This window comes from Micromys minutus, assembly GCF_963924665.1.
Source record: "Micromys minutus genome assembly, chromosome: 19".
NCBI classification, from domain to species: domain Eukaryota; kingdom Metazoa; phylum Chordata; class Mammalia; order Rodentia; family Muridae; genus Micromys; species Micromys minutus.
The window spans coordinates 40985471-41112358 of record NC_137954.1 but is presented as its reverse complement, the minus strand read 5'-3'; the positions used below and the strand labels follow the sequence as shown (position 1 = coordinate 41112358).

The 126888-nt window shown below is 50.3% G+C and overlaps 3 protein-coding genes across 3 annotated transcripts; 1 reads left to right on the top strand and 2 right to left on the bottom strand.

The window, feature by feature from the left end:
• The first annotated feature begins 7735 nt into the window (after positions 1 to 7735).
• On the top strand, positions 7736 to 87458 carry KIF1A (kinesin family member 1A). Its single transcript, XM_080933478.1, has 49 exons — positions 7736 to 7834; positions 26344 to 26508; positions 30045 to 30121; positions 30782 to 30961; positions 31567 to 31632; positions 32312 to 32490; positions 33606 to 33717; positions 34786 to 34863; positions 35578 to 35643; positions 36333 to 36350; positions 38898 to 38973; positions 40381 to 40459; positions 41336 to 41478; positions 43178 to 43311; positions 44497 to 44576; positions 44880 to 44955; positions 46606 to 46685; positions 47069 to 47175; positions 48209 to 48292; positions 50869 to 51049; positions 51120 to 51192; positions 51372 to 51465; positions 52194 to 52342; positions 52678 to 52856; positions 54496 to 54633; positions 55319 to 55579; positions 59938 to 60056; positions 62853 to 62938; positions 63766 to 63904; positions 64006 to 64174; positions 64338 to 64428; positions 64809 to 64927; positions 65781 to 65836; positions 66546 to 66654; positions 67114 to 67180; positions 67278 to 67362; positions 69424 to 69529; positions 71738 to 71764; positions 79622 to 79736; positions 80613 to 80746; positions 81731 to 81792; positions 82165 to 82310; positions 82685 to 82885; positions 83388 to 83465; positions 83860 to 83984; positions 84610 to 84762; positions 85176 to 85368; positions 85653 to 85771; positions 86221 to 87458. The coding sequence occupies exons 2-49, from the start codon at positions 26403 to 26405 to the stop codon at positions 86261 to 86263; spliced, it is 5358 nt and encodes a 1785-aa protein (XP_080789604.1). The 5' UTR covers positions 7736 to 7834; positions 26344 to 26402; the 3' UTR covers positions 86264 to 87458.
• Positions 87459 to 92398: 4940 nt separating this feature from the next.
• On the bottom strand, positions 92399 to 97651 carry LOC308433149 (aquaporin-12; the record flags this gene model as incomplete). The annotated part of the gene is made up of 3 exons (XM_080933070.1): positions 92399 to 92547; positions 95603 to 95719; positions 97045 to 97651. 3 exons carry the CDS (start codon positions 97649 to 97651, stop codon positions 92399 to 92401), a joined length of 873 nt encoding a protein of 290 aa, XP_080789196.1.
• Positions 97652 to 114343: 16692 nt separating this feature from the next.
• GPR35 (G protein-coupled receptor 35) lies at positions 114344 to 115264 on the bottom strand (the record flags this gene model as incomplete). Its single annotated transcript, XM_080933407.1, has 1 exon — positions 114344 to 115264. The coding sequence occupies one exon, from the start codon at positions 115262 to 115264 to the stop codon at positions 114344 to 114346; it is 921 nt and encodes a 306-aa protein (XP_080789533.1).
• Between the last annotated feature and the right edge of the window lie 11624 nt (positions 115265 to 126888).

Genomic DNA, 126888 nt, shown 5'->3' with positions numbered 1-126888 from the left:
CAACTTCGAATATTTTTTCAGTGTCTTTCAGGGACCTTTCTTAAGCCTGTCCCTTCTCCGCAGGGTGTAAGACGGCCTCCTGATGCTCCGCGGGTCTTCCCGCAAGGCTGTCCTGGATGAGATGATTATTTTGCTGACTTCCGGTTTCCTGCCACCAAATCCCTGTGAACGCTTCCACTCATCCTCCAAATCTTCGCAATAGCTGTCTGGATGCCTCAGCTCTCTTCCCCTGAGCTCAGCTTGAGCAGATCCTCTATAAATGACTTTCCTCTTGGTGGGCAGCCTCTGAAAGTTTGGTTGTCCCCTTTGTCTGAGAATTTGAGTTCTTCTGATGTGTTGACTTGTTTTTCTATGACTTTTTCTGTGATTGAACCTTTAAATTTTTTTTTGAGATCATAACATAATTATGTTATTTCTCCTTCCCTTTATTCCCTTCAAAACCTCCCATACACCCCATTTTGCTCTTTCAAGTGTATGGCCTCTTAGTTCATTAACTGTTTTACACACACACACACACACACACACACACACACACACACCTAAATGCATAAATACAACCTGTTCAGTTTGTATGTTCCAAGTATTTATGTTTACAGATGTGACCATTTGGTATGGATAAGCAGTTGCTGTATTCTTTCCTAGGGAAGATCATTATTATTGCCCCATTGGTGGCAGTGTTTGCTTGCCTGCAGTCATTCTTTATGTAGGGTAATGGCTCTTGGCAGAGACCATGCAGCCACTTTACAAAAGGGAAAAGAAGTATAATCACTAACTACATTCTATTTTTTAAAAGATTTACTCTTATGTATATGAGTACACTGTCACTGTCTTTAAACATACCAGAAGAGGGCATTGGATCCCTTTACAAATAAATGGCTGTGAGCCACCACGTGTTTGCTGGGAATTGAACTCAGGACCTCTGGAAGAGCAGCTAGTGTGTTTAACCATTGAGCCATCTCTCCACCCCACTAACTACATTCTAAATATTTGTCCTTACACCTAGCTGTCATAAAGGAAGCTTCTCTTTACAGCTGATGGAGACCATTAAAAAAAACCACAACCAATTAAAATACACAGCTTCGGAGCCCAGGCCCAGTGGATACATCTACAACTTCTGCACCCATGGCTCAGGGATTGTCTGAGCTGATGTGGCCAGCTAGGTCTTAGTTGGGGTTTGGCTGCAATGAAACACCTTGACCAATATGCAAGCTGAGGAGGAAAGGGTTTAACTCGGCTTACACTTCTGCATTGCTGTTCATCATCAAAGGAAACCAGGACAGGAACTCACATATCTGAATCCTGGAGGCAAGAGCTGACACAGAGGCCATAAAGGAGTGCTTCTTATTGGCTTGCTCCTCATGGCTTGCTCGGCCCGTTTTCTTATAGAACTCAGGACTACCAGCCCCAGTATGGCATCGTCCACAACAGGCTGGGCCCTTCCTCATTGATCACTAATTGAGAAAATGTCTTACAACTAGATCTCATGGAGGCATTTCCTCAACTGAGGCTCCTTCCTCTCTGATGACTCTAGCTTGTGTCAAGTTGATACACAAAACCAGCCAGGATAGTGCTCTCCTTCATATTCTTTGTCCCTCTAGAAGCATTGTGTTCAGCTGAGTAGGATGGCATTCCCTGTCAGAGGCCAGCTTTGCTTTAGATCAAAACATATTCTAAGCTGTGATCTCCCCTTAAAATTCCCAATAACTTTAGAAAGAATGAAAGCGTAACTTTGGCTTCCTGTTTGCCAGCCAGGGAAGACATTTGAACAAGTGGTTCCTTCGTGACAGGAATCTGTAGCCAGGACTCAGTGGAAGAAGAAACTAGAAGCAGACAAAAAGCAAGGCAGGTTACAAATCTTGAGGCACACCCCAGTAGCCCACTTTCTTCAGCTAGGCTTCTCTTTCCAAATGGTCCACAACCTCACAAACCAGTACCGCCCATCTGGAACAAAATTTCAAACATAAAACCTGCAGAGATAGTTCATGCTCAATGATACCAAGTAAGAATCTCACCCATGGAAGGCTCTGGTCTTCTGACCTAACTTCCTCCTAAGATACCACTTCTTAATACTATCTCACTGAGGGTTGTCTGTCTGGATGCTGTAACAGAACACCTGAAGCAGGTAGAAGCTGGAGCGCAACAGTCAGTCCATCCTCTTCCTTCGGTAGGTGTGATCTGATATGAACTCACTTCTAGCCTTGCTACCCTCAAGAATTACTGAATAGGGTTGAAAGTTTCCACTTCTGTCCATGGTTTAAGGTTTATATCACAAACCTGAAACTGCCCCAGAGCACACCAAATTTTGCTCATTGGATCAAAACATACTCCATGTTCTCAAAGGTCTGAGAGGAGAAGTCCAGCCTGGAAACCAAAAGATGGTACTGTACTCAATAAATTCCAAGAATTGTAGAAACTTGGGGGGCAGAGATGGATATTAATATTTATCTAAGACACGTTTTCTTCTTTTTTTCTAGTTGTACAGGTTGATGGTTAAGTTGAAGTAGGAGTGTACAACCTTGTGGTCAGGGGAGCTATTTTAGTGCGTCACTGTTCTAAGTCTTGTTTATATAGATTTTGCTGTGTGCCCAGCCCCAGCATTAACTGGTGCTAATTCTTTCTGCTTCATACAATGCTGCCTGAGGGGGGTTTTATTCTTCCACTAGCAGAGGAGGCCTAGAACCTGCAGAGGTCACACAATTGATGGAGGGATTGGTTGACATCTGCTCTAGTTGACCCAAGGCTGAAATTGTCCAGTGAGACCCTACAGAGCATCTCTTTCCTCTGTAGTAGAAGAGAAAGCCATCTTTACCCCAAAGGGCTATCTGTCTGTCTGTCTGTCTATCATCTATTTTTGTACTAAGGACCAAAGTCAAGTTCTTATACAAGATAAACAAACATTTGACTACTAAGGTATGGCCCATAGTCTTGGTTCCTTCCAGCCAAAGAATTTAACCACAATGTAGTACTGGGTTCTTCCCAGTCATGGTGTGATTGCTATGTCATTATTACTAGAAAACATGTTGGGATTCACTAAGGCCTCCCCACCAGGCATTATTCTGACTTCAAAGGCTGCTTTCATGGGCATCTTCCTTTCATAGCTGTAGATCACATTAGTCAACAACAGGAGATTCTAGACTATTTTTATGTTTGAAAGAATGTGAAATTCTCCTGGCCAGCTCTGTGGGGGTGTTGCTCCTCCATGACGCTCATCTGGGTTCCAGTTGATTTATTCACAAAACCATTCAGTGCACACATATTCCAAGTTATTTGTGTAGTGTTTCTCTAACTCTAAATCTATTATTTTCTCTTTTGTTCTAATTTTATGTTTCTATGGTCTTTCATATTTTCTTTGAGTACATCAGACCACAGTATATATCTTCCCTGTCTTCTCCTCTGTAGAGTGTATATGTGCATATATGGTAAAGTCTCACTCTATAGGCCAAATTGGCCTAAAAATATTGCAAGTCTCCTGCCTCACGAGGCTTCAGAATATTTTCCAGTTAGGGTTCATGTTAGAATACTTTACATTTCATAAATAATGTAGATATAAAAGAAGTTTCAAGAAGTAGGGTGCTAGGTAAGGCAGTACATACCAGACCAGAGGCTTGGATCATTCTCAGCTATGTAGCAGAGGCTAGACCAGCCAGGGCTGAGACCTAGTCTCAAAAAAACATGGAGAACAAGACATTAAAAGAAAGGGTCATGTATTTTAGAATGTCTGTACCCTGGTTTAAAACAAGGATATCCAGGGAATGAAAGTATTTATGACATAACTGTAAATCTAGACCAGACTCCACAGTGACTGGGATAGGAATGAAAGGACCAAGGTGATGCCCAGAAGGTGAACATGAGGAATATGTATCTCCTTTGGTGTGTGAGTCCTGTGCTTTGCACAGTGAGTGCCCTGCACAAGGGAAGGACTGACTCCAGGTGGCATCGTGGGTAGAAGGCATAGGCCTTTAGAAGGCAGAGCCTAGTGGGAAGCCCTTAAGGCATCAGTGATAAAGACTTTGCTCCAACACACTCTGCAATGATCTGCAGCCCTCACCAGAGGGCCAAGGCTCAGGAGTAACCCCTCTGCAGTTGTGTCAGAAACCTCCAGAGTCACCTGCTATGCAGTTAAGAACACTTGTTGCTTTTGCAGAGGACCTGAAGCTAGTTCCCAATATCCACATTGGCTGACTCGCAGCAGCCTGTCACTCCAGCTCTAGGGGATCTGATGCCCTCCTCTGCCCTCCTAAGTCACCTTCACAAAGTGAACACATACACTGAAACATACGTATGATTAAAAAATTAAATTGGTATACAGGATAAATAAAAATAAGTATTATGTTCAAAGCAGTAGCCATAAGAGTAAAAGTAAGCATGAAGTCAGCAGGAAAAAAAACTCAGTATACTCAGTGAGAAATGAGAACACTGTCGAATTAATGAACATTTTCTATATGATGATATAGCTGTTTATTATAAGTGGATTAAGTTAGATTTAAAAGTAGAAGCAACGTAGACTTAAAAATTTCAAAAACTGACTGGGCTGCGGTGGCATCCGGCTTTATTCCCAACACTCAAAAGGCAGAGGTAGGTGGATCTCTGTGAGTTCAAGGCCAGCCTGGTATACAGAGTGAATTTCAGGACAGTAAAGGCTTCACAGAGAAACCCTGTTTTGAAAACCAAGAGACTCTGTTTTGAAAAACCAATGAATAAACAAGCAAACAAACAAAGAAAGAAAGAATCAAATACAGGGCTGGAGAGATAGCTCGGAGGTTAAGAATGCTGACTGTTCTTCCAGAGGTCCTGAGTTCAATTCCCAGCAACCACATGGTGGCTCACAACCATCTGTAATGGAATCTGATGCCCTCTTCTGGTGTCTGAAGATACAGTGTACTAATAAGCATAAATAAATAATTCTTTTAAAAACAAATAAAATAACAGTAAAATAGTTCAAATTCCAAGAAAGGGTTAACTAAAACAAACAAACAAACAACCCCCAGAAAATCTAACATGAAAAGCTAACAGGGACAGGAGAAGGAGCTCAGCTGTTGAGGGCACTGGCTGTGGTACAGGGGACCAGGCTTCAGTTCCCAGCACCCATGTGGAGGCGTACCGTTCTCTGTAACTCCAGTTCCAGGGGTCCAATGCCCCCTTCTTGTTTCTTCAGGCTCCTGCATGCATATATGGTATGCATACATACATTACTTCTGGCCAGGACCTTGACGGAACATACTTTGTTGTCTTGCTGTAATAAAGGTTAATTGGAAAGTGGTAACAAAAGATTACATACAAACAAACACAACTGGAAAGTAAACTTATTAGAGACCCACTAGGGACACACAGAAACATTTAGATCATAATGATAATGGAAACAAAGGAGCAAATTTGTTAGACATGTTTAAGGTAGGAGACTTGTAGAAGGGGTCCTACTTTAAATAGATGCTGTATCTACTTTAGATAGATCCTGAAAGTTTAGAATACCAAAAGGCTTTGCAAATGCTACAAACAGAATCAAAGATGCAGGAAATAGCAGGTGGCAACAGAAATAAGTAAAATAAAGGGAAACCAAGACGATTCACAAAACTAATGTTGGACTTTTGGCAGTATTTAAAAAGTATACTGAAGAGAAGAAATGGGAACTGGGCAGATGGCTCAGCAGGTGTTTGCTTCAAAGACATGAATCTGGATTTCAGGTTCCCTCCTCCCCTGACCTTGATCTGTATAAATGCTGGGTAGATGTGGTGGCTTGTTTGTAATCCCAGTCCTTTGGGGGAGGGGGGTGAGTATCTCTGGAAAGAACGGAAGAAATAGATTTGCCAAGTCAGCAAGCTCTGGGTGGGCAACTGAGGAAGATACTCAATGTCAACAACATCTGGCTGTTACATGCATGTGCACACACATGTGGTCTCACTCATGAATGCATCTTGCACACTCTATACCGTGGAAGGAATACGTACAACATAGAATTAAAAAGAAAAAATGTACAGACACAATAGGTGTAAGAACAGTGTGGTGGTCAGTCTCCACAGGCATCCTGGCTGGAGTTAAAACCACCAGGACTTTGTCTATGAGGTGTTTCCAGAAAAACACATTCTAAATGTGGGCAGCTCTATATCATGGGCTGTGGTCCTGAATAAAAAAGGAAGTGAACTGGGGTCAGCAATTCATCACTCTCTGCTTCCCTACTGTGGACCCCATGTAACTGGCTGCCTCAGGCTCCAGCTAATTCGTTCTCCCAGGGACATGCCTTCCCTCTGCGATGAGCTGTGCACTACAATAAACCCTTTCTCTCTGTTAGACGCTTTTGTCACAGCCAGAAACAAAGTAGTGACCACACCTCCATATACTAGCAATTCAAATATTCAAACGGGATGAATGCCTAGAAAAGGCGTTGGGATTAAAAAGCCTAGAGAAAATGGAGTCATAAACACCATGGCTTTCTGTTCCTGCCATCCTTGAAGTCATCCTTATTCGGGTGATACTGGGGAAGAGAAAGGGTGAAGCTTCCCCTTACCCCGGCTTTGGAGGGGTGGGATGGGAAAGGGGGTTAGTCTTAGACAGGGGATGGGGAATCTGTTTACAGGGCTCTTGTAGCACAGTTGCGAACTAAGGTTGCGCACTGCCTCCCTCAGGCCACTGTGGATTAAGTGGACAACCATTTAAAGTGCCCAGCAATGCCAGGGGCAGAGGATGCTGCTGGCAGGGGCTTTTTGTTTTTTTTCTTCTTTTTTGAAGAGGAAGCTTGAAACCGTAGTTTTATGATAACATGACGTCGACAGTCCCACAACCGCAGTGCGGGGAGTCCTGGTCGGTGAGCTGACCATAGGCTTTATCCGAGTTACTCAACCCTGGGCTGTGGTCCGCCCTGTAGTTCACCGAGCTCGGAGCCAACCCTTACTGAAAAAAGGAAAACCTGAGGAGACTTGGTGAAGACTGGACTTTGCCTTTGAAGATGCAGGGAAGCGTGTGGGTTGAGGTCCAAGGAATTTAGGCTGGAGTGACAGTGTGTGATGATGGCCTATGACCCATGGTACAGGGAGGGGGACAAGGAGGACATCTCCACCTGACAAAAGAACGTGTGAGGGAAAGAGGTGCAGGTCAGCCCGCCGGCTGTGGCGTCATCCTGTCACAAGTCTCCGCAATGCTCTGACTTTCCTGTGATGATCTGGCCCTAAAGCCAGAAGAGAATTTTAAGACCCACCTGTTACCACTTGGAGTCCAGAACCCTAACCTGCCCCTAAATCCCTCTTCAGTAAAAGATGCGCCTCAACCCCACCCCAGCTTTCTGGGCTTTTTCTTTTTTTTCTTTTTTCTTTTTTCTTTTTGTCCCCCTACGATACGCCTGTGTTGATGTCTCTCGTCCCTGCAGATGGATGTTTTACAGTTTTTATGATGTCAATTGAAAGCAGTCAGCACGAGGAAGGGTTCGGGGTCTGCAGGCAGATTCAGCTGGGCGCCACCGGGTCCCTCTCCTTTGGGAATGAAAGGCACTGCAGAGCGAGGGGGTGCTGTACCCGATTACGGGCGTCCGTCTCCCACCTCTCACTGGTGATGTCACAGCCCAGCCCCAGCCCCCTCCCGCTCCAACCTCGTCTCTTCTGCGGCCGCTATGCCCGTCCCTCTCCCAGTGCGACAAACCAGCTGGCGGCTGAGGCTCGGACGCAGCGCGCAGCCAACCAGAGCATCGGGAGGGGTTTGGGGCGGGCCGGGCCGGGGGCGCGGAGCTCGTCACGCGGTGCCACCGTCACAGCACCAAGAGCAGCCAGCAAGAAGCATCAGTTTCAGGCTCGGGGACCCTCTCCGGCACCAGTGCCCATGCACGGCCATCACCAGTGACGCCTGAGAGGTAAGGCTACTGCCCACTCGGCCTGTCACCATCCGTGCTCACCATCCCGCACCTGTCCCTGGCATCCGGCACCCGCACCAAATGTGCATCGGGTGGGAGATTTCAGGCCAGCGCTAAATGTCCTTGTCGCAGCCCGAAACGCGGGCTTGGAGCTGCGGCTTCCCTTCCCCCGACCTTCCTCCGCCTCTTAGAAGAACAAAGGAGCGAATTCAGGGGTGTCAGTGCTCCTTGCGAAGCTTTTTAGGGGTCCCAGAAAAGACTCCTTTGCTGAGGCGCGACCCTTGGCCCATGTGGGTGGAGGTTTCCAGCTAGAGGAGAACAAGCAGATCCTGGCACAGCCTCCTTTTCTCCCTATCCCTCCACTGCAGAGGAGCTACCCAGAGGGATGCGACGGAGCCGCGGGGGAGGCGAGGGGAGGCAGAGAAGGCGAATAGGGACCAGGACGAGGCTGAGGGGTGTCAGGACGGGGCGCGGCAGGTGATTCAGGCCATAAAGGAGAGTGCGCGGGGCAGCCGCTCTGGTCCCCGGTGGGGGAGGGCAGATGCTGGAGCCGACAGCAAAACAGGCAGGCAGGGCGGGGGATGCGGCGCCACGGCCAGGCCACCGGCTTAATGCGCACTTGGTGACTGCCCATCACTCTCAATGCTCCCGACGCTCCTCCCTCCCGAGACCCCATTTCCCTTCCAGATAGACACAGTGCGGGAGGAACCACCCGCAGACACGCCTGGCGGCTACAAAGCCAGGGAGGGCTCCAGTAACAGGTGTGGTCAAGGCTGGAGGGAGGGGGCTGAGGGACGCGTCGTCTGGGCTGACAGAAGTCTCCGGGCGTCAGGCCTCCGTTTACTCTAAGAACATTGCCTGTGAAGACCCTCGCATTCCCTCATTAAGCCACTCCTCTCCCCAACTGCCTCCCTGGGGAAGGCCACCGCCCTCTGCTCCCGAAGGGGCAGGGACCACATTAGAGCTAAGGGAGAGGGTGGGTCTGAGGTTCAGTGAGGTGCAGGCTGCTGGGGGCCGCAGGAACGGGAGGGGGAGGGGACAGAGGGATTGCCAAGTCATGGGGCCTGCTGGGCGCCGGCGCGACGTCGCCCGGGCGCGGACCCGATGCGCGCCCACGTCCCCAGGAATGGGGATTTTTGCCCCCAGAGACCAGAGGGCCCGTTCCCCCAGTGGCTGGCCTTCCTAAGAAGGGACCGCATTGCTGGGATTAAAGGCCTGCTAGGGCAAGCGGATTGGATCAAGCGGCTGCTGGTGGAGGAGGTGCGGAGAGTCGCTGATGCGCGCAGGGCTAGTGCTAGTCCAATCCTGGGGACCCGCAGACTCAGCGCAAGCTCCCGCGGAAGACGCGGTCACTCCGAGCTGGCCTAAGGAGGCTGCCAGGGCAAGGTGCCCAGCGCCTCTGTCTAAGGAAGCAGCGCCGGCTGCAGGGAAGCTGTGGGGTTCGGGGGGCTGGGGCCGCACCTGCGGCGGCCATTTTGCAGGTGTGGCTGGTCACCTGCCCTAGTCAGGGTGTAGGGAAGGGGTGGACAGGGCAGGAGTGAAGCTGGCAGCGGGTGAGACGGGCTTCAGGGTCCAAGGCGGGCCTCAGATCTCTCGCTGTCTTCGGGAGGTTCCTTGCTTTTGGTGGGTGGGGTCACTATTCTTAGTCAGAGGGAGGCAGGAATCTCTGGGTCCTCTGGGTGTAAAACCTGGGGAGAGAGCCCTGTTCCCAAGGCTGTCTTCTAGAGGCTTCCTCTTGTAGTGAGGATGAATCTGAAGGACAGATTGTCCTTCTTGCAGGGTTTGTGGGCCACTGGTCAGAGAGGCTGCCTTCAGAGGTCCCAGGGTGAAAGTGAGCTCAAGCAATATGCCTGCTCGGTCCATCTCCACCCTCCCCGGTCCCCACACGGTCTCCACACCGCTCTGGCTGGATGCCTCTGTTCTAAAGCCCTACTCAGAGGGAGCTTGGAGCCTGCAGACTGCACCAGCCTCAGACAGGTGGAGACCTGTGCTCTGCACAAAGCCAGAGGGTGATGTGTTGGATTCAGTCCGAGGCCAGTAAGGGGAGGGTAGGGAAGTGGTCTCAGGATCCAGCCTGTTCTGTCTCTTCTGTGTGCTCTGCAACTGTAGCTGGGCAGTCCTCCTGTGGGCTTTTGTGCAGGGTTTGGGGGGAGGGGCAGCAGATGAGGCTGACAAGCCCTAGGAAAAAGCCCAGGAGGACAGGGAGGGTTCGAGGGGGATCATCCAACACAAAACTGCCTTTGGGCAGAGTCCAGCTCACTAAGAACCGGGAGTGGCTCAGTGATCACCTGTGGACCGTGATGGGCCTAGGCCACTGAGCTGGCAGATGAATATGTGATCTGCATCGTATAGAGGCCTATATGTTCCCTAGAGCACGTGCAAAGCCAGGGAGGCAAGGACAGAGCCTTCCATTGCCCGCACTGGATAGTACAGAGACTCCCCTGCCGCAGCTGCTGGAACCGGTCTGCCCGCTGCTTCACTCCTGAGCCCAAACCAGCACCATGGGCCCACACTTGGTCTCACTGACTACTACTCTCCCTGGTTCATGGTGACTCAGGGAAGGGCTGGCTAAGTCAGGCTTGTAGGTGAGGGTTCTGTAGGGATGGAGGACCAAGGTCATCAGCAAAGGCCGTCCGGATTCCTTTGCCTCCTGACTCCTCTCATTGCTTACCCCCAGTCCCATCAGCTGGTACTCAGTTCCCGAGTTACCTTCAGAAAAGCCTTTACAGCCTGCATTTAATCTTATCCCAGGAGTAGAGTGGACAGACCAAGGCATTCATGTGGTCTGAAGGTCCCCCATATGCTGTCTCCTGCTCAGATTTCAGGACTCACATCCACCTACCCAGATATCCTTAGTCCTACCCAATGGCAGGGGCCTGCAGCCATTGATGACAGTCCTGGGTTCTAGAAACAGGTGGGCAGTCAGTACCAGTGACATTAAGTAGATGAGCATCCCCCTGCTCAGGCTGCCAATGTCCTTAGAAGCTGCTTCTCACTGAGCTCATCTAAGGTCTCAACATCCTGATTTGAGATGATGATAAGTCATAAGGGTGGCTGGCAGGCAGAATCAGGAGTTCTGGTGCCCACCGGCCGTAGGTCAGCTCAAAGGGAGGGGGGCGCAGGAGCAGTCAGGGTCATTGAGACTCCAAGGGCTTTATCTTCTCCACATTAACCTTGCAGAGCTGGCCACACACACCAGATACAAACACACCATAGCACGTTCACATGTGTACACATCTGCACATGTCATACTTATACACACAAACACACGTGTACACACACATACATTCAGCATCCCTGGGTTGCTGGGCTCTTTATTTTTGTTTTTGTTTTTTCTTTCTGAATCTTTTCTGAATGTTCTCTTCTCCCAGCCTTAGATCTCCCTGAAAGGTGTCTTGGGTGCTGCCTCCTTCAGAAAGCTTGATGTAAGTCACCAGCATGGAGGATGCAGACACCCCTTTACTTCCCCCCACTCCTCCCCACTCCTCCCCCTTGTAGGCTTGAGGCTGGGAAGAAAGCAGGGGAAACATATATAATACAAGTTATACAAATTGAACTATGCCACTGTGTGCATTCTTAGATGCCAGTGAGGAAGCATGCCCATTACTCAGATGCAGACACTGAGGCTCTGGAGAAGTCATGCTTGACATTTCCAGATTCCAACCCGTTGCTGCTCTTTTAGTGCCTTCTGTCCACTTTCTACCCCTCTCATCTGTCCTCCCTTATTCTCTCACATCCCTACTCCCTCCTTTCAGGGGGGCGGACAACATACTGTCACCTCCTACCATCCAGAAAGACTTAGTGAGAACCATCTTTGATATCAGCTCAGGGTTAGCAGCTGGCTACACTGTCATCTGGAGTAGTTTTGGGACTGTGAATTTTTGAGGCTGGCTTGGTTGGACTTCCCTTTGGATGGAGCTATAGAGGTCACAACATCCCCTGACTATTCCTATGGTCCCTTCCCCTTGAGGGGATGGAGATGCCCAGAAATGACCTAGAGGGGTGTCAGTTCTTCCTACATCCACTCACCTTCAAGCGAGCCTCAATTTCAGATCCTACCTGCCACCAGTTCAAAGTAAGACACTAAGACAGGGCCAGTGGGCATCCACTTGCAGGCTGCTGCCCTGGGGAGGGGAAACTCAGCAGCTTTGGCTCTCACTTTCTGCTCAGTCTAGGGCCCCTGGCTGCAGGGCCCCAGCACGGGGCAGGGCCATGGAGGAACACAGAGGAACACTTGTCGGCAGTCTTGTTTGCCTATGATCGCCTCTGTACTTTGGCAGGACATTTTTTAAAAGATGTATTTATTTTTTTAATTTAATTTTATGTGTACATGCGTTTTACCTGAATGTATGTCTGTGCATGTTTGGTACCTTAGAAGGCCAGAAGTCAGTGTCCCTGACACGGGTGCTAGGAGGTGAACCCAGTCCTTTGGAAGACTAGCCAGTACTCGTAACCACTGAGCCATCTCTCCAGCCCCTGGCAGGACTTTCTTGGTCAGGGGTTTCTTTTTTCTAGACCCCAGATATCCTTTTCTTTAACTGAATGGGTTTCTTTTGTCTCCTTGGCTCCACAGCTCTGTTGAGACCCCTCTCTCCTGACACCCCAGGCCTGGGAGCCACCACCCTGTCTGGCTGATCACTGTTAGCTTACGGTGCAACCTTCTGTCAGTTGGTCCCTGCCTCTAGTCAGTTGGAGCCTCTGCTTCTAGCCCCCCTTAGCCGTCTGTTCATGGTTTTCTATCTTGCTTTGCTGGGGCATATCCTCGTGAGACTGATTGTCGATGACGCATGAAACCATGAGTGTGAGGGGCTCTGCTCCGTCTCACCCTGGCCGTGAGTCATTTCCTCAGAACTCTGGAGGATATGGTTTCATGGGCCTGGGCATCCAGGTGCTTATGAGAGTCTTCATCTGTGACTTTCCTCCCTGGAATCTTCATTTTTCCACGGAGTTCTTCCCATGCACTTGGATAGGTCTTAGTGGGGTTGTGTTCAACGATGCTTCTGGGCCATGTCAATGGAAGATCAGTAATCCTCAGAAGAAAACCTCTTCCTAACAGGTTTTCAGTCTTCCCACCTTATATCTTCTTTCTTCCTTAGATCCCTGTGTTCCTGCCTCCCCACCCTCTCCACATCTGTCTTCTTGTCTCTTCTGCTTCACGTGTAACTTCTAGACGTCGCTTTCCAGTTTTGGGATTGAAATTCCGAGTCACCTTTTCTACGTTCTGCCTCTAACACATTGCCTTCCTTATCTCTAACTTCGTCCTCCATCTCTGAGAGTCCTGCTCCCATGGCTGAAGATGGCTCTTTCTAAAGTGCTTGAGTATGTAAACTGAGGTTTCGTTGGCTGTTTAGTGTGTCTGTGGCTTCTCTTTCCTATGGGGACCATTTTCTGCTGTTTTGCTCAAGGTCTGTACTTTGTACACTTGATTCTGGGGTCCTCCTTGGTACACACACCTCTTGGGAGGCCTAGTGACCGAAGAGTGCTTGTGATTCACTGGTTTCCTCTGAGTGGGAGCAGGGAGACTCTGCAGCCTCAGGCCCAGGTGATGGGGTGGCTGCTGTCAACTGACCTACCCAGCTTCAGAGTTTTGGTTCCACCCTCTGCCCTGAAGGCCGTGTGTACTCTTTAATACTTGTGGAAGAAAAGCACCTGCAGATGGTCCCAGTAGCACCATCTTTTCTGAGGGGGCAGTGGGATAGAGGTTCAGGTTGAGCTACATGCCTCTCACCTGCCTTCCTCTGGATTCTTTGGGTGCTGTGAACCCTGGAAGAGTACCACGTGAGCACCAACCCCATCCCCAGCCTCTGCTTCATTGTAGCACTTCAGGGCCTCTTTATTATTGTTGCTCTTTATTATTGTTGCGCGGATGACTGTGCTTTCTCCCATTTTATGAAGTCTCAGTGTGACTGGCTGAGGACTCCCTCCTCACTCTTTGGGGGTGTGTGTGGAGCCTGGCCTGTCTTTGGCTCTGTGCATCCATTGAGATAAGAATAAAACCCACTGCAGATTTTTCCCCCTCTCATATTCTTTGAAATGATTCAGTGTTCAGGAAGAGGAACCTGTTGGTGTTGTGTTCTTCAGTGTCTTTGGCATGTGTGTGTACACATGCACGTGTGCTCATATCAGACCACTGACTTATCTTAACTGTAGGTAGGCCCCTGGGTAAAGACTGCTAGGTTGCTAGGGAGACCCTCTCGTATTCTCTGCAGTCTCATCTTTCCCTGGTGGCCAAGAGCACCTGCTCCTCATGCTCACCCGACTTGTCTGCCTTCTGCATGTGACTTGATTCGATCTCTGTAGCTATCTTGCAATACCTGAGGCCATAGAACTACTAAAACATAGGGGCTCATTCGGCCCAGTCAATGACCATAGTGCCTGCCTTCCCTCAGCTACGGGGAAGGACTTACACTGCATCTAACAGCTAAAATCATCCCACTCAAGACAGAATAAGTGTGCCAGAGAGCTTGATTTCATGTTAAAGTCATTGCTGTGATGAGCCATTAATCCATGAATCAATCCACGAATGATCCATTTCCTCATCCTAGAGTTGCGTTAACACACGACCCTGGGGATTAGGTTTGAGCGGTGGCTGCGATCTCAGCCATTGCATCATGGTTGTCTCCTGCCCGCTGTCCACAGGGATTTGACATTTCCTTGCTCTCCCTGTACACAGCACTGTCCCATGTTAATACAGAAGCCTGAAGTACACAGATGCACTGGTCCATGCCACTCTCCATCAGTAATGTCTCTGATGCCCTAATGTGGGCTATGTTCCCTGGCTCAGAAGCCCCCAAGGCAGCTCAGCTTCCCTTTGACTCTGCCATTCCCACGATTCACATTAGCCTTTCCCACCACTGTACACGTTGCCTCTGAGAGATCTCACTCTTTCCCCACCCTCCGGCGTGTACTGTGATGATGTTACCCTAGCTACTCTTTAAAACAATTAAATATATAGTTACTATTTCATGTATATTTATACATGTGTGTACATGCACACATGTGTGCAGGTGTTTGTGCCCATGTTTGACACACAGAGGTATGCAGAGGCCAAGGGAAGGTGTGGGCGTCCTGCTCTATCTTATTCTTTTGAGTTAAGAGTCTCTTACTGACTCTAGCTCACCATTTTTTTTCAGAGAGACTAGTGTGGGTGGGATTTTATTCCTCCTTGCTCACCCTGTCTATCTATCTATCTATCTATCTATCTATCTATCTATCTATCTATCTATCATCTCTGTCTACTATTTACTACCTTTTTATCATCCATCTATTCATCCATCATCTATCATTCATCCATCTGTTTATCTATTTATCTATCATCCATCCATAATCTATCTATCTATCCACCTATCTATCTAATCTATCATTTATCTATTATCTATCATCTATCTATTGATTTCTCTGTCCATCCATCCATCCATCCATCCATCCATCCATCCATCCATCCATCCAACCATCCAATTGAGATCACAAGTAGCTCAGAATAATCCTGAACTTGCTTTGAGCGGAAGATGACTTTTTAAACTCCTCATTGTTTTGTCTTCCTTTCAAATGCTGGAGTTACAGGAGTCTGTTCACCACAGTCAGCTTCCCACAGAGTCCCAGTACTGCATTGTACCTCCTGATTTGCATGGGACACATTCCAAGACTCAATGTTTGAAACCACATAGGCTATGACCCCATCGAGACCTGTTTTTCTTATGCATGTACATCTGATAAAGTTTAGTTTGTGGAATGAACACAGTGAAGGTTAGTATTAGTTCACAATCAAGGGAAGCTATTATAATAATAAACCTTAACAAATTTAAAACATGGAGAGTGCTTAGTTTTTGCAAATTTCTATTTAATATTCTTTGGTCATGGTTGATCCCAGGTAACTGAATCCAAATGTGTTAGCTGCTCTTACAACAAACACCCAAGAGAACTGACTCACAGAGGGAAAAGGTTTAGAAAGGGTCAGTATTAAGGTCCCAGATTGCTTGGCTGCATTGCTTTGGGCCTGTGTGGAGACATTTTGGCAGGAGTTCACTATGAGTGAGGCTATTTTTTACCTCATGTTTAGGAGAGGAGAAGAGAGGGGCTAGAGCCCTATTCCCACCAAGTACTCCCTCAGTGACTGGAAGACCACCCACCTCCTAGAGGTCAGGTCACCTCCAGCAATGTTAGCTGGAGTCACATGATCCAGATGCAAACTGTAGCCCCAGGACAATGAATCGATGGTCTGTTCCCCTTCAGACTTGTTACTGCCGTCCCTGTATCTTACTCTCCCACACACAGTTTTAGAAGCAAGTTGCCAAGTTTAAGAAAAGAGATTAAGGGATCATTTGAAAATTTGCTGAAGCTCTAGATTAATTTGCATACAAATCAACATTCTTTAGATTTTTGTTTTTCACAAAAGGTCATATCTCAAGATGGGGAGGTGTCTCGGCTGGTGCCAGGCAAACAGGACTTGAATTCAATCCCCAGTACCAATGCTTGTGATCTAAGTGCTGGAGAGAGGGGCAGGAAGGCTGTGGGGGCATGCAAGCCAGCCAGTGTGCACCTGCAGGCCACCCACCCACACACACACATACACACACACACATACACACACACGAATGTGCATGCACACGCATGTGCACAAAATCAGAAAGGAAAAGGTCATAGTTCTTCATTTAGATCTTCTGTCATGTTTTTAGCAAAGATTTACATTTTTCTGCATGAAAATTTCATGGGATCTTCAGTGATGACTGTTAGGTACTTTGTGGTTTAAAATGGTATTGTAAAATGTTTCTAATTCTCTGGCCAGGTGTATATCTACATGTAGATTTCCAGCAGTCCTGATGAAGCTTTGCAGTTACTCATGATTTGTGGGAAATCTTGGCGTCTATGCAAATGAGCAAATAGACTGAGTGGTGACTCTGTGTGTTCTCCCCCTCCCTCCCTCCCTCCCTTCCTTCCCTCCCCCTCCCTCCTTCCCCCTCCCTCCCTACTCTTCCTCCCCTACCCCTGCTTTGTTTATTGTTTTTTCCTGTCTTACAGTGTGGCTGGAACCTCTGTAACAGTTAAGCAAAAATAGGGTCACTATCAGGTGTAATGCTTGAGTGGGTTTCAGTGGACGGCTTCTGGGATTTACAAATTAATTTTCTTCAGGTATTGCTGAGAGTTATCATACATGGTGTAGAAGACTACTGCCTCGTTTATTTTTTAATATCTGTCAACGGTGTCATATTTTTTGTGTGGAGGAATCACAGCGAAAGATGCCATAGTCAAGATTTATCCCAATATTTCAGGAGTTCCAGGTTTTCTTGGGAATTAACGTTTTAAAATTGGGTTTGTTTACTTGTCCGTTGTGTGTGTTTGTGCACTTGAGAGCTGTTGCCATGTCTATGGAATCCAGAAGGCAACTTTTGTTAGTTGGTTCTCTCCTTCCACCATGTGAGCGCCTTTATTGAACTCAGACGGCTTAGTGGCAAGTGCCTCAACCCACTGAGCTATCTTGCCATTCCAGTGCTAATTCACTGAGACTGAATCTATGTTCGTCAGTGAAATTGACCTATAAAATCTATTTTTCTGACTTTCTTTGCTTAATTTGTCACCAAAATTGTGTTATTTTCAGTGAATAAATTGGAAATGTATACTTTCTCTCTACATCCCTCTTTCTTGCAAAGTCTATGTAACATTTGAATTATTGTCGCTAAAGAGATGGCTCAGTGGTTAAGAGCATTGGCTTCTCTTCCAGAGGTCTTGAGTTCAATTCCCAGGAACCACATGGTGGCTCACAACCATCTGTGATGGGATCTGATGCCCTCTTCTGGCCTTCAGGTGTACACACAGATAGAGCACTTGTTTACATAAAATAAATAAATAAATATTTTTTGGGGGGGATGAATTATTACTTTTAAAATGTATGGTATAACACACAAAGTTTTACTATTTTTTAGAAAAGATATATTTATTATTATATAATTATAATATTTATATAATAATTATTATTTATATTGATTTAGTTCTTTCCTTGAGGTTGAGTTTAGCTCTGTTGCCCAGATTGGTATCAATTTCCTAGGCTCAGTCGATCTTCCTGCCCTCCTCTCTTCATTGCTGGAAATGCTGACACACACAGACCATGGTGCTGGGCTTGTGGGTAAATTTTTAAATAATTGATTCAATTTTATCTAATAACATAGAAAAAAATGCGTTGTGCTGACTGGCTTTTCCCTGGTTACAGCTTTTCCTGCTTCTTGGCACATCTAATATTTATTGGCTCTAGGTGTGGGTTTTTTTTTTCCTACTGTGGTTCTGAGTTAGATGTTTTCCCTTTAGAGCACATTGGATGTTACGCTAGCAGGCTGCAACTCTCTAGAGGGATCACTTAGTCCATCAAAGCCCATTAAACTTTTCTAGAGTAGATATCTAGGGTAGACTTCCTGCAGGAAAAAGTAGAGTCACCCAAAGAACACAGAATTCTTTGGTGTCTCCAAGGATACCTGGGATGGAGAGGTCTCTGTATCTTCGCTGACTGCATCACAAATATCTCCTTACTTGATTCAAGCTTTGGGGTTTGTTTAGCCTTCAACTGCTCTGTCCTTTTGTCTCCGGGTCACATGGCCACGGATTGTCACTGCAAGGTTCAGGGGCACCATGGCAAATATAAAGCTGTGAGCTGTCTCTTCCTTTTCAGAACTATTTAACTTCCTCACCCACCCAAACTCTGTGAGCTAAGTCTGGTCCCTGTGACTCCATCCTGGTTGGAAGTGGAAGCCCCCATTAGGGTTGCTAATAGTGTTTTTGTTATTGTTTACTAAAAATTTCTGTAGCTTCATCATGACTTCTTTGGTGGATACATTATTTAAAAGTTTATTTTTTAAATTTCCAAATACGTGGCTTAGGGATTTTGTTCTTGTTGTTTAGTTTGTTTTCAAGGGAAGGGATCCATTTGATACCATCTAAGTTATTGGATGATACTTTGTGTCCTGCTAAGTTTTAAATTTCAAAAAGTTCACATTTTTTTCTATTTTTTTCAATCACCGCTTTCCTCAGTAAACATTACCGCAACTGTTTCTGGGCATTTAAAAATCTAGGGTCATTCAGGGTGTCATCCCTGCCTGCTTCTACTGCCTTCCCCTCTCCCTTGACTCTAGTAAAATTAATTGCTTGACAATCTATGATTATGAACTTACACATGTCTGGCCATCTGTGCTGGGGAGATGGGAGAAGGGAAACAAGGCTGATGGTATTTGCAGGAAGACCTGTGACTATTCAGATTTGATGCTGAAATCAACTCGGGTGCCATGGATCTCAATTTGAATCTGCAACTCCTGGAGGACCAGCCATAGCCTCAGACTTCTAGACACTCTTGCTCTGCCATTCTTCGTGTCCTTGTGTCTCAGTGTCATTGAAACAATCCCCTGTGTGTGTCCCTTTAATAGTGCACCAATCTCTCCAGCCTTGCGGTTCCTGAGGGTGGAGCTTTGAAGGCTCGGCTGTCCTGTGGCAGTGCTTACAATCATGAGTGCTCCCCATTCTCTGGTGCTTGGCCCCAAGGGCACTTGCCTGACTGCTAACGTGGCACCCTTATTTCAGTGCTGTTTATGAACTTGCCATTCAGTTTTGTTTCCTGAACAGTTTTCTCACTTGTTTCTGATGTGTTATTTGTTCTGGATTTCCAGGTGCTCCATAATGTGGGCCAGAGATGGCTGTCACCTCTACTGTTCTCTCTACTGATAAATGTCCATTTCAGTGAGAAAACTTACTCTTGTCTACACACACACATACACACACGTACACACACACATTTGACAACTAAAAATGAATCTTTTGTTCTTGTGTACTTGGAGAATGTGGCTCATGCTCCAAACCTCCTACATCAGCTTCTTAAGTGTTGGGATTGCAGATGTGTGTGTGTGTGTGTGTGTGTGTGTGTGTGTGATGACACCCAGTTTGATTTTTTTTAAGGCAGGGTTTCTGTGTAGCCCTGGCTATCCTAGAGTTCATTATGTAGACCAGGCTGACCTTGAATTTATAGAGACCCACCTACCTTTGCCTCCCCAGGCTAACAATAATTCTTTTTAAGTATAACATGCACACAGAAGAGTCACACAATGCATCAAATTAATTTAGAAAGGTCACCACTTTTTACTTCCTATCTCAATTATTTCACTTGTGTAGGATTTTTTGATGCCATCTTTCTTTTAGCAAAATAATGGGTTACCCCGCCAGTTTCCACTGGTTTACGCACCATGTGAAGAGACAGTTAAAAGCATTTGCCCTCTGTGTTTTGTTTATCTCAGTATCTTGGTTTTAGCCTTCACTCATTCATGCTCTCTTTCCTGAAATGCCTTTGGAAGAGAGTGAACTAGACCTAAATATGAGAGCTGGGCTTTTCTGTGAGGATGACGGACAGGAGAGAACACAGAGATACAGAGCAACCAAATCAGTGCACATCAAAAGGGATAACGCCATCATCAAGAAAAATAAATCCTTAAAAAAAAGAAAGAAATGATCCTTGATGAACATAGAAGTCAAATCTTCAACAAAATACCCAGGAAGCCAAACCATGGTAGAAACCTTCCCCAGTATTACACTGCAAGGTGATGAAGACGTAGAGACTGCTTGGTGGTTGAGAGTTCCCCTTGCTCAGGCAAAGGTTTAGTTCCCAGCACCACACTATGGTTCACAACCATTCATAACTTCGATTTTTCTTCCAAGCACTGGGAAGGTAATATACCACAGCCAAATGACATTCTTTGCAGAGATGCTAATATAGCTTAATATCTGTCACCAAAGCCACTCACCATTAACAAAATGAAGGACAAAATGTTGTCTCAATAGATAAAACATGGCAGGTAATAACATTCATCATTCTTTATGAGCAAAGCACAGCAAACAAGTCAGATACATAATGAACAGTAAGTGATAAGGACCTTTCATAATAAGTTTGCAACTAACATTACATCCAATGGGGAAAAGCTGAGCACTTCATCTAAACCCTGAACAAAGCAAAGGTGTCACGTTTTTAAAGATTTTTAAAAATTATTTATTTTAGGTGTTTGAATGTTTTGCCTGCTTTATGCACGCATGCATGGGTGCTCACAGAGGTCAGAAAAGGGCACGGGATTCCCTGGAATTGGAGTTATGAATGGCTGTGAACCATTGTGTGGTGCTATGGACTGAACTCTCAATCACCGAGCAGTCTCTACATCTTTATCATTTTACAATGTAATGCTGGGAAAAATTTGATCATGAAAATTACAAAACACTGGTGAAAGACACTGAAGAGGATATAATATCACCACATCCATATCTACATACCCCAATACACACACACACACACACACACACACACACACATACAGACACATACACACATAGAAATACAGACACACACAGACACATACACAGACACCTCCCAGGACACATCTTATATATTTTTATTGGAACAACTATTTCTACTAAACTGTCCATATCTTCTGAAAAAATGTAGACCCACTGTAATCCCCATCTAAATGCCAACGATAACTGGAGTGGCAGCACACCAGTGGTCCTAGCATTTGGGAGGTGGAGGCAAAAGGGTTGGGATACTGTTCAAGGTCATCTTCAGCCACTTAGCAGGTTCAGGGCCAGCAAGGGTTACAAAAGACCCTGCCACAAAAACAAACAAAACAAACACACCAACCATATTCTTCAAAGAAAAAAAATAGTACTATTTACATGGAACCAAAATAAACCCTAAATATCCAAGGCTAAACTCTAAATATCTTGAGCAAGAAGAACAAAGCAGAAGGGATATAATACTTTACTTCAAACAGTACTTCATATCTGTTGTAATCCAAACTGCATGACAGCAGCGTAGACACAGACGCATAGGACAATGGAACAGGATGTAGAGCTAGACCTGAATCCTGTATCTGCAGCCAACTGCTTTGGACACAGGTATAAGGGACAACCACACCCTGGGCTGAGCAAGGGGGTGCACTTCTTTAATCCCAGAACTCGGGAGACAGAGACAAGAGGCTCTCTGTGAGTTTGAAGCTAGCCTTGTCTACATAGTGAGTTCAAGGACTGCCAAGGCTATCTAGCAGGACCCTATCTCAAAATAAACAAAAACAAACAAACCCAAACTAAACCAACAAACAAAACAAATACCCAATTAATCAATTAATCAAACAATTAACCAACCAACCAACCAACCAACCAACCAGCCAGCCAGCCAGCCAGCCAACCAAAGGAACAAACAAACAAAAATAAATGAATGTACCCACAGGGAAAAGGACAGTCTTTCACAAATGTGGGTGCTTAGACAATTAGCTGCCCATGTGCAGAAGAATGACGCTATCCCTGTCTCTCCCTCAGTACAAACAGCTCCAAACTGGTGAAGGACTTATACATAGATATGGCATGTGATTATAGTAATGACACAGGAGGAGTGCTCCTGGACATTATAGTAAGCATGGAGCTTTTAGAAAAACCTCCCAAACTATAGGAAGCCAAGGCAAGGATAGGCAAATGGGAGTCATTTGGCTGCTATATACCAGGAGCAACCAGGAACCACAACCCGGCAGAGCAGGTAGCAGCGAGTGTCTCTGTTGGTGGCAGCTTCCAAGGCTCATGGCTGTGCTAAGCATTGCTTTTCTGTTGCCTCTGGACTGCTTTGAAAGAATGGCTACTCATTTCCTGCAGTTCTGGAGGCTGGAAGGCCTTGCTGAGGTGTGCTCAATGTCTGACACAGACCTCTTCTCTGTCACCATCTTGCTATGTCTTCACATGGGGTTGGAAGCTGGGTTCTCTCTCTGGCCTCCTTTGTAAGAGAGCCAGGCTACCATGGAAGCCTCACTCTCTTGACTCAACTACTTTCTGGATGTTCCAACACTTTGGAGTTTAGTACAAGAATCTGAGAGGAACATTCAGACTAAGCCGCCCACCCCACCTTACCTCTGATCTTTTAGATTTTGGATTTCCACTACACACTTTCCACTGACTTCCATATTGCTGCTTGTCCTGTTCATTTTTCGGTTCTGTCTAGTGTCTTCACCTCTTCGTTTCATTCACTGCATTTTTAAAAATCTAGTTTGAGAATTTCCTTGTGACTCTTTATAGCTTTCAGACTGGGACTGGAGACATTGATCTGAAGTTAGAGCAGTCATTGGTCTGGCAATGGAACCAGGTTTCGTTCACAGCACCCACATGACCATCTAAGTCCAGGTTGAGGGGGTCTGATACCCTCTTCTGACCTCATGGGCACCAGGCAAAGCACTCATGCACATAGATAGTTTTTTGAACTTCAAACGAAAGACTAATCTTCTAGAAATTCTTCCTATGGCATCCTGTCTCCTTTACTGTGTGTTTTAAACATGCTGGTCACGATTATCCTAAAGTCTATAATGATAATTTCCAGGTCTGTATAGTGGTCGACTGTACAGCACTTTCCCCTTTAGAAATTTTGGTTTTCCTCTTCATGTCCACTATGTCCTGAAACTTTTTGCTTGAGTGACATCCCTTCAGCCACAAGCCTTGTAACTTTTGATGTAAGGGCTCACATTGCTGATGGAGAAACCATCCACACCCTGACATTGCTGTGTCCCACTGCAGATGGTACATCCCTGGGCCTCCAAGACTGGCCTCCATGGCCCCTGTAGTCTGTAGCACTTGCCTAACACTGTGGGAGTCCTTGACTTTCCGATGCTCTTGGGTTGAGCTCTTAAATTCTCTGCCTTGGGTTCAGAACTTGCCACACTTTCTGGGCAGAGCTACCTGTGTGTCCACCTTGACATTCCATGTCCTCTGGGATCTGGGCTTCCTGTTTGTTTCTCAACCACAGCACTGCTGGTTTCTCTGTCACTCAGCAACAGTCCTCTGCCTGGAAAGACTCCAGTCTTTCAGCCTCTCACCCCTGTGTCCAGAATGCAAATGGGCTGGGAGCCAGCATTGTTCAGTGTTTCTGTCCCTGAGGCCAGCCGCTGTAGCCCCTGCCCTAAAGTCTTGGCCTGTTCCTCACACTGCTTCAGTAACTTGATGCAGATCTGAACATCTTATCTGTACCAGATGCCCACTTGCCTGGGACAGGAATGCCCGTTTCCTGAAGCAGAATTCTTGTGCGAGTGGAACAGTCTTGTGTGTTTGTGCTTCCAAATCACTGTGGTTAAATGTGCCATGGCCGATGGTCCGTACTAACCTTCATTTATTTTTCATGGTATGTGTGCAACAAGTGCTTTGCTGGCATGTATGTCTGTGTACCACATGTGTGCAGTGTCCATGAAGGCCAATAAAGGCTCTGATCTTGTTAAACATGACTATTTCCAGGGAGGGAGGGAGGGAGGGAGGGAGGGAGACAGACAGATAGACAGACAGACTACAGACCTGCTCTTTCTCTAAAGACAACCATCCCCCCAATTTGGGTGTCAGCTTTGATTGTCAAGTTGGCACAGCCTAGACCAGTGACTCTCAACCTTGATGCTGCAGCAACCCTTTAATATAGTCTCTCATATTGTGGTAACCCCCAAACATAAGATTATTTTTGTTGCTACTTCATAATGTTAATTTTGCTACTGTTAATGAATTGTAATGCAAATATCTGTGTATTTTATTGGCCTTAAGTGACCCCTGTGGAAAGGTCATTAGACCCCCAATGGGATCATGACCCACAGACTGAAAACCACTGGCCTAGAGTCATCTGAGAGGAAAACCAGGACTGGAAAATTGCCTATATCCCCCCAATGCCACAGTTTGCCTGTGAGCATGTCTGTGGGGAACTGTCTTTATTATTATTTGACAAAGGAGGAACCAGCCCACTATAAGCGGCACCACCCCTAGGCAGGTAGTTATAGACTTTATAAGAAAGCTAGCTGGGTATGAACCTGCAAGTGAGCCAACAAACAGCATTCTTCCAGTTTCTGCTTCAGGTTTCTGCCCTGACTTCCCTCAATAATGAAAGTATCAGGCAATAAATCTTTTCCTCTCTAATGCTGCTTCTGGTCTGTCTTATCACGGCTACAGAAATAAAACTAGAGCAGACGCCCTGGCCAGCCTTTAAGTGAGCACAGTGTATGTGATGGCTGGGGGTGGGACGTGGCCCAGTCTTTGTCCTCGTTTTCCCAAAAATCTTACCTTGCCAGATTTGGCCGAAAATCCTGTTGGAATATCTGGGTCACAGGAATTGAGCATCTGTGCAACTAAATTTGAGGAGATTGAAAGGCTGATCACGTCATCCGTTCTCATAAACATTTCCTTCCTCTCTAATCATTTCCTATTTCTGGGCCTGAGGTTGTTCGATCACAGGATGCCACCTTGAAGGGCACACGTGCGGCCTAGGACTGATGTCCTAGGGGCTTCACGGGCTTTCCTGTGTCCACTTTCCTCCCTAGCTAAGATGTCAACACAGGGAAACATGGTGCACGCCCTTCTTGGGTGCCCGTGTGTAGACTTGGAGAAGGTCTCCAAGAGTGGCTGACACTGTGCGGGGCTGAGGGGCCGGCCTGAAGGAGAGAGCTGAAGTCCGGCTCCCATCAATTTTCAGATGTGTGGATTTGTCAGTGGAAGGAAGCAGGAAGATCTGCCTTTGAAGGAACTGCTTACCTAGGGTCTATCAAGCCTCAGCTCCAGCTTATGTCATTGGCTTCAACCCTACCCTTTCTACATTGAGCTCACCCCCAGCCCAGGATGAATCATGTAGCCATAGAAAGATATGACCAGGTCCAGACTGAGACCTGTCCATTTTTAACTCTTGTTCGAGGAACACCGCAGGTGCAAGGATCCCCATTTTCTTTCTTCTTTTTAATTCAGCTTAAAATTTTCCGTACAATTTGGGTCCTATTCTTACTCCTTCTCCAGCTCCTCCCAGCTCTCTCCCTAGCTATATCCACCCAACTTCATACTTTTTCTCTTAAAAACAAACAAACACAGGGTGGGGGGATTCCCAGGAGACCCCACCCACTCAGGGGAGAAAGGGAGGGAGAAGCAGAAAGCGGGAAAGATTGTGTGGAGGGGTGAATGGGAAGGGGGCAGTGAGAGAAATGTAGAGTGAATAATTAAAAAGATAAAATTAAATTAAAACAAACAAACAAACAAGAAACACAGGTAAACAAAAACAAAAAACCAGTAACAGTCTATTTTGTGTTGGCCAACCATTGCTGAGCGTGCAGTATAGCTGAGCATGCAGCCTGCCCTGGGTTGTGGTTGATATACCCAGGGCTACGCATGCTCAAAATCTGCGCAAGTTTAGCCAAGGCAAGATCCCAGCACTGAGAATGGGAAGTGGGCACAGAGTCCCATTCATAACCAAGAAGCCATTTTCACATCACAGCTGCTGGGAGAGGGTCACCTTGTTCTGGTGTTGATGGGCCCCTGATACTCTGCTTAGCTTTGTGCTGTTAAAATTAGTGCCTTTCTCACCCGTAGCTACCTTTTCCCAGTTCTGTGTCCTTTCACCACATGGTCACTGGGGGAGGTTGTAGGGAGAGGAGAGGGGTACAGCCAGCACCCCTGTACAGCCTCTCTGAATACTGTTCCTAATTTGTGTTTCCCTTTCCCTGCCACAGGTGACTCTGCCCTCTCTGGGGCAACTACAGCTGCTGAATTACCAACCAACTCCACAGAAATGGCCGGGGCCTCTGTGAAGGTGGCGGTGCGTGTCCGCCCCTTCAACTCCCGGGAAATGAGCCGTGACTCCAAGTGCATCATTCAGATGTCTGGAAGCACCACTAGTAAGTATTGGCCGTAAGGGCTACACCATCAACTGCTGGTCACACGGGACCATGGGACCATGCCTACTAGCTAGACCCAAGAGCCAACCTAGCCTAGGTCTGAGAGTCATGGTGTGTGGGGGTCCCAGGGCTCACCATACACGAGCACAGATGAAGGACCATGGAAACAGAAATTTGCTCTCAGGTTCTGGAAGCCAGACATTCAAAATCAAGGCATGGGCAGGGTGCTTCCCCTTCCCCCACCCCCCATTCAGGGAGCATGCTTTTTGCCTCTCCAAGTGTCTGGAGGTTGTTGCCTGGCTGGGCACACTGTTCTCACTTCTGCCCACATTGTCACGAGTGGCCTCCCCGCTCTCTGTGTCCCTGAGTTCTGGTTGTTAGAGATGGAGTCTCGAACTATATCTTAAACTGGATTAATATTCACACCATAGCCCAGGCTGTCCTTGAGATACCATCTCAATTTTCCAGGTTGGCCTGAGACTCAGGTATGTGCTCCCATACCTGGATGCATGTCTGTGTCCTCGGATTGCCTCTTTACACGGATTTAAGGCATAATTTAGTTCAGTAGTATGCCTCCATTTTAATCACAGCTTTTACCATCTTGGTTTTAAGCCTGCAGTCACAGCTACTCAGGAGGTAAGGTGAGGGTACCACCTGAGACTAGCTCAAGTCCAGTTTGGGTACCATAGTGAGGGCCTGTCAAAGAAAAAAAGATGCAGTTTCCAGATAAGACCACACCTTGAGGTTTTAGGAATATGAATTGGGGGTGGGTGGAAGCCAACACTTTTTAACTTTGAGTATGGTTATAGCTTTAGGGTTCCAGCACCCCACTTTGTTCTTTGCTATGTTTCTCATTTGGTCATGTTAGACTCTGACAAATGGGAGGTGTGGTCTAATCTTGGGAAGTATGAAGCAGTAAACCAGAGGACAGTCCTTGCCTAAGGTCAGGGACATAGACCTGCCCCCAAAGGTCTCATAAGCAGTAGAGTTTGATTTGAGGGTGGGACAGTCTCTGGAGCGCTTGTCTGCTTATTATTATTATGGGGAAGATTACTTAATGAGATGTGATTGACAGGCAAAGAGGTGAGCAGATCACAGTGGGAGACTCCCTGGATTTTCCAGATCTGACAACCACACCCAGACTGACTGAGAACAGTGCTCAGCAGGGCCATCTGCTGCAGCAGTTCCTCCATCCCTCCACTAGGGGCACTGTTAACCTTGCTTCTGACTCCCTAGGTTGGCCGCACTCACTTAGGTCCTCTGCAAATGCCCGGTGTTAGAATGGACTTTGCTGGTGACAACCTACCTTAAAAAGCACACGTTTTAGGTTAAGAGCTGGCCATCATCTCTGTTCAGGGGTGTCTGGGCTTGGTGGTCGTGTGAGCCTGGGTCTCATGTGGGTTCTGTCCACTGTCTTCCACAGCTTCTGCTGGTACAAATTGTACCCAATGGCTGGCACCAACAGCTACGTGGTCCCTTCTCAGGGTGTCAGATTACAGGACTCCCACGGTGTTTAGAACCTGTGCAAACACCTGCTCCATCACTTTCTAGCTCGAGCTGAGGGTCTCGGGTGTGTCCGTGTCTGCTTCCTTGGGTGGCCACTGGGCCTCTTGGGGGAGGAGGGGGACCCTGGGATCACTATGAGTGCCCCAGGCACCTTTAGTTATTCCGTAATTGTCGTCTGGGTAAATAATGCTCTTTGTCTGAACATTCCAGAGCTAGTGGTCACACTATCAATGCATCTGTTTGTCTGTCACTGACACAGCCAGCCAGGGCCAGTCAGTGGAGTTTGTGGGCTTTATGCTTTCTTACCTGCACTATGCAATGGCACAGGCTATTGGACTTTGCTCTCCTTAAGTCATACTTTATTCTCAGAGGGCACAGAAACGGTGTGGACTCTTGGTCAGCCATGTCCTAATGCAGGGATAGAGGGCAGGCTAATGATGGGTTCCTAGGCCTCTTTAAAGGACCTTCTCAGGATGTGCACTGAATTGAATTCCAGGAGGGCTAAGGATAAAGAGCCAGGGGGAAGGGACTCCACTATGCTCTTGGCTTACTTGGGAGCAAGCTTGGTGGGTCATCTCTTTAGGCCTCAGTTTTCCGACCTATGCAAAGGAGTAACGAGGCCGGGTCCCCACAGTCCCAATCCAGGTCACTTCTGAACCCTCCTCTAGCCACACAGAGAAACCTCTGGGGTCAGGAAGCAACTGGATCTGGTCAGGAAGCAACACACCTCCCTCTCTCTGCTACATTCTTGGTTGCAGCGGGGACACTGAGAAAAGTGCCCAATTAATTTCTTTCTCTCTTCCACTCTGCACACTGCTCCCACTCCCACTTTTGTCCTCCCCAGCGGGTGGCCACCCCTGTGCAGGCCCCAGAGGCCTTGTATTATGCAGCTTCTCTGGAAAGAGCCTGCCTCTCAGGGGCCCAGCTCTAGTAAGGGGTTGAAGGGATGGAGCCTTTAATGAGCTAGTCCAAGGGACTGGCTTCCAGGCCTGCATGACTCCATTTCGACCTCCTTCTGGTTCCACAAGAAGGCCTATTGCTTTCTGGCCTAATGTACTCTGCTTCTATGAGAAATGGACTATTGGGGGAAGGGTTGTTGGCACAAAACAGGCCTCTGCAGGTTGGGCTTGGGGCTGTGGCTGGACAGCCAGGCCTAGTGTACTCTGGGATCCTAAGTGAACTATGGGGAATCTCTTTCCTCTCAGAAGCTTAGGCAGTCTGGGGAATACCACTTTAGGGTGTGGGAACCAAGTCCCTTCCCGTGGCCACTGAGAACAGGTACTGTGGGTCAGGACTATTGAGGATGGAAAGTTGTAGTTTATGTGTGGGGCAATGCAAACCTCCTGGGTGATTGGGGCTCTCTCCTGTGGAACTTCAGGTCCTAGGTGAGGGTTACATGTTAGGGCTCACTCAGAATTTGTCCCTGGCTATGGGACTAAGATTCTGCTTCAGACATCTAGGTCCCTGGAGCTGGGTTGTGGCCTCTGTGTGGAAGAGAAGGAAGCAGACACTAGGATATCTCAAGAGAAACAAACCAGGGGGGCCCATGAGCTTGGGTTTAACAACAAGGCTAGAAGGCACTCACTGTCTGACAACAGGAGAGGAAAAGACTGTGATATGCTCATCAATGAGCTCATCTGTAGGATAGAGCACATGCCCCCCACAAATGTACAGATGAACTGTGCAGGCATGGAAGTGCCTATAAGAGATAGGACTTGGAATGTCACAGGGTGCCCTAGACTTTAACTATGTTGGAGGGCAGGTAGACCAGTAGGCTGTAGAACCCTAAACTAGGGGAACTGGGGCCCGAAGTAGGACCATCACCAGAAAATAGGTGTGGCCTGGATGTCAATCTGTGAGTCCATCCCAAAGAGAGGGAAAGACTCCTGTGTGCCTGCAAGTGGGTCTTTGGTCCCATCTAGATCGTGGATCTGGCTTGTCTGGGACCCTTTGACAATTAGGGCACAGTCTGAGTGGTTGGTATTTCATTGCACAGAATTAACCAGATTTATTATCTGTGTCCCTTACAGCCATTGTCAATCCCAAACAGCCCAAGGAGACACCCAAGAGCTTCAGCTTTGATTACTCCTACTGGTCACATACCTCGGTGAGCTGCGTCTGGGGAGAAGCAGGCTGGTGTTGTGAAAACTAGCCCAGCCCTGGTCTCAAGACCTCACTAAGTTGTATGTTCCCCTATAAATTGGATGAAGACTCTACCCTACCCACCTGGAGGGTCACTCTGAGTTGAACCCAGCCCCCGAATCCAGTACACGTCAAGCCCTGCCTATGTTCCACTTCTTCCTGGATCCTTCTGAAAACATGCAGCCCATTCCATCACCCCCCCACACCTTTGTCTTTCTGAATGAGGTCCCAGAATTCCGCAGTACTGGTCCCCGTCCAGTCCTTCCTCACAGTTATACCCTTTGGCTTGACTATGCTACTTAGGGAATCCTCTGCCCTCGAGATAATATCTAGTTATTGCCAAACCCACCACTGCCACATGAACTGCCTGGGTTGAGCTCTTACCCCTGGGTCTTCACACATACAGCTCCCTCTGCTGTGATCTCCTTCTCCTGCCCCTCCTTCTACTACCCAGCCACCCCCGGTCTCTCATTTGAGGACCCCTCAGGAAGCTACCTTCTGTCAGGGTTAGTTTGTACCATAGCACAGCTTTGCACCTCAAGGCCCTGTCTCAACTTGGGCTCTGAGGACTCAGGCACAGTCTCAGAGCCCATAGCTTTCTAAGCTGCATCTTTTCTCTCTGCAGCCTGAGGACATCAACTATGCCTCTCAGAAGCAGGTCTACAGGGACATTGGGGAAGAGATGCTACAGCATGCCTTTGAGGGCTACAACGTGTGCATCTTTGCCTATGGCCAGACAGGGGCTGGCAAGTCCTACACCATGATGGGCAAGCAGGAGAAGGACCAGCAAGGCATCATCCCACAGGCATGGCTGGGGCCTAGGAAGGATAGTGGGAGGTGGCCTGAGAGGAGGAAGGGGTAGGATAGGAGGGAGATAGAATAGCCTGGGGTGGGTGGCAGAAGATGGGCAGCCTTTGAAGGTACCCAGTGGGGCCACATGCACAAGATAAGGCACTGACTGGACAAATGTTCTCTGTGGGGGCTGTGAGGACTGAGGGCAGATGACTGGTGGCCTAAGGTGTGATCATATTCTTAAGATATAGATGGCTTCTCAGAAGCCACTAAAAGACTGGCCCAGCCCTTGTATTTTCTTGGTAGAAGATCTTAGGGTCTGGGCCGGCACTTGTCCTGGTCAGAGAAGAAAGCATGCTGAATTCTGGGTCAGCCAAGGAATGGTGGTCCACCCTCTATGCAGATGAGGGCAGTGTAGATACTAACCAGGGGACACTAGAGTAAGAAGACTGGCTGCTGGGGTTCAGGCCTTTACCTCAGAATGTGCATTTTGGAAGGACCAGGGGAGTCTGGCCACGCAGCACCCTGACTGGGTACAAGGTGCCCACAACACCATGAGGGACAGGGTTCCGGGTCACCAGCCCTCATCAGCTAACGTGCTTTCCTCCATCTTTGAAGCTCTGTGAAGACCTCTTCTCTCGAATCAATGACACAACCAACGACAACATGTCCTACTCCGTGGAGGTAGGAAGCCCTGCCTGCTGCCTGCTTAGAGTGTAGATTTGGGAAGTTCTAGGTGTGGTTGGCAATGCTCTTCTAACTTAAAATGAGCATCTATCCTGTCATTCATCCACACAATGACTGTCCTCATGCCCACATGGGACTTGGTGACTCAGAGCTCAGTGGTGACGGTGACGGGAAGTTGACCCCTGGCAGGTGTTTATGACAAAACAACTTATTCCACCCAGTACAGGGGCAGACACCACAGAGCCACAAAGCCCAGGCTATACTGTGGCTGAGGTAGCCTCTGGGTAACCACTGGGGCTTATGTTATATGGCTAATCTTGAGATGGCTCTCAGTGGGAGAGGACTAGGCAGATGAAAGTAGGCTGACCTGGCTGAGTGTCCTTTGTGTGCCCTGCCCATCATACAGCCACTGTCCTGCCTTGGAGTCCCTGAGGGTGTAGCTTGGTCCTGTAGGTCAGTTACAAGGAGGGAGGACTGGACAGCTAGAGGTGGGCTGACACCCACACTCACACAGAAGCCACAGGCTGGATTCCCTGTGTGCCCCACCCATAAATCAACCCTCTGTTCTGCCACAGAAGCCTGCCACAGGGCTCTGACAGTGCAGCCCAGCCTCACTTTGGGGGTCCTGACAGCACCACTCAGCCTCACTTGGGGTCTTGATGCTATTGCTCTGTAGGTCAGCTACATGGAGATTTACTGTGAGCGAGTCCGTGACCTCCTGAACCCCAAGAACAAAGGCAACCTGCGTGTGAGGGAGCACCCTCTGCTGGGGCCTTATGTAGAGGACCTCTCCAAGCTGGCTGTGACCTCCTACAATGACATCCAGGACCTCATGGACTCAGGGAACAAGGCCAGGTATGGTGGATGAGTGGTCCTCCTTGGCCACATTCTTACCACTGGCCTGGTCCTCAGAGCACTACTGGCTTCACCTCAATAGTGCTCTGGGGTGATAAGTCAGTGTGGTGGCTCCAAGAAGATAAAGGACCTCATGTGGCTAGCCACTGAGAACACACATCAGCCCGAGAGAGGCTTTGGCTCCCTCCTGCATGAGGGCTGCCCCTGGGCTGAGCATATAGGCTGCGTGGCTCTGTCACCTCTAGCCACAGAGCTCTGACAGCAATATCAATAGCCCTGAGCTAGTATTTGCACCCAAGGGCAGCTCTTCTGTCAGTCCTAGGTCTAGAAACTGTGAGGGTCATCATGGTGGCCATAAGGAATCTACTCCCTTTAGCCTAGGACACTGGTCACCATGATGGTCCTACTGACACACATTGGTTGCCTCAGATGCTCAGGTGACTGCCTTCAGCTCCTAAGGTAGTGTGTGTGTGTGTGTGTGTGTGTGTGTGTGTGTGTGTGTATGTGAGCATGTGTCCCCAACTACCTCTAACAACCCCTCAGGGTTGTTTATAATAAAGAGCTCCTCAGTGCATGTAAAACTGTGACCTTTGAATAGTAAAGGTGGGTTCTGAGCTGTTACTGTAAACTCCGACTTGGGAGATTCTGGGGTGGCGTTGGGACCAAACCCCCACTCATCTCAGGCGTCCTTAGGCTCTTTACCCTGAAGAGCCACATGGTTGCCCCTTGTTACCTTCTGTGGGCTTCTGCTACCGGGGACATGGTACACTCTTTGAGCTTCCCAGAGTGGCTGGAGAAACATTGAGATGAACGAAGAATGCTCTCCCTTCCAAGGGGCATTTCCATGCCTGTGAGGACTTCTGTCCACTTGGGTGATACTGATTCTCAGTAGGGGGAAGCATCTGAGACACTGCCCCCCAACATACATGACAGCACTTGAGGGTTGAGCACCTCTATAATTGACTAACAGGTGGGAACTAGGCTTGAGTTCTGGCAGGCGGTGTCACACCCAGAGGAGTTCCGGTGGCCTAGGTGAGCACACTGTACCTCTCGTAACGCTCACGCCTGACCCCTGGGTAAGGGATAGAGAACCTCAAGCAGCTTTCTGCTCCCAGGACTGTGGCGGCCACAAACATGAATGAGACCAGCAGCCGTTCTCACGCTGTCTTCAACATTATCTTCACCCAGAAGCGCCATGATGCGGAGACCAACATCACCACAGAGAAAGTGAGCATGTGGGGTGGTCTGAGGAAGCAGGTTCCACCTAGTGTGGGAACTGTGGTTGGACTAGGGGTGGAAGGTTACAGTGGTGTTTATGAGCCCCTGATACAGGCAAGCAGGACAGAATCATTAACTGTCCCTGGAGAGATGGGGTTCACACTGGGAACAGGACTTGTAGTGGGCAGTGTCTTCTTTAGCACAGAGTGCCTATGTGGGGGGAGCACAGCTCTGGCATTCCCCACTCCAGCCCCTCCTACAAGGGACACTTTGGCATACTCAGTGGATCAGAACATTGTCTGGGTGTTGTTTCCTGGGGTCTTTATCTTAATTACTTGATTTGTGGGTTTCTGGATGGATATCAGTGTCATTCTGAGGCTCTTCTCGAACTCTATGTCCCTTTGCCTGAAGGCCCCCTGTGCAAACATTCTCTCAATCTCCTGGGGAAAGCGCTCTGTAGAAGAGCCAAGTAGGGTCCACAACAGTCTCTGATAGTGTGGGAACACCTGGGCCTGGTGTGATGTTCCCAGCTATGTCCTCATGAAATAGTAAGAGCCTCAGGAAGGCAGGGAAGTCTGGGGCTACTTGAGAGGACAGGGTTCCACTGCCAGGGTTTCTCTGAGATAGTCTCTTTGTGTCCAATATCTGTTCAGGAGAGGCTGTGCCTTCCTGGGGTTATGTGACTGACTAGTTTTCCACAGGGAGCCTGGCCAGGGCCCTGTGAGGCAGCTAAGCAACAGCTAAGGCCTTTTGTGGATCTGGGTTCAAATTCAACCACAGATTAGAGACATCTTCGAGAATGGATGACAATGCCTAATTGAGTTGACCTCCTATGTTGCCGTGTAGAGCACCTGGCCCAGGGAGGCAGAGTCATGGGTGGTGTGTGCAGCTTCTGAAGAGGTGCCTAACTGAGATAACCATCAAAAAAGCTGTGGACAGAGGTGAAGGAGGAAACTAGGGCCTTCCAAGATGGGAGGATGCTAAGGAATGGTGTGGCCATGGCTCCTCAAGTAGCTCACGAGACTGTCCTCACGGGCTTGCAGCAGGAGATTGGATTTGATGCATCTGTCATTTCAGGTGAGCAAAATCAGCCTGGTGGATCTGGCGGGCAGCGAGCGAGCTGACTCCACAGGAGCCAAGGGCACACGACTCAAGGTAGGGCCAGACTATCCAGGCCAGAAAGAGCAGCGAGTCCCAGTATCCCAGAGGCCCAGTGTCTAAGCACGTGCTACTCCAGGGAAGGCTGGACAGGAGCTCTGTTTGAGGACAGAGCAAGGCTGGGCTGCCTGCCACCAAAGGCAAGCCTAAACAGGAATGGTGGGGTGGGTACATGGGCCAGAATCTTTGGTGTTCAGTCAACAGAGTATCAGTCTTCACACTTCAGATCTTGTAAATGAGAACAGACACCAGCCAGAGAGTAAGCTCATAGTGTCCTTCACACTCAGCACCTTCTGCTTCCCACCCCAGAGGAGGCAGGCTGTAGGGTGGCAGTGGGCTGAGCTGGCTGGCCTGTGTCCTGAGGGCATAGCCTCTCTGGGGACAGTCTTACACATTTTTTTGTTTGCTTTTCTGAGTGTCTCCCTCTTTTGACTCACATCTTACCCTGTAGATTGGGAAGGGCCTCTGTGATGTGTAGGGACGTTTGGGATGTTAACTAGGATGCTGGAGGAAGCCGAGCAGGAACACTGGACCTCTGACCAGCTGCTTGCCCCAGAATCCTCTGTGTCTAGTGACCTCAGAGCTCAGTTTCAGGGTCAGGAGCCTCAGCCCCATGCCACGCAGATCAGTCCCCAGGATATCAAGCTAGATCAAGAAGTGACTCACAAACAGGTGTCACCTACTGTCCTGACCACCTTTCTCTACACACAGGAAGGAGCCAACATCAACAAGTCTTTGACCACCCTGGGAAAGGTCATCTCTGCTCTGGCTGAAATGGTGAGCTGGCTCCAGGCTTTTAGGGTTAAATTGTTGGGATGGGCTAGAGAGATGTAACCCTCACCTGCCCCCAGGGAAAAGCTGGGCATCTCTCACACATGCTCTAGGCTCTGTCTTTAGAGAGGTAGCTGGTGTTCAAGGGAAAGCCCAGGCAGAGATGGGACAAGTGCCATAAAGCTGAACACAATACAGCAATCCTTGTTAGCAGGTCAGTGTCCTCACTTGTAAAACAGGGATGAAGTGTCCCCTTCATTGTCTCATGTCAACCGTGAGCGCGTTGGCTAGCATCCTTGTGAATGGGTAAGGCAGTGGTTAGGTAGTGACTGCGGTTGGTCTGGTACAGGCCGTCCTCTAGAGGGAGCCCATGTTCGGAGAGTTTGATTTGACGTGTTCTACAGTGTCTACTCAGCGTAACACCCAGGGAAGGATTCTAGAGACTTTATCCTACTCTGGAATTATTAGGAGGGCACAAAGATTGCTATAAGACAACAGACCGAGAGGTCTCACTCTGATTTGCCTGCCATGGCCAGCTCAGGGTGGCCAGCTGTGTCTGGGTAGTGAATGACAAATGCTCAGGCTTTTGCCAACAGTTAGTCCCTCTGGAGGCAGCCTGTCCTCTCTGCCCACTCTGCCCTTGGACCCTAGTCTTGTTCCAGGTTCTCAGACTTGTTCTGTCTTTTCTTTTTCAGGACTCTGGACCCAATAAGGTAAGCTGATGGATTTAGCTTCAAGGGAGAGGGGTTGGAAGTGGGGTGCCCATGACCCTCACTCCCTACTATGCTAGTAAACTGTAAAGCCCACACATACCTCATCCATTCACATCATGAGGAGACAGTGAATGTGTGCAGTTGGGAGCTGGGACCTGGGCTAGCCGCCAGGACTTGGGATGAACAACACAAATCTGGCTCCTCAGTAGGGGAGGCACAACGAATAGAAACCTAAAACTGTTATTACAAATTGGGTGAATTCGTGATGCAAGGAAATAAATGGCCTTCAGTGGTGGCCCCAAAGTGACATTCTTTAATCTGGATGGATAGAAAGCTTTACTGAAAAACGTGACCTCGGGAGGAAGACCTGGAGACTGGCAAGGAGCCAGCCAGGCAAGTGGGTTGGGCATGGAGTTGGGTTGGTGTGAGCTGCTGTGGTGGTGAGAAGCTGGTGTGCGTATGAAACTGTGGAGATACTGAGGCACAGTCGGAGAGGAAGCAGGTGAAGCGTGTTGAATTGTGTTAGCAAGTTCGTGAGAAGGTAGGAGCTGGGATGGGGAAACACACGGGGAAACATGAGGAACTTTGTAGCCTACACGGCAGACTGCCGTGAGGAAGTGAGAGCGAATGAGACTCACGCTGGGTGGAGAGACACAGCACCAGGTGAGGAACTGTCTGGAGATTTGTTTGAGGAACTGTGAGAAACCTTGGGGGAAGCGTCCGAGGCACTTGGTGATAGACTCTATCAGGAACTGACAATCACGTGGATTTTGAGAAGATGTCTATGGGGGGTGTGAGGCATTATGGGAAGACAGATGAAGTTGGGAAATTGTGGGGAGCTGCTTGGCAGTTGTGTGACGAATTGTCAGGATTTTGTGGGACTGTGAGAAGTCTATGAGTAGTTTTGAAACAGAGTTAAGGATTTTAAAGAAACGGGAAAGAAGCATTTGCAAGTGCTGATGCATTTCTCATTGCTGTGGTAAAATTCCCAACAATAACTTGAAAAGGGAAGGGGGCTGGAGAGATGGCTCGGAACATGGAAGAGCTTGCCACCAAGTGTGACTACCCAAGCTTGATCCCTGGACCCTATGTGCTGAGAGGTATCCGGCTCCCTTAAGTTGTCTTCTGACCACCACGCACGTGTGTGTGTGTGTGTGTGTGTGTGTGTGTGTGTGTGTGTGTGAGAGAGAGAGAGAGAGAGAGAGAGAGAGAGAGAGAGAGAGAGAGGCATGTATGTCTGTGTGTCTGTGTGTGTGAGAGTGTGTAACTTATGAACACTGTGAAGACTGAACGGGAAAACTGAAAACTGGAGAGGGTTTCTGTGAGGGAACTGTGTGAGAGACAGTAAGAAGCTTTTAGGGGGAAAAGTTGTGTGAGAAACTGGGTGGAGCTGGTGGACTGAGAGAACTGTGTGAGGAACGAGAACAGAGATGGAGAAGATGGGGGACGACCTGCACGGTAGTCGGCAGAATAGAGAACCAGTGTAGCAGTGGTCCAGGCGTGGGATGGCAGCGAGAGCAAGCAGAGAGTTGCTTTGAGAGGTGACAGAGAAGGCTGGACAGGGGCCGCCAGGGGATGGAATGGGAACTGTAGAGCCATGGGGGTGGGGGCTGCTGGACTCCGTGGCTGGAGTGGCTGAGGAGTGAAGAAATTGCTTTGTGGAAACAGGAAGTACCACACTTGACCGAGAGTTCAACCTCTGGAGCTAGACAGAAATTTAAAAACCAAACCAGATTTTTTTTCCCTCATTGAATTTCCAAAGGCAAACAATGAATGAGCTTTTGGGGGGAGGGCCCTCCTACCTGTTGCTCATAGAGATGTCAGTGCTGCAGTTCTGAAACCCACTTTGGCAGCTCGCCCTGGGGATCACCTTAAAGAGAAACGATGAGCTATGTCTGCACCCCACAAAATGTAACAACCCTCGAGATGGCATCTGTGCACTTCCCTTAGAATGGAGGCTCCAGGGAACAGGGCCTGTGTCTGCTGGCTGCATCAGCTGCTCAACAAACAATTCCTAGACAAATGCTCCATAAACTATGAGACACTGAATAGTAACTTTGTATCCACAATTTACAAAATTATTAACTCACCCACAGAGTGTCTGTAAGAGCCGGGATCAGGATAGAAGATGTCCGTGATGGGAGGAGGCACAGGGAGAGCAGATTGTTAAAGGCGGGGCTCCGAGTTGACTTCTGAGGGACAGGAGGGAGCTCGGAGAGACAGGAAGAGTCTGGATGGACATTGGGACACAGTCATTACCAAAGCCTTTTCACCCTGCTCGAAGGGGTTGCTGTCCTGGCAGAGCAGGGGAAGTAGTTGTCTGTGTAGTTTTCTGTGATGTCAGAATTCTTGGGCTTGAGTGGCCCAGACACAGCAGGATGGGTGAAGGAGCCGGAAGGATGTGATAGCACAACTCTGGGTCAAGCCCAAAGAGGAGTTGCCTGGAGGTGGCACCCCAGGATTCAGGTGGAGTGTGAGGAGGTACTGAGAACATGGTAGTTACCTCCGCTCTGGTAGACTGAGGGTTGACCTTGTATGTCTCCACAGAACAAGAAAAAGAAGAAGACAGATTTCATCCCTTACCGAGACTCTGTATTGACATGGCTTCTCCGGGAAAACCTGGGTGAGCATGCGCCGATTCCCTGGTCACCGGGTTCTGACTTCTACTCTGGGCCATGCCTATCTCCTTGCGGGGAAAGAAACATTGCTCAGCCACAATGAGGCCTCTTGCCCTTTCTGGGCAATTCCTAAGTAACTCTGCAAGGACCAGCTGGTTCACAGTATAGCCTGCTCATAGCACAGCCATTCTGGATGGCCAGGGGCAAAAGTGGGTGAACCAAAGCAACTCAGGGGGCCTACGATGGCCCTAGGGAGCCACAGAACACATATCCTGGTGTCTACCTACATGAGTGAACTTGCTGATGACCCCTGAACACATTCCCACCCTTCTCTGGACCTTTAGTTTTGTGTAACAGGGATGTAGCATAGCCCCTGATTCTGAGAGCCATACTCGCCTGCTGGGACTTGAGGAGCTGACATTAGTCCTCTTGCTGCCCGAGTTCTGCATTGGGAGAGATGATGGAGACATGGAGACTGTTGGATGTATAGCATGTTGGATGTGTAGCGTGGTACCCATCCTTTTCACAATGACCTTAGGGTCCTCTATGGAGACATCATGGCTGGAGAAGCTGATACTCTCAGTGATAAACTAAATTTTAGGCGGGACTGTCTGGCACATCACAGCTGTCTATACTGAGAGCCAGCTCAGGCCAGAATCACATGTTATGGAAGCCCCTGATCTATGGGAGAATGTAGGGGGAGATAGGCCCTAGTGAGGGGACAGGAGGGTTGTCACAGCCTCCTGTTCCTTCACCTGAGATGAGACCTAAGAAGCAGGCCCCTCACAGGCCCACAGCCAGTTTTGGCTCTGGAGGAGGGTCTCAGGGAGAATCTCCTGATAGAGCCATTCTTGGGGGTCTGTGCCCAAACCCTTCTCTCCTCACCGTCTCTGTAGGAGACTCAATGGAGAGCCACACCTAAGAGATGTGGTCCAAAGGACACAGTTCTCTTAGGTCAAGCAGGCAAGAGCATAGGCATGCTTGGAGGAAGGACATGTGGCAGTCCTGCACACCGAAGCAGGCACAGCGTGTAATTCTGTCAGGATTGCTGAGCCAACTCACCCCAACAGGATTCACTATCCAACATTCAAACTAGGAGCAGCCTGGGAACCATTGTTTCTTCCTCTAGTTATTATGTACCTTAAGCCAAGAATCTGATGTTTAATACAAAGGACAGTATTCCAAGTGGAAATGATAAAAATCAGTGGGAAGATATTGGCCAAAAACAATCTTGGAATAAATACCAAAACCAAACAACCCCTCCCCCCCAAACTCCCTCTGGCTTATCTTTGCTGTAGGGAAAATGATTGGGAGATGGCTAATGAGAAATTCCGTTTCCTCTGTGGGCATCATCCTCTCTACCTGTAGCTGCCATAAGAGACCTTGTGTACAAACTGGTTGTCTTTCCACAGGTGGTAACTCAAGGACAGCCATGGTGGCAGCCCTGAGCCCAGCAGACATCAACTATGATGAGACCCTCAGCACTCTGAGGTATGTTCTGCAGGGGGCACCTGGGGTAAGAACATGTTCTTCCATGCTTAAACTAAAAACACCAGCAAAAGGGTGTCCTTTCTGGGGGCATTCGCCAGGAATGCAGAGGCCAGCGGTAATTGTCCCAGAGCACTAGGGTGTTTGTGGGCTTTGTATTTTATTGCTGTATTATATAGTATCATGTATTATCCTTATATTAAATGTAATATATAGTCGTACATATTATATTGTCCTTTAGAGTACATTTCAGGGCTGCAGGTCAGTGAGAGCCCTGTGATACTAGCCTAGAAAAGCCATACTTCTGGCTGTGGGAGTGAAGACTACATTAGCAAATGAGTAGCTCTCCCAAGATTCCCCACTATGGGCTGAACATCCTAGGCTGGGCATCCTGGATGCAGAAGGCAGCTTGATTGAGTATACACTTTCTATAGGAAGTGGAGCCTGTGTCACGCATATTCACATGCACTTGGGGATGGCAAATCGCAGGCTGATCTGTGACACACGTGTGTGGCCTGGCCATTTGAGAATACACATGCATTTTGCACCCCTGTTCTAGAATTGCCCTCTTTATCCTGGGCTGTCAGATTCAGATCCAAGGGTCTCAGTGAGGGGTAGAACAGGACTCTGAGCCTTCGCTTCCTGCACCTTCATTTCTTTGCACCTTGGTAGGCAGGGCAGAGTGGGCTATTCCACCTGTAGGTCTTCTATGGTCTTTGGTTCCAGAGGCTATCCCCTAGGGTAGTGGGGTGAGTCCTCATTTTGCTAGCCTAGGTCAAAGATTTTTCTCCCCAGCTGCTCGACGAGTAGAGTTCTAAACACCCCTGGGCCTGCTGTGTAGACGTGTCCCTCAGTCCCTGCATCTCTTTTGCTGCCCAGATATGCAGACCGGGCCAAGCAGATCCGCTGCAACGCCGTGATCAATGAAGACCCCAACAATAAGCTGATTCGAGAGCTGAAGGATGAGGTGACCAGGCTGCGAGACCTGCTGTATGCCCAGGGTCTTGGCGACATCACTGACAGTGAGTGTCCGTGCCAGCCTGCCCTGGGCAGGGCAGGGCCTCAGACTTAGGGACTTTGTAGGCCTCACCCTCTTCTGGGGCTGCCTCCTACTCATGTCCTGCTGGCTGTGGCCACAGTTGTCAGGAAGTGTTGAAGTGGCCCCGAGCCTTATCCCTCCTCCAGCTCCTGGGCAGAGCGCCTTGGGGTGGGAGGCCTGGGCGGGCAAAGATAGGGCTAGGTTTTCTGGCCTTGGCTTGGATGGATTGCATGGTTTGGGTTTGGAGTTGGCCCAAGCAGGCCAGGGAAAGTTTCCTGGAAGCCCACAGGCCAGCTGCAGTTTCTGGGATTTCTGTGGGTTCTGTGTCTATGCACTGACGACTCCTCTGTCCTAAGCTGTTCACTGTGAGGTGGGTATACGGACCCTTGGGAGACAAACGGCTCTGTTTCTCTGTCTCTTCCTCCCCTGCCTGCCTTCCCCATAGCCAACACTGTGCCTGGAGGACCCAAATGTGTGTATTCCCCACTGCTGCTCTGTATCCCCGCTTCCATCCCGGCCATGGGGGCCAAAGGGCAGCACGGGTGGGGAGGGAGACCCCACCACCTCCTCTACCTCAGAGTACCTGCTGGTACATGGGGGATTGTATTTGCCTCCCAACCACATTCCTAGTTCATCCCTGTCTGTGTGGGAAATGGAGGCAATAAGTAGGCAGAGCGCAGGCAGAAGTGGCCAAGGCTGGACTCCCGAGTGCTCATGGGCCTAGAAAGGTCACATCCGAGAGCCCAAGGAGCTGGAGGTCCAGAAGGACATGCTATCCTGACTCCTGGCCCAGATTTACCTCTGCCTGCTCCTGCCCCAGCTGTCCCCTCATCTGGGTCCCTGGAAGTTTCTTGAGGCTGAACGTAGCAATGGTTGCTGCCAAGTCCTGCCCCACAGTGTCTCCTTCATCCTGAGGCCTGGATCTTTGGGGTTTGCCCCCCACCCAGTGCCCCGTGCTGTCCTGTGTTGGCTGCCGCTTTGCTGTGTGTCTGCTTCTACTGGGAAGGGCCTGGCACCTCTCCAAGTGTCACAGCCCAAGTCCCATCTCTAGGGGTGATGGAATTCTGGGGTGGTGGAAGAGTAGGCGCTCCCTCATGAGTGTTTTTCTTGCACCTTCTCTGGGTAGTCTTTGGGACCATTTTGGGTTCAGTGGGAATCCAGCCATCTCTGCAGCAGAGGTGCACCCCATCCACAACAGATAAAAAGGAACTTTGGGCTGTAGGGAGGAGGGGTGCCTGAGTGAGCTTAGGTGAGCTCCTCGTCTCCAGTTCAGGAGCGCTTTGAGGTGGCTAGCAGGCATGAGCCTTGGATTCAGGTACGGGAGCTGTGAAACAGCCCAAGTCAGATGGAACTGGGAGTGGAATGTGGTACGGAGGAGGTGTGGGTGCTGCTGAGGGACGAAGAGGGGGCCTGTAGGTCAGGCAGGGGAGTGGCAGGGGTGAGGGTAGCAGAAGGCCTTGCATGCGCTTGTCCTGGGCAGTTGGGCCAGGCTGCCATGCCTTGCCTGTGTTTCCCAGTTCTCGCTTTCCCCGTCCCCGCCTCTTGCTTTTTCCCAGCTGCTTTTTCTTCTCCCCTTTCTACCTTGCCTTCTTTTCAAGCCTTAGACATGTCCGATCTCGAGGACTGTAGCCGTAACTGTGATGGGGCCGAGCTAAGCCAAGCCCCTAACAATCTCTCCACAGTGACCAACGCCCTGGTGGGCATGAGCCCCTCGTCTTCGCTCTCAGCCCTGTCCAGCCGTGCGGCCTCTGTGTCCAGTCTCCATGAGCGCATCTTGTTTGCTCCGGGCAGTGAGGAGGCGATTGAAAGGCTGAAGGTGAGGGCTACCTGGTCCAAGGCACTCCTGGGTGGGTGCTGGGCATCAGCCTTTGGGACAAGGTAGACTTAGAGAAGTGAGGGAAGCCTCTTGCTTGTGAGCTCTGGGACCTGCCCCCCTTCTTATGTACAGCGTCACCTCCCAGGAACAGAGTAATAGAATCGCAGAAGTCTTTGGCATGTGGCCATCCTGGTACACTGTGCCAGCCCTCCCACAGCAGCCAGAATAGCCGGTACATTCAGGCATCAGGCTGTAAGGTTCAGATAATGAACAAGGCTTCTGGGGAGTAAGTGCCTTTGAAGGTTCTTGAGCCGCTCTGGGTGGCCTTGACGCTGAGTGCTAGGGGAGGACAGGTCCAGTGAGGAATGCCAGGCCCAGGCTTTGCACTGAGTCTTGAAGTTGGGTAAGCTGGCACTGGTACAGGAAGCAATGGGTTGTGCAGTGGCTGGGATAGGGCTGTCCTACTTCAGCAGCACCTCTGGGGTGCCACTGTGGGTCTTGACAGATCTACCTGGCATCCAGCAATGCTGTCTTCACCAAGAAGGGAGGTGGGTGTTCACACTGAGCCCCTTCCAGGCTAGCCGGTTTTCCTCTCCTATGTGGTTCACAGTCCCCAGCACTGGGTTTAGCTAGCTCTGTGTTTTCAGCCTCCTAGTCCCTCCGTATGCGGTGTCTTTTACACAGAAAGCCTAGACCCCCAGGGGCACTGAGGGGGCCAAGGACAGAGGTTAGTGTGAGGGGTAATCTAGGGTAACCAAGAAGCAAAGAGCATAAAGTTCCCAAGGTTGGGGACAGGTGACCTACTTGAGACTTGAGGGCCCACCTAAAATATGAGGGCCCTCTAGGACATAAGTGGGAAGGAACCCAGGGGCAGTGTCATTGATGAGAAATGTCATACTCTGGGAAGAACTATTCTGTTTGGGAGCTGCTCTCTCTTGCCTCCTGATTCGCTGTGCTCTCCTTGTTCGGGGGGGGGGGGGGGCATGTTCACAGGAAGGATCATGTCTGCTGTAGTTTACCTTGAGCTCTCAGAATCTCAAGTGCAGGCACGGGAGGTACCTGGAGTTTGAACCCTAGCACTCTGCAGTCCCTTTCCTGGCTCCCCTGTATCCCTTGACAACCCCATACACACACACATATGCATGCACACCCTGGAATCTCACTGTGCTCTGCCTCCCTCCCCAGGAAACAGAGAAGATCATTGCTGAGCTCAATGAGACCTGGGAGGAGAAGCTGCGGCGGACAGAGGCCATCCGAATGGAGAGGTGAGTAGCCTGGAGTGGGAGCATAGCCAGAGAGTCCTGGCCTCCAGGCCAGGAAACCCAACTCTGGGGGAGGTTGCATTCCCGCCATGGGACAAATCTGTGCCGTCTAACCCAGGCAGCTAACCTGTGGCCTTGGCCACCGGAGATTGAGGCCCTGAAGAACAGATCTCTGGGTCATCACAGTTCCACCAGTGGACACTGCCCAGAAACTGCTGATAGTTCCTGGTGGGTTGGTGGGTCAGTTGGGGTGAGGCTAGTCCTGGAAGCCTCTGAGCTTATGCTGACTGCAGCTCTGTCTTCCAGGGAAGCCTTGCTGGCTGAGATGGGTGTGGCCATGAGGGAAGATGGTGGCACCTTGGGAGTGTTTTCTCCCAAAAAGGTAGGAGCTGGGCCATGGTACTGTGCCAACGTGGACAAGGTGGCACTACCTCTGGTGGATGTCAGATCAGCAGGATGGGGCTCTGGCCAGGCATGGGTCAGCCTTACTCACAATTTCCATTGTGTGATCCTGGTGGCTGGGTAACATCACATGGGTTTCTGAACTGCCTGAGGTTTGGACTGACTCCCTCAAGATTAGAGCAAGACTTGGGAGTGATACCCAAGCTGGAGAACTGAGCTTTTATGGACCTACCTCCTTTCTGAGTTTGTGACGCTCCTGGAAGCTTCTGTCCTTCCATCCTAGGGCAGCTCCAGTGGCTGCAAGGCAGAGAAGCGAAAGACTATGAAGATGGCACTGGTCCCAGCCATAGCCAATTTCTAGGCCTCCTTTGTGTCAAAGAAAGGCTTACCTTGGGGGAAGCAGAGTTAGAGGTCTGGGCATCTGAGAGAGAGGGCCAAACTCCTGTTGGACAGCCTCCTGAAATCTGCTGTCCTGCCTCGGGGTGAGGCTGCTCAGGAACAATGCATCAAATGAACGCTTGAGGTGACAGGTTAGGGGATGGAGAGGTGCAGTTGTAGGTAGGTGTCCCTGTGAATTCTATCCAGGCCATGCAAGACACCATAGGCAGGTTCACTGAACACACACAGAAGGGTTCACTTAACTTGCCTAAATGTGAAATACATTATGTCAAAGAGTCCCCCCGCTCCTTTTAGCATTTCCCTTGGCTTCCAAGTTCAGTGTACCAAGTTGTTCCTGGATAGAGTAGTTGAGAATAGTTGCTGCTGGTGGTCAGGACTCTGTCCCCCTGTCCAAGGGTGTACTTGGATTTACAGTTTAGTGTGGCAGTGGCTCACCCAGGGAACCCTGAGGGAAACATGAAGCAATCCCATTCTGGTACCTTTTTCTCATTATAAAATCCTTGCACGGGGCATAGGTATAAGATGGCTCCTAAGAAGCTTGTGGGGGAGGGGCCTGAAGCAAGAATGATCTGGGACAGGAGGCAGGAGGCAGTTATCAGTGGGTATGGGAGACAGGAGGCAGACATCATGACTGGGAGTTGGGAAGCTAACACACAGGTCCTGGATAGTCCAGCAGCAATTCCATCAGCTGGTACTTCCCAGACCTCCAGGGGGACTCTTCCTTGGCCAGAGTCTTCATCTTGCTTGGTGATAGTTTCATTGGAGAGCCTTCAGTTCCCAGGCTGTCCCCTAGAATGAGCTTTCTGGAGCCTAGAGATAGAGTGCAGGGCCAGCCTTGGAATTAGCCTGTGCTGGACCATCCAGGACCCATCTGAGGGTTACCTTAGATTCTATCCAAGCTTTACCTGGGGTCTCTCAAGAACTGAAAGCTATGTCTTCCAGATCTCCCGCAGCCAAGCTCCCCACAAAATACCCATACACTGACCCCACCAAACCTACTATTATTGTCAGGATGGGCTGAGCCTGGGCCCAGAGCTTTCTTTGCCCTTCATTTTTCCTGACAAGGAGCTGCCAATCTGAGCCTGGGGCTTTGGGGTCCCCTTTATTCTCTGTCAGGATGGGGACACTATGTCTCCAATAAGCCCAGGTCCAGGAGAGTAGGGGACAGACAGGACAGTCACTGTGACGATTCTGCTACTCTCTAGGTGAGTAACCATCTGTTTCTCTCCAGACACCTCATCTTGTCAACCTGAATGAGGATCCTTTGATGTCTGAATGCCTCCTTTACTACATCAAAGATGGCGTTACCAGGTAGGGACTAGAGGGGTCACCAGCTAGAGGAGAGGGTCACAAGATGTCCAGCCAGCCTGGATCTAGTGGGTATGGGAGTGTAGGCCCCCTATTCTCACCTCTGGCCTCCATAAGAGCTGAGCTGGCTATCAGCCCTATGTGGCCTATTGTGTTTTGTTCTAAAGCGCTTTTGGGAGCCATCTGGACTTCCCTATAGCTGTGCTGCACCGATGGTCTCTTGACCACCCTTACTTACCCTGTATCCCCCTAGTTACACACATTAAAAACAACAAAAGACACAGCTGGGCATCCCTGGGAGGCTGCATGTAGGAGTAAGCCAGCAGAGTGGGTGTGCTGGGGCTCAGCCCCCCTGCTTGCCCTGCTGCCCCATGGTTCTTCAACAGAGTGGGCAGAGAAGATGCAGAGAGGCGGCAAGACATCGTCCTGAGTGGGCACTTCATCAAGGAGGAGCATTGCATCTTCCGCAGCGACTCCCGAGGAGGTGGAGAAGGTAGTGTTGGCGCGCCTCCCCCACCACCCATCCTGCCCCCATCCTGTTGACCAGACTTCGGTGAGACCTGGTGGGTAAGCCCTGGTTTGGGGGAGGGGAGGGCTCTAGCCATCCACCCAGCTTCCCAGCTCTAAGTGGATCTTGAATCCTGTTTCTGGACAGGAACTGTGTGACTCTTGAGGACAGCTGAGTGACACCCTCTATGAGTAAGGTGTTTGGGAAAGGTCTGGTTACTCCTGTGGCCAAGTTGCTGTTGCTTTGGGGAGCCAGCTTAAAGGCTGGAGAGCAGGGACATGGTGGGTCGCTGGGACAAGGAGAACGTTTGATATGTATGGGAGCAGGTAGTGATGTATGTGGGCAGGGAGGCGTGAGTCACATGGATTGAGCACACTCTGGGGTTGAAGAGGTTTTGAAAACTTGCTCTCCTGTTGGCTGGAGAACAGCTGTCTATTTTCTTTGCCTGCCCACCACTGCCATGCAGAAGGTGGTGCTGCCTCAGTGCCGGGCCTGCTGTGTTGATGTGAAGATACTGTCCATGCCTCTGAGTACAGGGCTACTGCCCAAGGCAGAAGGCATCTGACCATCCTCGGGCCTATAAAATCATTACTGAATTTCTGTCCAACTTGGCCACCTTGGGATGGTAGCCCTAAATGGTGCTTGAGACAATTGTTGCTCCTAGATATTCCTGTCCATAAATTCACTTTTTTTTTCTCATGTGCAGATGAGTCAAAGAAATGTAGGACCTCTTGGGGACATGTTAGCCACAATTTCTTATTCTTGCCCACTTATAGATCTGAATAAAATCCCAAGAAGACAAGCCCATTGCTTCCTCAGCCTTGGCTTGGACCCAAGTGTCTCCCATATTTTCTCCTTTACTAAGTGGGTGGGACCCTCAGGCTCCTCTAAGGGGTCTTACTCATGGTCAGATTCTGTGGCCAGGAATGAGGAGCTTGACTTGTGTTTACCAGGGGCCAAAAGAACTGAGCCACTGAAGTAATGACTTCTTACATTGCTTCTTTTCTCTGTCTTGTAGCCGTGGTGACCCTGGAGCCCTGTGAAGGAGCAGACACGTATGTCAACGGCAAGAAAGTCACTGAGCCCAGCATCCTACGGTCAGGTACGGATAAGCACTCTAAGGAACTGCAGGGTGGATGAGATCTTTGTGTTCATTCTCTCTTGGACATGGTTTGCTCCCAGCAAAAGGCAGCTCTGCTATGGGCACTGGTTCAGCCCCCTAAGATCCTCTAGTTCCCAAATTGGGCACTTGAGTCCTAGAGTGCCTGGACCGGAGACTATAAAAGCAGAGGAGGTCTCACTCACAGAATACTTGGTTAATGGTGTGTGGGAAGTCAGGGTGAGAGGTCCTAAATGGCCACCTTGGTGGCTAGGCTCAGGAGAGAGGACAGGAGATTGGTGCTTGGCCAAACCGTGGCATTGCAGAGCAGTAAGAGTGGAAGAGACTAACACTCTCCCACACCAGTTCCCTGCGGCTAAGTACTGTAAGGAGGCATCTCAAGGAAATGACTTACAGGAGAGTCTGTTGCCATCTGTTGCTATCACAAACTTTGACAGAACAACTTAGGGAAAAAAGGATTTCTTTTGGCCCAGTTTCAGAGGTTCATCCTACGCCTATTGATCTGGGCCTGTGGTGAGCCAGGCCATTGTGAGAAGGTATGGTAGGACAGAGGTACTCACCTCTTGGTAGCCAAGAAGCAGAGGAGAGAACAAGAAGATTCTGGGAATAAGATACTCCCTCTACTTCCTCCAACAAGCCCCACCCCCTAGTCACTCATCTGTTATGAACTAATCAATAGATTAATCTATCTATGAATGAAGTTAGTAGTATTGTGATCTGATCACCTCTCCATTGAGCCACTGGCTGGGCCTCAACCTTCAACCTATGAACCTTTGAAGGAGACGCCATATTGAACCCATGGCTTTCTCCTCCTACTCTCCTGACCTGTGTCTATCTCACAATGCAAAGTGTATTCCATCTCCAAGAGTCTCCACACACTTAGAGTTCCATCATTGCTAGGAGCTAGCCCAAATTTAAAGTGTCCTCTTAGACTTGGGCCTTTTTTTTTTTTCTGATGAGCCCTTGTAAAACCAAAGTGGAAATAACATACTTGTGGTATATGATGAGACAGGGTGTAAACTCTCATACCAAAAGAGAAAAATAAAAAACATTAAGGAGGAATGGGGCTGAGACAAGGTGAAACCCCCAGAAGGGCAAATGTTAAGTAGCTCCATGTTTACAGCCAGGGCATGTGGTGACAGGATATGATGCTTGGAAGGCCTCTCCAGCTGCAGCCCACAAGACGTGGCTTATTTTCTGAAATGGCTTTGCTTGTGGCCCATGGATTTCCTCAAAAGACATTCTGTGTTCTTGGCCTCTCTAGTCTCTTGGAGTCCTCACAGCAACACAGTCTTTACTTTCAGTACTCTTACTCTCTTTACACTGTCTGCTCAGGGACTGCCTCGGGAGGATTTAACAGATGCTCACACACACACATGCACAGGCACACACACATATGGATGCACACACATAGCACGAGCACGTGTGTGTGTGTGTGTGTGTGTGTGTGTGTGTATGTCCCCTCAGAACTTCCTTTGAGATCTGTTTAGAAATCTCTGTGGCTAATGGTCCATATGTGTACAAAAATCAACATCTCTTGGACAATGCCAAAGCCTGCTGCCATCTTGAGAGGCAACTAGGCCTGCTTGATCAAGGCTGCAGCGGCCACTGAATGTCTGCGTAACTGGGTACGAGGAAGAACTTACTAGACAGCCTTGTGTACACACCTCCCTTGGCTCTAACTTAAAATGTGCTTTTCCACGTTTTTCAAATCCTTGGTCATTTTCCACATGCTTATTATGAACAGAGCAGCCATTCAAGCCCGTGCCTCCACTACCCGGATGCTATACCACACTGAAATTTCATCCACTAAATTAATTAGTCCAACACTTTGAAATTCAGCCTCCCACATGGTCTTTTTTTATTATTATTAGATATTTTCTTTATTTACATTTCAAATGTTATACCCTTTCCTGGTTTCCCCTCTAGAAACCCTCTATCCCATCCTCCTCCCCTGCTTCTATAAGGGTCCTCACCCACCTACCCACTCCCTCCCTTCTCCCTGCCCTGGCATTTTCCTATACTGGGGCATCAAGCCTTGACAGGATCAAGGGCTTCTCCTCCCATTGATGCCTGACAAGGCCATCCTCTGCTACATATGTGGCTGGAACCATGGGTCTCCCACACAGTTTTAGCACATGGACAAAATGTACCCTTGTTCTTTGCCAGAAGACAGTGGGAATAGCCTCCCACCTTACACTCCGATAAAATACTTGCTCTCATCTGAAACCTCAGGAGCAGCCTTTACATCTGCCTTTCTATCAGTGTATTAATCCTTTGGACTTCTGCCAGAATCAAGCTCTCCTTACAGCATCCAAAGGCTTCTGTAGCCCGAGTCTCTAAGCTTTACCAAGTACAAAGCTTAAGCCACATATTCAAATGGCCTATTGCAAGGAGAAAGGTGATTTGGAGCCTGGTTTTGGGATGCTGGATGCTCTTCCCAAGTGGATGTCACTGGGATACCCAGGCAGAGGAAGGGCCTGCACCCCCCCTCCCTTTGTCTGTCATCCCTCTGAGGGCACCTGGAATCTATAGGTTGGTTTGCCTCCATCTCCCAGGAAACCGCATTATCATGGGAAAAAGCCACGTGTTCCGGTTTAACCACCCTGAGCAGGCCCGTCAGGAACGTGAGCGAACACCTTGCGCAGAGACGCCCGCTGAGCCAGTGGACTGGGCCTTTGCCCAGCGGGAACTGCTGGAGAAGCAAGGCATTGACATGAAGCAGGAGATGGAGCAGAGGTGAGGCCTAGGGCCAGCTGCTTGCCTGCAATGTCTGGTGGCCTCGTGATCACCTGCTGCTCTTTTACAGGCTCCAGGAACTGGAGGACCAGTACCGGAGGGAACGGGAGGAGGCCACATACCTGCTGGAGCAGCAGAGGCTGGTGAGGATGCCCACCCAAACCCACAGGGCTCGACCTGTCCTGGCACACTGGGAGAATGGGCCTCTGCTCTCTCTGGCCACCCTTTCTACTGGACTGGCCCCTCTCTTGTGCGCTCGTGGGCTGGGGTGAGGCTGCCTCAGTCTCTGTGGTGGAACCACCAGTCCTGCCTGTCTTCTCAGGACTATGAGAGTAAGCTGGAGGCTCTACAGAAGCAGATGGACTCCAGATACTACCCAGAGGTGAACGAGGAGGAAGAAGAGCCAGAGGATGAAGGTAAGGGACTCTTGAGATGGTATGTCTCCCATCAGCAGGGCCTGAGAAAGCAGGCCTCCAGTGGCTCACTGGAGATCAACCAGTCTCCACTCTAGCCCTGGAAGATAAACCTCATTCATCCTGGGTGCTACCGTACAGGCAGGATATGGGAGGTTGTGCTCAAAAAAAGTGACCACACATCTAACATGCATAGGCCACATTTGCTAATGGGAGTGGGCCAGAGCCATGGGTGCTGATGAGGGCTCTCCCTGTTCACTGTGTGCTTTGTGGAGCCCACCAAAGACCTCATAGTGGTGCACAGAGATGCTTTGATTTTCAACATACTAGGGAAACTGATTAGGGAGCCTACTTAATCTTTGGGTGACCTGGAGCCTTTCCACACTGTTTGCTTGACTGGGTTTTTCTGCTTCGGTCTACTTTCTCCACTCCAAGAGGAATAGTATAAAGTCAGGAATGTAAGCATTGGGGCCTTAGCCCAGCAGGGGAGGGGCTGTTCAGAGGCTATATCTGGGAAGAGAGGGACAGAACCCAGCAAGTTGTTCAAGTTAGCCTGCCTTTCAACACCTACGTCTGGCTATGGTGACTGTGGAGGGGCTACTTGCCATTTAACAGACCACTCCAATTATAGTGCAGCCTGAGTGCAGGGTGGCATTTTGACCTTTCAGAGGTCAGGTTATGGTGGGCTATATTGTGGCTTGCTCTGATGACCAACATGGCTTCTCCCACAGTCCAGTGGACAGAGCGGGAGTGTGAGCTGGCATTGTGGGCCTTCCGGAAATGGAAGTGGTACCAGTTTACTTCTCTACGGGACCTGTTGTGGGGCAATGCGATCTTCCTGAAGGAGGCCAACGCCATCAGTGTGGAGCTAAAGAAGAAGGTAGGATCCATCAGAGGCGGGTTCCCCATGAGCCATGGTCTATTTGCTTATAGTCACAACACAGTACCAGCACTCAGCTGACCCTCAGGTGTATGGGGGCCCTTGCCTGGACTGGGTACCCAGTGTGAGTGGTTGAGGGGGGCACTGGGACTGACTGAAATAGATAACCTAGTTGACTTTGCTTAGGAGTCAACACGCAGGGGGCCGTGGGAGGGGCGGCCATTTTTCAACAGTTGGTTGAATAGTTTGGTGAGCTGTGGAATATAGAGTTGAGCTCTCAGGGGAATAAACACTCAGCACGGGGTGGATGAATGGTCATCTTCTGCCTCTGACAGGTCCAGTTCCAGTTCGTCCTCCTCACAGATACCCTGTACTCCCCACTGCCGCCGGACCTACTGCCCCCAGAAGCTGCCAAAGACAGAGAGATGCGGCCCTTCCCCAGGACCATTGTGGCAGTAGAGGTCCAGGATCAGAAGAATGGGGCCACCCACTACTGGACACTAGAGAAACTCAGGTGCAGAGGGTGGACAGTGAGGTGGATGGTGGACAGGACTGTGCTCTGGGGAGAGAAACAGGCTGGGGCTTCACAGCAATGCCACTGTGTCTCCTGATCTCCTGGCTTTGTTCTGGGACTGAAGGAGCAGTTAGGCAGCAGAGGGGCTTGGATGGTGGCTCGGTGTCCCGAGCCAGGTCTATGCCAAGGGCCTCAGAGACGGCTCTGCATGCCCGAGGAAAGTCATTTCAGTTCTGGGAAGGCTGAGAACCTGAACAGGTGGAAGAGCATCTGTGTGTACCACCACTGTGCGACTCTCCCCTGCTTGTGCGTTGTAAGAAGACTTCTGCTCCATGGATACTTCCTCTAACTCATGCCAGGTCTTCATGTACAATGTTGACCGGGTGATGATGTAGACACCTGCATGAGAAAGGTAGAATGTACTCACAGCCCTGGGAATAGGTCACACACAGCCCACAGGGCCATGACTGGACATCAGGGCAGGCCAGGAGTGGGAAAACCAGAACATTACTTGGATGTCTGAGGAAAACGTGGAGCAGCCAGTCTCTATGGACCAGCTTCCTGGAACGAGGCCAGCTTTGGACATGGGGCCCTCCTAGTCTCTTAAATCACATGGTGATTTAAGGCAGAGAGAGCACTGGTCAAGTGTGTGAGACCTTAGAAAGAGGAGAGGTGGGTGTGGACTGAGGGTCTGTTGGTGTGTATGTAGAAGGCAGGCTCACTAATGAGTTCTTGGCTCTCCCTAGGGATGAGCTAGAATGATGGTTCTCAATCTGTGGGTCTTGACCCCCTTTGGGGGTAGAATGACCTTTTCTCCTAAGGTCATCAGAAAACACAAATATTTACACTGCAATTCATAACGGTAGTAAAATGACAGTTATGAGGTAGCAGTGAAAACAATTCTATGGTTGAGGGGTCAACACAACATGGGGTATTAAAGGGTCACAGCATTAGGAAGGTTGAGAACCACTGAGCTAGACAGGACTCTTCTCCGTCAGCCAGGCCTTCTGAGGATGGCAAATATGGGCGGGAAACTTTATTGGTAGGCATACCCTCTCATTCCGTCTGTGTGGGCCTACCTGCTCTCCATTCTTCCCCCAGGAAGCTAGGTAAATAAATAAATACCACCATCAGTAGTGGATGTTTATCCCTTTAGAAGCCAAACTCTGGGGCCCCTAGAGTATAAAACTTCATGTTCTTTCTCCTACATTTTACCCACCTGGGGGAAAAGAATTTAAAAGTAGCGTCTTCTCCATTCCCTTCCTGCCTCACCTGAGCTCACAACAAGAGCTTTGGGGGCTGTGGTGCGAATCCTATTTCTGAGTTGCTTCTCTGTCAGCTCCTCAGCTGCCCAAAGGCACCACAAATCAGTCGGTTCTCTGCTGTCATGTTGCTGTGCTTGGCTCACTTTGCTGTCACGGGGGAGGGTTTGGGAGGCACTCGTGGTGAACCTTTTCTCATTTGTAAGTTTCCTATGGATGCTGAATTCTGAAGACCACTGAGGGGTTTCTAGCTGGCAGAACTATGGGCCAGCAACCCTGGCAGGATGCTGGAGTCTGATTTCCTAGGATGAGGAATGGGGTGCCAGGCTGTTTCTGGACATTGGTCTGAGCATACATGGTCTTTGAAACCCTAACAGGCAACGCCTGGACCTGATGCGGGAAATGTATGATAGGGCTGCAGAAGTTCCCTCCAGCGTCGTCGAGGACTGTGACAACGTAGTGACCGGCGGCGACCCCTTCTATGACCGCTTCCCCTGGTTCCGGCTGGTGGGCAGGTGGGCACCTCCTCCCTTTCCTTGTAGAGAAAGTAAGATGGTAGTGGGGTCAGAGACCAGACCCTGAACTTGCCTGGCCTGAAGGAAAGGAGTCAAGTTCCACTCCTGACTTTCCCTTAATCGTCCCTCCTTACATACCTGTAGGCCCAGCTTTTTAAAGGAACCTAGGGTGCCATCTTGTTAGTACTGCCTATACCTACTATGCTACATGCTTGTGTGTGTGAGTGTGTGAGTGTGTGTGTGTACAGGTGGGTTGCCCAAGCACCCAGGCTTCTATTTGGGGGTGGGAACACAGAGGTAAGATTAGAGATTAGCACCTCTTCCCTTGTTTTCCAATCGGATGTCTGTGCCCAACCTTTGACCCCATGTTGTTCAAGGAGGTCCTCTTAAGAGTTTAGGCTTCGGCCATCCTGGACCTTTGTTCTCACTCATACCTATTGGTAGTGCTTTCCAGAACCTTCTACTGACCATGGATCTTGTTGTCGTTAGTTTGGGGCATTTTGTTTCGTTTTCTCTTCCCAGCCCAGACCGGGTGCATTTATGTTTCTTGTCTTTTAAAGCAGTGTTTCTCGATGGTTGGTGTTTTAGTTTTAAACAGAAGTGCTCCTTGTCCCTCCCAAACCCTGCCCCCCCTCCCCGGAGTAGCTGGTGTTAACTTCTCTCTGTCTTGTCGCACTAACCTCAGTTCAGTCATCTCTGGCTGCAACAGCTACCCTCTTCTCAACACATGCATGAGCGAGCGCATGGCTGCTCTCACCCCCTCCCCCACCTTCTCAAGCCCCGACTCCGACACCACCGAGCCTGCCGAGGAGCAGAGCGTGGGGGAGGAGGAGGAGGAGGAGGAGGAGGAGGAGGACCTGGAGGACGACGTCTTTCCGGAGCACACCCTGTGCGACGGCCAGGACCCGTTTTACGACCGGCCCCCCCTGTTCAGTTTAGTAGGAAGGTTGGTGAGGTTGAGGCACGCATGCTGGGGAGGAACCAGCTCTTTTGCTTAGGAGCACTGCTGTGGGTACCAGGGCAGACACCCGACCCTCTGGGCCACTCAGGCAGGTAGGGCTAGCCTCTGAAGAGGGGTGAGGAAGTCAAGCTGTCTCTTGTGTCTTTGTGGTGAGAGATGGGCACATATAGATGAATGCTCTGGCTCATCAGGGAAGAGTCCGGCTCCAGTGGCAGAAGAGGCTAGGGCTAGGAACACACACTATAGCCAAGAACTTCTAATGCCCACCCCGGGTGGCTGGGATAGTTCCTGGAGTGGCCAAGACTCAGGTACTGGTGCCATTGACTCCTTGTGCTGGGCTCAAGGAATATTTTGAGAGGGAAAAAAAAAGAGGTCCTCAGGCAGGATGTCCCAAACCATTGTCTTGGGAATCAGCTTTGTTTAGCGGAGGTGGCTTCTGAGCATCCCACTGTAGTCCAAAGAGAAGGTATACTGTGTGCTCACTGCTACCCTGTTCTGAGAAGTTGCAGGGCTGTGACCCACCCAGGGCAGGAAAGTAAGGGCCTCTACTTGCCCGGCTGATGAGAATAGCCCCAGGCCCCTGACCTCCTGGGCTAGCATGGTGAGGTGGACACGTAACCTTTAGGGAGAAGCCTTGGCCACTTGGTTTCTGGCATAGGTGACAGAGGCTGGAGTTGGGGAGGTGAACCACAGGGATATAGGTCTAGCTCCATCATAAAGCAAATGACTTCAGAAAGGCTAGGGCTTGTAGTTCACCTGCTTGGAACAGGAACCATTTTGGTAGCATCTTCTCCTGGAGTTTAAGATTGCTTCGAGGGCAACGGGAGTTTTAGAACTCTTGATCTTGGAGCAGAGGTATTGGAGGCTGAAGGCTGAGGATGGTCCCTTCTAGACTATAGGCTTTCTGTGGAGTCCCTTCCTTCTTTGAACAGGGGTGATGGCCTGGGACCTCCTTCCCCTTTTAGAAGGTAGCAGGTCCCATATCACTAGCCAGCCAGACAAATGAGAAGCATCTTCTTCCAAGATACCCTGGGTCTAGACTTCCAACCTGCTGGGCCTGGGCAAAAGCTGCAGACAACAGGCCAGCTCTGGACAGGCTTTTCTCACCAAACCTTGGGCTAGAGTACCAGACCGCCCATGCCTGCTGGGCCCTGGGAGTGGTTCGGGGTATCAGGTAGTCAAAGGGTCAGGAGACTCGGAGCAATGACACGAGAAGTGGGGTCTGGTCTCTGCAGTCTCATGAAAAGAGCTGGGTCCTTCCAATGTTGTTTCCCCTCTTGTGGATTTGAGATTTTACAAAATGACCAAACCTAGCAAAAAGTCATCCATGAGAGGCCTGGCCCCCTGTATCACAGGGTGGTCTGTGCAAGGCTTCATTTGGCAACACCCTGAACTTTTGGTTTGGCAAGAATTGGCTTTTCTGCGCAGCAGCTAAGCAGGCCTAACCCTGAGGAGGGCTCCACAGTGGTTTTCCTTTAATCCTCTGGTAGCTGCTGGCTCTCTCTCCAAAGCTTAAGCAAAATTGGGGTGCCCACTCTTGTCCCCTCTGGAAAGGCTTCCCTGGGTCCCAGCATGTGCCTCTGCACCTCACCAATCTGTGGTTAGCGCTGCCTCCTCCCTCCTGCCTCTCGCCACACGTGCCGCTCTGCCCGTTCCGCCCTCTTCTTCTCGGGGCTTTTTAGCCTGCTTTAAGGTGCTCTGGGTCCTGGGCAGGCCTCTCGTGGGCGTAGCCAGGGCCCCTCCTCACATCCAGGGTCTCTGATGGTCAGGTGGCCTGGGGATGTGGATGAGTTAGCCGATTATGTGAGCCCAGAGGCTTCCTTAATCAACAAACTTCCAGAAGATGGGGGCAGGGGGCGCACTGCAGAGAGGGTAACAAGAGTTAAGGGTCTGGGGAGGAGCTAGATAGGGCACCAGATAGGTCAATGTTGACCTAGCTAGAGACTATAGAGTCTCTCAGCTCCACTGTGGCCTCTTCCTGCCATGGCCAGTGTGGCTGTGGACACACTGTGTGGCTATGGCAAGGTTCTTCCAACCTCAAGAGCAGCTGGGTGTGTGACTGCTCTAGCAAGATTGTCAGGGGCTCTTTTCTGACCCTGCAGTGGCTGGCACTAGCTTCTAGTTGTTTCTGGTGCCTGGAGGACAGGTAAGATGAAGACTGGAGTGCACTGGCCCCGCACTGAGCAGTGTGTGCCTGGGTGCCTCCACCTCTCAGGAGTGCTGCTTAGTTGAGTCCTACACAGAGTGGGGCACACAAATCTTCCACAATCAGTTTGTGGCTCCTTCAAAGCCAGCGCTGCCCCCTGGGAGGGAGTCCAGGCCCAGGAGGTCTCATCTAGCTGAATGACTTCACCACAGTGCCAAGTGGACTGGGCTGGTCATGTAGAGATGGGGGGCGGGAATTGCATTGTTACTGCCTTCTCCAGCATCTGACCCTGCAGCTGCACCTAGACCCACAGTTCCCATTTGAACTGTCTGACGATCATGAGGTCAGGGAGCATCCAGAGGCTTTGACCACAACTGATACTTCTTCAGTACACAACCCCAGCTTCCAGTGAGTTATTAGGGTGGGTTGGATGTGGGCCATGTCTTTCCTACAGTGGGCCATGGCATCCTAGATAACACCCTCCCATGGGAGGAAGTTCTTAAAGATGTAATGCAAGATTTATTCTGTGGTTAGCTGTGCTGACAAGCATTGATCTGCAGGGCTGAGAATGACCTAAAGGGTCCCATCCAGTCGTCAGCCCTTGCTGCCATATTCCACCTGCTCTAATGGGCCATGCTATAGACTATAGACTATACATCCGTAAAAGAGGAGGACACAGCTAGCTAAACTGAGAGGCACCATTATTAGGACATAGAGCTTGCCTGGATGGCCACCTGCTGCAATCCTACCTCTTTACCTCCCTGGGTACTGCTCCAGAACCACCTAGTTCTAGACAGTGAGGGAGGGATAAGCAGTTAGTGTGTGAGACCTATGAGCTTCCCTGTGGGTGCTCACGGAGTTAGGGTTACCTCTGCAGTTCTGGTAGAACCCATCTGGGTAGCCTGGAACCCGTACTCTGTTGACTACAAGCTGCCTCAGTGGCATTGCCTCCTGGGCCCTCTAGTGAGGCAGCCTAGGTTGTCAGGGCCTCCAGATGGCAGAGGCAGGTTTCAGCCTAGCTCAAGAATCCTGAACGGCAAGCACAGGGCCTTCATCTGGACACCATGTGGATATTCCCACACATTCCTCAGTTTGCTCTCTACATCCTTTCTGCAGCAATTACCTGATTGGTACCTGGAGCAAAAGGGTTTGGGCCAGCACTTTCTGAGACAGTACTGTGCTAGGGTAAGTGGGTCCCATGGAGGTATCCCAGGGAGACCACCGCGGGCCCCTTGGAGGTAGCTGCCACACAGCATCTGAGGGCTGCTGTAGAGGATTTTGCTAGAGCAATTTGCTGAGGCTCTCGCCTAGACAAAGAAGCTCAGAAACCAGAAAGCCTACAGTAGATTCTTAAAGTTGGAAGTCAGAGCCGAGAGAATGAAAACGGGCTGTTGGCATCAGAGTGCACATGCCCCAGGGAGCCAGTGGCCAGATGGAGGCTGAAGTTGGGGCAGTAAGGTTAGAGCTGGCCAGCCTGGACCTCTTGGGGCTTGGTTGATTCTATAAACAGCTTGGACATTACCGAGGGTATGGGGGGACTTCTGTGTGACAGGTGCCCTACAGACCCTCTAGGGACATTAAGAGGCAGGGTAGGGTGGTGGTGAGACCAACTCAGGGAGCTCCAGCAAGGTTCTTGCAACAGGTGCCATTGACTAGAAAGGAAGAGCAGGGCAGTGTCTAGGCATCCGAGCAACGGGCACACGCTCCAAGTTGCATCTCCCCTGAGAAGGGGGACACTTGGGTTGTGCCCGGCTTCCAGGTGAACTGTAGAAGGAACTCTAAGGTTGAGAAGTATCATGATGCCCCATGGGAAGCAGCCATGAGAGCTCCAAGGGTTGAAGTTTATTAGCATGTCCTTGTTCAGCCCAGGTCCTCAGCCCTTGAAGCAGGCTGAAACCCTCTTTAGCTGTTCTCCTCTCAGCCATTCATGTCCTGGCTGAGCTGGGCTGTGCCCTCCACTTACTGACGCCCTTCCCTCCTCTCTGTGTCTCCACCTCCTGTCTCCTCTGAGCACTGAAAATCCTCGCCCCTCCCCCGCCCCTGCCTGTTCCCAGCCCATCTCGCTGGTTTGCCCTGGCTGTCTCGCCGCCGCTTTGCTCCGCTTTGCAGCTTCGTGTTGTGTGTGAGCTGGCCTTGGTGTCGCTGACGTGAGAGCACACACTGAGGGTCGCCTGTGACTATGGCTCTGCTCCTGCAGGGCCTTCGTATACCTGAGCAACCTGCTGTACCCTGTGCCCCTGGTGCACCGCGTGGCCATCGTCAGCGAAAAGGGAGAGGTGAAAGGCTTCCTCCGTGTGGCGGTGCAAGCCATTTCAGGTGTGTGTGGGATCGGGTAGTGTGTGGCCCCGAGTCCCCCAGGGCTGGGGAAAATCTGCCTTTACAGGCAAAGGTGGGAGAAATAATGTTATGCAGGAGTTGATATGAAGCTGGTCTTACCTAGGAATTCCAGCCTCCCTGTGGTCATCATGAAACTATTTCCACCTTCCCAAGCAAGTGGACGTGTGGGGCTTGAAGGGAAAGTTCCCTGTGTTGATCCCTTGGCTCTGGCTTCCTAGAGTCTTGGATTAGACAGGCATATCCCAGGCATGCAGACTCAGTCCAAGATGCTTGAGTCCGAGTCCCCACTTATCAAACAGTTCAGGTGGACCCAGAGATTACCTTGTGCCTCCCAGCAGTGTGGACTGTCTGCCAGCCTACCTACTATCCACTTTCTTCATAGCCAAGGGAGATGCAGACTGCTAGTCCCTGCCAGACTGGCTCTCACGGCTGCCTCAGTTTCTCTTCTATCACCCCCCACCCCTGAGATCCTGTTCTTTGGCACAGGCCTAAGGCTGGAAGCTGAAGACTTTCCTTGTCTGTGGGTCTGAAGATAGAGGATCTTGTAAAAGACAGACATTTTTCCCATTATCCCCTTCGTCATGGCCAGGAGGTACCGGGACCAGCCAGCTGCAGGGGCCCATAGGTCTCAGTTTGCTCACCTATAGGCCTATAATGTACGTCCTGCACGGTGAGAATGTTTGTAGAACCACGGAGAACAGTGCAAGGGTCATGGCTCAAACGACATCTGCAAGTCAGTGGTAGCACCTGCTGTAACAGCAGCTCAAAGACACTGCTCTCTGCCGTAGACCGTGGTCTCCCTTCCTGGGATACTCACTGTCCTTGGCTTCCCAGACACCCTGGGAGGGGGAGGTAAAGGAACAGAGTGGGGCTGAGTGGGGTGCTATGGGTTAGGCTGGGGTGCTCAGTGTGGTACCTGAAGGGTCTGGAGAAGGCCAACACCCCAGTGTGTTATATGTTGCCAGGTTCTCATATATTCGAGTGTCACACTCCCCAAGTCCTCCTGTCAGGCTGTCACGTCCTAACTATTTCTCTGCCTCTCATGCCTTCAGGGTCTCATACCCCAAGTTCTCATACCCCAAATACTACTGATAGGCTGTGCCCTCAGGTTCTTACGTGCCATAGGTTTTCTTTTTTGTTTTCAAGGATTTATTGATTTTTATATATTTGAATACACTCTCTGTCTTCGGACACACCAGAAGAGGGCATCAGACCCCATTACAGATGGCTGTGAGCCACCATGTGGTTGCTGGGAATTGAACTCAGAACCTCTGGAAGGACAGTCATTGGTCTTAACCACTGAGCCATCTCTCCAGCCCACCACAGGTTTTCATACTCCCTTCCCCCAGATTCTCATACCTGGGGTTCTCACACTCTGGGTTCTCACATTGAGGTTATCACACTTCAGTTTCTCATACCTGAGGTTCTCACACTCCTGAGTTTTTATACTTCTGACCTTCAGATGTCTCTTGCTCCTCTACTCTAAAATGTCTGATCACTTTCCTAGTATTTTGGCCACATTAGGTGACTTTGGATCTATGAATTGAATTGATAATTGGCTGTACTGCTCCTCTGCCTGTGATTTCTGACAGGTCTCCCCACACACATCTACCCTCGCTCCCACCTGTCACCAGTCATGATGTGCTCATGATTGCTTAGATGAGTGGACTCTGCCTCTGTTTCCCCGGCACTGGTCCACCTAGCAAGGGGAGGGGCAGGTGGGTTGCAAACCCAGACTCCAGTACCACCCTGGCCACATTGCTGGAAAGTGAAAGTTACTGAGACACCCACACTTAGGGAAACAGGATCATCCAGAACAAATTCCTTTCTGAGAGCCTTTCTCCCTTTTCCTGCCAGGCCTTCCTCTTCTCTGACCTAGAAGTTTGCACCCACACTGAGTAGAGGTCTCCATTTTGTCCATGTGTTTCCATAGTCCAAGGGGTTTGTCCACAGTCACTGTCTTTCTGTTTTTGATGAAAAGGACCCTGTAGGGGGTCCTTAGGAGGGCTGATGAATGACCTTATCTCCAAGGGTCACCACTCTAAATTCATTGGGACTAAGTGGGTCCCCCACGTATTAGATAAAGTCTTATAATTGGGAAGGAGCATGAGGCTCAAAACTCAGGCTTTTAGTAAGCTATAGCTCTGCCTTCCCCGCAAGTCATATTTTCAGAAGAAGGGGCTCCAATGAAATCTGACCTGTGTTGGTCCCCAAATCTTTTATGAAGACCACCATATTTTACCGTATTGGGGATTACAACTACTATTTCCCAACCTGGCAGTGGAAGAAAGGAATTTGGGAAACATACAACCTTGCCGGTTCTCCCTGGCCTGTGACCCTGGACTGGGGTCAGCTCATCCACTGAACCCTATTGGGGCTGAGCCTGGCTATCAGACACTGCTAATAGAAATATCTGTAATGCTGAAGGTAGCATAGTAGGGCCCATGGGCTCTGAAGAGGGTGGTAGAGGTATATCAAGAACCCTCTGTTCTCTTCTGAGCACCAAGATCAGGCAGGCTGGCATCAGACTGTGTAGGGTGTGTGGCTCTTATTGAGTGGTCCTTGGCAAGAACATACCTCTGGGACCCTGAGGCAACATAGGGTAGTGGTCAGTATGGTGACTACTGAGTTGCAGGTAGTTATGTAGCTACTTGAACCAGTGAAGAATCTGGTCACATATTGCTATACCCTCTCCGAGGCCCTGGGGCCACTTGACCTGGCTCTGTCCACTATGGAAAACAAGTTGATTAAACCACCTGTATGTTTCTCTTGCAGCTGATGAAGAGGCTCCGGATTATGGCTCAGGTGTCCGTCAGTCAGGAACTGCTAAAATCTCCTTCGATGACCAGCATTTTGAGAAGGTACGTGAAGGCTTGCCTTGTATACTGGGGAACCCCTTTCACTGATCCATAGACTCTGAGGGCCAGCCTCAGCAGGGTTCCATGGGCCTTTACCCTCTCCCTGAGCAGTGTTTGTCCCATCCCTTGCTGTCCAAAACACACAATGTAACTTCCCCAGTTTGTCAGGACCCAATTGGTCCAGTCATCTTCCCGAGTCTCACACAGCAAGTCATAGAGTTGGTAAGTAGATCCAGCTTTTAGAATAGGCACCTCCATTTTCCCTTCTCTCAAGTTCTCGGGGTTCCCACAACATTCTACATTTTTTAGCATCCTTACTTCTGCCTTCCCCAACACCTATGGGAACAGGGATGACCTCATTGAAGCCACCCACCTCTGATCCTCACAGAAAGAACTATCTCAGGAGACAGGAGAGAGGTTGAGCCCATACAGTGCCCCTCCCCAGATGTGCTTACTTGGCTCTTTGGCTCAAGATCTCAGTCTAAGAGTGTGCAAGAGTCTGTCTATGACCTCCCCCAGAAAGTGCTCTGGTGTCCCGAGGGCAGAACTGAGGCCAGGAGTGGTTCCCTGGTGACCTTCACTATGTCTCTAGCATTGAGGCAGGTGGAGGACTCCTCAGACAGTTCACATCTCAACTCACCTAAACCAGAGTGTCAAAGTGGGCCACTCATGGCCATGAGGATGGAGGCTTGGAGAGGTGGGTGCTTTATCTAGGTGCAAGTCTGAATCAGGATGCTGGAGACCTAGGCCCCAGTGCACAGATCCCGGTAGCCTGTGCCAGGGTGTCCTAAGCTTAGCAGCTACCTCTCCAGCTTTCTCTGTCTTCCCAGTTCCAGTCTGAGTCCTGCCCTGTGGTGGGGATGTCCCGCTCAGGGACATCTCAGGAGGAGCTGCGCATTGTAGAAGGCCAGGGTCAGGGAGCTGATGCCGGGCCTTCAGCCGATGAAGTTAACAACAACACCTGCTCAGGTGGGTGCAGCTCCACTGTGTGGATCATGCATGTGTGGGACCAGGGCTTGAAGAGCTTTAGTATCTTGAGACCCCAATTGCTTTGCTCGGGCTCCCAACAGCTGTGCCTCCTGAAGGCCTCCTAGATAGCCCAGAGAAGGCTGCCCTGGATGGGCCCCTGGACACAGCCCTGGACCACCTCCGTCTAGGCAGTACCTTCACCTTCCGAGTGACAGTCCTGCAGGCATCCAGTATCTCTGCTGAATATGCCGACATCTTCTGCCAGTTCAAGTGAGCCTGTTGTCTGTGCCCTGGGCTGTTGGGAAGTAGGTACTCTCCTGAGGGGTATGCAACCCACATAAGTTGTGCTAGGGGCTACTCAGTCTCATGCAATGCCCAGTGAGGCCATTGTCCTTGCTGCAAGTCCTTGCCCCAACCTCTTCTTTCTCTTCAGCTTTATCCACCGCCATGATGAGGCCTTCTCCACTGAACCCCTGAAGAACACTGGCAGGGGACCCCCTCTTGGCTTCTACCATGTTCAAAATGTAAGTGCTGGCCCTTATCCCCCAATACCCGAAGATCTAAATGCTAAGGCTAACCCAAAGGCCAATCATGGTTCTCCATTTTCATCCATTCTTTCTTCTCTGAACGGACTGTCCTGGAGGCCATCTGGCATCAGGTTGTAGAACCTTTGATGCCATGCTGAGTTATCGATATTGCAGCTAGGTAGCAGGAGATCAGTAATGGGTTTAAACTTGGAGTCTTGAAAGCTGCTTATAATGATCTTTGGGCAAACATGAAGACAGAATATCCAGGGAAGTTGTAGCTGGGATTTGTGCTAAGGGTTGGACCTGGAGTGTGGAGTTTTCATGGACACTGAGAACTTACAGATATGACCCATACTCCCCTCCCCCCTTCTGTTTAGATTGCAGTAGAGGTGACCAAGTCTTTCATTGAATACATCAAGAGTCAGCCCATTGTGTTCGAGGTCTTTGGGCACTACCAGCAGCACCCCTTCCCACCTCTTTGCAAGGATGTTCTCAGGTCAGTTGCCTAGGTTACCCAAGTGTCCTTGTCTCCAGGCAATAGTGCCTCTGATTCCTTAGCTGACCAAGATGGTCAGAGCATGGCCCATGCCTGCCTCTCCCCTTTGGAACTGAGTTCTTTAAGGCCCATGTTGACAGAGAACTTTGACCATTAGCCAGTCACGGAAAACATCCAGGGGACAGCCAGGTTTTGCTGCCTACTGACCATTTCTGGGAGGGGAACATCACCTGACTCCCTCATACTTTATAGTCTCCATTGGTGGAGACTCAGAGGAAAAAGTGGGATGGGGGAGTCTCAAGATCTTGGGGTATGAGGTTCAGGTACCTGTAAGCCATCTCACTGGATTCAGAAGTTGGGACAGGAAAGGTAGTCACCCCGAGGCCTGGAGATGTGTTGACAAAGCTTTGCTCTTCTCCACCTCTATCTCTTGGCTGAGTAGACCTCACAGCTCACGGATACCCAAAATATGGGAACAGAACAGGGATGCAGCAGAGATTATTTGGGGCACCGAGTCCCTGGACCCTTGTAGAACCTCTAGGATGTTTCAGGGGCCCTAAGGATTTCTCTTCTCCCATCTGAGCATGTGCAGAGACCTGGGCTCTTCCTGGGTCTGTGGAACATGTGAGTGAGGGACACATGAGTATTTGGAATATATGAATATAAGGGATACATGGATATGGGAACAGGTGGGCATGGGAGACATGTGGATATTGAGGATTCATGACTATTGGAGACAAAGAATATGGAGGATACATGGATGGCTTCTTATCATCCTTCCCTGCCCTGGGCTGCCCACCCTAGCGGAGACATACTCCAACCCAGGTCTGCTTAATCTGGCTTTCCTCCACAGCCCCCTGAGGCCTTCACGTCGCCACTTCCCCAGGGTCATGCCGCTATCCAAGCCAGGTAGGTGAGGGTTTCCTGAGTCCAGTGGGAACACTATGGTTGAACCTGCTATAAATGTAATGGTCTTCCAGGCTGCAGATGTCATAGCAGGTTTATGTCTGTGAAGGGTATAGCTTTTAGCTTTGTGCTTTTTTGGTCTCCCCAATCCACAAGGGAGACATTTAGAGCCAATGTCTGGTCACGTGATGAGCACTCAGCGGGGACTTTGTGGAGGAAAGGCTTAGAGCAGAGGCTCTGGACAGACAGGGTTGGGCCCAGGAATACTGGGAGGCAGACACTGTCAGGAGGTAGACATATTGGAGGGCCAGCGGAGATGAGTTTAGGACATGCTAGGCAAAGTGTGGGTGGAACATACTTGGACTGATACATTTTGCTGTAGTCAAGGGTAGCACAGGCAACAGACCAGGCAGAAAGATCCATATGATAGGGCCTCTGAACAAGTGTCTCTGCTGACTTAGTGGTGTTTAGTCAAGCCACTACCATCATACCCAGGTGTGTAAGGCCACACGCTCATACTTGCATGTAGGGAGCATAAGTGGCCACACATCTGAGGTCACTGCCAGATTTCTTAGGCCTGACTGCCTAGAGATAGGGGTGACCTGATCATGGGTATGCCAGTGGGCACCCCTTTGAGAAAGTTGTTGCCCACGCAGCCTTTAATGATCTCGCCCTGATACCCCATTACAGCGTCACTTTCTTTCCTTCCTAGTGCCGGCCACTAAGCTCAGTACGATGACACGGCCTTCCCCAGGGCCCTGCCATTGCAAGTATGACCTGCTGGTCTACTTCGAGATCTGCGAGCTGGAAGCCAATGGCGAGTGAGTGAGAGCACCCACTGTGCCCATGTTGGGCATCAGCTTGGGGCCCAAGAGTATGTGATTAAAGAAGAGAGGGCACTGGAAACAGTATTCTGATAGCTGCTGAGAATTCACAGTGGCTAACTTGGAAAAGGAGGGTGGGTCAGGGGGCTCTAAGCTGATGTCTGGGGAGGCCTGGGACCAGGTTCTCCATGAGGGTCCCGAGCTTGAGGCACAGCTACAGGAGCCCTGGCATTACCCAGATCATTGGGTGTAGATGGGATGAGGGAAATATGAGACCCCAAGAGCTGTTGTAGAGAGCCAGCCCAGAAGGACCTGACTCTGTGGACTGGGCTACTTGCTCTCCTGAAGGACAGGTCAACACTCCTGTTTTCAGCTCTGCTGACTATGGGATCAGGTCCTATGCTACCAGTGAGATAGAGCAGGGGCTCTGAAGCTCACCATCACCATCTTTTCCAGTTACATCCCTGCTGTGGTGGACCACCGTGGAGGCATGCCGTGCATGGGAACCTTCCTTCTCCACCAGGTGGGGAGCCTTAACCTGCCCACCTCAAAACTTGCCCTCCTCCCAGAAGTTACATCCCCAGTGCCAACTGACTGTCCCTTCTCCTGGCATGTGGCAGGGCATCCAAAGACGGATAACGGTGACACTGTTGCATGAAACAGGAAGCCACATTCGCTGGAAGGAAGTGCGAGAGCTGGTTGTGGGTGAGTGAGGCAGGCAGAGATTGCCTTGGGAGTGGACTGTTTTGGACAATGCCTGTGTTCTAACCACAGCAGTGCCCTGAGATGTGTGGCTCTGACTAGATCTCGAAGTCTTTCTGTGCCTCAGCCTGTCACCCAAAAGGGAGAGCCTTAGATCTATATAGACTCAAGTTTCTTCCTAACCTGTGCTGCCCTTCCAGGGCTGCTGAACCACAACTAAATGGCTTAAAACAACAGACAAGGGTGGGGTGTCATAGTTCTGGAAATCTGGGTGCCAGCAACAACCATGCTGTCTGGGGTGCTGCAGGGTTTTTCTCTGCTTTATCTAGTATTGGGAGATGGCAGTAGTCCCAGGTGTCCTTAGCTTATAGACTATTCCAATCTTCTTCTTGACAGGACAGGCTCCATGAGTTTTGGTAGTACCAGGCATGGGATGACTTCAGCTAGGCTAATGGCACTTTAGCACACTCTCTCCTCATGAGGCTGTGCTACAGGGTCAAGATTCTAACACACCTTGTTTTGGAGGGTCAGAGTGCCATCTTGCTCTTTGACCTCTTCTCTTGAACTCTGCTTTACCAAGATGTCCTCTAGACTTTCATCTGGAGACACAGTACATATCCATCCCATCTGTAGCCTCTCTACCCTTGAGCTGAGTCATGTCTCTCTAGAAGCTTCTCCCAGTGCTGGTTTTATTGACCAGGTGGGTGGAAGCTCAAGAGTGATGTCATCCTGTGCCCCTTTCTGCAGGGTTATGGATAGTTGGTCTGGGTACCATTGTGTCAGGGATCAGAGGGAAAAAAAAAAAAAAAAAAAAAAAAGCAGTGCTCAAAGAATCCTATGGGAGGAATCCAAACAGTGACTCAATTCCAAGACTAAAGTCAAGCCTAGCACCTGGACTCCAAACCAAGCTTTACCCAGGAAGGGGTAGCTCTACTTATGCTGGCATCCAGTGTTGCCCCACCCACCATGTCCTCCTACTCAGATGGGCATCCCAGCCTGTCTTAAGTTTCACCTATTTCTGCTTTTCTAAAAATGCAGACACCAAAGGCTGCCGATTTGGAGTGGCAATGGGGGATTTAAATGAAATTGGGAGAAAACTGCTGTGATCCAATTCCATTCAGGTTATAGATGAGCCCCAAGCCTAGCATCCCTCCCTGGAAGGCATGGGTCTTTTAGGACCTGTGATGTGGGCATTATGGGGAGGAGTCAGCAAAAGGAGGACATACAGATGAGCCTAGCCCACTCCCTAACTCCCTCTTGTGTCTTGCCTAAGTATGTCCATCAGATCCTCAGGCAGAGAGCTCTGTGGAGGTCAGTTCCCCAGGGCTGAGCATCTGCTCTGGGGATGCTCTCCTTGCCCTAAACCCCTTTCTGCCATGAGAATCCCAGACACTGGAGAATCTGGCATAAAGAAAGAACTGACTGAAGGACCCCAGATTGTCTCCTCCCAGAAACCTTGTGCTGCAGAGTCACAGGGAAGTAGCTAGATTCTGCAGGAAGGGAAGGGAAGCTGCTTACTCTGTGGCCGCAGCAGAGGACATAGGAGCATCTGTGAGCTCCTTCAGAGGAGCAGAGTGTTGCTTTCAGGATGAGGAATTATGAAATGAAGCATCTCACAGACAGATGAACTTCAAAAGCAGGTGTCTCTTGGTTTCTGGAATAGTGGCCAGTACTCAGAGAATATACATGTTTTCCCCCTTCGTTATTGGTGTTTTAAGCACAAAATGGGGTAGGGCCATCCCCCCATCTTGCTTAGGTTTCCGTGTCCCACAGGTAGCCTGAGCTTGCTAGACTAGATAGCTGAGACCTGCCAGAAAGTGTAACTTGTAGCTGAAATATTGAAAGCCAGGCTGGAAGGAGACAGAAGGGGAAGACAATGGCCACGTAACAGAGGTCACCGTGACTGACCCCCTCAGCCTCCCTGTCCACTCTGGTCCTTTTACTGCATGCTCTGCAGTCATGTAGGAAACTCATTTGCCATCTTGGTTTTTATCCAGAGACCTCAGCATACCACAACCACTAGGCTTCCTAGGCACTGACACTCAGCCACTGCCCTTTCCGTAGGTCGCATCCGAAACACTCCAGAAACTGACGAAGCTCTGATAGATCCCAACATCTTATCCCTCAACATCCTGTCATCAGGATATGTCCATCCAGCCCAGGATGACCGGTGAGTACCACAAGAAAGGTGGGAGGACCACAACCCCTGCTGACCAACCCCCATACAGGTCAACCACCAACCTACCATGGCCTCCCACTGACCCAGCCGCTCATGCCATGGCCAATTCAAGCCTACCTGCCCTCTTTCTGACACTTAAGGGAACAGTGTAGTGAGCCCACGAGCTCCAAGTCTCTCTGCTCACTTGACTGCCTGTCTCCCATTTCTGGTTTACACATTCATGCATCCCATCACCTAACAGGGGGCCAGCATGGGCTTAGAGCGTGAGTTAAGTCCTGTCCCTGGGAGTTTGTGGGTAGATGGTTGGTGGTATAGAGTGGAAAACTGACATAAAGCCCACGGTTCTGAGGACCACACTGGTATGAACAGGTCTGAAGTCTCTGGCTGGGGGTCCCAGGAAAGGATGGTGATAAAGAAGGTTATCCAGAGCCCACAGAATTGGCACTGGAACACCTTGGGTAGAGCGGTGACTGTGGATCACTAATTGTCACATGCTTCTCGTCACTTTCCAAGCCCCGATTGTCCCAGCTCTCGTCCTTATCTGAACAGTAGAGGGGTAATGAAACCCTAAGGTGTTCTTGGCAGCCCTGTGGGATTTACCAGGGTGCATGGATGTGACAGAGGTCTCACAAAGGCTGCCAAGGACCAGGCACTCCAAGAGTCATCCTGCCAGGGAAGATGCCTGACTGGGCAAAATTGCCCAGGACATGGTCTTCCAAGGATTTGTGGTGACATTTAGCAGGGCCTGAGCTCCAGCCTGGCTCTTCCCCAGTAACTCAGCTTGGTTCAGTGCCAAGCAGCCAAAAGCTGACCCAGGAGTTATTTGTGGAAAAACAGCTTTGAGGGTGTGGCACCCTTGGAGGGTCAAGGCAGGATCACCCCTGCGAGGGAGGGTTTGTAATCTCCAGAATCCTGGGCATGGCCTGTGTTCTTCCAGCTCCTGAGTCCAGAGCTCTACTTCTTCACAGACAGCTGGGGAGGAGCCAGAAGAGGTCTTCCCTTCTCATAGGCATAGCAGGAGCCAGGCAAGGGCAGAGCAGGGCTGGGCAGCTGTCAGGACAATGGACGGGACAGGAGAGAGACCCTAGCACACATGTGGCTCTGGGCCTCATTCTTCATTTCTGGAGGTGTTTCTTAGAAACATGACACTCTGGGGGATAGGCTTGGAGTTCACAGCAAGAACTAGGAGGGGAACCAGATATGAACTGGAATCTAGAGCTTCCTCTGGTCTTCCATCTTCTCTTGCTCTGCAAACGCACCCTGCTGAGGCAGAGAGGTCCACTACTTCTAATATGGATGCTACTCATGAGTGTGGACCACTACGCCGTGGCATGGGAGTTGAGGACCACAAGGGTGGGGGCTGGAACGACCTGTCTGCCACTGAGTGCTAAAGAGATGCTTTAGGGTCTGAGAGTGACTTAACCCTCAACCTCGGACCATCCATTGGAAGACATTCTGGGAGGAAAGGGTGAGCGGTGGGATCAGAAGGTCCATGGGTAGGTGGGAGCCTCTGGGATTCTCTAGCCTAGTTGTCTCCCTGGACTGAAGACCTTGTTTCTGGTGTCCTGTCATCTCCCCACCAGCCCAGATGTCGAGGTGTCCTTGACCCTGGCTAAGCGGAGGTGACTGGGATGTCAAGACTCATATTACCTAAGCTGACAGAACTTTGGCTCAGCCGTGGCACTGAACCGACTAGTTTCTGTCTTGTTCCCTGTCTAACCCCACATCTAGGCTGGAGGCCCTGGGTGCTGGGAGGATGGAAGACATAACAGGGGAACACAGATGTGGCCCCTCGCTTGGCTCCTGCCCTTGCTGTTCCTGCTGGTGCAACCCCAGCCCTCCTTGACCCAGAAAAAATCTCAGGCACGCTTCCTTAGCCCATGGCCTCCTTCCCAGGGCCCACTGGGGCCAGCTTCTTATTCCCTGAACATGGCTGACATCCTAGGAGCCCTTGCGGGCCAGGCTGCCCAGAGGCCGAGGCTTGGGCCTGGCCTGGCTCTGTCCAGAGCCTTAGGCTACCATGCGCTTTGCCACACCTGGGCCTCATCCTGCTCCGTGGTCCCTGCTTCGCAGCCTCCCTGACCCTGAATGGGTCTGCCAGCCACAGGCGGCCCCCTGCTGCCACTTGCTGCTGCCACCCCGCTGTCCCACTGCCCTCCCGCAGCCCTTCACTAACGTGTGGTTGTTTGTGTTTTGCAGGCAGTTTCTTGATTCGGACATACCTAGGTACCATTTCTGTCCCTTGGTTTGATTTCAGCCTCTACCTTCCCTCCTTCCCTGGTCACCTACACAACCCTGAACTTTTAATTTCCAGCTTTTTCAACTCATAACTCGCTCACCTTTCCTTCCTGTTTCTCCCTCCTTTTAATTTCATTTCCTTGGAATATCGTTTTGGTTTATTTTCATGTTCCTCCCCCTAGCCCCATCTTCCTGGCTGAGTCTCTCCTGCCTCCTCCAGCCTTCTCTCCTGATTTCAGCTGCTTTTGTAGTTTGCCTCTGTAGACACTGGCTGGCCTCCCGCTCCTCCCACCTCAGCCTTGCCTTCTATGCCAACCTCTAGCCTGGCCACCAGTGGGTACAGCTATCTCCCGCATGCAGGCTGGACAACCCGGCTGCTGGGCTGCACCAGCTCACAAGGGCCAGCCACTCCCTGCAAGGGGCCATAGGAGGCAGAGCTGGGAGCACGGGGAAGGGGCAGACAGGACCCACTGCCAGGAGACTTGAGCTCCCATGTGCTCCACAGCTGCCCAGGAGCCCTTTCCAGGACAAGTCAGGAGGAGGGGCATCAACCTAGCTTTGTTAGCCCTGCCATGGCCTCAGCCTCGCTCTTTGGAAGTGGCAGGCAGTAACTTCATGAAACTAGCAGGCTTTTGAACATGGCTTGCATCCATTTCAGACTTCCTATCAGTGCTCAGTCCTGGTAGAGGGAATTGCTGTAGCTTCCTTCCACCTGGCTTGAGGAAGTCACTGCACACAATGACTTTTGAGGGGGCTCAGAGACCACTGGAGAAGGACAGCCTCCAAGTCTTGAATCCATACTAGGTTCAGGAAGAACTTGGGGGCTACTCTGAATGAGAAGCCAAGGTGTCACCTCTGGACAGTTGCAGGATGGTGGCCAGAGCTTCATGGTGGTCATCTGTCTCATGGGTCAGCTTTCTTAAAGTCATGAATGCTTAAATCTTTAAGCTGTACCACCTAGACTGAGCTCTAGAGAGAGTGGGCACAGCCAGGACTCCAGGCTATGTCCTTGTCTGGTCACGGTTGTAATGGTCAGTGCAGATAACATTCATTTGTTATCTTACCTGAATACCTGGGAGTGAGAGCCCTAGAAGGAGACCCTATGGGTGGAGCTGTGGCTCTCTAAAGTATGCTCTCTGGGTCACTGATCTTTTTACCTACTGTTATGGGTCAAGAGCTGAACGGACCCTCCATGGGAGAATTGGGGCTAAATGAGGCAGACACTTCATCATGAGACAACTGAACTGGTGGCCGCAGTCAAGCAAGGGACATAATCCTGCTAAGCCTGAGCATTTCTTATTCTCTCTCCCTACCAAGATCAGCTGAGTGAGCTCACTAGAAGAGGTGGCCTGTGGGCTGGCTCTGGAGGCAAGTAATCCATTCTCAAACCCGTATAGAATTGGGTTCGCACCTGCTGGTGGCTTCGGTGTGTTTGAGAGGTCTTCTTGACTGGGCCAGAGAGCCCCAGCTATAAACATCCATTGCCCCCAGGAAGCTTCTGGATAAGCAAGGAGATACTGGCACAGTGCAAAGGTGAAAATCTGGTCTTCTCTTTTGGGGTTTCCTCCTCAGCCCACAGGTCTCACAAGCTCCTGCTTATGCACCTGGGTTTGACCTTCCTGTAACTTTCCCTCTTATTCTAAAAATAAATTTGATAGTAACAGGCCTGGGGCTTGGCATCTTGAGAAGGAAGGAAAGAAGGAAGGAAGGAAGGAAGGAAGCAAGCAAGCAAACAAAGAGTGAGTCAATCCTTAGACTTTTCTACAGGACAGGGATCCACTGTGGTGGCCAGTATTGCCATTATGGTCATGAAGGGGAGAAACCTTACCCCATGTGATTCTGGGGCCACACAGCTGAGCTGGAGGCAGCCTGACCGAGTCATCTGCTATCTAAAGATGGACAACTGCCAAAACCTTCTGGGAATTAGTTCGCCCCTGAGGATAGAAGAGTAGTGGTAGATGAAGGCTGCGAGGAATCAGCTGATTCACACAAAGCTCTCAGCTCAGACCCAACACTGAGTCTCCCGCTATTGTCATGGACAGAGGCATTTGTGTCCAAATGCATAGCTCGCGAACAGGTTCGTGGTTTTTATCCTAACAGCATAAAAGAGGAACCACACCAAGACACTGTGGGTCATACATGGAACCTCCATGAGAGCCGTGGAGTGTTAGCGTGGGTGTTTGGTACTTACCCAGGTTTTATAAGACATTCTATTCGACATCCCACCCATCCTGTGCTCCTTCCAGTGGCCTCATATTTTGCCTCCCTGGTGTATGGGGTTCGCCTCAACGGGCATTAAGGGGCAGCAAGTCTGGAGTATCCACAGGCAGTAGAAGAGGTGTTGGATCTTGGCTCTGTTACCTGCCAGGTTTCAGGACTCGTTTTCCTAGTGCTTTGAGGGGTCTCTAGCTTCCTGGAGAGGGCCAGGTGAAAGGTCTCATAGACATCTGTTTTCCCATCTATCTCCCCTGATATAGTGAGCCAATAGCATTCATTCTTTCAGGAATCCCTGAATCCTGTGAGCTGCATCTGGCTTGACATTAGGAATTGTGGGTCCAGAGACCCAAAGCCTAGTGGATACTCATTCACCCTATCCCCGCTGCAGTTGCTGACTGGGAAGGCTCTGTTCTTTCTTTGAGGCCCAGGAGAGGGGGTAGTAAAGAGTTTTGCATGAGGATCCAGCTCCTGAACTTCCTTGCTGAGGGGTCCAGTAGAGAGATCGCACCAGAGTGGAGGAGTTCAACCAGGCTGAGAATAGAAAGGAGTCCTAAGAATACAAGAAGAGAGCCAGGGGCAAAGGGCTTGGCTGCTCTTTTGGTCAGATTAAGAACTGACCAGAATTTCTCTAAAGGTAGGTCTGGCCAACTCCTCCTTCTCCAAGGATAGTAACTAACAGGACTGGGGTTGCAGATGTGGACCAGTGGTGGAATGAAGACTGTCTTCAAGAGACAGAAGGCATTACCAGCTTTGGCTGCCCCTGCTGGGCTACGGCTCCAGTACCTACCAGATGGATCTTGAGTAGATTCATGCTCTGCTTTTCTGGGTTCCTGTATATTCCCATGGTCTGTGAATTAGGATGCAGGTGTCTACCACTACACAACCCCTTCTAGCCCGTTTACCATCCCAGGTTCTCAGCCCACACCCTTGGCAGGCTTCATGCTCAACACCTCCTTCTCGGGGATACCCTCCTCACCTGCTCATCTGGGATCTTCCCTTTCCCAGTCTTGATCTGTTGAATGTCTCCAGGTTAGACTTCAGATTCCAGCTTCATAGTTCCCCAAAGGATGGGACCCTGGAAGGAGTCACAGGTGACCTTGAAGAGTAAAGAATGTAGATCAGGATGATCAAGACCCAGTTAGAAAGGTGGCAAGCCACCATTAGCCCCCAGGGAGGGTTTGAAGTGCAGCTTGCTAACGTGCCTGGACCAGCCTCCCCAGGATGTTGTTTTGGGTGGCAGCAGCTTAGTAGCCATGCTGGGAGAGGGTCCAGCTGAATGTGGTCACTTGTCAGGCCTGGGCAATGGGTGGGATCTGTGCTCTACTGTGTATTGTGTCATACCCAGACCTTTAAACAGAGTCTCCAAGGTCAGACCCAAGGTCACTGGAACACTTCTGCTCTCGGTTTGCCAACAGTCAAACCCCATGAGGGAAGGAACTACCCTGCTGTAATCTGGGGACTAGTGACAGAATCAGTGTGTGAGATAGCTCCCTTGGAGGACCTGAGTCTCCCCCTCTAGGAACATACTTCCCAGGGTTTTATATTTAGAGTTTTATTTTTAGATCCTTAGGAAGTTGAGTTAAAATGATAACTACTTTGTTTGCCCTGTGACTGGGATACCTCTAAGGTTTAAGGGTCAGAGACACAGGGCAGTTTAAATACACTTTGATAACCATCAGCAGCAGATGGAGAGCTTTGCCAAAGAGTGAGAACATTTATTTACAAATGTGCATGGGCACTCATGTTGTCATAGTAACCCAAGGGCAAATTCAGGGAGCATGAGTCAAGTGTTTTAAGGTTTTATTTTTTTTTTCTTATTTCACATCAGGTATTTTGAAACAGTCATCTTTAGCCACAGAGGTCAATATCAAGAGACGTCAGTAGTGGGTTGAATAGATACGTTAGATTACCTGTAGTAATATCACAGACAGAACCACCTGGTTCTCTTTGGAGTGTGGTGTCCAATGCCCTCTGGAGGCCAGGCAAGAAGTGTAGCCTCTGGAAGTATCAGCAGTGACGCCTGGAGCCGGGCTCCCATTGTTGATCCAGCTCTTCTGGTCAGACTGGGAAAACGCATGTTCCTAGTTTACAAACATGTGCGGCATGGGATCACTTGCCTAGGTCCCTGCAGCCTGGTTGTGATGGTGATGGGGGCAGACAGAGGAAGTGCTCCACAGCACCCACTGTCCTCTCTGAGAGCACTTACATAGTCAATCTGCAGTGCTCCTTGCGTGGGTTGTCCTCCTCCTGAGCACTATGCTTGCTGTACCACAGGTCTGGATTTGGCTGTCCTGTCTGTAGGCCTGCAAGGCCAGCTGTGTCCCCTAGGGAAAGTAGAGAACCACCCAGTATCCTGATGTCCCTCCAGGTCAAGTGAGCCAGTTGGAGGCAGGATGTTGCCTGGAGGCTGTTACATCCTTGGGCACTGGTTATAGGATCCTTGTTGGTCACTCTTCTGAGGACCCTACGTGACCTGCCTCACACTCTACATGGTATAGACTAGCCATTCCACACCCCTCCCATTAGAAGGGTGTCCGGTCCGAGGAATGCTATGTTATGGGGACACCAAGGGAGTGTGCACAGCTGACGGGGATTCAGGTAGCACTGGAGGGGCAGTAGCGAGAGCAGTTTGTGATGGGGCTTGGAGGGACTTTCCCTGTGCTCAGCCTGCTTCCTAAGCTGTATTTGAGGGCGATGGACGGCAGAATGATGGCCAAGGACATTTTGGGTCATCTGAATCTCTGCTCACAGGGAGACACCACTCAGAGCTCCTAACGCAATAGTAGTCTGGGGTGAAGCTCAGGAATCCACAAGTTCCTGAGTGGCATGTTTTGGCTGTTTGGCCTGCCCTGTGGCCAGACGCTATGGTTCACCAAGGGTTGGGGGAGGGCTGAGAGACTTGCATCTGGAGAAGGCCTTGCTGTACAAAGGCCTCTTGTCATAAGAAGCAGGAGGTCCGTGTGTATGCTCTGTCTCCTCTGCTTTGTTCAGTCACCCCTGCTTAGTTCTCCTGGAGGCTGAATCTCTAGACACTCTCTTTTTCATCCTGTGGCTGCCTCCCAGTGAGACTTAAATTTTGACCCAAGGATGCTGGATACCCATCTTCAAATCTGCTAAATGTCAGCTTGTAAGGAGTGAGAGGCTGTATGGAGGAGGTGCAGGTTTCCCCTGAGTGCCTGATGCTCAGTGATCCAAAGTGGATCCTGTAGTCCATGTGGAGTGAACTACTGTGGTTTCCAAAGGCCTCCCCATTGTCTCTGACCTGGGCTCTCCTACATAGGCCACCTTAGCATCTCTAAACTCTGCTTTTTTGCCCTATGGTTGATGGTAATTCATCATGGGTCTCACATAATGACCTACATGTTTAGTGAGTCCCACAAAGGCAGAAGTTTCTCTGCTTCCCCTGCACCACCCCTAGCTTACACACTCTTGGGCAGGGTAACTTCCCCCAGCAGAGGCTTAGACACACAAGGAAGCTCCAGACCCTTCATTCATCGGGGCACCACAATCTGTGTCCCATGACCACGTAAGTCATGGCTGGTAGTGAGTACAGGCTAGTCACATGACCCATGTGTGCAGCTCCTCCACAAAGGACAGCAGATGACCTCCAAAGCCAGTAACCAACCCTCATTATGAAATGACTTGCAAGGAGCCTCATAGTTGTGTTGATCCTGGAGCCTCTTTTGGTCGGCCATCTGGCCACTGGAAGATGGCACAATGTTTGGAAAGGTTCAGTCCTGCTGCAGAAAATGGTGCAAACAGAGTCATGCCTACCTCAAATAGGCACCCCTCATTCAAGCCTTCAAAGATATTTTAGCATGCTGGGGCTTACAGAGTTCCCCAAGCGCTCAAGGGTCAATTTTGTTTGCTCTCACTTGGGCCTGGACTAAGGCCACTCTAACTGAATTTCCAGGATGAGCTCTGAGACCACACTGGTCTGGCCAGACTCATTTCTCTGGGTGTTCCACTCAGGGCAGAGAGGCAAGGATACGTCTGGGGCTCTGGTGGGGGAGGCTAAGCTGGGAAGGCCATGCTCTTTTCAAGAACATAGCAGGGTTCTGTCTACACAAGCACGCACACATGCACGAACACACCATTCAAGAACTTCAGGCCACTTCAGAGACTTTGAAGGCGAAGGATTGTAGATAAAAGCACAATATCCAAGCAAGATGTGACAGGGCTGGTCCTACCCCGACATCACTACATCGGTGACACTGGCTCCAAGATGTCCCATGCGAACTCCACGCGCTCCTCAGCCCAGTGTTAGCACCTTGGTTCTGAAGGATACCTTGTTGAAGTGGGGACAGTTACTGCCCTGTGTCCCACAAGGGAATGGGGCAGAGATACATGGCTGACCCTTGAGGCCATGGCTGTAAGCAGCTTCTTGAGAATATGGGGTACCTGTGGGGTGGGGCTGGGGCTCCAGGGGGCCCCTCAGCAGCTGTGCTGGCCATGGAAGGCCTGTTCTGACGTCTTGCTCTCTTCTGTGTGTGTGTGCGTGTGTCCTGGCTGCGCCCTTAGCGTTTCCTTCGGAAATGACACTAGGTACAGGCACCATTATCACCTGTCCTCGCTTGCTCCACCCCCTCTATCTGTCCCTTCCCCTTCTCCAACGCTGCCTGCTCTTTACCCTTTTCTGGTTGCCCGCTGTCTCCACTTGCCTTAGACCTCTCCTTAGTGATTTGTGTCTGACAGTGGCCATGTCCAGCCTGCTTTGTACCATGTCCCTGACCCATTGACCCCACACCCTATTCCCTGGACAGTGTCATACAGGAGAAAAGGCAACACCAGCCAATCTCTCACATGGCCAGGCACCCGAGGAGCCTGCTGGTGCCCTTGAAAGGCCTGGCCATGAGGTAGTGGGAGAGTGCTGCCCCCTGGCCTGTGAACTGTGTGTCTGTGAGGATGCTTGGAGGGAGTGGGACTGTGGAGTGGCTATGCTATGAACTGGGGGCAAATTCCCTCCTGGGGAGCACTGAATATTTAAAGTAAATGAAAAACATTTTCACGCAACAGCCATCTTCCAGAATAGGGGGCTACAAAAATTGTGGTATAGGAGTCCCCATGGTAGATGCAAAGTCCAGGGCTCCTGGTACTACTCTGACCTCTTCTGAGTAAATCTGGGCCCTGCTGACTCCCCAGCTATTGACAGGGACGGAGGAAAGATCCAAAGGTTACTATTCCATGGAACCACTCTTAGGAGCCCATGAAAGGCTGTCACTCACAGGCCGCTGTTTCCACTCCAAGCATCCTCCTCCAGGGCAGCGTGAGTCTTAATGGAAGGGGTGTGCTGAGGACGGCTTGCCCAACTTGGGGAGATTCCTGGCGATGCCTCCTTGCTCAGACTTTGAGACTAGGGCACCTCCCCTCCCTTCCTCTGCCTTCCTTCCAGTCTACACTGGAGCAGAGGAAGCTGGGGCTGCCAGGCAATGGCTCCATGGGGGGTCCCTGCTTGGTCCCCAGTCTGAGCGAGGAGGAGTCTGCCCTTCTTGGTACCACCCAAGCTTCCCAGCCCATGACTCCAGCAATCTCCCTGCAGTTTTCCTCTCTCTGTGTTTGTCTGCATGTCCCCATTCCCACTGAGATCATCCCCACACGTTGTCTTTTACCTCATTTGCTTTCTTCTAGGACCTTCTACCAGTTTGAAGCAGCCTGGGACAGTTCCATGCATAACTCCCTCCTGCTGAACCGTGTCACCCCGTACCGGGAGAAAATCTACATGACGCTCTCTGCCTACATTGAGGCAAGATTCCTATATCCACAACACCTCCTATAGCTTGAGGGGCTTACAAAGCAACATTGAGGTCCACGGACCCCACTCTCTTCTCAGGGAATGCTTCAGGTCCTCGATTAGACCCGTATGCTTTTAATGGCAGTGCTTAGAACCAGCACACTTATATCTTTAGTGTGTGAATTTCAGTTTTGAGACTACAGAATGGCTGCATCATCACCAGACATTGCATCACTATCCCAGAAAAATGCAAAAATAGAAGCCTTTCACTGCCCCTCTTACACTCAGTTCTGCACCACAGGTCAGGCGCTGCGGGCTGTGTTCCTTCTCGGGGGGGGGGGGGCACAGGAAAAGCCTGGAATGTGCTTCTCTCTGGACATGGTAGCAAAGTAAAAGTCTGGAGAAGGTGGGAGCCAGGCTGCCATTTCTCCATAGAGCCAAACCACTCTAGATAACCATTGGAGGACCTCAGGAGCAGTGATGCAGCCTGGGAAATGCTGGCAGGGCCCTGACCCCTACTCAGGGCATGTGTGCTGTGAGATACCTACCATGCACAGCCGGAAGTCAGCAAGCACCCACAAAAAGGAATGTATAGCCTCATATTCAAATGTGAGAATGACCAAGTTCTGCCTTTATCTACAGGAAGATTCCAGGCCATACCCTTGGTTTGTGGTCACATAGCTGGGGAGCAGAGTAGGTCTAGTGCCCCGCAGAACCCTGGCTCCCTCCCTAGGGATCTACTCAGGGTCAGGAGCAGGTGATAGCAGCCTTGGGTGAATAGCTCTTGCATCCTAATGAAGACAGGGATGGATGAACATTGAGCCGGACTGAGCTGGGGGCTGGGTACTCTGCATGACTCTATGCCCATGACCCTGTCCTGTAACACAGATGGAGAACTGCACCCAGCCAGCTGTCATCACTAAGGACTTCTGCATGGTTTTCTACTCTCGTGACGCCAAGCTGCCCGCCTCACGCTCCATCCGAAACCTATTTGGCAGTGGGAGCCTGCGGGCCACAGAAGGGTGAGCTCACAAGAGTGGGCAGAGGAGGGGGTCTGTACTTCAAGGATGGGGACTCACCAAGGGGGTAGGAGGCGGCTACCTCCTCACATCCTGGACATACAGAGAACAATGTTGGACTCAAATGTAGCCTTGGGTGGTGTCCCCAGCAGAATGTCACTCCTCTGTAAAGAAGCCCTTAACCCCATAGCATAGACTGATAAAGTGCAGACTAACCTACCATCTAGTCCCTGCCTCAGTTTCCCCTGCTGGTCAGTGCAGCACATGTAGGGGACATTCATCAGGCCAAGCAGGCATGAGGAAACCCTCTGTTCTCTGTGGGAAGTAGAAAGGCCTGTGGACACCAACCTCCCCATGGGTGCCCTGCGCCCCCTCCCCAGGAGTCTCTGCCCTTAGGACTGCTCGTAGCACACAGGAGAAGCAGAAGTGTGTTGGGTAGGGTGGGTAGTGGAGGGCTGTGGACAGAGCTCCAAGTGGGATGTGAGTTAGGGGCTTTGCCGGACGCTGGACTCCTCCTTTTTTGTCATTTCCTGTAGCTTCAGTGGTAGGGACTGGACCAGAGTCACGGGAGCTGTGAGGCCCTCTGCAGTTTGGGACAGTCCACTAATCTAGCATGTGAAACCATTGTCTAAACCGTACTGGGCACAGCTGGAAGGAAGGCGCTGAGGGATTAGGATCCAGTGGCCAGCAAGGTCCTACGGAAGGGTCGTGTTGTGACCTGGGTGGAACTGGCAAATGTGCTCATGCCGCTGGGTGCCCCAACTCCCCAAGGACCTTCCAGATGCGTCGTTTAGTTCACAAAGCTGAAGTCTGGCATAGGGACTTCAGCTCAGGATATGGCATGCGACAGTCTGCAACTGGCTACCTGCCTCAGGTCTGTGGTGAGATCACAGACTGAGTTGGTGCTGAGTTGTTCCTAGTCTGTCTGTCTATCTGTCCTCATAGCTGTGCCTAGTAATGGTGTGTCCCCTTCCTCTGCTCCCTCAGCAACCGTGTGACTGGTGTGTATGAGTTGAGCCTTTGCCATGTGGCCGATGCAGGCAGCCCAGGTAGGAGACTCCTGACTGCTCTCTGCTGGGGCATGAGTTGGGGCCCTGGGATGCCTGGCTTGCTTAGCCTTCGCCCCTCTTGCCTTGATCACTGCTAAGTTGGGAGTCTTACCTGCAAAGTGCTTTCCCTCTACTCTCCAAGGTGTCCTCAGATGGGAGGGCAGAGAAGAGGGGTCAAGTTTGCTGGCTGCTGTGACCACCTATGTCATAGTCCCATGGGAGAGGGACTATTAACTAATTACGTGTAAAGTCCACATGGTCCTGTGGTCCCAGGGTGAACCAAGGCCCAGAGGAGCCAATCTTGAACCCAGAAAGGAAAGTGCCGCCAGCATTGCTGTCTGTCAGAAAGCTAGAGTATCAATCCCCATGCAGGGATGCAGCGCCGGCGTCGGCGGGTGCTGGACACATCAGTAGCCTATGTCCGGGGCGAGGAGAACCTGGCTGGCTGGAGGCCCCGGAGTGACAGCCTGATCCTAGACCACCAGTGGGAGCTGGAGAAACTTAGCCTCTTACAGGAGGTGAGTATGGGAGGCACTGGGGACCAAAAGGCCCAGGAAGGCAGGACTAGGGAAATGCAGCTGTCCAGCTGTGACCCAGAATGAAGCCTAAGTGGGTCCTGACGAGGAAATGAGGAAACGTGGAGAGCAGGATGCAGAGGCACAGACCCCCTGATGCTCCCTAAAGGACCCATGGGTATAATGGGGATGCTGGTTATGAAGGAGACTACACAGATTGTCTGGGGCTTCTGAGTCCTGCCAGCAGTGTGTCTCTCTCAGGTCACCCGACATGACCAGGCATGACAGACCTTTTTATGCTTTACCAGAAGGTCTTGCTGCTGTGCATGGTCTGGTACCCTGGCCGGTCCCCTCACTCACCTTGGTTGTCCTGGCAGGTGGAAAAGACCAGGCACTACCTGCTCCTACGGGAGAAGCTGGAGACCACACAGCGGCCTGGCCCTGAGGTGCTGTCCCCAGCCTCCAGTGAGGACTCTGAGTCCCGTAGCTCTTCAGGTGCCTCTTCCCCATTGTCAGCAGAGGGTCAGGCATCACCTCTGGAAGCTCCCAACGAGAGGCAGAGGGAGCTAGCTGTCAAGGTAGGTAGGTTGGGTGGGTGATGTGACCATGGCTTTGTCTTCACAGGCCCTGGTCATTTCAGGGTGACTCAGGAGGCCAGCCTGGTCTGTGGCCAGCTCCAGTCAGAGTTGCTAGAACCTAGAGTGGGGAGGAGTAGAAACCAGCCAGTCCCTTGCCTGCCACCTCACTCCACTTCACTCTCATTCAGAAACCTTGGCTTGATGCTTTATAGGTTACCCCCCCCCCCCGTGTGACTTGTCATCCTTTGATGCCTTGAACTGCTGGGGAGCTAGCCAGCCCCTGTTGTTGCTTTATAGGCCACTAGGGAGGCCTCCCGTCTTCAGGTGATGCTAATTCATAGCCTTCCTAGGAGCACAGGGTAGGAGTTCCCTAGTTTGGGTGGAGGTTCTATCCCCTCAACCTGCTGTTCATCATCTCCCGTCTGAGCATGTCTGGGGCGGGGTGGATGGAGGCCCCCTGCTGCCACGGGCGCAGGGGTGACCGTGTGTTCTCTGTCTACAGTGCTTACGGCTCCTCATGCACACGTTCAACAGGGAGTACACTCACAGCCACGTGTGTATCAGTGCCAGCGAGAGCAAGGTAGGTGAGGCCCCCCGGCTGCCATTAGCCAAGGGCAAGGCCTGGTGAGATACCTCATAGGCAAATAGAGTTTCCCTAGGGTTGGAATCTGTAGAGGCTGTGGTGTGAGTGAGGGCTTGACCCAGTCTAGCCAGACCACATGGTGTCACCCAGGCCTGACGTGTCTCCTGCTCTCTTCCCATTCCCTTAACTTTACCTGTTTTCTGGAACCCTCATCCTGCAGGCTCCTACCCAATCCAGAAGCTCATGCCCCACCTCTTATAACCTCTTAAGTGTTCCCCCTGGGTCAGGGCAGTCTGACCCATAGTCATGGCTATGTAGGGGTGTGTGTGAGAAGCCTCATCCTCCTGGAGGGCCAGAGACCCACCTGAGAAAGACTTTCTGTCTCCTCTAGCTCTCTGAAATGTCTGTCACTCTGATGCGGGACCCATCCATGTCCCCTCTGGGTGCGGCTACACTCACTCCCTCCTCCACTTGCCCCTCTCTGATTGAAGGACGCTATGGTGCCACTGACGTCAGGTGAGCGAGCTCTGTACTACTGAGGAAGCTTCTAGCACCTTGAGGCCAATTGGTGATAGTTTTTGCAACTCGGGAATGGAGAAAGTGGGTTCAGGGGGCTGTGGGCCCTGCGTGAGACTTAGGGAAAGGTGGGGCATGACAGAAGAATGCTTGACCTTCTTGGAGTCCCTCTGCCCTTCTAGTTCATACAGCTACACAGTGTCCTCTTTCTCAGCTAACACAAGTAAGTGACTATTGGTGCTGAGTATTATAACCCCCAGAAGGACGAGAACAGAAACACTCCCCTGTTTAGGGACAGGGCTCCTAAACTATTCAGTGAGCCACCACTGGGACTTTTAGGGAGGAAGGGAAGGTGTGTGGACAGATCAGAGGCTGGAGACCATCCCAGAGGAGGGAGGGATGTCCCCCTAGCAACGCAGAGCCTGCCCTGGCTGTGCCACAAGCCTCTGTGGAATCTTCTCGCTCATTCCAGCAACCCTAGAGCCAGGTGGACTCTGTGAGACCCTCCTGGGGACATAGCCAGACAGTCCCTAAACTTTCCCTGAGCACTGTGAGGGTGACATCACCAGGGAGCGCCAGTCCCTTGAAGAACCCTGGCAAAGGCAAAGTCGTCCTCTATTTCTAGGACCCCCCAGCCCTGCTCCCGGCCCGCCAGCCCAGAGCCTGAGCTCCTGCCAGAACTTGACTCCAAGAAGACTCCCTCCCCTGTTCGGGCAACAGAGACAGAGAAGGAACCCCAGAGATTGCTGGTCCCTGACATCCAAGAGATCCGAGTCAGGTATGCGAGGTCTTTACCGGAATCAGAAGTGTTCTAGCAATAGGCAACCAGCTCTGGCCCGTATATATGGTAGAGCTGGGTGTCTGGGGACCCCTTGTGTATGTACAAGGCAGGCAGGCCCCTCTGACCCTCTTGCACAGAACTGGTAACAACTGGAGAGCAGAGAGCAGGTGAGTGAGGCAGAGATGGGGACCTAGTGGTCACTGGACTCTTGGACGTTAGTTATTTTCCTCCCAAGTTTTCCCACTGAAAATTGGGGACTTGTCCCAGATATGAGATGGTGGTTCTGTCAGCCACCCCTCCATACCTGGTCTTCCTTCCTGGGTAGTAGAGTATGAGTCCCTTTGTTGGTTCCCCTGCCCCAACTGACTGCCCAGGGTCCATGAGCCAACGGATGTGTCTTTGTCTCACAGCCCAATCGTCTCCAAGAAAGGGTACTTGCACTTCCTGGAGCCACACACAGCTGGCTGGGCCAAGCGCTTTGTGGTGGTGAGGCGTCCCTACGCCTACATGTACAACAACGACAAGGACACAGTGGAGAGATTTGTACTCAACCTCTCCACAGCCCAGGTGGAGTACAGCGAGGACCAGCAGGCCATGCTCAAGGTGCGGTCAGGGCCTAGCTCAGTTGTACTGAGTCCTCCAGGGAGGTGCTCCCTGTCCCCTGTTAGGCTATATAGCCTCTGCCTGACCTGTTCCTGGCTCAGAAGGTGGTTGTGTTTTACAGAGAAGCTTGCCCCACCCTACCCCACCCCCGGGGAGGGGCGTGCTGTGGCAGGTTAGACTTCTCTCCCACCTAACTCTTGCAGCTTTTCCAAAGGCGTTCTTTCTTGCTGGTGGCAATAGCCATGTTGCCACAGTGCCTTCTCACCAGCAGCTTCCCTCTGCAGACACCCAACACGTTCGCTGTGTGCACGGAGCACCGAGGCATCCTGCTGCAGGCCAACAGTGACAAGGATATGCACGACTGGCTGTATGCCTTCAACCCACTCCTGGCTGGGACCATTCGGTATGGACTGGGCAGGCAGATGGACAAAACAACACCACATGGAGACTTAGCAGATGTCCCTCCAGGGGGCTAGAGCACATCGGACTCCATGTTCTTGGGGCTGGGACACTCTTAGGCGCTGCTGGTACCTGTTTGTGTTCATTGCTGCTCATGCAATAAGTCAGCTGAATGCAGGTTCTATCAGATAAACCCAGGCTCCTGTGAATGGATCCTACCCTTTTCATGTCACAGACTTGATGAAGGGCCAGGGGGGTGGGGGGCCTAGGGTGCCCCCCAAAAGCACTGGTGTATTCAATACCAAGTCTCTATGAGTCTAAGGGGATCAAGGAAGACATGGGGCTATGGTGTGTTCTGAAGGTCTGCCGAGCTGCCTCTGGCTGCTGGAAGACTTGGGGGTCAACTCCTGGCTCTGACTACAGTTTCTCCCCTCCACCCCTCCACCCTTGCAGGTCCAAGCTCTCCCGAAGGAGATCTGCACAGATGCGGGTCTGAGCCGAAAGCCTTCCGGACTTCCAGTGGCCCAGACCATGCCCCTGTCCTTACCATCTGTTCTGTCATCTGCCACTCCACCCTTCCCCCGCCAGGAGACACCTGTGCTGGGCCCAGCAACCCCACCTCTGGCGGGAGGCCTATACCATATGATGAATTGTGTGCCCCCTGGAGGTTGTGCGTGTTGTGGTTTCTTCCAAAATTGCTCTGGTGGGAAGTTCGGAATGCCAGGAAGGTCAGAGGGCACGAGACCCAGGGTATTGCCGCTGTTCTAATATTTTTTTAAGCATAGACAGACTTATAATTAATATACATTATAAGTTAATATACATTAGTTAGTGGTGTTGAAACAGTCCTCTGAGACATTAACTATAAGACTGTGTCCTGTTTATTAGTATTTATTTCTAATGCCTCCAGGTAGGGCTGTAAAAGTCATGTGGAGCTACCTTCCTCCCTCCCACCACCCCCCTCCAGCCTGGCTCTGTTGGTTCCCACTTGTGTCTCCAGCCAACTAGGGGCAGAGTGGGGGAGGGATGTGAACAAACCATAGCTCCTCACAGTCTGGCGCAGGGAAGCTCCGTCCTGGCCAGTTTTGTCTGAAATGCATCTAGCAATGTATGCCTGTGTTAGGTTCTGCCAGTCCTAAGACTTAGAAAATTCAGAAGGCGTTGTGAGCTACTTCTGAGGGAACAGTTCCCAAAATGGAGCAATAAGGGTGATGCGGGCAGCTTCGTCTCAGAGTGAGGAGGATCAGGTGAGGTGTATGGTCAACCCTAGCTAGGCAGACTGGCTTCATCTGAGCTGTGTCCAGGCTGTTGGGTAGGCAGCTATGTTTACATGTGGCTGTGGGTGGCAGAGGCCATGGGTGTTCAGAATGGGGTCTTTGGCTGTAGCCTTGGGTGTTGAGCAGAGGAATGGATAAGTAACTCTGGAAAGGTTGTGTGGTCAGTGATCCCTTACCGTCTGCCCCAGGTGTGGCAGGAGCAAATCTCAGCAAGAGAACTCAATTAATGATGTATGTCCATCAAGCAGATGAGGGTGACCCATGGTGGTCTTGGTAAAGGGACTTTTCTGCACCTGGAAATTTTCATAGCACAGGTCCATTTGGAAAGCCAGAAACTAAACCTGGAGCCCAAGGCCCATCAGGAGCAGTTACACTCAGCATCCAGCTATTCCAGGGCTCTCCCTCCGCCTTGGTCAGTCCCTCTAGATCAGCTGATGGGTCTAAGTTCCCCATCATTTCAAGCTGTCTCCACATGGCAATGGCATGACATGGATACTGTTGAGACCAGTGTTCACAGCCTCTCTATAATCTGGAAGGTCATAGAAGGTTCTGGCTCCAAGGTCCCTTAGCATAGTTATCAAGTTACTACCCTTCATCCAGGCATCAAGATTCAGGGTAGTGGCAGGGCTAATGCTGGAAGTAGTGTGTGCACCTGCCAGCCAGCGTGAACCCAGCGGAAACTGAGAATTCACCCGTCACTGGGGTCAGGTGCCATATGGGTGGCCACCCTCATTGCCTGGCCACCCTCATCCCCAGGACTTGAGGTCATAGTCATTAGCATCAAGTGTCAGGAAACCCTATCTCTGAAATCTAGAATAAGACTTATTTCCAAGAATCCAAATCAACGTGCCCATCCCAGAGCAAGATTAAACTCTAACTAGAAACCAGGTGAACTGAACTGTCCGCGGTGGACCGCGGAGGCGGGAGATACAAAGTGGAGAGAAGACAACTGTGTTCAGAAGCTCACTCCAGTGCATGTGACCTATTCAGAGGAGGGAAGAAGCGAGTTGCTTTCATTTCTTGGTTCCCAAGGGCCACACAGCCCCATGGCCCCCAGCAGGCAGAGAGGCAGTCAGTCGGGCCTGCTCATGTTCGCTCAGGCCAGCCAGCCTGAAGCTGAGGCCTTGGAAGAGTCGGGCTCCACCCAGCAGGAGGGTGTCTGAGGCCAGCCAACCTGCAGAGCACCTGTACCTGGGTCGGGTTGTAGAAAGGTTGGGAGCTCTAGTCCCCACCCCACCGCCATTCAGGGGCCATTTTATGTTGGCTCAGTGTTGTCCTGGCGTTGTCTAGGGAACCAAGATAAGCTCTCGGCTTTCCTGGGAGGTCCTGAGTCAGAACCTAGTCACCAGAACTGATGGACCAAGAAATCTGTCGGCGGCTCAGGAAACCTGATTTCTTCGTGTCCTCTTTGCCCAAACTTACCTGTATATTTCAGCTGAAGGTCATTTGTCCAATGGCTGTGACGTGGAGGGATGACACGGGGACCAGGGACAGACTCATGTCATCAGGAAGAAGTAAGTCTCCCTGAGGCCTGTTTCCTGCTTGGTTCAGAGAATGGGATGGATCCAGAAAACCACCTCCACAGATAGTTTGGTTTTGATACTTGATGTTGCCCAGGCTATGACCTCAACTTAGTTTGGGATAATGATCATCTTTCCTGGAGAGGGGGCTCTGTTTCTGCATCCTGGGGGAGTGCTGTGCTGGGTTCCTGTGAGACCCTGCTTATGCCTGGAGAAGACTTCTAAAGCCTCCTGCTCTAAGCAGTCATACCGATTCCTTATTCAAAACACACACACACACACACACACACACACACACACACACACAGCCATTCTAAATGACCCTCCTCTACCCTGGTCCCTGGAGACCCCTAGCTGTCTTTGGATTACTGAAATGTGAGTGATGTTAAAGATGTGAACAAGACTAAGATGTTGGTCCCCTGCTTCGCCCAGCAAGTGGACCTCAAAAGACACATTCCTTTAGCACTGGGACTGGAGCAGTGCATTTGCCCAGTATGGACAGATATGGCTGACCCGAGTCTCTCCTTGAGCCTGGACCTCTTGTAGTTCGTCTATACCGAGGGTCCCCTGCAACTCAGAGGCTGTTTCCCTGACTTGTATATATGTGGTTGCTGTGGGCACCCCCTGGCCCCTGTGTCATAACCACCTGACGTAATGACTAGTATCCTGCTGTTTACACCTGAGTGTTAGCTGTAGGCTCCTGTACTGTTTGTGTGCACTTAGGGCTCTGTCCAATTAAGAAATAAATGTGGCTCTCATGCAACACACATCCATTTTCTTGTGTCTCCGTCTGTCGGCTGCAGCTGAAAAATGCTCACAGGGGCCCGTGTCCAACCAGAGATGGTACTGGCTCCCGGGAGGGAGGGGTAGCTTCTTAGGGGGCCAAGATACAGTGTAAGAGCTTTGAGAGGTTCAAGATGGCGCTAGCTCCGAGGCCACCTGCTAACCTCTGTACAGATCAGACCTATTCCAGGCATCCTGTATGTACCAAATTCTAAGCAAGCTGCTACTCACTCTTTCCCCGAGCAGCCTTTTTGGGGTATGGCCCCTCAGAATCTCTAGCCTACAGGGTGTGTGCAGGCCTCAAGGTCTCAGAACTTCCTCAGATGCTAATATGAGGCTCTCCCGGGGCCCTGGGGTTCATGGGTTTGTAATGAGTCTCGGTTTCAAGAAAATGGCTACACAGTCCAAAGTATTTCAGCAGGTCAAGAGTCCAGTGGCCATTGCTTTTCCTCACATTCGTAGGTGATTGGCTAATAGCTGCTTGGTTCCTGGGCAGAAATAAAACTTGAGCGTGTGCTTTGGTTCCGAGAAGTGCTGATCCTGTAGGAATTTGGATTTCTGCCAAGTGGAGTTTTTTAAAGTGGAGTTTTGGCTTATTTAACCGTTTGAGAGAGAAGACTCCATGTTGCTTCTGTCTGTCACGGAGTATGGGGTCTTTGTGGGCTACAAGTGATAGCTAGAGATGTGCTCTGGGGCCTCCTGTGGTGCCACCCTCTGGTTGTAGATGGTACTGCACTAGGTGGCAGGTGAGACTGCATCCGTCTCTTGCTGCTGTGGGTGTGTTGGATCTCAGACCTGATAGGCTTGAGGCCTGAGGTCAGTGGCAACCAAAAAGGATCAGAGAGCAGGGGCTACCATTGCTTCCATTTCTGAGCTGTGGATAGGTCTCTGTGCTACCTTCTAATTCTGGGGTCATTTGGCTTGGCCAGCCTGTGAGTTCCCCAAAGTGATGAGGATCTTGCTGGATTCCTCCCAGGTGCTCCAAAGCTGAGATCCAAATTCTCAGAGGTGCAACATGGCCCTGGGACACTCAGAGTCTGAAGAGCTACATCGTGACTTGGTCACTCCGTACTGAGCAGGGCTAGCTTTGAGGTCACCTGGCATCACAATTAAGGAGTGTTTCATTGCCATCTCAGGGCAAGGGCATATTCATGGAAAACCACAAAAACAAGCAGACAAATTAAAATCAAAACTCCTCTTGGTCCATCAGATATCAAAAGCTCCATCTCAGCACCTAGAAAGGAGAGACCTTGCAGATGGCTCCCACTGGGATAGACTATATACTACACAGTCTGAGCACCCAGCAGCCCAGCACAGCCATTTCCCAAGCTCAGACACCAGCATCATGATGTCACACATCTGCAGCAGACTGTGGGGTTGGACAATCCTCAAAGACAGCCAGGAGTATTGCCAATGGCGATGTGGTTTCCTCCAGGTTCCCCAAGGCTGCCTCTCTGCCCTGTACCTTTTACCCACACCCTTTACCCAGACAGACAGAGCAAACCAGCGTTTATCTGCCTTTTCCAAACAGATCTTCAGACAAGGAGAGAGAAGTGAAATTGTTCTGACCAACAAGTGTGAAAGTGTTTTTGTTTTTAATTGAAAGATTTATTTTCTACAAAAAAAATAATGCATTTTATTTTGTCAAGGAGAGAGAAGAATTGAAATTGTTCTGACAACAGGTGTGAGAGTGTTTTTGTTTCTGGTTTGCTTGAAAGATTTATTTTCTACAAAAAAGTAATGCATTTTATTTTGTCAACAAATCTTGTTCTACAGCATTTTAGAGACTTCTCAACATGTCACCTCAGAAACATACCATAGTGAAAACAATCAGTTTTCAATAGTATTAGAAACAATGGCTTCCAGCTATTCTGTCACCACCACAGCCCAGATACACTTGGCTCTTACAACTCCCCTATAGGGCACCCTGGACAGCCTCCCTGTGTATCACTCACTCTGCACACCTGGCCCAGGTTCTGCTGCACCATGTAATAGGACTGTGACCCTGACACTTGGATCACAGCAGGATTCTTGCCCTAGCCATCTGTGCAGGCCATGAAGACCCCAGGCTGCCAGCCTCCCTGAGTCCAGTGTGGCTATGAGGAGCTGTCTCTGCTTCCCAGATGCCCGCTCCGCTTCTGATGCAACAACGATGATACCACCCTGACGCATCTACCAAGCCCTGCAGGATGCTAGCAGGCAACAGCCCGTATCCCCATCCATTGGAGGCAGACTGTCCCACGTCGTCACTTCTGTGCCCCCAAAGCCAAAGGCCATACAGAGCTCACTCTCCAGCCCCTTCTAGTGGCCACCACCCAGTCCCAGGTTAGTCACACCAACCAGGGGGAAAGACTAGGGGTTTTAGGCAGGCGGTTCTGCTGGGATGGGTAAGCAGAGAGGCCTTTAGAGAAGGTGAAGGGACAGGCATGGAAGGTCCTGGAAGGATCTTCCTTCTCCCCAATGTGACCTCACCAGGATCCAGGAAGCCCAGACCGCCCCCTTGCTTTGGACTCCAGTCTCATCCCACCACAGAGGCAACTGACCTAGGAAGTCCTGGGATAAGGTTTAAGCTACCTTTAGGTTTGTCCTAAGGGAAGGAAACTTAATGGATAGCAGTGCCCAGTGCCCTGTGCCCAGCTAACACCCCTGACGTCTCCACCGCAGGTTCCGCTGGTATCCTTGGTGTTCCCGGAAAGTGTTAGGCCTCCCTTGACTGTGGGCTCCCAGGCATGTACCGGGTATCCAGACCCAGGTTATCACACCCTGGGCTTATTGCCAGTCTCTGTGGCCTTGCTTTTCATTATCACTCTGTAAACATGAGTTAGGAAAGAACTCGCAGTGGGGGAAAAGGACTTATCCACACCCACCCTTCCAGAAGCTTCCTTTGGGCAAGGGAGACAGGTGGGTCTTAACAATGGTTTTATTGTCAAATGATTCCATGGAGGGGAGACCAGAGATCTCAGGAGGTGACTGAAGCTTCAGTGAGCAAGGCAGCTCATCTGGACCCCCAGTGATGGCTGCCTGGTACCCATAGGCCAGAGCCCTTTGCCACTATTCCCCTTTGTGTGTCTTGGTATCCACAGAACCTGGGGACAGCTTCCCCCTGGGATATCGGTATTTGCTTTTCTGCCGGTAGAACAGATTTCTCTGGAAAAGGCGGGGAAGGTGGCCCTGGTAAAGGAGGACAGCCAGGATCATACCTGCAAGAGATAGGGTCACGGAGAGCAGCCTGAACACAAGTTGTTGCCCAGCCCTCCCTCGCTGCAGGCTCCTACTTAAGCACTGGTCTGGATTTCTGGCCACACCCCTTCCTTGGTCCTACCCCTTAGACCAGGGAACAAACTGCCTAGAGCCCAGGGAGCACCCATGGGAGGTTAGTATGTTTCTAGATTATGCTCTGGGGACCCAGGACTCAGGATGCCCCGCAGAAATGTCCCATACCATTTTCCAGTTCCTCACTGCCATCTCTCTCTTAGGTTGCCTCAGTGTGTGGCACTGTGGGCAGTGCTGTTTTCAGTGACTGAAGGTTGGGGAGCTGTGCTGTATAACTTCAATTTTAAAAAGTAACTTTATAAAATCTGGCTAAAGAGCATTTTCTTAATTACTAATTAATGGGGTAGAGCCCAGCCCATTGTAAATGATGCCATCCCTGGGCTGGTGGTCCTGGGTTCTATAAGAAAGCAGGCTGGGCAAGCCAAGAAGAGCAAGCCAGTAAGCAGTATCCCTCTGCATCAGCCCCTGCCTCCAGGTTCCTGCCCTGTATGAGTGCCTGTTCTGTATGAGTTCCTGTCCTGACTTCTATTGATATAGGAGTGTAAGCCAAAAACCACTTTCCTCCCTAGTTGCTTTGTTAATGGTGTTTCATTACAGGAATGAAAATCCTGACTAAGACAGGAAGAAGAGCAGGGTTAGGCCAGGGTAGGGAAGGACCAAGGTGAGGGGAACTGGCTCAATCACATTTTTTTCTCTGACATTCTAAGTCCCAACCTGGCCTCCAGGTCTTCAGAGGAATAAAATAGCCAGGGAGGAGAGATCTGATTTTTCTGTTTATGGTCTAAGCATGTTCTGTAGTGTTCCCTTAGTCCCACCCATATGACCTGTTTCAGTTCCTAGCAGCCACTTTGCTCCAGAGAAAGGCTCCTGTGGCTATGGCCTGACTTGCCCCAACTCCACTGCTGGCCTTGATCACCCCCTGAAGCAGATGTGGTGGTAATCTGGTCCAGAGGCAGAGAGGGCAACTGCTCAGGGGCTCCAAGCGGGACCAGCACACAGTAACTTTCAGCTCTTCCCCAGCAGAGTGCACTGCCTCACAACAGCCTCGCACTTAAAGTCTCTCTCCCTCTCCCTTCCCCCCCTCTCTTTTCCCCTCCTCCCCTTCTCTCCTCTTCTCCTTCCCCTCCCTCCCTTCTTCCCCCCTCATGATTTGATCTCAGTTCCTCACACATCAGTGACAAAAGCATTTTATAACACAGAGCCACCTCGATGCTGATTTCTAGCCAAACTCCATCAACTTAATTTTGTGTTGGTAACCTCTAGATGAAGATGGTTACTGGAGCCAGGTATGGTGGTACATGCCTGTCACTCTGTCACACCAGGGAGGAGGATCACAAGTGCAGACTGACCAGGTCAGAAGCAAACCCTGCATCATGAGAGGTGAACATAGGGGCAGCCTACCCAAACTTATGCCCAAAACTGAAATATTAGGGTTGAAGAGATGGCTCAGCCCATAAGGTGCTTGTCTCATAAGTATGGGGACCTGAGTTTGATCTCTAGCACCTAAGTAAAAATTCCTAACAAGCCAGGTAGAGTGATGCTTTAACCCCAGCACTCAGGAGACAGAGGCAGGCAGACCTCTGTGAGTTCGAGGCCAGCATGATCTACATAAAGAGTTCTAGGACAGTCAGGGCTATAAGAAGAGACCCTGTCTCCAAACTACCCCTCCTCCCCCAAAATCAGTGCACAGTGGTGCATATTTGAAATCCCAGCCCTTGAGAGGAAGAGGCAAGAGGTTCTCTAGGGCTTGCTGGCCAGCCAACCTTTCCAAATCAGAGAGCTCTCTCCAACAACAACAACAACAACAACAACAACAAAGACAGATAGTGCCTGGTGAATGACACCCAGGGTTGACCTCCGGCTTCCACATGCATGTGCACCCACATACATACTCACGTATGTGAACACATACATGCACACACATGCACATACAACTACACAAGAATCCATTAGAGCTGTAAACTCACAGAGGAGCCATGCAGACTGTGTCTGGGGACAAGGGGATAAATAGGAGGCAGTCTACAGAAGAGTGGCCCACGGGGCTAGGCACGTGAGGCACAGAGAGGGGCGTATCTTTCCTTGAACATTCCAAGACCCTGGGTTACAGATTGTGAGACCGGCTCGGCCATCACCCCAAGCTTGTGTTGGTGGGGAGAGCTGGGGCTTCCATCTTCATTGCCCTCGAGTTGCAGTTCTGTCCTGGTTCTGGCCAAGCGTGGCCCTGGAAGAAGTGGAACGCTTCCAAGGTTCCAGCGGACCTCGGCCATCTGGTAAAGTCATCTCAGTGGGGGAAATCTAGTGTCTGGGCAGTGCTAGAGAGGAGTGGCCTCTGCCTAGGTCAAAACTGCCAAAACCCCAGAATTGTCCAGAGCTTTCTCTGGCCCACTCCAGCACAGGGTCTTTACTGCTATTTCTCTTTTGAGCCTTGGGTGACTGGAGGGGGTCTCCTCTATGCTTCAAGGGGTCACAGGACAGGTCTGCTGGGAGCTGCAGGCCCTGAGCACCCAGGTCTGCATCCCCAAAGGGCCTGGAATCATCCAAGCATGGCCTGTGTCCCAGAGGCTCTGTGGTACCAGCACCCAGCAAGACTGCTTTAACTGGATATGTAAAGACACACTGGGAAGGAAACCCAGATACAAGGGAACCTACTGCAGCCTGTCTCTTCTTCCCTGGAAGAGGCCTTGGAGGGTCCAATTCTTCATACCCTACTCCCCACCTAACACCACTCCCCCTTCCGTGACAGTCCAGACACCCCCATCTTAAGTCATTGCCTCCAACTGCTCACTTGGCTGAGATTAAGAGAACTGATTCAAAACCCTTGCTTCCCCACCCCACCCTGCCCCTACTCAACCTCCACCAAGACCCCAGGGAGCTAAGAAGGATGGCCTACATTGTGAATCTGTAGCCAGCAATCTCCTGGGTGCCCGCGTCTGCCCCCTGCCCAGGAATGCTACCCAGGCCAGACTTGTGCCCCCTGCTTACCTGCCACGGGACCCAGGCAGTACACATGAGCATACTCCAACAAGGTGTTCCCAGTGCAGTGGAATGTGACAGAGGCCGCCAGGGCAGGGTTGAAGAAGGCAGAGGTGTAGGGCCCAGCTGTGGATAGAAGCATGAAATTCTCATGGGCTAGCACTGCCTGAAGCTCCCTGGACAGACAGGCCAGGGACAGAACCACCCCCGAGACCACAGTGCTAGACACGGGACTGGGATCTTGGCACAGGAGACTTTGGGACGGCCGCCCTCCCTGTTGTATGTGGATGGTCACAAAGAAACAAGGCTGGTTCCACCCAGGCCAAAGGTCGCAGGAGAAAGAGATTGAGACAGGGAGGGTGAGCTAAAAACCAGTGACAGTGACAGAGGTGTCACTTGCAGGCCTTGGGAGAACTAAAGAGGAGTCAACCGCTAAGTGGCCACAGAAGAGAAGCGAGGTAAGGGGAGCAGCTGAGCCAGCGACTGTCTTTCAGGCCTTGACTGGGTGGGCAGAATGGAGCCTGGGCCTTGGGAAAAGCAAGGAGTGTGTGGACCTAGACCGGAGTATGTGATAGAGGAAGCTTTGATGTGGGAGTGGGAACCCTGGACTGAAGGGTGGGATACAGCTGCTCCTGTTCAGTCTGCTAGAAATTGTCACCCTCCTGTGTTCTCTGTACAGCTGGCCTCAGTTTATCCCATCACAGCAGGGTGCTGGAGGCCCTTCCCACGGTCTTACTGGTACAGGTCACCAAGTCTTATGCTGGGTCCGCTTAGCATTGGCTTGTGCTGTTTCTGGGCCCTTGGCCTCTTTGAACGAGCCTTGGGAAACTTTTGCTCTTGCATAATGCAACATCTACAGAGTCCATGGCTCTGAGGAACAGCCAGCCGATAGCCTACAGTGTTCCCTGCCGTGGGATCACAGTGTCTAGGGATGCCTCCCTCAAGATGGAACCCTGGGACGATGAGACCTGGGAAACAAAATCTGAGCTGGTCCCAGAGCAGCCCCTAAAAGAGCATGAGGAACCAAGAGAGACCAGTCAAGATGCTAGCTGGTCCAGGGCAGAAATCATAGGCATGGAAGGCTACTGCTGTTTCAGGATTAAGTGAGGAGGGTGGGGAGGGTGGGAGGACCTGGGAAGAAAAAACTCATAAGACTAGCCACTCTTTGGGGGTGTTGGAGGACTTGGGGACTTCCAGAGCACAGCCAGGACCAAATTTTGAAATGTATAGCTGCTCCAACTGCTTCAGATGTAACAAACATTGCAGCTGGGAATCGCAGACAGATATATGGTACAGGAATCCCCTACACACAACTCAGCTCTAGCCTTCCAGCCCCTGTCCTTGTGTTAGGGGCCCAAGAAGTGGCTATCCTAGTCTCCAAGGACTTGTGGGCCCCTTAGCCAACGGTGTTAGGGTCCCTCTAGGCCTAGCAGAGAGGGGAGCAAGTTTACCTGTGTAGGCCATGATAGTGACCAGCAGAGCCAGGGCAGGCACCTTGTAGACAGGAAGGCTGTGCTGCAGATGGAGGAGGCTCAGGTGAAAGAAGAAGGAGCAGGCACCCTCCACCAGCATGCCCTGCAGTACAGATGTACGCAGGGTTGAGCTGCAGTGTGCAGCCATGAGGCTCTGCAGTAAGTGTAGTTCGCTGAGCTCCCAGGCCCAGCAGCGCTGGGTCAGGGCACAGGCGGCCTGTGCGCCCAGCACCTGGGCCAACAGTTTTAGCAGAGTATTGGGCAGCGATGCCTCCACCATGAGGAACTCCTGCAAGGCAACAGTGGGATTGGCGGAGGCCCCATCAAAGGTGACCCCATGCACCAGGAAAAGCAGGAATACCAGGGTCAGCAATAAGTCGGGTCCGAATCCCCCAGCCCAGGGGCCAAGCTCCACCAACAATCGCATCTCTAGGCAGCAGGCAGCCAGCTGGGCTGCACCTACTGCCTCCCGGGCAAAACTGGCATAGGTGTCTGCTGGGAGCAGGGCTTTAGATACCCTTCGGGCCACCTCACAGATGGCACAGGTAGCAAAAAAGAAAGAGAGGGACACATTCAGACTGGCCATCAGTCTGGGTTCTACAAGGAGCAAGGACCTGGTGAGGTGTGGAAGGCTGGCTGGCCCCACAGCCCAAGGACAGAGGAGCTGTGAGAGGTAGCACTTGGCTACTGGGAACACCACACCTGTGTCCCTTACAACTGACACCATTGGTCACAAAGCCAAGGGCTGCAAGGAACGCCCACAGAGGACTTGCTCTGCCTGGCGTCCTTCCTGGGCCGAGGCACCCTGCTCCAGCTTCCCCCTCTCACCAGCCAGGGGCACTGAAGACACCATGAGGTCTGTGACTTACACCCAGGCTCTTGGCACCAGGACAACACCACCACTTCCTGACATTGTGTCCTACCTGGCCCCTCACCTCCATGCAACTGTGCTGTGTCCCCTCCTGGGAGGAGCCCTTAGATCTGAGAACACACAGGGTTCCTTACTCCTGGAATTAGCCAACAAACCTCTGCCATACTGGGATCTGCTAAATAGATCAGGTCCATTCCCCACCCCAACCCTCAGAAAACCAGTGCCCTAGCAGGGAGCTCTGGGCTGCAGGAGACTAAGCCTACAGATGTGGGCCACTTCTTTGTACCTTTGATTTTTCTGTCTGGTTGTGTACATTAAACAAAATGCATTTTAAAAGAAAGGCTGTGAGAAAGGCTGATTGAGGGTCAATCCTGACGCGCTGGAAAATAAATCTATTGAATTTGCATCAAACTCTGTTCTCGTGTCTCACTCAGGGGTCTCCTGGTAGTTAAGACTCACTTCGAGTCTTACACCAGTATGGAGGCCCTCTGTCCAGAAGGTATTACCTGTATTGCCAACAGTGATATCAACACCGCACAGGCGGAAGATGTATAGTCCTACTAGTAGCAACACTTCCTGGAGTTAGAGACATGGCAGCTAATTATCCATCAGCCAAGGGACGCAAGGTAGCATAGATCTGAAAGATATGTAGAAGGAGCCACAGACTATTGAAGAGTGCCGTGGTTGGAAGAACAGCAGATGGCAAGAGGACAGATGAGTAGTGGCACCTGCCTATGTCACCAGTGCCTCCTTGAAAGTGGAAAATAGTAGTGATAGTTCTGTTGATGTCACCCCTTGGGGAAAACACCCTAGAACAGGGTTTCCTCCTGCCTCTGCCTCCCTCTGGGAAAGAACTGGTGGGCAGGAGCTACTTGGAGTGCATTTCACTCCCCTCTGTACCCCTACTCTGAGTGCCATTCCAGGCAGTGTCCCTCTGACAGCTGAGCCTCACCACACATACCCACCCCATTCACCTGTTGTGAGGCTTGGCCGTGGTACCCCTTCTCTTCTCATTCTCCCTCGTGATGGTCAGATGACGTCGAGACTCCTCAGTTCAGATCCTTTTCTGGAGAGCAGAGACCTGTCTACACTACATGTTGTCCACACTGTCTGACCACAGATGCATGTCAGCTCCTCTTCCAGAGAGCCCATCCTTTAGGAAGCCCGCTGCTGGATTCTAGAGTCATGGCAAGACAACTCTCTCTACTGTGGCTGTCAAGTCATTCTGAAAACGAATTATAGGATAAGGTTCTGTACTTAGACATCCTGTGTAATTGAGACATGACTTCTTAGAAGTTAAATCTTCTTATGTTCTATATGGGGGTAATTACATCATTTTGTGGTTGCTAATCAGTGCCATGAAGCAACAGGAAGCCCAAGGAGAACTTGGCTTTGGCTGCTAAAGAGTTTTGATGTTTCTCTGGCTTGTTTGTTTGCTTGTTTCCTCTGGTCTAAGAAGTTACATGGGCTCTTGGTGGAGCCCTGGATGGAATCAGTTTAGGGTAGTGTCTAATGAATGTACATTATCATATTTTTTTAGAGTGAATCCCATATAATCCAGGCTGGCCTTGAACTCAAGATGTAGCTGAGGATGACACTGAGCTTCTGATCCCCCTGCTTTTCTATCTCCCAAACGTTGGAGTTGCAGGTGTGCACCATCAGGCTTGGCCTGAATATGGATTCTATTAGCAAATGGTTTTCATTTTGTTTCTAGATTGCGGGGATGGTTTGCAGGGTCTCCACTGGCCCTCCCATCTCCACCACCTTCATAAACCAACTATGACGTTCCTCTCATCCGGCTTCATGTCTGTCTTGGAGAGACTTGGGGTGATTGAACATATGCACTCTGAAGTGTGTGGGAGCCCTAGACCTGGGAAGCAACTCCAAATTCAGACTGTGTGGAAGGGAGCCCTGGAGGGACTGACTGTGAGCTCCCCTCCTCTTGGGACCAGTAAGAGATGCAGCAGGCATGACTGCACAGTGCCGCTCTGTAAAGTGACAGGTTCATTCCTGGGACAAGACTTGTACATGCATACGCAGATGTTTGTGGTAAAGGTTTGGGGATCATTGTATGACAACATTCTCAGATACTGGCATGTCGGTGGCTCCAGGAGGAGTCATGGGCTTTGCTTTCTCAGTCTTTATCCTTGAGTCCATCTTGAAGCACCTTGGTCTCCCACACATGTCCTACCAACACCTTTCTCCAGCCTCTCAACTTGAAACAGTTCTTAGAGCCAAGGCTTTATCAAGGCACACATCAGGGGGTTCCTGTAGATAGGATGGGACTGCTGGGGTGTTCACAAGTTGGATTTGTCAGCCATCCCTGCACCTAAGATTTTCCAGGACTCTTACTGCCCTTGCTTGCTCTGTGACACTTGGCTTACAGACATCTGGCATGCGTGCTTTAGGTGTCCAACGCTCTCTCACCTGAACCCTTGCTCCCATTCTCTCCTTTCTACTCTCAGCTGTAGTGATGGTTGGCCACATCCAGTGACAGTTACAACTGCCCACAGTGGACCGTTTAGAATTCTGCTTCCTGCTAGGCAGGTCTGGAGCAGTGGCCCAGTAACAAGAACATGCAGAAACCCTTCTGGATGGTCATGCCACTCTGAGCAATGTCTACCCTCTCCACACTGCTGCTGGGTAAGGCAATCATGAGACTGAACTCAGTTGTGCATGAGCTCAAATATGGTCAGAATTTGACACCAACAGGGGCAAGGTCTACAGCAACAGGAAGAACACATCCTTTGTCAGGGAAAATGGCTTCTGAGTGAGGGGGTATGTAGCTTTCTCCTGTAATATGGAACAGGTCTCCTCATATAGAGATGGTGCCTCAAACTGTTGATTTAGTCACTGAGATGGACTAACTGGAGCTGCCATCAATTGAGAATATTCTATGCTGTGAAGTCAGTCCTGGCATTTCCTCCAAGTCTCTGTCCACAGGCTTGAGGGCTGGGTGGAAGATTGTAGCCCTATAGAAAAATATTACAGCCTGCACCCAAACATAGGAAATACTGATGCTCTTCCAAAGACCACAGGCAGGTCTCCATTGTCTCATATTGTCTGAGAAAACACACCCCTTTGAACATGCAGTTCATAGATACCCTGGTGGGCCTCACAATTTAACATGCCCTTACATCTCAGCTGCCAGAACAAGGGGTTTGCTCTTTGAACCTGACATTTGATGCCATCTCCACAGAGCTCCAAAGAACCAGAGGAGCCCACCCAGGGCTCACCAGCCTGCCTTGGAGTCAGTTTCTGTTCATAGTTTACTTGCAACCCAGACTTCCCAAGCTCTCTCTGCCTCGAAGGCTAAATTCCTGCTCAGGATCGTTCATCTCTCACGTCAAGAGAATGGTTTTGGGGCATCGTGTTCCGGTTGTGCTGGCGAAGTTCCATCTTCCACAGTCTTTATGTTAATGCTCCAACATAGGTGAATTGGAGTTTAAATGCATGTGGGGCACCATGGATAGAAGAATCCCAGGTGCCAGGGCAGGTCCTGATGCTGCCAGCAGCATCCCTTCTCCCATCAAGGTCACATCTTTTTGATCCCTCTTCTAACTCCATCCACACTGTCGCTTCATTTCTTTATATTCAGTGTGCAGTACCACCTAGAGCATCAAAGGCTAAACTGGCCAAAGCCTCAGGCTCTAAGCCTGCAGTCCTGGTCCCAACCTGAACACAACTATTTCTGGGTTTGCCATGGTCCTCCATAACTGAGGTCTGAGACCCTTCTACCTGAAACTCCCCACATTGTATACATGGACACTCATATCTGAACTATCTTCCTTTAGGTGTTGTCAACAAGCTTGCAAGCATCTAACCAGCAACTCTTCCTGGGAATGGGTAGCTCCATATCTGAGGCTCCATAGCTCACAGAACTCAAACCCTACCCATCTTGTGGGAACCCCCTCCTTTTGCCTTTGCGCTATAAGATGGATCCTCCAATGCCTCCCCATGGCCCCAGGGCCTGCTCTTTTCTATGTACTGCTGCTGGCCTTCCTGGGACGGACTCACAGCTTACTAATCACTATGTGACTGAGTCCCCTCCCCATACGCACCCCTCAGAAAGTGAATCCTGTCCACAGTTCATGGCTGGTGCAGAGATTCCCTGTCCCTGCCCCCCACACACACATCATATTTTCACACAACATCTCTATTGAAGACACTTTGAACTTGCCCTCTATGGGCAAAACATTTGCTATTGACTCTGTGTCCTAAAACCAAGCTCCTTAGGATAAGAAAGCGGCTGTGGCATGCTGGGCCAGTGCTGCCCTCAGTCCAGAGGGCAGCAGAACTTGTGCAGGGTTATTTATACCCACAAGCTTATCCCCCTCTACCCCTTATAGAGGCCAGTTACTCTGCAAGGCCAGGGCCCTCTCATTCCTGCTGAGCTGTTATAAAGACAGGGCTTGGCCTTGCCTTTCTTAGCAAACAAGGGACTTGTCCCATAGCCAAGACCTCTTGCAGCACTCGAACACTAGAGCTAAAGCAGAAAAGGCCACGCGTGGCTAAAAGGAATCAGCCTGATGTCTCTTGTGGACCCACAGAGCAAGCCAAGCATTTCTCCCTGGCTTCCTTTGCAAGTTGCTGGCTGTCGGATCGCAAAGGCGTCTCTTGGTTTGTGACTGCCGGTTTTTCTCATGTGGCAAGTCCAAAGCTGACTGGTTACCAAGGAGACAAAATGTTTACTATCTGGCCCTCTACAGAAAAGTTTGGCCAACGCTCATGGGGACCCCTGGCTTTGCAAAGCTACCAGAACAAAAAACCACCCACTTGCAAACCTCCGGGCCAGTGAGCCTGCACTAACCTAAGAGGATGAAGGATGGGAAGAAAAAGCATCAGAGAGAGCAGAGTCCCCGCTTGTGGGCAGCTGACTTGACAGAGGCTCCTCATTTACTTTCAATTGCCCCTGGAAGAAGTGGGCACTGAGGTGGTGCCTAGTCACTCCTTAGCTGGCACTGTACATGGCCCAGCTCCTCTCCTGGGCCTCCCGCTGCTGGCTGCCCCAGTATCTCAGCACACACTTGAACATGGCAGAAAAGGAAACGGCAAACCTGCAAACGGCACCGGCTCAGACCCACAGGAAGGACTGTACCATGCTGTTCGGTGATGGTACAAAGCTTTCATTCTACCTGTCCAGTGAAGACACCAGACTATCCGTCACCCAGAAGCCCTGCTCTGATATTCAGTCCAGAGCAGACACAAGCTTCTTCAGACCTTAACTGCCCTACACAACTCAAATCTCATCACAGCTAGCATGCAACTCAGTGGCAGAGTCTCTCCCAGATCCCACGTCAGCCCCACCTCTGGCTCAGCACAGCAAGCCTGCAGGTAGCCAGGATCCTTCCACCAGACTGAGACACTGCTGCCAGCAAGCAGCAAACCCGGTGTTGTTGCTGCTAAGACCACGTAAGTGGTCTAGCTGGCAGGCATGGATGCTGGTAACGCGACCATGGTGCTATTGGCAGATAGTGGAATCTGACCAGCGCTCATAGGGATTTCCAGATTCTTGCCTCCTGTGAAAGGAAATTGGACAGGGGACATTTGACTAGCAGTGGAAGCAGAGACGGTTTATTAAGGAAGAAAGTGTCTCCAGGGGAAGAAGTGGGCCAGAGTTTGAAGAAAGGTCAGAAGCTCAATGGCGCCAGTACCTAGGGGTCGCTAGTATAGGGTTAGCTCTTTGTGGGTCTGCTATGAATTGGCCTTGGAGGGATTGGGTCCAAAGCTTTTCTGCCAATTGGTTTCTTTCATATGCCAATGCTGACCATTCCCCTGCCCCTACTCTCCTGACACAATCACTGCTGTCATTAAGGGCCATGATGGCTGTTTGTCCTTTTCCAGGTCCCAGTAATTCTGCATGCACAATAGCAGCAGACAAAATGGAGCTTTCTCCCGACTGGAGGTGCATCTTTCCTGGTTTTTTCTTTTTTCTTTTTCTTTTTTTTTTTTTTCAATGATGTGATAAGCATTTGGGCGAGTTTAGTCCCCTATTTGGACTGACAATGTCACAAAGACAAAGGGACTGGGGCTGCAGTTCCATGGGCACTTAAGTGGGTAGTGTTTGACATTATTTCTCAGAGATGGCATCGGGGCTTGAACTCACCAAGTTCTGACCCTAGAAAGAAAATGCCTTCTTTAGCCCCATCACCCAGGCCTTCCAGAAGGCTACCGCCATGCTCAACAAGAGAGATGGTGAGGCCTGCAATCCTCTCTGGCCCACAGCAGTCCCTTGCAGATGGGGGCACACACCTCAGACCAGTACCAGGAGGTGACTGGGCCCTGTCCCCCAGCACTGGCCCTGGCCTGAGCCAGGTTCTTCTGGAGTGGCCACAACCATGAGGCCAGGAAATAAGGTCTCGTCCTAAAACGTTCTTGGTTCCTACCCAAGGGAACAGAGATAGGAAGTTTCTCTTCTCTCTCTGGGTCTGAGCAACTGGGCAGAGGTTGGGGGTGGGGTCTCTTCAGGCACAATGGATCAGCCGCTAGTGGCCATTCCATGGGAGCCAGAAGTAAGAACTGCTCAGGCTGGTCATCTTCTGCTCACAGAACTACTGAACCTAAACCAGGCTATTCTCAGGGACCCTTGCTCAGGTGGGTGTAGTGTTCAGCCCCTGGGTGAACAGTATTCGCAAGAGGTAGCATCATCCATGAACAGTATTCATATTTATAGGGGCACCGTACCCCTGGGGCTGGGATGGGCTGCAAAGGCACAGCCTCCCTGGCCCCACCCAGATGTTCCTGTGCAGCTGAGGGTAGAACAGGCTCTTAGAGACTTTTGCTAAATAGCATCAATTCCTCACTTAGGCCCACAAGGCAGCAAGGTCCAGAATGAGACCTTGGCATCTCTACCCTGTTTTATCTCAGCCATCTTTCAAGACTGAAAGCTTAGCTCAGCCATAGTCATTGTCCTAAACCTGATTCCAAGAGCAGCAAAGCCTCCTAGGACAGGTCTCAGAGGAGAGCATGATGTATGAGGATGAGGTTGGACCTTGGCCAGGACCACTTCATTAAACATAGCTCTTCCCCACCCCCTCCCCCGGGGCAAATCCTCTGTTTTAACCTAAAGCTCATGTCAGTATTGCAAAGTTCACTTGGAAGGTCATTGTATCTGTTCCTCTTTCAGCTGTGGCCATAGTGATTAAATCTGCTACTTTACACCACTGCTTGTTTCATTTGTACTGGTGATGAGAGTGGGTACCAGGTTTGGTGTGCACCTCTGGACTGCTTTCAGGTTCTTGTATCCCAGAATAAGAACTTGGACAGAGATACAGGGATACATAGAAACAAAGCAAGTTTCTTAGTATTGGATGAATGAATCTCCAAGGGAGGAAGTGAGCTGGAGCAGGGAGAAAGTTTAGAAGCTCAGTGTTGGCTCAGGAAGGATTGGAGTGTTTGTATAACTACCTAGAGTAGGTTTTAGGGGTGTCTCAGGGTTTTATTGCTGTGAACAGACACCATGACCAAGGCAACTCTTATAAGGACAACATTTAATTGGGGCTGGCTTACAGGTTCAGAGGTTCAGTCCGTTATCAAGGTGGGAACATGGCAGCATCCAGGCAGGCATGGTGCAAGGGCAGCTGAGAGTTCTACATCTTCATCTGGAGGCTGCTAGCAGAATACTGGCTTCTAGGTAGCTAGGGTGAGGGTCTTAAAGCCCATACTTACAGTGACACACCTACTCCAACAAGGCCACACCTAGTCCAACAGGGCTACACCTTCTAATAGTGCCACTCCCTGGGCGGAGCATACACAAACCATCAAAAGGGGGTTCTTTTGTAGTACCATCTTTGTAGTTTATTTGTACAATGTGGGCTTTCTCTATATGTCCTGTTGCATGTAGTTCATAATGTGTTACAGATCTTTTTTTAAAAGGATTTATTTATGTATATGAGTACACCGTTGCTCTCTTCAGACACACCAGAAGAGAGCATTGGATCCCATTACAGATGGTTGTGAGTCACATGTGGTTGCTGGGAATTGAACTCAGGACCTCTGGAAGAGTAATTCTCTTAACCGCTGAGCCATCTCCAGCCCCCTACAGGTCCCCTTTGAGTGTTCAGGAACACCTTTGTGCCTGTTCCAGGAGCTTCCGCCAGTCCCAACGTGACTTGATGGTGGGTAGAGCTGCTCTGATCATCTTGTCTTCACCAACAGGTATTTCTCATATACTTTAGATCCTTTTCTGTAAGGCCTTTCAGATGTCACACTGCATGCAACTCTCCCTCCTGAGAGAGTGGACCCTTCCTGAGAGCTGTGGTCCCAGAAATCTCTGAGGGATGGGTGGAAGACAATGGCACATGTTTTAATGTCTTTTTAAATAAGTATTTCTTGCTGTGATGGGCCACAAACTCTACCTAAAAAGGACCACAAAAGTCTGTTATAGCCAGTGACTGGGGAGATTTGTACACAGTGGGAATTTGCTGAAATCCCCATCTCACAATGAGTTTTCTCTGAAACTCCTGTATCCTAGAAGACTCAGATTTTATATGGAGGTTAAAAATGCAAGATCTAAACAAGAATAATTTGATTGTGCCCACCAGTGACCCTAAATTGAATAGGGCTTGTGTTTCACATTGCTGACCCTATAGCCCTTACCCACATTGCTCTAGCTTATAAGCATCCTAAATGTGTACACACTATGGGTCAAACAATGTCCCCTAGCTTTTAAGTGAGGACGACCAATGTTAAGGTCTATTATTTAGACCAGTATAGGGTAAGTTCCTAACAGGAACACCCTCTGAATTCTGAATTAGCACAATTAACCATGATTACAAAGCTGGGCCCCCAGGAGCAATAATCACCTGAGAACCAGTCCTTCCTTTGAGCAATAGGGGCTTTTTAAAACCATCTTTTTGGGAGCAGAATGCCTTGACCATTTCTGCACACTTCTGACTCTCTTAGGTTTTTTTCTATTTAAAGCTCGTGTGAGAACTCTAAATGTAAACTTGGGGCCACTAGACTTCTCAGTTTGTTTTTTCCAACATGGCCACATTGATTGAACCTCTTCTCTCAATCCCTTTCCGCCATCATTTCATATCGGACAACCAACCAGGATTTTTGGCCTAACCCATCATTTACTCTGTGAACTAAAAGAAAAAAAATTCAATTTATGTGACAACCTATTTTTAAGCCTCTTGCATATGATATGAACAATATCCAAACCCAACACATGTAGACAATTCATAATCACACACAGCCACACACATAGATTTAAACCCCAAAGATTTTGTAGTTAGAGATTCGTTTTCTGGTTTTTAACTTAGTCCTGTTGGTCTGATTATTCCCTCCACAGCACTAAGCAATCTTTAATCCAAAACCCACACTTTCAAGGGCTTTTAATAGAAACAGAGGAGCACTGAGACCTCAGTGACTGAGACAAAGTCGAAAACATCCTAAGTGCTGTTTAAGAGGCATTTGACAGGATGGCCATTTGGTAAAATAACAGGTTTTTGTTTTTCTACCCAGGGCTCAAGACTTTCTCAGCCATGGTCTTTTGACCAGGATTACTGTGCTAGCCATAAAATGTCCTCTTGTAGAGCGGGCCTCAAATCCAATCAAAACGTAACTGGTCACCCCTATAAACAGCCTCCTACTATCGTGCCTGTGGACACATCACACTGGGTGAATCAGGAAAATTACAAACGAAGCAAACAGAAAATGGATAGGGAGGTGTTTGTTTCTATTTCTTTCCTAGACCTCTTGCTCCAGGGTGTGTCTTATTACCTGTGAGAATAAACCCACACCCTCGGGGTGGGACTGTTCCACAGTAAGTTAACAGGAAGAACGAGACACACTCAGTGTGACCATGCTCCTTGAGCTGTGAGTAAATTTGACATTGGAAAGATAAAAAAACGTGGCAGCTCGGTATCTTCTTAAGTCATAAACGGAGGCGAGGCACCAGGGTTCTTTGGAGACAGGACCACAAGCCATAGCGTTGGGCTCCAGACTATCCTGAGATCTGATTTTTAGGGAATGGAGAAAAGGGCCATGTTTTGGTTTGGGGTTTGGCTTTTTTTTTTAATCGCTAATTCCCTCTGACAGATCAGCAGGGTCAAATCGTCAAAGAGTAGAGATCTCTTCCGGAACTGCTTCACAACTGGGGCGGGCGTTAGGGGACCTGGGTAGTGCCTCCATCACAGAATCCCAGGATCATAAGGCTAAAAGGATTGAGCTACATATTTGAGAAGGAGGTGGATGGCTATCACAGAAGGTTGAAGGTCATCTTGTGATGTCATTTGGAGGTCAAGAGGTCCTCAGTAGTGAGACACAGTGTCTGTGTAGATGGTAATGACGGCTGTCCCAAAGACTATCCTGTATAGAGCTCAATGGCCTGTAATCCAAAGGTATCAAACATGCCAGGAGGTTCAACCAGCAACTTCCGGGTTGCTATGATAAAATACCTTCACAGCATCGGCTTAAGAAAGTAGAGCTTATTTCAGTCAACATCTCGGGGTCATGGCCATCACTGTGGGGACGTCTGCAGCAGAGACCTATCACCCTACGGCAGTCTTCTCCAAGCCGAAACACCAGGAAGTCAAAGTCACAAGGAAGTCAAAGTTACATCTAGGAACAACTACTAAAGTGGCTGACCAGCCACGTGACCAAGAGGAACGGCTCAGCCCTGCCTGTAGGCTGTATAAAGAGCTCCGGGAATGTAGCCTTCATGAATTCCACTTGGGGTAGCTTTTCTATGATATAGATTCCTTTGACATGGGCTTGGCTGGTCTGCAGATCAATAAGTCATTACATACTGAAACTACTTCTAGGAGGACAGTGAAGGGAAGACAGGTCCTGGGCTAGGGCCTATCAAAAAGGTGGGGTATAACCCAAAAGCCCTAAGCTGAGACAGACCAAACAGAGTACCCAGTGTTTCGGATGGAAGAGTCCTGCCATTTGAAAGCAAATAAATTTAAATGCATACTATCAAACCTTTAAAAAAATCAAGTACTGACAAAAATATATTCCTACAGTTTTATGCCAAACAACAACAACAAAAACCCTCCTCCTAGCTGCCTTGAAGTCAGTATTCTGCTAGCAGCCTTCAGATAAAGATGTAGAACTCTCAGCTATGCCTGCCTGAATGCTACCATGCTCCTGCCTTGATGATGATGGACTAGACATCTGAACCTATGAACCAGCCCCAATTAAATGTTGTCCTTTATAAGAAAAAAAAAGAAATCAGAAATGCATAATAATAAATGGGTGACAAGATGATCAATCATAGGGTAGACAAGGGACATGGAGGAGAGCAATGTGGGAAGGGAGCAAATAAGATAGAACTATGACTTATGAGTATGAAAATGCTATCACTAAATACATTGCTTTGTATGCCAACTTAAAACTTAATAAAAATAGGTATTATGAAAAAAAGCAAATAGGAACCAAACAGAGGAGAACACAAAGCTGCCTAAAGCTGTGACTAGGGAGGCATCCGAGGATGGCCTGATTTGCTTTTTCTTGCAGTAATGAACGTGTGACCAAAAGCAACTTGCAAAGGGCTTCTCTGCCTTGCAGGTTACAGCCCATCAGGAAGGCAGGAACTTGGGACAGGAACCTGGAGAAAGGAACTAAAGCAAAAGCCATTGTCAGACTCTCCAGGATTTGCTCCACTGCCTAGGGTGACACTGTCCACAGCAGGCAGGGTCCTCACACATCCCACACATCAGCTCTCAATTTTAAAAAATGCCCCCACAGACATGGCCACAATTTAGATTGCCTCTTCCCATGTAACTCTAGTTTGTGTCAAACTGAAACTATCCAGCACAGAGGTATCTATCCCAAGAGAACTAAAAGGGATTGCAAACTATATGGCAGATTGGAGCCACCTGGACTCGTTTATTTTTCTTAGGTCCCTGCCCCATTCTGGAAGATTCATTTCATGGCTGCCCAAATGGGGGGGGGGTGCTCCATATAGAGATTTACACAGGTGCCTTAGCTCAGTAGCCAGGAATTGAGAGTTCCTATCCCTAAGGCAAGTCAGGGTTGCCCCCCCATGGCTTGCTCAGCTTGCTTTCTTCTACACCCCAAAATGGGTTGGACCCTCCACACCAGTCATTAAGAAAACCACAGGAACATCTTTCTTTTTTCTTTTATTGGAACTAAATTTTTTTACTGACACAATATATCCTGGTTACGATTTCTGCCTCAGTTCCTCCTCACGTCCATTCCCATCCAATCTCTCTCTCCTTCCCTCCCTCCCTTCCTCCCTCCTCCTCCTCCTCCTCCTCCTTCTTCTTCTTCTTCTTCTTCTCTCTCTCTCTCTCTCTCTCTCTCTCTCTCTCTCTCTCTCTCTCTCTCTCTCTAATTACAAACCCAATAGGCTTCAAAGGGATAATAATAAACTATAGCAAATCAAATATAATAAGATAAAACAAAATCTATCACATCAGAAGGAAAGGAGCCTGAGAGGAAGCACAGGATTCTGAGACCCAGTGGTCCGCACTCAGGAATCCCATAGAAGCACTAAACTGAAAGCCACAGTAAAAGCCCATACAGGCCCTTTGAACGTTGCCTTAGTCTCTGTGAGTTCACATTAGTTTGCTCTTGTTGATTTAGAGGGCCTTGTTTTCTTGGTGTCCTCCACCACTCTTACTCTTAAACTCTCTCTGCTTCCTGTTCTTCAGGGTTCCCTAAGACCCGAGAATTTGATGGAGACATCCCATTTAGGGCTGTATGTTCCAAGGTCTTTCGCATCTGCTGCAGGAGGAAGCTTCTCTAACAATAGCTGAGCAAGGCACTGATCTATGAGTATAGCAGACTATAATTAGAAGTCATTTTATTGCTGTCTTTTGTTGCTGCTGCTGTTGTGGTTGTTAGAATAGCAGTATCTGGTTTTACTCTAGTTCCCTGGGTTGTCTAGTCTCTGGTTCCTGATCCCCCAAGCAGTGGTGGGTATGGGCTTCATTTAGTGGAGTGGACCTCACATCAAATCAGATACCGGTTGTTACTCTCACAAGCTTCGTGCCGTTACTCTAGCAAATCTTGAAGGCAGGACACCATTGCCGATTAAATGGTTTCTGGCTGACTTGGTGTCTATGTTTCTCTTTCGGTAGAGTGCAGGCTACCTTTCTGTACCAAAGGTGCTACAGGTGAAGGCTGTGTAGGCACCAGTTTGAATTCTCCATGTTACTGAGCTATAGATGTCGGGGCCTTGCTGTCAGTTAGTGGAGAACAACCTATATATAGTCTTGGCAGCAGCCTGGGTTATTTGGAGATTCCCATGAGACCCCCTTTGGCCAACAACTCAATTAGATGCAATCCAATCCCTATACGAGAAACTTTACTTGGTAACGAGATGGCCTGTTGAGACTGTCTCTCTCACTGTTTTGGTGATTTCATTCAGGTTGTCTTAATAGAGATACCACAAAGCTTCTGCTGTGTTAGGTTTCTATCCTAGCCCTCAAATTGCTCTGTCTCTCCCTATATTCCCTCCGGCACCTCCCTATATACCCAGCACTGCTTGGGGGATCAGGAACCAGAGACTAGACAACCCAGGGAACTAGAGTAAAACCAGATACTGCTATTCTAACTATTTCTCTCTCCTAATGGATCCATCTGCATCTCCTAGTCTCTTACTTTGTACTTACCCTCTGTGATTCTACAGACTATAGTCATCATTGACTTTATAGCCAATATCCACCCATAAGCGAAGACAAAGACAAATTTGTTGTTCTGGGTCTGGACTACCTCACTCAGGATAATTTTTTTTCTAGTTCCATCAATTTACCTGTGAACTCCATGATGCACCACTTCTTTTTGTTTATTGTTTTTGTTTTTTGAGACAGGGTTTCTATGTGTAGCCCTGGCTGTCCTTGAACTCAATCTGTAGACTAGACTGACCTCAAACTCACAAATTAGCCTACCTTAGCCTCCTAAGTGCTGGGGTTCAAGGTATGTACCACCACCCCAGGCCATAAAGATGCCACTTTTAAATGGCTGAGCAATATCCCACTGTGTAGAAGTAGAACATTTTCTTTATCCATTCTTCTGTTGAGGGACATCTAGGTTGTTTCCAGTTTCTGGCTATTATGAACAGAGCCCAGAACACTTACTCATCAAAGAAACAGGACTGCCTACAGGTCAGTCTTACAGAAGAATTTTTTTCAATTGTTGTTGGTTCCCTTTTTTCAGAGGACGCTAGCTTGTGTAAAGTTGACAAAACAAAACTAGCCAGTACACAGAGTAGACTTTGGGGAAGTTATTTATATAACACGAGCTTTCTCACAAATGCTTTGCCAAATGCAGTTTCTACCAAGTCATAGGTGACCTCCAGATGTTCTGGAGTGTCCCAGTGCCACTCCAGTGCCTCTGACACCAGTTCTAGTTGGCCTTGGCCAGTAGTGGTATGGGGTTCAGCTTTCCTCTTTGCCAGCAGGGTTTTCTCATGTGCTTCTTTTTAACATTTATTTTTTTTTATGGGGTAAATGTTGGGGCCGGAGAACAACTTGTGGTATACGGTTCTCTCCTCCCACCATGCTGATTCCAGGGATTGAACTCAGATTGTCAGGCTTGGTTGCTGGTACCTTTACCAGAAGAGCCATTTAACTTTCTCATATTTTAGTATGTTAATTTCTCATCTTTTGTGTAAAGACTGTCCTTCATTTTCCACCCTGGTCTTCTGCATCACTTGGACAGATGGCCAAGCCTAGCCTGTGCATTTCCCCCTAAAGCTGAGATTACCTGAGGAAGCTGTCTACATCAAGGCAGGATGCTCTGCTGGAACTGTGGGCAGGGGACCCACTATTGCACACTAGGGGGTGCTGTAGGGACCCCAAATGATCTATCTCTCCCCCTCTAATGCTTTGTTTCTATCCCAGTCAAGCTACTTAGGTATCTGTTGATATAGTCTAAAAACAAAATACTCAGAAAAGAATCATAGGCACATACATGTATTTTATATATTTTGATATTATGTAGATACATCATCCCTTCTAAGGTAAAACTTCAGATAATATTGCAGAAGAGAGGGTAGAGGGAATGGGAGAACTGGAGGAAGAGTGGGCAAGTGTGGTAGAAAAGCCATTTCCTCTGGCTTAGGATGATCATCAGTTGTGAGCTGCTATGATCCACTCAACACCTTGGCCCACAGTCATGGTGAAGAAAAAAGTGAAATGCTACTGTGGTAAATAGGTTGATGATCAAGAAGCTGTTAGCATTCTCTGACAGGGAGATGAGGGTCAGCAGACCTGGGGTTGCAGCCATGGCTCCCTCATACCATAGCCACATTTTGTCCAGAGCAGGTGTCCGGGTATGTACGAGGTGAAGTTTCCTGGGGATTGTAATCTAGTGCTGCAGTTTGGGGATTGTCAACTATGCTGAGTGGGGCTTCTCAGTGACAGAGCACCCAAGAGTCACCACACTTTTGTTAACTCCAGTTAACCGGTTCACCAATTTATACTTGGATGGAATCTTTCTTTGGTAACTGGAAGATGAACAGATCTTTGGTTTTGTATAAAAGGGTCATACAAAAAAGGGGTTAGGCAGTAGGTCATGGATGCAGAAAGGGTGGAGAGTGAGGAGGGCCAGCCCCCCTCCTCTGAGCTGGAGGGGCTCTGGCTATGGGTACAGCTATAGCATTTGGGCCAAGACCACAAACAAAGCAGAGGGAGAAGCCCAGGACTGTCACACCTCCAAATGTGTTCTGGCTCTGAGCTGGCTTTGTGGCTATTCCTTTACTCCAGAGCCCCGCAAAGCCTGGGACCACACCCTCAGAGAGTGCAGGTACCAAATCAAAGGTCAATCTCCCTCACAACAAACTCCAGCAGACAACTACCACAGCGACTGGCCTCAGTGATCAACAGGCCCACAATAGACTAGAAACACTGTATGTGGCTCAGGACAAGCGACAGTGGTGTTACCGCTGAGCATGACTCTGTGACCATTGGGTCTCCTGAAGTGGAGACCCTCAGAATACAGAGCTACGGCAACACTGGCAGCCATGGGCCTTAGAGAACAGCTTTCCAAATCACAGCTTCTGCCCTTTTGCCTAACCCTTCATGTGGTGTGAAGTTTAGAGGTCCCAAAAGGAAGCAGCCATTAGAGGGTCTTCTGAGGAGATGTCTCCTGGCTCTCTGGGCTGGATGCTCCTTTGCCTTACCTCACTTGTATCTGAGTGACAGAGGATCTTGCCATGACAAACTCCAGGGGAGAGCTGAATCCTAAATAGTGACTAGTCATCAAGGACCCATTATGGTGCCCAGGGTTCTAGATCTGGGGTGGCAGGTATGTGGTCTCAAGTCGGATGTTAGAGTCTCAGTCCCCTGTTCCTTTCAGAGGGACAGACACAGCCTCTCTAGGGCAACTGGGTCTCCTAGAGTGCTCCAACCCCACAGCAGGTTCAGCTGATTTGGGGGCTCCTTGCTCACATCCCAGGTTCCTCTGGCCCATGGCACATGTTTACTTCTTCTAGGTGAGGCTCAGGCTCTGAGAATCTTGGCTCTTGTGGGGTGTGTTGGAGGATGTGGCTGGCAAGGATGCATCCTGGAACTCTTTGGCCGTGTAGTAGTAACAGATGGCATCCAGGCAGCAGTTGACGTCTGACAGCTTGGCTGTGATGTACAGGGCACGTCTGAAGGTGTTGCGGGCAGCACAGGTGTTGATGCTCAGGGAGACCTGTACCGTCAGGACCACATGCAGGGGCAGAAAGCAGATGATAAACACAGCCAAGTTGGCCCAGACCATGTGGGCGGCCTTTCGGGTGGCCTCTGCCTGCCCCATGTCAGTGTCTGGCCTTCGCGCCAGCACAGCCACAACTTGCAGAGAGCAGAAGAGCACTATGGCCAGCGGCAGGTAGAAACCCAGCAGCGAGAAGGCATTGGTGCTGAAGTTGTGGCGGCCTTCGCTGCTGAAGCAGAAGCCACCCTCCTGTATCCCCAGGCGCCAGCGCACCACCAGGGAAGTGACCACTATGACCCAGAGGGCCACACACACTGCCGCAGCCTGTCGTGGGGACCGCAGCTCACGGGCATGTAGGGGATGCCGCACTGCCACATAGCGGTCCACGGCAATGGCAGTGACCAAGCTTACGCTCATGTACCTGTTGACCAGGTAGATGCCCTGTGAGAGCTGGCAGATGGGTGTGTCTGAAGTACTGTGTCTCAGGGAGTACAGCAAGAATGGCAAGGAGCAGAGGAGGCAGAGGTCAGCCACGGCCAGGTTGGTCATATAGACGCGGGTCTCCGTCCACTGGTGCATGCGACAGCAGAACACCCAGAGTGCCAGGCCATTGAGCAGCAAGCCCAGCATCAGCAGCAAGGCTAAGTAGATGATGAAGATGTAGTTGACTGGAGTCGGCCACTCGAGGGTGTTACAAGTTGTATTATTCATGGTCCTAGTGCTGCAGGAGAGTCAGGATGTCCGTGAGGATAGGTAGAGGGAGGGGGCCTCAGGGTAAGGCCCTGCCCCTGTCCCAAGGCCTGACCACCTCTACAGGAGTTCTGGAGCAGGCATGCACCACACAGCTGAAACTCTCCTTCCCAAAGGGACCACAGAAACTGAAGAAAAAAAAAATCTCAAAGTTACTCTCTTACTTCTACCCTCTGCTCACTGGACTGTTAGGGAGAGCAAAGCCTCCAGAGATGATGGGAAGACCCAATGTTGCAGTGACTACTCTGAAGCTAGAGACAGAATAACCTCTCCCATCTCCATAGTACATCTCCTTGGATCAGCCTGTTGCAGGGGAGATGGGAATGGTAGGAGCGTGTACAGGCGCAGTCCAGAAAACCTCCAACTCTCAAGTCCTAGGGAGAGACAAATGCCCACCAGTCTCACCCAGCATTCAGCTCTCAGCAGGGAGGCTTTGGGGGCAGCTCCATCTATTGTCGTAAAGACCCCAAGGCTGGGCCTTGTAGCTTTTTGCCCCCATACTGGCTGTAGGAAGACACCTACATTTGATTGACAGATAAAGCTAGCACTCTTTCTGCCTGGCCTGGAGGACAGCAGAGGGTAGAAGATGGTCTCTAGAAAGCCATGGAAACTTCTGAGGTACCACCACTAAGCCCACATCATCCTAAGGGCAAATCCTAGGCTCATGTCTGAGATCTGGGTTCCCAGAGATAATAGTCCTGTGCCTCCAGCACCTAGATGTACTCAGAGGCCCCTGTCCCTGGCATTGTCAGGAATGTCTCCAAAGCTACCCTTCCATGTCCACTCTCTATAGTGAGGCCCAGGAGGGTTACTGAGCCCATCAAACCCCAGCCAGGTGGGCTTGGGCAGTGGTCTGACCTATACAGTATGACAGGTGGCATAGCAATCAGACACCCTCACTCACCCCACTCAGGCTAGCCTTGGCTACCCCACCAGAGGGCTGCTGGTTTGACTCTACAACGCTGAGGGGGAATTAACCCAAGAAACTTCCAGCAAGTGCTGAGCCCAGGCACACTGGACACCTGTCCCACCTACCCCCTTGTTCCTTGTTGGGTACCAGGACCAGGAAAAGTTGCAAGATTGGTTAAGTCATAGGTCTAGGCTTTACTGCAGGAGAAGTACATTCACCAGGAGAGTTAGGCCCAAGCTGTCTGCATTAGAACCATGGAAGGCACGATTTCTTCCCCATACAGGAAATGGACACTCACCCCAGTGATTGCAAACAGGGAGGTGAATGCACGCCAAGGCTCATTTCCTCCTTGGTCCCCAGGGAACCTACAAGCCTACAGTCCATTAGAGAGAAGCAAAGCACAGATCCCAGTGAGATGAATATTCTGCCATCTTATTTTTATGTCTAGATTCCATATCTGCCAGATTAGAACGGCCTATTTGCCAGAAATCAAGGCTTCATAAACCATGTGTTTTGTTGTTTTTGTTTTTCCTTCCATACAAGCCAGCGTTGTGAGGTTCCTGGGGGTATCCTGAGCCAGGCTGAACTCTAAGGACCTCCTCAGAGCCCCTGACCCTAGCTACTAACATGCCCCTTCCTGTCTGCCCTTCACTCTCTGATCCACCGGCCCAGAAGCAGCCTGTTGAGCCTCCCGCAGAACAGGTACCTGGAATTTGTTCAGTATCCAGTAGGAGCATCTAGGAGTTGGGCAGACACCTATGGGGAAGTGCTACATGATGCCTGGCATTGTGGCTCCCACCTGAGGCCTGAGTACCTGAAAACAGCACTACTCACAGTCTTACTCCTTCCTCTGGGCTTACAAGACTAGCCTGGCTTCTCAGCCGCCTGAAGCCTGTATAGGTGAAATGTGGAAGCTCTTCTTGACCCCTCTTTAATGTCCACTGTCCCACATGACTACATCAAGGCTTCCTATTACACATGCAAGCTAGAAACTTCCAGGTTACTCTTAAATGGCCCAGCATTTTGTAGAGTCAGGGCAAAACCTCTGTCTGCTTAAAAGACAACACAGAAGTCTAAGGAAGAAGGATTCGAATATCCCAAGAGGTCAAGGTGCACAGACAGCTTGGAGGAAGCATCCTCCTCTGGGAACCCTGGCCCTTCAGGACACTTCCCCAAAAAGTTCAGGACTTCAAGTCGCAGGGCCCAGCTACAGCCAGCATGTCCTGATCTTGACTCAGTATAGCACAGGGACCGTAGCCAGGATACTCCCACTGCCTCAGAGTCTCAGGTGGGTTGCCCCCAACAGGCACAGATATCCATCACACAGCGGGATGCTCACAGTTCAGTTTGGAGAGGCTGCCGGTGGATGCTGGGCTGGGGAAATGGAGCTTTTAGGCTAGTAACTTCCTACCTGGTGTAAAATATGGGGCTGACACAGGGAGGGGAGCTTGCAGGCCCCTTACCTCTGTGGGCAAGATGGAGTTCCCTTATGGGTGGGGGAAGCAGACAGCTGCTCTGTGGGTGGCTTCAGTGCTAACATGCAGCAAAGAAGTCTGTGGAGGCACATAGAAAGCTTGAGCCCATCCCCCAGTTACCCTGACATCTGGACAGAGACCCACAGATCCCTGAGCGCTTCTCTGCTTATAATCGGGCATGGGGGCCCGATGTGAGGGCAAGAATAAGGCACCATCAGCAAGATACTGCAGAGGCTCTGAAACCACAGATCTCTATGGAAGTGCCCTAGGTCCCACAGTAGGCATGTAGCTGGAAACTTTCTGCTCCTCTCAAAGGCACAAACAATTGTTTTCTTTTCTAGCTTTCAAGTGCACGACACCACTTGCACAGAATAGACTTTGAAGTCTCTGATGTGGTTGGCACCAAGGACTACAAACATCCTGACTTACTTTGTACTTACAGCTTATGTCATCCCGCCCCACCTTAACCCTTAAGGAGACTAGTGCGGTGGTCCTGAGCAAGTGCTCTGACCACTCCCCCAGGAATACCCTGAGGATCCAAGTCCCCAGCCCAGTCCCACCTGTGCTCAAGCATGCCCATCTACCACAGCTCAGCTCAGCGTCACCTCTGTGGCACAGCCCCCATCTCTACCTCCCATCTGGTAGACCCCAACTCAGCCCCACCCATCAGACCAACTCTGATCCAGCCCCACCTCATCGGACAAATCTCTACTCTGCGTCTGACAGATACTTATGCATCTCATCTGACAGACCCCAGCCCATCCCCACGTTAGCTTCATCTCAGCCCAGCTTTATTCCTCTGACAGACCCCAGCCACAGCCCATCCCCACCCTCACCTCACCTAATGGACCCCAGTCTGACCTCATCCAGCTGATAGCCTCCAGCCAGTATCATCAAGTGATAAATCTCATGTAGGTCTGGCCCATGAGGAAGCCCCAACTACATCATGTCATACGTCTGTTCTCTCTGAAGACAGACCAGCCACAGCAGGCTGTCTCCAGCCAGCCTGTAAGTGGAGTAGGCTGTTGGTTTTATTGACGAAAGCAACAGGGAGGCGTCTGCTCCCCGCCCCCACTGCCTCCCCAGCCCTAAGGCTGTGTTGAAAGGGGGGGAACTTCTGGAAGGAAAGCTGGTACCTGCCACCTCTGCTGACACAGAAACGGCAGAGAAAGCATTTGCTCTGGAAACCACTTGAAACCAGGCAGCTCAGCCCCACCCTCGGGTGCTTCCTCTTCCATGGTTCATTTCATTCTTAGCACAACTGGGCAGGCCCCGTAGTATCTGCGGTCACAAGACAGCACCGTACACCCTGCTCCCAGGCCGGAGGCAACAACATTCCCTCTCGTCCACGCTCATGAAAGAGACGTGTTTGACAGTCATGTCCCACATCCTACCCATCAGCATGAGTGGATAGGACAGAGGCAGGACTGGCTCAGCCAGCCCACAGACAAATCTACACAGGCCACTCTGGACCTACCAGCCATCTGCCTCGGAAGCCTTTCCAGGACTTATTGTCTTAGTACAGAATATTCCCCTATGCCTGTGGGCCTTTGGTAGGCATTCTTTGCCCCAAATATCCTCACTCAGAGCCCAGGTCTTTTCCTGGGCCACAGGCCACCCTTCTTGCAGATTACCTTCCCAGCCCAGCCACCCTTTCCCCATATGAGCTCCATAGCATCTGACCATAAATAAGTCTTCCTGTCTTCAAAGTCCACCCTTCCCGCTTTCCTTATCTTCTTCTTGATCAGTCTATGTGTTTACATCTCAAATGACATCCCACTTCCCAGTTATCCTCTACCCCAAACCCCCATCCCATGCTATCCCACTTACCTCCCCACCAGCCCCCATCCCACACCCACCCTCCCTCCTACTCTTCGCCTGTAGGAAAGGGCTCCCCCTTTTCTTTTCACAGGTAGAAACAGATCCCGAGAAGGAATTTATTGGCTAGAGTGTCACAGTTGGTGGCAGGTCCCTTGCATCCCTGGCTGGCTCCCTAGTTTGGACTCAAACACTCTCTTCCGCTGTTGCCACAGGCACAGCCTGTGCTGTGGACTATGTTTCCAGACCTGGTCCCAAGGTGGAGACACAGCTGTGGAGCATCCGGCCCGGGGCCATGGTGCTTCCAGAGGTGTCTCCTGCCTGGGTGCTGGACTGAGCTTCCATCCTTACCATCTCTCCACCTCAACCTCTAGCCTCAGGATCTGCCCTGTGGGTCATAGAAGCTGCTGCTGGGTAGAGGCATGGTCTACCATCTTGTGGACTGGCTCACAGGGCAGGGTATTACTCCAGGAGTTTCTTCCCTCTGGCTAGATTGAGGGACGGCAACTACAGCTACAACATCAAGACCTCTCTCCCCCTCCCCACTGGGCTTCTCCCCAACAGCAGCCTAGTGAGTTAGAGGGCTATATATTCCGGGAAGGCACTCAACATGTGGAGATCAAGCTGGGCTCTGAGCCACACCCCACCAAGTCTCCACTTGTTCTCTACACCAGGCTCTGCAGGGGTCGATAGGCGCTGTTACCCAAGTTGCCCCATGAGGCTGACTAGCCCTTTCCCCAGAGGACTTAGATCCCCAGTTTTCAGTGACCTCACTATTCCTGGTCAGGTTTCACGGTCCATCCACAGTCTCCCTGTTGGTCAGTCTCCGAACCATACCTGCAGGCTTCTGCAGAAGGCCAACTGGTGCCTCCTGCCTCTAGCAGCCTCAGCTACCAGGTAGCGCTCTCACCCTGAGGCCTGCCTGCCCCCCGGCCCTGCAGCCTTCACCTTCTCCTACGCTCCTATGCTGAAACTGCTAAACCCACACTAGGCCTAGTCTGTCTCTCTCTCCCTCTTTCTCTTCCTCCTTCCCTCCCTCCCTTCTTCCTTCCCTCTCTCTCTCCCTCTCTCCCCACCTCTCTCTCTCCTCCCTCCCCCACCTCTCTCTCTCCTCCAGCACCATTTATGTCACCATGCTCCCAGCCATGATAACAGACTGTAAGCAAGTAATGAAACTGTCAGCCAGCCCCCAATCAAATGCTTTCCTTTATAAGATTTGTTGTGGTTGTGGTGTCTCTTCACAGCAAAAGGACACTGACAAAGACAGGTGCTCAGGCCTGCAGGCAGCTGGCAAGCAGTGCCATCCCCTTGAGGATTCAGGGTACTGTGGCTACCTCCAGTGCCTGGGTGTGAGGTTGGATGGAGCCTAATGTTCCATCCACCTCCCTAAGGTGACCTAGTGCCTAAAGCAAAAGGAACACTAAGAGGGACCCTGTCTTTGTCTAAACTCTGATCTACACATGGATTTTTGCATTAGTCTTACTAAAACAATTCCTAAAGCATTGTTTTTTTTTTCTTGAAGTCTATTTGTTTTAGGGCCCTGTAAACCACAGAAGACCCAGCCCCAGGAGACAGGATCAGAAGGAAGGGTCCTCTGTGTCCCTCCCAGCCCTTACAGTTCTCCACAGAACCAGGTCCTGAAGTAACAGCTTCCTGGGAACACCCTCCCCCACTAACTGCCTCCAAGCCCGCAAAGATGTGACCCTGCTTCTAACGTTATTTTGCTGATGGGTTCATGGACTGGAATCCACAAGGGTTGGTGCTGGGTGCAAGTGTAACAGCTGGAGGTGAGCCTCACTCAGCCACCGGCCCTGCACTAACCCGCCTCGGACCTGCCTCTCTTCCCATTCCGCTGTTCCCCTCCAGGTCCTTCCAACACCAGTCTTCAGCCTGTCACGGCCACTTTCCTTCACTCCATAAGTCCCAGCCCCACTTTGTCCGTGCCAGCAAGGTGCCAGAAATGGTCACACCCTTGAGCCCCACTTGAACTGACGTCCCTCCCCATCTCAGGCCCCCAAGCTTCCCACCTCCTCAGTAAGATCACCTGGAAGCCTCCTGTTGTTTGGACCCCCAACCCCTACATTCAACCTGGTAACTTTTCTGGGAAGTAGCCATGAGACATCCTGGGCACACCCTTAACTCCAACCACCCCCTCCCGCCTTGGACCCAGGGGCCCCTTTGCAGGGCCCAGCTTGTGGCACCTCTAATCTCAGCTCCCTACTTTCTCTCTAGCTCTCCACCAGGACTGCTGGACATTTCCCAAGCTACATTTTTCTTCTGGGTGTTTTTTACCTCCTGTTGCTGTTCTCCTCTTTGAGCTTGTGCCTTTGTCTCCTCTGCAAGGTGATCTTGACAAGGTACAGTAAAGCACCAAGCCAGGGCTCTGACCTCTGACCTCAGAACTGGGAAACACTGCTCCTTGTCTCTGTTTACCTTGTCCAGCAGCTGCATGCCATAGTCCAGACTTTTGTCTAGGAATTAACCCTTACGAAACTCTCATCTGCTAGCAGTGCGCACTCAAGTGTCTGATGGGAGTGGCGGGATCTGGGATCTCCTTAAAGTCCCTGGTGGAGTAAGGCTGAGGGAGTGGGCTCTTCATTCTGCAGATTTGACAGAGGTGACCCTGTGGGGATGGGTGACTGGGACACTGTTATACCTGCCTTATGCCCCCTCGGGCTTTTCTGTGTATTTGAACATTTCCGTAAGTTCGAATGCATAGATGGCTGTGCGGCTGGGAGCAGGTCTGAGAGTGGGTCTGAGAGCAGAGCCCACCCGTTGTTAACACAGACAAACCAGTCAGGCAGCTGAGGGAGATGGTGCCTCAAGGCTAGTCACTTTGTTGTGGGGGGCCCTTCACTCTGAAACGTATCCCATATAACCCCCTGATGGCTACTTCCCAATTCTCTTGGCCCTCTTGAACAAATAAGGCCCCTCGGGTTCCTCCAAACTTCCTGTTACAGCAGCAAGAACCTCCACCGCTGTAAATGATTCGGGCTGCGAGTGGCAGGGGAGGTCTAAGTCTCCTGAGTGTGAGGTGACCAAAGGGAGCTGATTAGGCAGCAGACATTTCCTGTATAGTTTCTTAAACAAACAAACAAAAAAATGTCCTTTGGCCTCTGAGACCTGTGCTGCCCGCTCCTCAGTCATGAATCTATGCATGCCTTCCACACGGGTGAGCACGGAGCCGAGAGAGCAGGCCTGGCTAGGCCTGGACTCGCTCACCCTCTTAGGTGCCTGCTATGCCACACAAATGTATTTTCCACTCGGACTAATTTAAAATGATCATTTAAACAAAAACGTGGCAAAGGCAAAAAGAAGTCAACTTAGTTTCAGGAAAAGCACAGAGGTTAAGCTTTTTATAGTCAGTCATATCTGAGACCCCGGGAGCCTACAGCCTCTGGTGACATCATTGGCTCTCTGACTATGCCCAGGCTTCCTCTTGCACTCAGAGGTACTCACTCTCCCTCGGACAGCTCCGACTCTGCTGCTCCTTGGCTGCCTCTCCTAGGAGCTGCTAAAAGCTCCTCCTGGACTCTGCTCCTGGAAGCCGGACCTCTCCGACCACCCGTAACCAGTTAAGTGTATTCCTGGGCACAATTCCTGCAGCCCTGCTTTGTCCGAATGGCCTTGCCCACATCATCTCTCCATCTTCCAGTCTCTCTTCTGTCTCACAGCATGCAGATCTGATGCGCCAGTCCATTCCTTCGGTGGGCAACTCTGGCCTCTGGCTGAGCTAGCTCATGGTCCTCTGCTGGTGAAACTTCCATAGACCATGTTTGAGAGCTTTAATGGGAAGAAGCTACTATAAGATGGTCAAGAGACATGCTGAAAACCCAAAGAGTCCTCGAATATTGAATAGGGCCCTTAGAGGGCACCGAGAAAGCCGAAGGAGTTTTTGAGGGAGTTTTATGAGAGTCTGAGAGGAACAATATGAAAGACTTCTGGGGACATCTGAAAGAGTCCTAAGAGATTCTGAGGGAATTTGAGGAAAGTCTGGAGTAATCCTGAGGGTTCTAGGGGATTCTGAGGGGGTCCCGAGAGGACACCAGTAAGGTCTGAGAGGGTCCTGAGGAGAGCTGTCAAAGTTCTAAGTCCTGAGGGTTCTGTATTTCAAGGGGGTGCTAAGTGGTGGCCTTAAGAGCCACTCTTCCTGCCCCACCTATCCCTCTTCCGTAGGAGACGAGTACCCACCTCCAGCAGCAAATGTGTCCTGAGAGAAAACGCATGGGCGTTATCCTTCCTTCTAGGAAACTCATGCCCACTTGTTCCCTGTGCCCACAGATGGTTTAGGTCAATGGGGGCCCAAAAGACAACAGAAGTGTCATTACCCTCTGAGAGAAACCTTGCCCAGAGATCATGGCAGGTGACTCATGGCAAGAAGAGGATCCTACAGACTGAGGGAAGGGGGCAGCTCACTGACATCTGGTGGCTCACTCACCTCAGACAGCTCTCTTCTCCTCCAGGTGGGCCTTCCCAAAGTGCTGCTCAGTTTCAGTGCTGCCAGACACCTCTGTGGAACCCCCTGAGACAGATGGGACTGTGGGTGTTGTCTACACCAAAGTTCCTGCCTCGGCAGAACCTCATTGCCCTTTACTGCCCTCAAACTTCTTACCCGCACTCTGGGCTCTCCTTCCCCTTTCTGGAATAGAAGGCTGGATTCTGGCTTCATGCCAGGCCCTCTACTGGAGATGCTGTCTCCCTCCACAGCCCTCTAGTCCCCAGCCTGAAGGGGGTTTCAAGGACACTATAACTTTCTAGCAGAGCCTTCTCCCCTCAGTCCACCTCTAATCTGAGGGCCCCTCTAGCTACATACCCCTGTAATCCAGAGCTTTGACAGGCTTCTAGAAAAGAAGCTCACAGGTCCTGAGACCTCAGACTAAAGCAGTCTGCTGGGACAAAAATGCCAGCTCATGCCAGGCATTTGTGGAACATGCCTTTAATCCCAGCAGAGGCAGAGGCAAGATCTCTGCGAGATTGAGGCCAGCCTGGTCTACAGAGCTAGTTGTAGGACAACCAGGACTATACAGAGAAACGCTTCCTCAAAAAAAGGGGCAGGGGAGAAAGAAAGAAAAAGAAAAGAAACAAGAAGCCAACTCATGAGAGTTGTGTGTAGTGGACATCTTATTCTATCCCTGCCATCAGGACACCAGTCTTCTGCTTGGGTAGACTAAGGTAGTATGTCTTTAGTGGGCCAGGAGTTGGCTTAATTGGTACCCCAGACACACTGAGGCAGCCCTCTTGAGAAACACAGAGTTCTCACAGCTCCTTTCCTGCTACCACCAGCCCTCTGAGCCACTTCCTCTGAGATTGAGCAAGATGTGGCTGATAACAGACACACATGTGTGTGAACTGTTAGAGACAGGACAAAGCTATCCAGCATGATCAAGAAAAGACAGGCACAAATTCAGCTTCCTGTGGCACCATGACCCCGCCATCAAATGGGTACATGTCCAAAAATCTGATGACAATCTGAAGGACTTCCTCTGGCATGACTGCTTGATCAGATAAAATGAGAGTTTTTACTTATTATCTGACCCAATAACCTCATATCTAGTAATCTACCATGAAGTGATGAGCGTATGTTTCAGGGTCAGCAATGCAGTGCAGGCCTGCAGAGTAGTAAGGGCACATAAGCCTCACACTCGAATCTGCAAGGCTCTGGTTTGAAGAAAGGATGCTGGTAGCATGGAGCACTGAAGATCGATAAGAAGCAAGAGGGTCCACCATTAACAGTAGGGGCATCGGGAGGCAGGGGGACAGATGGTCATCAATAGCTACATCACAGAAAGAGCCAGCCACTCTTCCTGCAACATGGTCTTGCCAGGAATCGAGTAACACCAGAGTCTTCTTGGTCATCTACACCTGCCTGAAAATTGTTGGGAGACTGGTGGGCAAGAAGCAGAAACACAAAGGCATGCAAGTGGGCAGGGTCAGCCTGTGGGGGGATTTTCCAGGGCAAGAGACAAGACAAAGTTATAAGCTAAGAGGCAGATGCTGGGGCAAGGAAGGTGCCCTCAATGAAGAGACTTAGAAGGCCCATCAGTAGTAAACTGTGTGGACTCTGGTCTCTGCTGAATTGCTGCTTCAAGATGACCAATCAAAACTAAGCCTGTGTCACACATCATAAGGGTCAAATCAGACTCAGAAGAGAAGGAAAACACTACCAACTCCTCACTGCCATTGGTGATGACACAAAGCAGGTACCAGTTAACATAAACACATGGCTTGTCTCCCTGCTAAGGGATCTGATGAGAGGTCCTTGTCTTTGGAGGAGGAAGACACTGAGTATCACAGCAGATGAGAGGAGAGGTCACCTATGAAGAGTGAGCTGGGAGAGGGCTGACGGGAAGTGAGTACAACCCCAAAGAGACTGCCTTGAACTCATGACAATCCCACCTTAGCTTTCCAGGGACTAGAATTACAGACATGAACCACCATGCCTGGCTCAGTTAAGAACGTTAATTCCACTGCAGGCCATTTATAAAGACATGTATATGCCTTTGGAGAGAGACAGCACAGAGAAAGAGTGCTTCCTTAGCATGTGAGAAGCTCCAGGTCAACTTCCAACACAGCAAAAACCAACCAACCAACCAACCAACCAAGCAACCAACCAACCAACCAACCCCACCTGCCTAGAGTTAACCAAGCAATCACTTCTCTGAGGATGCTGGGCTGCTGTCAGAGCAGCATAGTTGCTTTGAGCCCTTCATGGTTGCTCTGAGGAAACACCAGCTACAAACACCACTGTAAACATGGCTTCTGCACTGGGGGGACTTGCTCCAACCCCGATCACTTCAGCAGCCTGTATGTACTCTAGGTGATTATACTTTAGCCATAAAAATCCTTGGTTGGTGTCTCAGTGACTGCACATCATCTTTTCACTGGTGGAACCCAGGGAGAACTTCCTTCCTTGGTTGTTCCTGATTGGCAGACATTCAAGGCTTCTGACTGGTACATATGTAGGGTGGTGATGGTGGATGTGAAAGCTGTCACATAAACAGAACACACCCCTTTCTGGCTAGAACATACAGCACTGTTTCTGTATTCTGGGGTCAGTCCTGGAGACCTCTCCTCCACTTACCAACCCCTGGTGTTATAATATGAAGCCACAATAGAGGTTTTTCCAAATGGTCTCTTGCCTACTTATGGTAGAGCAGGCTGGGCTGGTTGTACAAAAGGCAGACAAAAATTCATCTTGATTCTCAGATCCATTACCTCAACTCCCTCAGCACTGAACTGTGGAGTGCATCCTGTGCCCACTGAGGCACTAGTCCTGAAGGCCCCTGTGACTCCCAAGTCACTAGTCTTCAGTGCACACCTGTCAGAAACTACCTTGCTTCTCCTGCAACAGCATCCAGCAAAGTTAATATGGCCTCACTCTG

Excerpts from the sequence above, each read along its gene's own strand:
- KIF1A (XM_080933478.1), top strand. The coding sequence starts at position 26,403 with ATGGCCGGGGCCTCTGTGAAGGTGGCGGTGCGTGTCCGCCCCTTCAAC. Across the intron at positions 32,491-33,605 it reads GACTCAGGGAACAAGGCCAG|GACTGTGGCGGCCACAAACA; the intron begins GTATGGTGGATG and ends TTCTGCTCCCAG. Across the intron at positions 52,343-52,677 it reads GTGTGGAGCTAAAGAAGAAG|GTCCAGTTCCAGTTCGTCCT; the intron begins GTAGGATCCATC and ends TGCCTCTGACAG.